The sequence below is a fragment of the Mytilus trossulus genome, unplaced genomic scaffold (assembly GCF_036588685.1).
Source record: "Mytilus trossulus isolate FHL-02 unplaced genomic scaffold, PNRI_Mtr1.1.1.hap1 h1tg000211l__unscaffolded, whole genome shotgun sequence".
Classification (NCBI taxonomy): Eukaryota; Metazoa; Mollusca; class Bivalvia; order Mytilida; family Mytilidae; genus Mytilus; species Mytilus trossulus.
The window spans coordinates 937,919-1,082,097 of NW_026963311.1; the positions used below are offsets into that span (position 1 = coordinate 937,919).

Consider the following 144,179-nt stretch of genomic DNA (forward strand, 5'->3'; position numbering starts at 1 on the left):
GTTTATGTTTGCTTGCGTAACTACCAGTAGGAAATATTTCATACATATTCAAGACTTTGAAGTATCCATATCGATCAAAATGATTACAAACAAAACGAACAAAGTATACTCGATTACCGACGTAAAACGACAAGTTTTGACGTTACCAATTGGGACGAAATATCATGCGTAACGTCAAACAGAAACTCTATGTTGATTGTGAATCTGCATTATATCATTTACATGTATGAAAGAGCGACCTCGTCGCAGGCAGGATTTTACTTCGTCAAAATTATCTCCCCATTACGCCAGTTCATTTTCACAATGATCGTAGAAACGGAAGCCATTGTAGGGATGACGCGCTACCAATTTTGCTCTTGGAAACCGATAAATTTATCCACATTGCACCATTACGATCCTTATATGTCAGTTGTATTTTTGAAGACAAATGTATCAACTAGCTAATGAGCATCAGTTAATAATCTTGTCTGCATTGATTCAACTTAAAACTATTGTCTGATCGGTTGTTAGGTGGAATTTTCGAAAATTCATAAACATTTAAAAAAATTCTAATTAAATATTTCGTGGAAGGGCAGACTAGATTTTGTTAGTGTATGAAGACTATAAACTCTAGTTATCACACACAAAAAATTAGAATTTTTCGAAGATATGCATTTTCATCTTCCAACTTGAAAGACTGACGTCAAGTACTTTCAGTAAAAAAATAGATATTCTAACACACCTTCTCTGTTTTTGTGACTCATTAGATAGGTATTTCACTTGACCCATATATTTCATCTTTTAGTACTGTGATTTTTTTTTTGGTGTTATAAAGTCAACCTGTAGCTTTAATATATAAAAATGATAGAATCTGAAGCGAGACGATGTATGAAATATTCTTACTTTGTACGATATCAAGACAAAACACTCAACTCAAACACGCCCTAACATAAAAAGGTGCACTCGATTTTATCTTTTCGATACAATTGTTACCCATTTTTTGGAATTTTTTCTTCAGTCACATAATGGAAGGGCAGACACGAAAATTACTGAACTAATAGATTGATATGATTTTCGTCCGTGGTAATTTTTTCAAAAAAATCGGAGGTTATGCATTTTCTTCATCCAACTTGAAAGATACCCATGTCGTCGACTTGATATCTAATTGTTCTGCTTAACTATGTACTAGATAAATTGAAAACTTGTGCAAATGGTGTTTTTAAAATAAAACAGCTCGTAATTGAGACGAAAATTGCAATTTTGTTTGTTTCTATTAACTTTTAAAAAATTTGTCACTACTATAGTAAACAATACAGTAAACATTTATCGCCTTCTCTAACAAAGAGCTTCGATTCTTTTGTTCTATTTCAACCTGGTTTCCGACTGGTCGATTCACCCGATTAGTAGCCTGTTTCCCAATTAAAGATATATGCTGGCTCTATTTTTCATTTCAGATATCTTAACAGATATAATTATAAATTGAATTACACGGTAAACTTTGCTCATTTAAATAGTTTTACACAGACAGACGAACTAGAATCTATGACAAACGTAATGATGATCTTAACAGATATAATTATAAATTGAATTACACGGTAAACTTTGCTCATTTAAATAGTTTTACACAGACAGACAAACTAGAATCTATGACAAACGTGATGATTTCAATTTTCCAATTGTCAACTTTCAATTTCTCCTCAGTAACATACCATGTGCTCCTTTGTACAGCATTAACAAATCTCAGTTAATACATGACGCTCGTGGATGTTCACACTATGTGGTAACACTGTTCTGCTTCTATTACCAAAAACTACTCAAACAGAACTATGAGAAAAAAACTACTGAAATCGACAAAATTAAGATTCACGGTCACCCGTCACGAATTGGTTGAACGATACAATGTGTCGGTGTCTCAAAACACTAGCGACATATACCGGATATGTTACTTATATCGTTAAATATATATAGAACACAATCTGCTACCTTCTTACGAAAGTGACCTACCGAATAAGTCTATGCACGGGATTGTAGTAACATGAGCAGCACGACGCGTGCCATATGTGGTGCAACTGAGATCACCTCAAGCTTTTGTGAGGTTCGTGTTGCTTAGTCTTTATGTTGTGTTTTGTGTATTATTTTATTTTTTGTCTTTTTTCTTGTTTAGCCATGGTGTCGTCAGTTTATTTTCGATCTATGAGTTTAAACGTCCCTATGAAAATGAAATAATAAAGAAAATTGCTAATAGCTCAGTATTGATTTCATTCTGCTACATTTTGATAGAGCCATTCAAAAAAATTAACAACGACAGAAATTAGTTGATTGTTCGCATCGCCAACCTGTTGGACAAATACCATATTCATCGCAATCACTTGGTCTATAGCAGCCTGAAAAAGGAAAATCTTGAAAAATAAGATCCACACTGGTGCTTATTCTAGTGGTAAGAAAATATGTACGCAGTGGTTCTTTTTTATATAGTTATTAATATTTTTACATATTTCAAGGTTTTAAAGTTTTTCAAAACAATATGGGAATGCAAATATTTAACTGCGTCTATGTTTGGTTATAAAACAAAACTGTGGCGACTTGTCTTGTTACATGTAGAACAAATCTGTGTGCTACTTTGATTATGATTTATAATTATCTTACATGTATATGTATTTAGAAATAAAATCGAAAAAAATCAGATATAAAAGTTTAAGATGTCATTTAGATAAAAATATAGTGATTTCTGGTTGAACTCAATACAATAAAATTTAGAATACCAAAATGTATACATTTAAATATTCCATTTTTACGCAAAAACGTAATTTATTACCAAATTTATTACAGTTAATTAGCTCAAACACTTGAAACGTTCTTTGAAATCGTCCAAATCGGCTTATTATAAGAAACGACCTAGAACGCTCACTAGTACCAACATAGTGCGCAACGTATATTCATTTGCTTGACGCTATATAGTGCCTATAGAGATTTGTGTCACGAAGTAATATGCCACACCACTTCTGTCAAGTCCTTTTAAACCAAGGAAGATTTAAGGATGACCTTTATTAAATTAATACTTCCTTTAAATATAATAATTATTATGTTAATCAACTCAAAATTAGAAACATATCAATGTCTCAAATGTTTGTGTTTGCTTCGCATCACGGTGCGGAGCTACTAGATTCAGTCGGTATACACGCAATCTTGTAATAATTACTTCTTGATTCTGATTGGGTTGCTTAAAGATGCGACTGAGATACAGCAACAGCTATTGCTTTAAATGAGATAAAGAATTACAGAATTTTCTCGTCTCAGTATAAGAAATCAAAGCCGGAAAATTAATTATGTGGATTTCAGTTCCGATCAACAGTTTTTAATCCATGTTCGTTTTATTATGCATATATTTCACACAGAAATTCAAAATTGATATATTTTTACGTCTTTATATGCTTTGTTTAATAATCTGCAATATGCACGATTTGATTTGCTAAATAATGTTCCTATACAATGTTTTAAAAAATGCAGATTATCTGTATTTTATAACTTCTGTCAATCTGGGCAAACCTCTAGAGAGGCACATTGTCTATTTGTAATTATTTTTTTAATTTTCAACAAGTAAAGTGAACAAAATTTTAAAAGTATGGGTGTATAACGCACACTCTTAAAGTAGAACCATTGGCGGATCCAGGGGGGGGGGGGAGGGGGAGGGATTCCGGGGGTTGGAACCCTCTTTTTTTTTTTTACGATCAATGAATTTGAATGGGGACATCCCTCCTTTTTTTTTTACGATCAATGAATTTGAATGGGGACATGTGGTTGGAACCCCCCCCCCCCCCCCTTTTTTAAATTGGCTGGATCCGCCCCTGAGAATAGCACCATTTTCACTGAAGCTAACTATTCATTGCATTTGATATCAATCTAAATACTTAAACCAACAACATCATGCACACACATTACCTTAAATTAGGATAGAGCGAAGCAGTCCACATTTTTTTTTAGAAAGCTCAAACTTGTGCCTATTTAATTTCAATCGTTATTTCGAAATTTCGGTTCTCACTCAAAGTACGCCACATTTTAGCTGTAAGTATGACGCTTTCACTGGATATTAAGGTAACAGGTACGTAAATGGCTTATCCGGCGATTTTTAAAAGACATTGTGTGCACGTAGAACTTTAAAAAAGATAATGAAAAATCGAAGAAATGTAAGTTGGTAACCGATCTAATTTCAGAATTCCAGACATTTGAAAATTGTAAGGAAACAACATAAATAACATAGTCATAACGTCAAATGTACACCAAAAATAAGAAATGTCAAGCTTTTTTTTATCCCGCAGTTAAAACCAATCCTACGATTTTTCTATAAAAATCAAATGTTTTAAGGTATTATTTTCCTTTCTTTTGATATATAATTTGCATGGGGTTACCGAACTCCCTTTTTATATATCAGCCGTTGAAAGGGTGTTGCTGACGGGAAAAACGGAAAAAATCATGACGTCGCCGAAAGGATTACGCAACGTCAAGGCTATATCCCATGAAGATTATATATCAAAAGAAGGGAAAAAACCGGAGTCAAAAGTCGGAAATATTAAAAAAGTCTATTGTCAAGACAACAACCGCATCATAACATTTTTTTTTTTGCTATACTGATGCCCTTTAGAACATAGTATCCTTTCTAAATAAAAAAAGATTAATTACCTTCTTTTTTTTCAATGATTATACGAGATTCTATGTATTTATTACGTATTTCTGGAATGATTTTAAAACACAATGTAAAAGGACATCTTTAAATATCGATGAAGTCAATTTTGATCCGAGTATAGAAATATAGAATGTCTACCATAAAATTTGCTTGATAAGTTAATCTAAAAATGCGTTATTTGTTACAACCGTAAACTAACTTTTGACAGCCGATTATTTCACGATCAAAACACTACAGATTTGATACTTTTTTTATTTTACGCTTGCCTACATCCTTTCTCATGTTATGTTATAGTTATTGACCAAGCAAGTCGGTATATGCTATTTAATCTGCACAGCACGAGATGACCCAATAACCCGAACGACGTAGGAGTTCGGGTTATTGGGTCATCTCGTGCTGTGCAGATTAAATTCACATACCGATTTGATTGGCCAATAACTGTTTTAACACATGACGCAATCAATTTACGTAAACGTTTTAGAAATGTGGACGTTATTCCGCAATCTACGGATCCTAGGAAAGTTTCTTGTAGGGGAAATACTACTTTGGTAAGTCAGTTCAAATTAATATTTTTTTTTATGTTTAGGCAGCAACTATTTGATTTTCTGGGGGGGAAGGGGGGGCTATGAGGTTTTTTTTCTGGACAAATTTTTGTTTTCGCCTGCAGGGAAAAACAATCTATTATTTTCGCGACAAGTCGAAAACAAATTTTTTTCTTTCAATTTTAGCATTACATATAATGGCAGCTGAGGGTGAAACAAACAATTTTTTTTTCTCAGAATCAAAAACAAATTATTTTTTTCTCCAAAAACTGGAACAAACTTTTTTTTCCAAAAAAAACCATAGCCCCCCCGGAAAATCAAATGGTTGCTGCCTTAGACTCATTCTAAAATTACGATTTGATGGTATATTTATTTTTATCGTTTCCGTTACATTTGTTCCCAATTTTTATTTAAGTGGTGACGATAAAGACTTTAACAAATTGTGTACTTTCAAATTGGTGTATGAAAAAAAATAACTGCAAGGGTTATTGAGTTTAAATTAGATTAATTGCTTTTGAATTTCTTTCCCTCAATGCATATTAGAGAAAAAAAAGAAACCGAGGAAGATGTTAATATATTACCTAAATTTAAAATGTAAGATAAACAGAAAATACATTTCTCTTTTAAAACCTTTAACTCCCCGCACCCCCCCCCCCCCCCTTTTCCGCCCTCCAATTTCCTTTTTTTCTACTGTATTCCTTTTTAGACACGTCCATCTAAATGAAGTCTGATTGATCTCCAGCTATTCCCCGTTTTGAAACTAACTTTAATATGATCCTCATTAAATTCGATCCAACAATATTTTAATAGTCCCTTTTTAGGAATAGCTATTAAAAAAGTCGTTATAAATTCCATTGAGTCTGAAACTAATTCAAATCAGATTTCTTTTATTCGAATATTCTTAGATACATTTCTTTTTTGGCAGAAATTACCAAAAATTGTCTAAACTATCTTTCTAACTTTAAAACACTGATTTAGATTTACGTTGTACACAAAATAATAATAAAAATTGTTTATGTCCCAGCTTAGATAAAAAAAAAAAAAAAAAAAAGGGAATGAGAAACCTTTCGTTTTCCTATTTTGAAACTACGATGTTTGTACGAAGTTCAACCTTGTTGTAATTTTAAGGCAGATGGCGGATTCGGGGGTGGGGGCGAACAGGTCTTTAACCCTTGGAATAGACAAAGTATCGTGTTTTAGCTTAAAATCGTCAATATTGTCTGTAGTCTCGGTGCACTCGCTACACTCGGTGATGACTTTTTTTAATTTGATAGAATAACGCCCCTTTCAAAATCCAGGAACCACCCCTAAAGGTAAAAATAGATTTGAACTGTGCAGTATACAGCCCGTAACAGAGAAGTGATCGAATTCGCGTTTCTTTACCGTCAGAATAAGTTACGTTATCGACAAACTTATTTCAGAAGTGACATAATTTAATTTTCTTCATCGACAAAATATTTCATGTCCAACGTGTAAGTTTTCATTGTTTAAGTCGAAGTTTTTTTTAACACAGTAAATCATTTTTATAATCAACCTCTGTCATTGGCATTTTCATTTTAACGGTAAAGGATCAAATACGGGATCTACGAAATTTCTATCATTTGTTACGAGGAAATCATAAATCGATTTGCTCAATGTTGAATATACTGCTTGTACTGTGAATATTTATGGGATTCAACACTGTAATAGTTTTTCTTTCGTCTGATACAGAATACCCCATATCTTTCTTTTTCATACCTATCTGTTTATTATGTCCCCGGGATTATGTCAATCATACATTGTTGCAATACCGACATGCTTGTACTTTGTCACAGAAAAAACTGAAATAAATGTTCTTCAAATCGAAGTAAAAAATACAAATGTACCCTTTAACATTTGAAATGTTGAGGACAAAATTGCCCTATATCTTAAGTTATTGACGAATATTTGAAATTTAAACCTTTTTAAGATGTGATGTACGGCATTTCATTTTATCATTGGTAATGATCCATATCTGACAGAGAAGAAATATTCATAATTCTCAGAAAGTTTTCGTAAATATTGTTAGATACCACTAATCGTTCCAACAATCAAGACAACAGAGACAAACAGGGGAAAAAAATATGAAAATGAAAAGATATGACTTAAGTGTTAGCATGTTCCGGGAGACGGCACTCAATTTACCAAAAAAAAATTGATGTTTAAAGGAACTGTAGAGGTCTCCACAAGTTTTCAACAAGGGTAGAATTCAAAACCTTGAATATGAAAGCCTCGAAATCCATGATACTTTTTCTGTGCGGTAGTTATATCTACAAAATCCAATCATGTACACGACATATAATACATGTATATATTTATATATTGGGAATTTATTTTTGTTTCCAAACAGAATTATAAGGTTATGTATATAAGTTCACTGCACAATTGTAAATTGTCTTCCTAAAGACCAGCAAAAATAAATGGCACAAGTTAACGTACTCATAAAAAAAGTCGTATAATTTACGTTATCGAATAAAAAATCAGAAATACGGAATATTATATGTGAATGGTTAGGAAATCCGTTTCCCCTACATTTACAGTTTTAAAAGTCAAAGAAAAATGTTTTCCCTGATACAAACGTTTTAAGAACCAGCTTTGTGCAACCTATAGACAAATTCGACTGTATATAAGGAAGTTAATATGTTTACTCTGATTTGAAATTATCTTTTAGAACTTTTTTTTAGTAATTGAGAACCTATGTTGTTTCATGATGGGTAATAGGTGAAATGTTGCATGATGATCCCTCAAAATGACAGCAAGCGCAGTTTTCCGGTCGATTTTCATTTGTACACTGCTAAAAACTGTCAGGTCCTGGCCATGGTAGATTTTGAGAATTTTGTTTTACTGATTTTTACTAAAAAGAATACTCTCTGTGTGTGCCATTGCAAGAAATAGTTTTGCTCGTTATTTTGTCATATTAAAAAAAATTCTCAACAAAATTTTCCCATTTAAACTGTACTAGAAAAAAGTTTGACATGGGAAACGGACGAAGACATATTCTAACAGAAGTACAAATACCAGTCCTCCCTTTTGTGTATACATATGAGAAAACATTTCTAAGTTATTGATTGAATTCAAATCCATCACACATACGGTACACATTGCAGTCCGAAAAAATAAAGGACTTCATTCCTATCAAACACCTTTTTAATTGTTTACCAGTATATTTCTTTTAGTTTTTGGTAAAATTGTAAAGGAAATAATACTATCAAGACGTCCTTCCATAAATCTTTTTTTTTTCTGTTCTGACTTTGAAGAAATTACTACTTTTCGCTCAATCGAAATGGTGCATGGACATATTTTGTTTCATATTATTAGAATTATTTTAAATATTATCGGTATTAAACTTGATTATCAACACATGAAAGTTGTCAGCATTGTCAATCTTTTTAACGTTAAAGTACCAATAGTTCGGTCACTACTCAATTAAGTTTGTCGATAACGTAGCTAATTTTGACGGTAAAGAAACACCAATTCGATCACTTCTCTGTTAAGGGCTGTATCTGAGGTAGTTAATGCACACCTTTGCTGTGCGTTATCCAGATTATAACACAGTAAGAACAAAGAGATTTTACTCTTGCCATGTGTTAACACAAGGTTTTCGTAATATGGCAGTCCAGGAAAATATATGTTAACACTTTACATTCAATCCAATATTGCTTTCTTTTATATTAAACAATCTATCCTGATATAAAAATATGCGCTCGTGCAATATAAAATTCTACTCGGAACAATATTTCCCAATATTCATGCAATAACCCTATAAGTATAATATAGATCATTTGTATTATCATGATTATACACTCCATCCTTACATAAAAAATATTACAGATTTACTATGCGACTAAAAGAGTTTTTTTTTACATCAATAAGGCCGTTAGTTTTCTTGTTTGAATCGTTTTACATTGTCTTATCGGGGCTTGTTATAGCTGACTATGCGGTATGGGCTTTGCTCATTGTTGAAGGCCGTACGGTGACCTATAGTATAGATGTTAATGTTTTTGTCATTTTGGTCTTTTGTGGATAGTTGTCTCATTGGCAATCATACCACATCTTCTTTTTTATAGTTATATGAAAAAGAGCAAATATGATCAGTTATGGTTGATGCGGTCAAATATGGTCAGTTTTGGTTGATGCTGTCAAATATGGTTAGTTTTGATTGATGCAGACACAGAATTTAGTTATATGAGTCAGTCTGAGGTATGAAAACTACTGATATTTGTTTCTGATGCGATATTTTAAATAAAAAAAGGAAATGCTGGCACCCTCAATTGATGCGGAAAAAAATTTGTGGTCATTGATTTCCAATATTGCAGTTATTTATATAATACAGTCCGTCTCGACCTTAAATTATACCTGAATTGCTGTGCAGCTATATAGATTTACATTATAAAAAGCAAATATGGTAAGTTTTGGTTGATGCAGTCAAAATATTTTATTACACGACTCAGTCTGAAGTATAAAAACTACTGATATGTGTGATGATTCAATATTTTGAATAAAACAAGAACATGCTCATTGGAGGATCAAGGTAAGGGGTCCAGGGGCAAATAATGGCAGTTTAGATTGATGTATATAAAAAAGAGGATGTGGTATGATTGCCAATGAAACAACTATCCACAAAAGACCCAAATGACACAGACATTAACAACTTTAGGTCACCGTACGGCCTTCAACAATGAGCAAAGCCCATACCGCATAGTCAGCGATAAAAGGCACGATAAGACAATGTAAAGCGAGTCAAATGAGATAACTAACGGCCTACACATCAACAAAAGAAAATCACTGAATGAGGCAGCAACCATTTGATTTTCTAGGGGCGGGGGCTATGGATTTTTTTTCTGGACAAATTTTTTCTTCGCCTTCGGGGAAAAATATTTTTTTGGTGACAAGTTGACAACAATTTTTTTCTTTCAATTTTAGCATTACATATAGTAGAATCTGAGGGTGAAACAAACAATTTGTTTTCTCAGGGTTGAAAAAAAAATTGTTCTCCGAAAACAGAAAACAAACTTCATAGCCCCCGCCCCCAGAAAATCAAATGGTTGAGGCCTTACATGCTCCTGACTTGGAACAGGCACATACATGCAGAATATGGCGGGCTTAACAGGTTAAAAATGTTCCGTTACCGATTATAAATCTGAAATAAAACCGACAAAAGAGCAAAACTCTATTAATTTAAATCGCTTTTTTACCCAAGCCTTTATATAATTAAGGCAAAGAGTTCTTAAAACTTGTAAATCAACTCTAGCCGTAGGATTTTATATCAATTTTACCCGTAGAATATATAATTTAATTTTAGCCGTAGAATTTATAAATCAATTCTGGCCGTAGAATTTATAAAAATCAATTCTAGCCGTAGAATTAGAAATCAATTCTAATATTAGAACTGTTCTAAATATTTGGTCAGTTCTAGCTAGAACTGTCAGGATCAGTTCTAGGTAGAACTGTTCTAAATATTTGGTCAGTTCTAGCTAGAACTGTCTAAAACTGTTCTGGGGTAGAACTGTCAGGATCAGTTCTAGATAGAACTGTCCAAATCAGTTCTTGGTAGTCAGTTCTGACCAAATCAGTTCTAGCTAGAACAGTTCTAACCTGGAACTGACTAAAAGGTGTCAGGCTGACAGTTCTACGTACTGTTCTAGAACAGTTCTCCTGACAGATTTAATGAGAGGTTAGAAGTGATCTCCACTGTACATGTACCTTACATTCATTTATTGCATTTTGCCTGGAAAATATACGAATTAGCTCGCTTCTTAACTAAATTCTAAAAAAAACGTGTCGAGCTAAGCATGAACAACTGCAGTTTATGGCAGTTTAGAGTAAAGCTTTACCAAATAATACATGCTAAAACTGAGTAAAATGGATTTAATAAAGGACGAAATTAATCAGCATCCTTCGTCAATCTATGTTTGCATCTTCACTGTCTCATATGTAGTATTGGTTGAAGTTGTTAAAAGTATGTGCTTGTTTTATTATCTTTGTGAAGAACAATACAAGTACAATTACCAACTAGTTCGTGATAAAAGTGCGCAACATGATCATTTTTCAGGATGACATTCTTATGCTACGTGCTAATTTCTGCTAATCGGGGTAATTATGCTTCTCATAATCACAATAATTGTGAAAATGTCTTGTGTGGCCGATTTATGGAAACACGTGGATAGTACTTCCGGGTGGATTAATAAAAAAGTTAATTATCTTCTACAACTCCAATATCACTTCTGTTGGGTCGTTTTGTTTTGTTTGCAAAGTTGTATAAATTATATTCGAATAAGTTATGTAATTAAGCATTTCTGTTTTATTAGAAAAGAAGATACGGGTTTTATGACGACAAAGCAAGCCCCAACAATACAACAATACTATCTTTAATACCTACCAGGAACACCAGGCACGTGATAACAATCACATATTCCGTTTAAGCATTCCACTCGTCTAAATGGTGGACACTGTAAATAACCTGTACAATCGCTTTTCTGAGAACAATGTCGATCAGTAAGACAGTCAATTAACTGTTGGGAAATAACATACAAACGATGTAATTGATAAAATGCAATAAACGTGCGACATAAATATTATTTTACTTATAAAAAAACATGTTCTATCCCTCATACATATAAAGCTTTTGTAATTTTTCTTATAAACTTAGCAAATAATACATGATGGTCTTGAAGTATCGATTCTAGTTGCTGATGTTGTTTATCATTTTTATATTAACGTGTTATGGTGTTTTTTTTATTCTCCTTTATATATTTTAACTTTCTTTGTGTAGTCCATTGGTGGTTATATCCTTTTGCGTGGATCGGTATTTGTACTTCCCGCCAATTTAATTGTTATTGTGCTGTGGCCATGTTTTGTATTTTTGTTTTCATTTTTGCTTGTTTGCTATGTCTATAAAGTTTCTGCGAGCAATTTTGTTTTTCTTTGTTGCCATAGTAGTTTGTTTTTATAGCGATTACAATGATAAAACTATGTTGACTGTTGATTTTCAACATTTATGTTTTTTGTTTATTTGTCTATTTGTTTAGCTTAAACATCGGTGTTGATATAATGGAATTGTGTTCTACGTTCATGCAATCGAGAGGAGTTTTTTGCTTTAAAATCAGATGTACTGTACCATTTTCTACATTATAAGACAATGCCTGTACCAAGTCTGGAACATGTGAGTTGTTACCATTCGTTTGGTGTTTGAGCTTTTGGTTTTACCGTTTGTGATCTTCTGTTTTGAAATTCCTAGATGTTCGGTATTTATGTCATTTTTTTTCCTGTAATGTTAATCTACATTGTATGCATTTTAGATTTTTATAAACCATGATGGTAAACGGGAGATAATTCAATTTCAATCATGTAGTACATGTTCTATCGACAACTACATATGAATCGAGTGTGTGTGGTATCTCCGATTACAAGTGTATTGAGTGCGTAAGGTTTCTCAAATTAAAAATGAATTGAGTGTGTATAGTATCGCTAATTACAAATGAACTGATTCTTCAAATGTAGTTATTGAACATACAAATGTCCGGTAACAAAAATTACTTCCTCCACTTACCAAACTATATTTTGCCGAATGTTTTTTTTATGTTTGGTAAATATTTACCTTGAATGTTGTAACAATATGAAACACAAATTAAAAGAATATCATTTTTTTTTATAGTATTGAAATATGAAGGGGATATTTCAAAACAATGTTTAAGAGCGTGAAAGAAAGATATTTACCAAATATAATATTTTTGAATGTAATAACATCTTCCTTAGATGTTTCAATTAAAACATTTCAAAAGCAAGAAAATAAACATTTGTTTATGTTTAAATCTGAGTTTTAAATACTATCTTATCAGAATGTTTTCAGAAGGAATTCCATATAACTTTTAGCAAATGTTTTTAAAATGTTATTATAAGATAGAACCTGAAAGTTTTAATACCTGTCATAACATACAAAAGAAACAAACCTATTATGAGACTCAGAAATATAATCCTTAACATTTCAAAATTTGTTGACAATGAGATAAGATAATAAAGAGTTAAATATATATAGTACACAACCGTAATACTAAAACGCAGTTAATTTAAGGCTATCTCAAAATGTACAAATAATGTACTTAATTTAAGACGTATTTGTCTTTGATTATCGATCGACGTAAAACTGAAGTCCTTGAAGTTTGTAGCTGCTGCTTTTCAATGTAAAGCGCGACATCTAATTTAGGAGTAAAAAGAGGAAAACTAGTTGACTCGATATCTACGTGAAGTTTCAAGGAAGGGTGGGTTGTATCCCTTTGCACCCTTAAAAATGTTTTAACTATCATAATTACTAAGGGCGAACGCACAAAAAAAAATTCTTTTTTTGTTTTTGTTTTAATACAATGGCTCGTAGTATTAAATGCGGGAAATTGTTCTCAACGTACTTAATTCTCAAACTGTTATTTTCATCAATATTTATGCTAGTTTCTAACCAGAATTAATACCTGATCGATTTTATACATGTATATATTTGTCGGTTTTCCCTTATATTTGATAATGTTACAGTTGAAAATGTATAAATTGATAAACTAGGAAGTAAGTTTAACACAAAATATTCTGACATGACTCCTATACGTGTACCTTTGCATAATCATTTTCTTTTTTTTAGCGAACCAAATTTACTTTTCACTTAAAGTTAGATTTCAAATGTTCAGCTGTCTTTTATAATAATATTATCCGGGCAAACTTGAGACAATCCAATTTTTACTTTATTCAATATACCTTTACAATTTCTTTGGAGCTTGTTCATGTCTGTACAAGTATATATTTTATAATTTATATGCCCCCTTTTTTGGCGTTGCTCAATTCAGTTTTCTAGGTTTTGTTTTATGTACTTTTGCTGATTTTATGTTCTTTTTTTTATGCCATGTCGTTGTCGGTGTATTTTCAACTTATGAGTTAAATATCCCTTTGATATATCTTTCGACTCTTTTTAACTTTAAAAATTAAGTAAAAGATATAATCATTTTAACAGAAACATATTTTATATCATTAGTATATTAATATTTGGACTCATTGTAATTTAGTTATATAAGTGAAAGGAAAACACACAATATTATCTTTTTTAGTCAAATGTCAAAGGGGTTAATATAAAATAAGTCTTACGTAATAAATTCATATAGATATTTTAGGATTTTAATTTTGTGCATCAAATTTGCGTTTTGTCTACAAAAGTCTCATCCGTTGCGCTCGAATTAAAAAAGTCAAAAGGGTCAATAAAGAACGACGGTGAAGAGCATTGAGGACCAAATATTTCGAAAGGCTTTGCCAAATAAAGCTAATATGGTTATCTATTTCTGGAAGTAGATCAATCATACTTAGTATTTAAATGAAATTAAATTACAGTAAGTTAATAATGATGACCATATCAAAAATTATTCATGTCAACAAAGACACGCTGACTACTGGGAAGTCGATAGCCACTCGGAGGAAACCTTCACGAGTGTTGATAAATAAATTCATAATACATACCAAGATTGGAATACTTACAACAGACGCACGTTTCGTATACAAAAGACTAATCAGTGACGTTCGAATAAACATCATCTTTAGTGGTAGATATAGACTAGTAAAAGGGATGCTGACTCTCAAAACAAATAGTAAAATGTGTTTTTTTTAAATTATTTTGTGTCAAAAAAAGAAAGGAAGTGTCTCAATCTAGAGAAATAATCTTTTAAATAACAGTAATTGAATTGATAAAACATGCAATATGTAGACTCAGACTAAGCTAATGTGGATGTTTGAAATTGATTTTAAAATGTCTAACAGACTATGCGCGCTTTATTTGTTCACGTTCGTATCTTTACTTTCTTGTTTTTATTGGTATACATATTGATTTTGTTATCAGTAGATTAAAAGCTAACTAAATATTACTAGTATGTTATATACATGTACATATTCATGGATCTACAATCTGTCGATACCTGTAACTTGGCATTGCACAAGGTCATGTTTTTCTCAGGTTGTTTATGACGTCTTTACACTAAATCCATTGAATGTTGGATGTGTACGGATTGATTGTTTAGTCTTAGATGCATGATTTTTTTATTAGTTGTTAGTGGCTTTGAACTAGCTGTCAGATAACTGCGAGTACTCTCAGATCTGTTCATTGTGTCTTTTTGTGTCGGGATGTATAAGTACCCGGCCACGTCCACTTGTATTTTTGTCCATCTGATGAGTTACGCCTTTTTCAACTGATATCGATTTTTATTGTTCGGTCTTATGTAGTACTGTTATACCACTGTTCCAGGTTAGGGGGAGGGTTGGGATCCCGCTAACATGTTTAACCCCGCCACATTATTCATGTATGTGCCTGTCCCAAGTCAGGAACCTGTAATTCAGTGGTTGTCGTTTGTTTATGTGTTACATATTTGTTTTTCGTTCATTTCTTTTTTTTGTTTTTTTTTTGTTACATAAATAAGGCCGTTAGTTTTCTCGTTTGAATTGTTTTACATTGTCTTATCGGGACCTTTTATAGCTGACTATGCGGTATGGGCTTTGCTCATTGTTGAAGGCCGTACGGTGACCTATAGTTATTAATGTTTGTGTCATTTTGGTCTTTTGTGGATAGTTGTCTCATTGGCAATCATACCACATCTTCTTTTTTTATATTAGTCTCGATGCTCCAGAGTTATCGTTCTTACAGCCAACAATAACGTATACGTACAAAGTTAAAAAGCATTGAGGACCAAAGTCCTGCTATATTTTGCTATATGTTACGTTATAACGATGAGATATGATAAACATCATCTTTAGTGGTACATGTAGACTAGTTAAAGGGATGCTGACTCTCAAAACAAATGTATGTGCCTGTCCCAAGTCAGGAGCCTGTAATTCAGTGGTTGTCGTTTGGTTATGTGTTACATATTTGTTTTTCGTTCATTTTTATTTTTTTGGTTTTTTTTGTTACATAAATAAGGCCGTTAGTTTTCTCGTTTGGATTGTTTAACATTGTCTTATCGGGGCCATTTATAGCTGACTATGCGGTATGGGCTTTGCTCATTGTTGAAGGCCGTACGGTGACCTATAGTTGTTAATGTTTGTGTCATTTTAGTCTTTTGTGGATTGTTGTCTCATTGGCAATCATACCACATCTTCTTTTTTTATATTAGTCTCGATGCACCAGAGTTATCGTTCTTACAGCCAACAATAACGTATACGTACAAAGTTAAAAAGCATTGAGGACAAAAGTCCTGCTATATTTTGCTATATGTTACATTATAACGATGAGATATGATAAACATCATCTTTAGTGGTACATGTAGACTAGTTAAAGGGATGCTGACTCTCAAAACAAATGTATGTGCCTGTCCCAAGTCAGGAGCCTGTAATTCAGTGGTTGTCGGTTATGTGTTACATATTTGTTTTTCGTTCATTTTTTTTTTTTTTTTACATAAATAAGGCCGTTAGTTTTCTAGTTTGAATTGTTTTACATTGTCTAATCGGGGCCTTTTATAGCTGACTATGCGGTATGGACTTTGCTCATTGTTGAAGGCCGTACGGTGACCTATAGTTGTTAATGTTTGTGTCATTTTGGTCTTTTGTGGATAGTTGTTTCATTGGCAATCATACCACATCTTCTTTTTTTATATTAGTCTCGATGCACCAGAGTTATCGTTCTTACAGCCAACAATAACGTCTGGTGTCAATTGTTGAGTTGTATGTTATATTCATGAGCCTCGCCTTCGATTTTTAGATTTTTTTTCCTAATACGCGATTGGATGGTATTTACATGTTGAATAATAAACTCCTCCCTTACTTCAATAACAACAACGTGGTCGAAGAGCACGTGGATCGTGCTGTTGTATTTTAAAGAGGAGAGTTTTATCTTTTATTTAGATGCATTTAGGAATGATTTGTGTTAAAAGCGAGATGAACAAAATATTTTCATTGAATGTGTAAAACTCCTGAAAAATCTTGAATAAGCTTAAGGATTCTATAAGTATTTCCATATAAATCCTTGGTTAAAAATAATATATATATTGTCTTTGGTATAAAAGAAGCATTATAATCTCGAACCCATTCTCCACCTCATCAAAAGATGAATGATTGAACCTATTTTAAAAAGCAAGTTTTAATTTAGCCTATTGGTGGCACCACTCTCGTTTTTTTTAATGCAGAAAAAATATATGGGCTGATTATATAGGGAATAACCTTATCACTTATATCGGCCCCTCTAAGACAGTCAGTGAATTTTTTTTAGATACGCAACTCACGGCCATTGACATACACGCTTTGTATATTATATCAACAAAATCGGGGTTTTAATGGGGTCACGGTGGTACACAAATCACTGATTTGTCAGTATCAATACAATAGCGAATATTGTGTTTATCTTGACAACAAATGATAGTGCCTTTACTCCCCCTTCCATTTCGGAAAGATGATTGATTTGTTGTTTTTCCAGAGAATGCAAGCCGTATATGCAAAGCAGCTACATGTATATATATACCGATTGGTCATTATTGGTATCAAAAAATAATGTTTAACCTTTGATTTATTTATTTTCTTTCTTATGTATACTTTGACTGTGACGTTAAACCAAGGAGTTGTATACTATCCTTCTGGAAAATGCATACAATATTTTCCTAACAACAAATCAATAATCTTTCCAAAATGGAGAGGGTCTTAGTAAATAATTAAACCTCATAGATTTAATCATATTGACTTTATTTTGTTTTCAGTTTTGCTATTATCCTGACACGGTAGAAATTGGACATAACTGCTATACCTCAAATGAAACATCCTGGTGCTTTTTTGGGGTATATAATTAAGTAAAAATAATTCGGCTGGAGAGGTGGGTTGCATTAGACATTAATAAAATGAATATTTTTCACATTTACATATATCAAGATTTGATAAAACACTTCGAATTCAATATTGTAAATCTTTCATTTTATACGGATTTTTTTTTCTAAACGCTAACATTGTATCGCTGTTTTACACGGCTAATAGTTTCATGCGACGGTAATGGCCCCTCTCTATATCTTTGGGAAGAAAGAGGGGGGATTTATCATCACACGAAAAAGATGCAATTGTTGCTCCTTGTTGACGGCCTCACTGGTTTTGAGAAGAACACAGCGCTGTCCATTTGTTTGTATATGCGTGTAGTGATTAACCAAAATAAAAATAGAGAAAAAGTTAAATTTGACAATGATGACCACTAAGGCAGAGTAGGGAATTCATAAACAAGGTCAAATAAATTAGTATGACCGCTGTGGAAACTAAACTTGAAATTGATAGAAAATAGCAAATAAAAGTTATTTGTAGTATATTTTAATTCATATGACATAGAAAAACGGGAAAATTTAGACAATTTTAGGTGAAAATTTTACGGATAATGGAAAAAAGGGCTTAATTGTTGCTCGGTCCACAAATAGAATCGAATTTATAACAGTGTGGTTGTGGACATTGATTGGTGCACTTTAATTTCCCATTGACTGGGTCAGATTAGGTGAACGCTCGTCTATAACGCCCATTGCTCACGACGTCCTTATTATAGACATTTAAACTGTGGGGTCACCAAAGGTTCTCAACGCCTAAATAAAATAAATCGAAATACTAATCAGGAATTTGTGTTTTGAAAAAAATAATGACTTACTGGCTTAAAAAATTGCAATGCATGTGTTGATTGAGTATCTTTTTCAGACGTCAAACTTATTTAAAAATTGCGATTGTCGAATTATGTCATCTTTAAAACTTTTTTATCTGGTCTAAACATTTATTTTAGAACGAATGCATAATCCACTTTCAAAAGTTGTGCAAATACATAACATTTAAACAAAATATACTTCTGCCCTGTCTTTTTCGTACTTGAAAGTTATTGGATAGTAAGAAAGCTATTTGGATTAAACCTTATGAAATTTGCATGCATTTACGGTATTGTATTGGTAAAATGTTCTGCTATACTGCTACTACTTTGTGTAAAACACTTGGCAACAGAAACGCATTCATCTTATTTATATTCAAATCGACCCAATTTACATAGAAATGGACGACTTCGTGCATTTTGTGATCGCAAATAAAATATGTTCCGGACCATTCGCGTATGGTCCAAATACTTATACGGCCCGAACACATACATGATATTCTGTTCGTTATAGGTCGTCTATTCATTTTTTTTCTTTCTTTTGTTGATGGATTTGACGTCTTTCTGTGGGTTATTATTTGTTTTAAATACTTTAACAGTTTAAACTTACTTGCAAATAATTTAAAACCAAGACTTGAATTAAATGTCTAAACAAACCATGATTTTTTTAAACATACATCACATCCATTGAAAAGGCTAAAATTTGCCAGGTCTTTAATTTCAACTTAGTGAGTTGACTAGAGTAATATTGCGGACCATTTTCAATTTTTATGCGGTATCCTTATTGTTTTTCTCTCGCTCAACTTTCGTGTTTGTTTTTACATGACAAGACCTCTTGGAGCTTTCATTCTATAAAGTGTGTATTTTGCTAATGGTTGAAGGCCATACGGGGGCCTATAGTTTGCTAACACCTGGTGGTCCCTGGAAAGAATTTGTATGATTGTATATCACACCACACATTCCTTTTTTTACATGCAGTTATATCTATAATAAGAATGAGAATTGAATTGTCATAGAGACAACAACCCAACCAAAGAGCAAAACTAGTCCAAGACAACATGTATTCGTATCAAGGGAATTGCTATAAATATATTTATTTCGGGTTAATAGTATAAGGCCATGATACTCAAGTTGTAAATAAATCTTGTCGTTAACTTTTGCAACCAGCTTCTAATCTATGTTTCTATAAAGCACCTTTCCATTGGACAGACAATTTTGTTTTCGACTATTTTTAAAAGATGAATTTATTTACAAAATCATACAGGACGCATTTGTTCCTCCTGTCCGAAGTAAGGAGCCTCTGGCCTTTGGGAGTCTTGTATGTTTATTAATTTTTGTTCATTTATTTGTTTAGGAGTTAAGGACGGCATACATTGACACTGAACTAGTACACTTTTTATAATAGTTTTTCGATATCGCTCGGGCAAAAATAACCATGAATATAATGCTTACCCATGTTAAAACTACAATAAAGTATAGTTTGTATCAATTATTTCTTAAACCTACCATTTTTGTTGTCTGTGTTGGATTTGTGTGGCATCAAAATACAAGAGTATAATCTACACAGTGCAACTTCCAACAAGAATACAAGATTAATATTGAATTTCAAATACGACCAAAAGTAAAAATTTGCTCGCAGCGGAAAAAATCAACAGTTTGATTTTCAATTGAAATAAAATAATTGTTATAATTTACACATTGTTACTTTTTCCAATATAAATATTCGAACTATTTTGTTTGTTGTTTCCTTTATAAGTTTACATCATTTTTAAAAAAGACCAGTGACTTCGATCTTTAGTAGACTATAAAGGAGGTGTTCATTATCTCTCTTCTGCTGTAAGTTTAATTTAGTTATTTTGTCATGAATGCCATCTCGTATGTTTTTGAATAAAGGGGTGTCACGGGAGGTTGTCTTATACGTCAATAATACGCACACCAAAAAAAATTGACAAAAAATAAAATAAGGTGCAACATTCATTCTCCATCAAAAGAATACATCACATGAATGTAATTTATGTAAGAAAAATACCAATTTCGAGAAAAGTTGTGTGTTGGACTTAAGAGCCAAGGCAAATTGACAAATATCTGAATGAACGGATCGATTTATGGTTTATAACAACAACAAAAACATGATTTTTTTTTGTCATCTGGAACTCTTCACAAACATAGCCCACATGGTTAGCATTGAATAAATAAAAGGTCTTAAATTATTTTGTTCTCTTAATCAATAAGATATTTTGTGAAATAACGCGGGTCCCCATTACTTAAAAGTTTTTGTTTTTTTTTACAATGAATAAACTTTTTTTTATCATTATTTATTGATATCAGATCTGAACATTATCCTTCTTAAAAGTGAAACTGTAGTAAGTGATGGTAAATAAATTATTTAAAACAAATTCCTTAAATGATTTGTGAAAAGAAAGTTTCATTTTATGTATCAAAATGTGTTAACAAGTGATTATTTAAATCCCCACTTGAAGGCCTCTGATAGACTGAGTGAGCATAAAATCATCGCCAACGACAAACAAATTATAGGTGAATTTTTCAGTATAGTTACCATTACACGTTTTACCGTCGACCACACTGTTATGAATTTAGTTCTATCTATGAAATGACCTTGGTTAAAGTATTGTAGCCCACCATACGACATCAATGAACAATGAGCAAAAATATTACCGTACAGTCTAAACCAGGCCTGACATAACCAAAATGAATAAAAATTAAACTAGAGGCTCGTAAGAGCCTGTGTTGCTCACCTTGGTCTATGTGCATATCAAACAAAGGACACAGATGAGTTCATGACAAAATTGTGTTTTGGTGATGGTGATGTGTTTGTAGATCGTACTTTACTGAACATTCTTGATGCTTACAATTATCTCTATCTATAATGAACTTGGCCCAGTAATTTCAGTGGATTTCTGTAATATTTATTGTTGCACAGTCATAAATTAGACTGTTAATGACATCTTTACACTTAAATCGATAGGATGTGTGATAATTGATACTTTAGTCTTTAGAAACAGATATTTTTACAAGTTGTTATTGACTTTGAACTAGCTGTCAGTAACTACCAGAAAATACAATACAAGTTCAGTCCTAAACAACTGATATTCATAGTTCAACTTCATGTGAGACTGTTAAATCGTTGTCCCAGGTTAGAAGGGGGTTTGGCGCTGACTTTGGGGTTTATTATATTTCATTACATGTACTAGGTAAATGTTGTCACTTTTATAAAAATCGTAAACTGAACACAGTTTTAATCATTTTATAGTTCATAACTTTTTTGTTTTGCACCATTGAAAATATCTACAGCTTTTTCTTGTTCAAAGAATTAACTGTCATCGTTACGTTGTATTAATTTCATCAATGCATCCAAATTTCATCCACAGCAAACTGCAAAAATCACTCTTAGTCCTGAATCTTCTCTCTTCTACTGTTGATAGTAGAATTAGCAAGCAATAGTATCGTAATGTAATCTTAAGGGTTAGAGTTATAGCTCTGAAGAACATTGTAAATATCAGTTTCATGTATACACTTCATGGATGGTTCTCTGCATCTTATTTCCCTACAAAGATATGACAAAAGTTCAGACAACTGCTTTATTAATTGGAGACAAACATTATGTATTTGAAGAATTACTGCATGCATTTACTCTTTTAATTGTTTGGTATTCGACTGTAGGGAGCATTAGGTTTGAATAGACAGTTAAAAAAGTACATTGATTTGTTCCTTTGGTTATTCTTGTAGTTGAGTTGCTGTCTCATTGGCATATACCCACATCTCTTCAAACAGCGTAAGCTCCATGTAATGATCTTAAAAAAGGTTCATGCGAAAGCTTAAATCAAAAAGGTTATTGTGTATAAATTAAGTGCTTTATTTCTTCCAATTAAAGACATTATAGAAATGCATTGAACAAAGTTAAAACATTATATTTTTCTTAAAAATATGTTTAAATAAAAAAGTTAAGACTTAAATCATACTTAATGTTTTTTATGGAAACTTAAGACAAGACCATATACATATACATTAGTTTCTTAAAGCCTTACAATTTCAGCTTTTAAAGTCTTGAGGCATGGAAAGTCTTCTGTCCTTTGACAAATGCAATTATTCTCCTTTAGTTGTCCATAGAACCATGGTAAATTTTGCAACTCCATCATGTAAAAAAGAAGTGCTAGAAAATACAATAATTGAATAATCATTAGTTAAAAACTATTAAATTTTATGAGTAACAATTTATCATTATAAAAGGTATACAATGACCAATGTCTCTAGATCTTTTTTAATTTGCAGGGTTGCAAAATAATGAATAATAGCTCACAGCCATAATATTGATCTAGCAATTATGAATAAATGAAATTATATTCACTCATTGCCAATTATGGTTGTGGTTAGAACAAAATAAAGATTACTACGGTAACCTATCTTTAATTGATAAGATCATCATAATATCTGGCAATTTTCTATGATCTGAAATACCAAAAAATCACTGACCAGTGAGTTGTGGAATGCATGCTTGCAGACAATATAGTTCTTGAAAATATTTGTCCCTGTTGGTCCTACAAGAAAACCTGCTGGTCCTCACTATAATGATCTATAATTTCTATTAAAAAAATAAGCAAAGTGATATATCAGTCCTTTAAAATATTTGATTGTCAAATCTGGGGACCACCAATTTATAGAGGATTCTGTGCTTGATCACATTATGAATGATTAAATCAGCTTGTAAATGAAAGAAACTACATGTACATTTTGTTTTGGAAATTCTATTGGTTATTTCAAAGTCAGTTTAAAATAAACAATTATAGATTCATCATATCATTTATCAAATAAAGGCAACATGTAGATGTATACCGCCGTTCAAACAATTTCCATATTCAGCACTCATCACTTTGCTACATTCCATTTGTTTTAATTTCTCTCTAAGATTTCCAAAATGATCTGAAATAAATATTTAATCTTTAAATGACAAAATTGTAATTTTAATGATAAAGGAGACTGTAAATAACAAACAGACGTATCTACAAAAAAGTAATGCATGTACTTGAGTATATATGCAGTGTTTTATTTCTTTAAAGGATTATGAAGTATTTGAAAGTATATTTACAAATGCACAAAACTTCAGATATAATTACCTAGCTTTACAAATTTCAGGCATGGTGATTGCTACTTCCTCCGTTTGTTTTTATCTAGTTTTACCGTAAAGGAACGATAACTCTAGAAACAAAATATCTAACTCTTGTGTTTGCATATTTGGACACGCCCTCACATTACTATCATTCGAACCGATTGGATCCAGACTCTACATACATGTATGCATATGGAGCGTCTGGATAATTGAGACCAATCTTTACTTCGATACTGAAATAATATTTAACACTTTGTATGCCCCACTTAGGTGCATTATATTTGTCATTCTGTAGATCCGTTCGTTTGATCGTTTGTCCATCCGTTCGTCCGTCGGTCCGGTTCAGGTTAAATATATTGGTCAAGGTAGTCACGGTCTATTGAAGATAGAAAATTGTAGTGCGAGTGCGGCACCCAACTTAGAATCATATTGAAAACAGTGTGGCTATGGTCATTGATTGACGACCTAAATTATCCCATTGAGTGGGACAGAATATGTGAACGTTTGTCTATAACGACCGCTGCTCACTATGCACTTGTTGAAGACACTTAAACTGTGGGGTCACAAAAGGTTCTCAACACCTAAATAAAGTAATTAGAAAAAATAATCAGAAATAACACGATGTTTTAATTTATATCAATAATATAAATCAAAACATAAAGTTATTCCTGATTCATTTTTCGAATTATTTTAATATTAAAGGCGTTAAGAACCTTTGGTGACCCCCACAGTTTAAATGCTATAATAAGTAAATAGTGAGCAGTGGTCGTTACAGACAAAAGTTCACCTAATCTGTCCCAGTCAATGGGATAATTTGGGTCGACAATCAATGGCCACAGCCACACTGTTTTGAATATGATTCTATGTGTAATGAACACATTCTTCTTCTTATAAACCCTGTTGATTAATTAAGAAACTTTTAAGTGTATGATCCCTTAGGCAAATTGCACATATGTTCAGCTTCCTTTTGTTCATAAGCTCATAAAGCTTGTTTTCCTTTTTATACTTTTCTCGGTGCTTTCAAATATTAAAATTTGATCGTTCTTTGTCATCTGAGAAATCCGGAAAATTGTTCCACACGTACTAAATTATTAAACTGTTATTTTCATCAACATTTATCACTGTGTAGAACGCCACATGCGGGGTGTCGGCTATGTTTGACATGGGGTGGCAATTTCGAAGCGAAGAAAAACTATCAAGATAAGTTCAAGTATAAGAATTTCTTTATTTAGAATTCTTAGTACCATATAATGTACTGCACGGAAGGAACTGAAACACAATCTATTTCCTGCAAGCAAAATCAGTCGTTTTCAGTGCTCTGTTTTCTCAAACACCTCTCCCTAGTTTTCCGTGTTTTCATATGCAAATTTCGGGACAAAACACTTCTTGAGACGACTTCCTCCGCATCATTTATATAGAATTGAATTCCTATTATAGAATTTAACCAAATACTAGCTTCATACTTAAAATTGATTGGTTTTAAATCTAGTTTTTCATCAAATTATAAAGTGTCGCTCGGGGTGTCAGATTTTGCATCTCAAGGGGTAGAGGCTTCCAATAAAAAACGAATAGATTTGCATAAAACTCATGTTAATCGGTTTTCATCTGATACTTTTTAATTCAAACACATCTACTTAATTATGATACCAAATAAAAAAACTGAAAGTACTTCATTTCGCCTGGTTTTTTTTATACGCCCGTCTTTTAGACGGGACGTATTATGGTATACCGTTGTCCGTCCGTCCGTCCGTCCGTCGTCCACACTTCGGACAATAACTCAAAAACACTTTCACCAATTTCCATGAAACTTGAGTGAATTGTTTATATCTATTGACGTAAGCTCCCTTTCGTTTTTTTTTAATTTCAGATTTTAAGTTCTGGATTTATGGGCTTTATTCATAAAAAAGGGGGGATTTTCAACACTTCGGACAATAACTCAAAAAGGCTTTCACCAATGTCCATGAAACTTTGGTGAATTGTTTATATCTATTGATGTAAGCTTCCTTTTACTTTTTATAAATTTCAGATTTTAAGTTTTGGATTTATGGGGCTTTATTCATAAAAAAGGGGGATTTTCAACACTTCGGACAATAACTCAAAAAGGCTTTCACCAATGTCCATGAAACTTTGGTGAATTGTTTATATCTATTTATGTAAGCTCCCTTTCAATTTTTATAAATATCAGATTTTAAGTTTTGGATTTATGGGGCTTTATTCATAAAAAAAAGGGGTGATTTTCAACACTTCGGACAATAACTCAAAAAAGCTTCACCAATGTCCATGAAACTTTGGTGAATTGTTTATATCTAATGATGTAAGCTCCCTTTCAATTTTTATAAATTTCAGATTTTACATTTCCGTGTTATGAATTTTTATGCTTAAAAAAGGGGGGATTTTCCAATTTTGGGACAATAACTAACACTTTCACAAAATTTTATGCAACTTTGATAAATTGTTTATATCTATTGACATACGCTCCCTTTCCATTTTTATAAATTTTAGATTTTACGTTTTCTTAAGTAATGAATTTTTATACTTAAAAAATGGGGACTTTATGAAACTTTTGTGAATATATTAATGTAACATCCCTTTTGATTTGTATATATATTTCTAGTTGATCACATAAATTCATTTAAAGCATAAAAGACAAGTTTAAAGAGCAACGGGCGTATCATGCTCTAAAGCGCAGCCCTTTATTAAGTCATATAAGACATGTGCTTTTGATTTCATATATAGTAAAAAATGACTCAAAATATTTTGTTTTGAAGCTCGAAAATGATTTCTATTCCTTTTCAGCTACTATCATGGTGAGATAAAAAGTCACTGATTTGGCTCAATGCACCGAAACATGGAGGAAAATCATTGAGCCGATCCTCCATATAAAGTTTTACCGAAGCCACCAACAGTCAAACTGTATCATTGGCATCAAAGTTCCTTATCAGATTCCTCTCAAAAGCGTTTGTGCATGCTGCAAAAAACACTCCCTTCGGAACGAAATCGATTACTCTCTCAAATGAAACACTCACCGGCATCTTTATCATCAAATGATAATACATTCAAGGATACCTAAAGACGATAACACTACTATTCTAAACAATTTCAAACAGCGATTGAAAATCTTTAAAAAATTTTGGCTTTTGATTTTCTATCTTTTATCCGAATGGTAAAAGCAAATAAATATCCTTTCGACAATATTTCTCTTCGTCTTTTCTTTTCGTGTGAGCGCGGAATGGGCGATCCCCAAGATGCAGGAATTAATTTTGCAGTTTCAAGCCAAAAGATACTATCAGACCTCATCACCATGGACATTGATATACCAAAGTTTGACCTCTGCTTTATATATCTTGGTTCTAACATTCTCCAGGCGTTCTTTATCCTGTTCAGAATATGTTACGTAATCAGCAAAATGAAGAGTTTATGGTATGTGCTGACGGTTTTGAAGATGAAATAAATTTAAGGAAAGAAAAACACTACCAGAAGACCAAATAAATACAAAAGCAAACATTTATTGGGTATAGACAAGTTTTTGGAACTTTTTCTTTGTAAAAGAGCACAAGAGGCGCGTAAAGATTTAGGTCTACGATTGAAAGGCCATAAAGAGCTCGCCATCCGCCAAAAATTTGGTCTAAGTTTGAAGAAATGGCGGTTGACAATTGACATCAATCGAGATTTGTGTTTGTGATCAGTGGATTACAGGCGTCATTGTTTCATCTAACGGAGCTTGGGGAAAATTGCCTTTCTTGTATCAACTCGGTTCTTTCTTTTGCCAGTGACATATTTGGAACACAATCACATCATTTTAATGAAAGGACAGTAGACATCTTGTATCAAAGAAACCATGTCAGCCTTATGGAACATGATGAAATGTTTCAATGTTAGAACCAAGATATCTTAAACAGAAGTCAGACTTTGGGATACTAAGTATCACGGTCCATGGCGATGAAGTCTGATAGTATCTTTTGACTTGGAACTGCAAAATTTATTTCTGCGTCTTGGGGTCGGCCATTCTGCGCTCACATAAGCTTTCTGTAATGTGTTCATTACTTTTTCGTCCACATATTAGGTATAGGAAATCAGCAGCCAAATAATTTTTTCCAAGGTTTTGAATCGCTGTTTAGAAATGGTCAAGAACAGTAGTGTCTTCCTATTCATGTCTTCTGAAGCTGTATTGCCATTGGATGATAAAGATTCCTGTGGGTGTTTCATTGAAGAGAGCAACCAAATTCGTTTTGAAGTGGGTGCTTTTTGCGGTGTGCACAAACGCTTTCGGAAGGAGCATGATGATGAACTTTGATGGAGTTTGACTGTTGGTGGCTTCGGCAAAATCTTATATGGAGGTGCTCTGTGATTTTCCCCCATGTTTCGGTGCATTGAGCCACAGACTTGACTTTTTATCTGACCATGATAGTAACTGAAAGGAATAGAAATCATTTTCGAGCTTGAAAACAAAATATTTTGAGTCATTTTTTACTATTTATGAAATCAACAGCACATGTCTAATATGACTTAAAAGACAGACAAAATGAAGTATTTTTAGTTTTTAATATGTTATCATAATAAAGTAGATTTGTTTGAATTAAAAAGTATCAGATAAAGACAAATTTACATGATTCATTTGCAAATCTGTTAGTTTTTTTTTATTGGAAGCCTCTACCGCTTGAGATGCAAAATCTGACACCCCGAGCGACACTTTATATTTTGATGAAATTATAGTTTAAAAACCAATCAGTTGTAAGTATGAAGCTGGAATTTGGTTAAATTCCATAATAGGAATTCAATTCTATATAAATTATGCGGAGGGAAGTCGTCTAAAGAAGGGTTTTGTCCTGAAATTTGCATATGAAGCTTCAAAATCTGCAACACGAAAAACTAGGGATAGGTGTATGAGAAAACAGAGCACTGAAAACGACTGATGTTGCTTGCAGGAAATAGATTGTGTTTCAGTTCCTTCCGTGCAATACATTATATGTTACTAAGTATTCTAAATAAAAAAAATTTGATACTTGAACTTAATTTGATATTTTTTATCTCGCTTTGAAATTGCCACCCCGTGTCAAACATAGCCGACACCCCGCATGTGGCGTTCTACACGGTGTTTATGCTAGTTTCTAACCAAAATTTATACATGATCGATTATATATATATTTGTGGGTTTTCCCTAATATTTGACAATGTCACAGTTGAAAATGTATAAATAGATAAACTTAAGGAAGTAAGTTTAACACAAAATAGTCAAAAAGAGCAATATTGTAAGTATTTTAAAGATTTTTAATCTTGTTTAAAAAAACTTTGAATGTTCTCATTAAACTGAACTAGGTGTACTTTTTTGAATGATGAATAGTTTCTTTTTTCTACCGGTTAATAATAAAGTGTGTATAAAGGCGTATTGTGTTGATAAAATTATGTCCTTGAATTAAATAATTCGATATGGGCGTTTTTCAATAAAAGTATTAATTTAAGGTGGTACCCAACATCTGAACTAAAATTAATTTGGCTCGTTTAATTTTCTTAAAATTTTGACAAAATATTTACTTTGGCACTTTAACAAAAATATAAAAATTTCAAAAAATTTGAACCAACCGTTTAATCAGAAAAATTACACTGGTTATATAGCAGTCTGACCAAAACTTATTTTGATCCTTGAGAAGCTTATTATATTCCCTTAACAACACAACGTCATTAAAACGTTCTGCTGATTTTACAGGGTTATCTCCCTGTAGTGTTAGGTACTACCTTAAAAAAATGGAAAACCAACTTGTCCAAAATGTTATTTCAATTGTTATTTTGAATACCTCTACTTTAGACCTGTTTGTAAATAAAAAGTGCAATCTTAAATACTCTTTAAAATGATAGTATTTTCATAATTTATGTACTGTTTCGTAGTTGACATTTGTCCACTACGAAACTGCTTCTAAACGCACATCTTATTGCATTTTAAATAATGTCTCCTATAGACATTCCAGTTTGTTTTACTTTATATACTAGGAAGATACATTTTTTTCTGAATTGGAGAACCATTTTTTATCGATAAAGATTAGACAGTAATATATATGAAGGTCCAACTCATGTTACGTAGTGGACATTTTGATGAGTTTCGTAGTTGACAAAACCGTTTCGTGGTGTACAAAAAGTTTCGTGGTTGACATCAATCCTGTTCTATGTTGATAAAAACATACTGAAAATAACATGAAACAAACCCTTGTTATTAATTTTGTTGTGCTCGAATATAATTGAAAAAAGGGTAAAAAACGGCTGCATGGCAGTGGTAGTGTCCACTACGAAACGTTTTTCTCCCATACTTGTTTCGTAGGTGACAGTTTCGTAGTGGACATATTCACATGTTTCATTTTTTTCCCCACGATCCCTATATCGAATAGTAATAAGAATGATACTGAAGGAGATTTGACCCGTTTCGTAGTGGACATTAACAAAAATACGGTATCACTCTGGGCCATTCGATGCGCTCAATTCTTTTTGCCAACAATTAAACTGCCGTTATAAAAGCATCACTTCTTTTGTAAGACTCTAATGTTTATATCTCTTGCAAACATTGATTTTATAGAACTGTTTATTAGCAAAATCAAGGATTTGTATAGTTAGACTGACTACTTGAGAGGCCGTTATACATGTATGACAGAGAGCTGACACTATAAGGTTGTCCTATTAATTCATGCAAAAATTGATGTAAGTGTTCTGATAAGAAACAAAAGTGCATTTAAAGATGTAATGTTATTAGTACAATTAAAAAAAAATTGCGTGCATTGATAATTTATAACACACTGGCTAACGTTTCTTGTATGCCTATATGATTATGATGATTGAAACGGGCTACAGAAACATGCATAGGCAGTTTTATAGGATTTACCAGTGGGCTCCCTCTTTAACAGTACTTGTTCCAAACTTATGATAATGACCAGCCACTGACACGTATATAAAACGCAATGCAATAATTCGTCCTGAAATGTGTGGTCAGTTCTTTTTTGCCACAAAAATGGTTATGCATCTGTTTCCCGAGATTGATGGTTTCCGAAGATGCAAATTCGCATATAGCTATAATGACATAATTTACAAGAATAATTTTTTTTTTTAATTTCTTTGACAATTGACTGAAAATAAAAATTTACAGAAGTTAGCATACAATCACATTGCCAACTGTCGTTATACACATTGCCTAACAATGTTCATCAAATAAAACACTTAAATTATGCTTTTTCGTCAATTGGAACTTGATTGAAAATCAATAATAATTATATTTAAGAATGAATAAAGTCCTTTACCATTACAACATTGTCTATACGTGACAAAAATAAGAACACAACTCGATGCATGTGTACAAAAAAATCACGTTCCGATATCGTAAGTGATGAGTAGAAGTAGTAGTAATAGTGGCGAGTAGCGAAGTCTCGCCGCGAAAGAGATTACGATAAACCGCGAGATTCCAATCCTTCTAACTATACAAATCCTTGGCAAAATTTAATGACTTCGTTACGTAGTGGACTATTTGTCAGGAATGTCAGGGACACACCTTCTAAAATTAAAAATTCTATCAAAAGCTGTTGTGCCAAATCTCAAAACCATTTTTTTTTAATTATTGCTTAAAACTGTACACACTTCTTAGTTAACTTATATTAGTTTAAAAATTTTGGTTATGATTCAATATTTTATTTAAGTGTTATTTTTTTTTTATCAAAATATATTGGCTCTAAACATACTTTTAAATAATTAAAGAACTTATACTTAGCTAAAATAACATTTATTTCTACCTTTTTTTTACAATATATAAAAGTATGAATGTTGAACAGGAGGTCTAGGGACATGCCATTTTGGTTATTTTAAACAATTTAGGAATCAATATCTTATTAATCCCTCTAAAAATAGTATGTTTCTTTGCTTACAAATGTTAATTCTAGTTTTATGTACTGACTGCACAAAAAATTACTTGTAAAGATCAAACACATTTTTTTAAAAGTGGCTGAGACAAGAAATCACGTTTTTATTGAGATTTCAGGAGATCATAGACAAATATATTAAAATCAATATTATATATAAAGTACATCATGATGTGAACTAATAGTATCTTTTGTCGGATTTTATGAAAATACCAGGAATCCACAACAACCCTCCAGAACTAAATAATTACGATTGATAATATTGTCATTTTTTTGTGCTACATGAATACAATAAATGAAACTTCAAATTTAAAAAAAAGTTGAAAATGTTTTATATACTTGAACGGCTAAGTATCAGTTTATCTTTTGAACTGCAAACTTTTTTTCAGACAATTAAGAAATGAATAAAATTTATGTTGATATTTTTTTTACAAAGATTGCTTATGTGAAATTGGAATAGAATAAATAATATAGAGTTGCGTTTTTAAGTCCAGTCAATGATTATATTAAGATGAAATGAGAAAAATAACACAATGAAACGAGTTTTGAAATAGAAATCAAAAAGTCAAAACGGTAGTATATTGGTTTTGCCGAGATTAAAAAAATGATTTGATTATGTATGCATCCACCAATGGTTTTGTTTAATAAATCCAATGCTCAGAGAATTTTTATTTTACGACAAAATATAATTGAAATTGTATTTTCCTCAAGATGATTTCATCTACAATATGATTTGCTATTCGTTCAAGGTTATGGGTTTTTTTCCTTTCTTGGTGGTGTTCTGTGTTGCTCAGTCTTTTGTTTTCTATGTTGTGTTTGGTTAACTGTTGTTTGTCTTTTAATAGTTGCACATATAAATGTCAGTATGTCATCGACTTGTGAGTTTGAATATTTTGTCTCTCTTTTGACGAATAACTAAAGACTGGATATGTCTTGCGAAACTGATGAAAATGAATGTGAAAGTATAAATGATACAAAAAACGGCAAACCTTATTATCCACGAATATATTACTAATTTGAGCTTTCAAAACCTGTTACGCAAGGGAGTGATGCTATGCTTAGAATATCAACTCCGAACAAAACCAGCTGTAAAGTGTTGGCAAAACTACATTTATTTCTTTACTAATAATAAAAGTTAAAACAAATTAGTGGGCTAATGTTGATCCAGTGCCATATAAGTGAGAGGTTTGGTCAGCTAAAACACAAGTTTAATCCACTATTTTCTACTTAATGTTGCGTTCACTTTATGCCGATTATTGCTCCCATTTGAGATCAGACAGCGCTTAGACACGATCAGTAAAAAAGTCGGATTACTATCCTCAATGATCTGGAATGGCATATTATTGCCTTAAGATGGGATCACACATTCACGATTTTTACTGCCATCCTTTTAGGAGCATTTCCGATACAAAATTGTTAAAAATAAAGGCAACAGTAGTATACCGCTGTTCAAAACTCATAAATCCATGGACAAAAAACAAAATCGGGGTAACAAACTAAAACCGAGGGAAACGCATTAAATATGAGAGGAGAACAACGACACAACACCGAAACGCAACACACACAGAAACGGACCAAGCAACAGACAAAACACTACGAGAATAACAAATATAACATCAAAACCAAATACATGAATTTGGTATAGACAAGTACCGTGCCACGTCTTATCTCAATATCTCAAAAATAAGAGAAAACACAAACGACTTAACGTTAAAATGCAACACAAACAGAAACGAACAGTATTATAACAATGGCCATCTTCCCGACTTGGTACAGGACACTTTTAAAGGGGAATAAAAGTGGTGGGTTGAACCTGGTTTTATGGCATGCCAAACCTCGCACTTTAATGGCAAAGTTAAATATAACATTGAAATGACAACATAATATTACAGGACTACAATACAAATAAAAAGGAGAACATATTAGACAAAGAAAAGCATGATTAATAGATAACAAAAAGCATCAGGTTTAAAATTCAATACGCAAAAAACGCGTCTTGTCCACACAAGACTCACCAGTGACGCCCAGATATAATAGATCGAAAGTGAAAAAAGTACAAAGTTGTACAGCACTGAAGATCAAAAGTTGAAAAGGTTTTGCCAAATACGGCATTGTTTGTATGCCCGGGATAAGAACATTCTTATTATATAGAACAATTCATGCTATTGCAAACAGTAAATTTTATCAAATTAATATGAAAGAGATATACATAATGAAACTGAAGTATTAACTAATTACAGAAAACTAAACCCGAATACATAACGCCTAGATTGCCAAATACGGCATTGTTTTTATGCCCGGGATAAGAACACTTTTATATAGAACGATTCATGCTATTGCAAACAGTAAATTTTAACAAATGAATGTGAAAGATATATTCAAAATGAAACTGAAGTATTAACTTATTACAGAAAACTAAACCCGAATACATGATGCCAAGTTCAATACAGCATAGACACACCCGAATCAGTCCAGGCGTCAACGCAATTAAAAAAATGACGTCACATACGATGGCGAAAAGGCAAACGTTATGCCACATTTGAATTTATGAAATTTAGAAACAGCATTTAAAAGTCTGATAAAGATTTTGTAAATCGTGGCTGGAGATTGAAACTTTTATAATTTGTAAAACATTTATCTAATCACGACAACAATCAGATATTATTAAGGAAGCGTCCAAATTCAGCCGTTTTCATTTGAACTTGTCCCAATTATCCTGTTCTCAATCCGATTCTAATCCAATTTGCATCTTCTCCATGGTTAAAAACGACCGAATATATCCCGACAGCGTCCCGATTCTGCCGACTGGGCTTCGACAGTGAACCAAGGTTGATGGAAGATATCCGTTAGAAAACTGTCACCATATCTAGGATGAGCAGGTACTGTCGAAACGTAATTCTATCACAGTATGCTGTACCGCATTGTAAAAGGCTTTCCGGATTCAATCGTATCGGGACTCAGACGATGTTATTATTGCCGCATTTCATATTAATAACGGTACTGTTCCGGAACTGTTTCGTCAAAGACGGTTCACATTCGGGATACATTCTGGACTCAATCGGCAAAACATTAGCAATTAAAAATCTCTCCAGATCATGCCCGTTCCTCAGGACATCGTCCAGAAAACACAGAACATTGTTACGATTTTGATCCGATACAGCAGAATCTGTCACAACATAATCACAATTGTAATCCGACTAGACAAATTAAAATCGGATGAGTTTTCCCGAATACTATGGGACGCACCTAGCTGTCGGGGTGCTTGACCGACCTCTTCGATCCGTAGGAATCTGTTACGAACGTTCACTACAGCGTTCAGACAATAAAAGAAAATTCCAGATCATTAAGGATAGTAATCCGAATTTTTACTTTTCGTATCTTAGCGCTGTCTGATCTCAAACAGGAGCACAAATCGGCACTTTGTGAACCAAGCATTAACGCTGGAGTATACGTTCGTATCGAAGAGGTCGAATTTGCACCCCGACAATTAGGTGCGTCCCGTAATATTCGGGAAAACTCATGCGATTTTGTCTAGTATTACAATCGTGATTATGTCGTGACACATTCTGCTGTATAGGATCAAATTATCAATTACAGAACTATTAAAGATATATGATATAAAAAAAAACTATTTGATACAATGCATACAAGTAGAATAATAGACGTGACTATAAAATCATAGATTTCCCTTTATTAACTGACATAAATAGATTAGACCTAATGCAGTTAAATCAACATATGCAATATACATGATATACCGACGATGCGACGTTGCCTGATACTGCTGTAGTACAGGGGCAAATAAGCAAACAGTCTTATTGACCCAGTAAATAATCTGTGTGGGAACAAGAAAATACTTAAATAAAAAAGGTATTTAATCAGATTCGGCTGTAAAAGCACAATGTTTAACAACTTCAGGTAAGTATTTTTTTTTAAATCCTAAAAATCAGCTTTAGTAGATTGCAAATTGCTATGAGTTTTTCAAGTCACTTTAATTTTTATAACATAAATCTACACTTTTGTAAACCATGAATTACATATTTATTAAATGGTTTACACTCTATTTCACTAAACAATAACAAAATTAAAATAAAAGTTACGAAAAAAGGGAAAAGAATTAAAAATTGAAATTCGAGGTTCCATATAGATTCTAACACTGCATCGCGTGTAATAAGATGTTTGTCCACTCGAGACAGGTTATTTTCAAAATTTAAATTGAAAACACGAGGCCTGCCAGCGTTTTAAATATTTAAAATTTAATTGAGAGTATTACACCAAATTCGGGGTAGAATCTGTTTCTCTTATGATTTTTAAACAATATACAGGCACACTTAGTCCGTATATTCAAATGATTTGCAAAAAGATGTGTTCTTTCTAAGTGACGTCATCAGTAATGGTCGCTTATTTCATGCCTTCACATTAGAAAATTCAGAGGAAAGCAAGAAATTCGACGTCACCATCGAGTTTTGACAAATGAAGATTAATTAAAAATAATCAACATGTCGGGAAAAGAATAAATCGTGTTAGCATTTCAGAATGACGTTTTATTACTGAGAAATATGATATTCCCAATTTAAAAAAACAAACGATGAAAGATTGAAACTGATCTTGAATACTCTTTGTTCATCATACATGTAAGTCAAGTTATTCAGCTCTTTTTATGTTCAGTTTACTTATATTTCTTTTCGTTTTGAGATTTCTTTCTATTTCTGTTGCGCAATACTGAGTATTTCGGTTTTCGGACTTTTTATACTGTTTTACGCGCCCTTTTCATTTCATCAAGAATTCACACACCAAACTTGTTCGACAACTTTATTGACAATGTGAGTGACGAAGAAGACCAACGCGATGTTACATGTACTATAAACCGAGATTATGAACCGCCTAATCAAACAGACATGATTTTTTGAAGACGCCTTTTCTTTGTTTTCCTGTCAACTGGATACTGCCAACCGTCTGAACCCTTATTACAGGAACTCCGTTGAAGAAAAAGCTAGTTCTGATCTTTTTCTTCCACCTAGTGCATCATATACAGAAGTATCGTCTAGGAGTAGGAGCACGGCTGGTGGAAAAAGTGTTTACACTTCAAGCGAGTACTTTGGTGGTAAGAAAGGAGCAACCCTATTTTACTACTGCAACGAGAAAGGCCATTAGGCCTAACAATGTACCAGGAAAGTAAGCAGATATCCCCAAGAGAAGCAGGTGCAGTGATTCAGTTAAGTACCAGTTTTATAATTTAAACGTTCAAGATAATGAATATGAAAATTCACTCATAAGATAGAAACCCATTCTATTATGGTAGCCTTTTCGAAAATTTTAATTTTTGAAAGATATTTTAAAAGCAAACAATTTTGTTCTCAATGTTATTCCTAAAGGCTATTTAATACTTTTTTATAAAAAATAATTCTGCTTTTAAGCATTCAGTATTCGTGGAGCGTAACGGGTAATTAGTAAGCTTATAGAAACGCGGGCAATTATTGAATGCCAAGATCAGATTCCTTTTTTTTTTGGTTATAACTCATCGACATATTGGATATTGTGGATATTTCAGAACACAACTAAATATCTTAAAAATTTCAGCTTTCACATTTAAATTATCTACAGCAGCACGAGTTTTCAAAAGTTTTACGTCCTGTTGTCAAGCATTTTCGTTTGCAGGGCCTAACGAATTATATTATACATTGACGATGGCTGGGGAGTAGAGTATAATGCACAATCTTTTAAATGTTATCTGATATCTTGTTGCTATATTTTATATCCGCAGGTTTATTTGGTTTGTTTTTGTTACCCAAGAGAAAGGCGTTTGGAAGCTTCTCAAAAATTAACTTTGCTTGGTCTTGAATGTGATATGCATAATTATATTCCGGATCTTCCTTTACACTAATATTTTTTATTATTTGTTTTAAATTCAGCATCTATCCAGAAATAGATTGACCTAGACATTAATATGAACTTGCCGATGTTTACATTTTTTTTTCTTTGATGATTGGTTTGTATCCAATTTGTATTTTAATTATTTTGATAAAGTGTGCGGTCCATACACGTGTGACCTGTTTGCAGACAAACTTTAACTGTTAAATTGCACCATCTTTAAAATTAATTAGATCAATTTCACATATACTTACCTGTAAAGGTCAAGGCACTTTGCTCGTACCGAAATGGACATCATCAACTGTGTGGCCTTTATTGTGGTCATTTACAATGTAATTGTAATAATTAGGTTTAAATACTTCGTGAAAAATTTAATCGAGTACGCCAAACCCAGCAGGTTGTTTCCAAAAGGCTCTTTTAACAGAATTTCGTTGCTGAGAAATTATTATTTAATATTTCATTCTGAGGTTAGATTTCAGAAGCTGAGGGCAATTATATATTTATTTTCCGGTGATGGGAGTTTTTGGTTTTTTTTTCATTGTAACTACCCGTGGTTATTGCGACTTTTAACCTGTTATAGGTGTTTATAATCGAACAGATAATTTCCCGTGATAGGATTTTGTTTATTTCCCCGTGATAGGATTCTATTTATATTTTGTGATGGCATTTTGTTTACGTTCATGTGCTGGGATTTTGTTTATTTTCCTGTGATGGAACTCTATTTATCTCCTGTGGTGGCATTTTGTTTATTTTCCCGTGATGGGACTCTATTTATATCCTGTGATGTGATTTTGTTTATTTAGACATTGTAATTACCCGTGATGGGAGTTTATTTACACATTGTAATTGCCCGTGATGGGATATTATTTAGACATTATAATTTCCCGTGATGGGAGTTTATTTAGACATTGTAATTTTCCGTGATGAGAGTTTATTTAGACATTGTAATTACCCGTGATGGGAGTTTATTTACACATTTTAATTGCCCGTGATGGGATATTATTTAGACATTATACTTTCCCGTGATGGGAGTGTATTTAGACATTGTAAATGCCCGTGATAGGAGATTATTTAGTCATTATAATTTCCCGTGATGGGGGTTTACTTAGACATTGTAACTACCCGTGATGGGATTTTATTTAGACATTGTAATTACCCGTAATGGGAGTTTATTTAGACATTTTAAATACCCGTGATGGGAGTTTATTAAGACATTGTAATTGCTTGTGATGGGAGTGTATTTAGACATTGTAATTACCCGTGATGGGAGATATTTAGATATTGAAATTTCCCGTGATGGGAGTTTATTTAGACATTGTAATTACCCGTGATTGGAGATTTTTTAGTCATTATAATTTCCCGAGATGGGAGTTTACATAGACATTGTAATTACCCGTGATGGGATTTTATTTATACATTGTAATTACCCGTGATGGGAGTATATTTAGACATTTTAATTACCCGTGATGGGAGTTTATTAAGACATTGTAATTGCTTGTGATGGGAGTGTATTTAGACATTGTAATTACCCGTGATGGGAGATATTTAGATATTGAAATTTCCCGTGATGGTTATTTATTTAGGAATTATAATTACCCGTGATGGGAGGTTATGAAGACATTGTAATTGCCCGTGATTGGAGTTTATTTAGACATTGTAATTACTCGTAATTGGAGATATTGAAATTTCCCGTGATGGGAGTTTAACAGTCTCCGGGACAAGTTTGCAATTCCGCTGAGTGCAAAAGTTGTCACCTTAATTTTTGGAGTTAAGTCAAAACAAAGTTGATAACTTGGTTGGTATTGGTTCCCTGATATTTGTCCTAAAAAAATTTGGCTCTAGCACCACTGTTGAAAAAGTTATGCCCCTTTTTTCAACAATTTCCTCAGAGGAAAAGTACTTTTCCTCAAGGGAAATCAAATTTCCCTGAAGGAAAAAGATTTTTCCTCAAGGGAAATTGTTTTTTCCTCAAGGGAAAAAGATTTCCCTTAGGGAATTTGCTGCATAATTATTTCCTTTGAGGAAATTCTATTTCCTTAAAGGAAATTCTATTTCCTTATAGGAAATTCTTTTTCCTTAGAGGAAATTCTTTTTCCTTAGAGGAAATTCTTTTTCCTTTGAGGAAATTTGCAGCTTCAAATTTTCCTTTGAGGAAATACTTTTTCCTGTGAGGAAATTTGTAGCTTCACATTTTCCTTTGAGGAAATACTTTTTCCTGTGAGGAAATTTTTGACAAACACTTTTCCTTGGAGGAAAATTCAAGACAACAAATTTCCTCTGAGGAAATCATTGTTCTTCAAATTTCCTCTAAGGAAATTTCTGAACATCAAATTTCCCTTAAGGAAATGTTTTTCCTTATTTTTACTTGTTAAACATTTCTTCACTACACCATGTATACAAACAGTATGAATATAATTATTAAAAGACTGTAGAATTGATGCAAATGATATTTAAAACTTTAATAAATGTTTGACTCAAAATTTTAACGACATTGAAAATAATACAGTCTGACTGTTTAGATCTAGGTATTGTTTATACTTTTTATATAAATTTAACTTTGATTTATATTTTTTTGGAGCAAATGCTTCTGTTTTCTTTGTAATTGTTTCAATGCGATACAATAATAAGCAACCAATTTGAATGTCATTATATCATTTGTGGTGTTCTAAAAAAAATATTTATATATTTGCAGATTAAATAATAAAATAAACACTTTTCGTGTTATTTTAAATTAGAATTTCTTCTGTTTCAGCTTGTGTACAGTTATTCAATCCACTATGTAAGAATTCAGTGAATACATTATTCCATTCACTAAACAATTCCCTTCAATTCTAAGAGAAATCATTTTTGCAAATTGTTCTTCAATGATCTTCTTCTGTATATTTGATATGAGGGAGCGATGTAAATGAGTGGATAAAACTGGTGTTCCTTTTTTCAACAACAAAATAGTATGTGTTCTGCATTCTCCTTTCTTTTGATTAAGATATGTTGTTGCTTTTATGCAATAGTGTTTTTGGGTATCTATGATAGAACTCCATTTTGTTTTATATGGTCATTATCACATGTTGAAATTTCCTATTTCTTTTTTGCAGGAAAGCACACATTCCATTTCAAATTAATCCAATTATGCACTATGTAAATAAATTTCAACTTTAAGTTTCCTCTTCAGTAATGACCTATTGATCATGAAAACCGAGATGTCTGATCACCTATAAATACACAAAAAAAGCAAATAAAATGTTATAAATGGAGAGAGAAACAGCAATAAATGTTTTTCATGTGTATCATGATGTAGACTAGAAAGTATAAAATGCAAGATAAAGTATTCACAAAAAATTAGTTGATTTACAGTAGTCAAGTCCATGTTTGCAGGAAATTTACATCATTGGTTGTCTGGTGGAGAGTTGTCTTATTGGTAATCATACCACATCTTATTTTTATATAACCTTGCCATATTCCTATTGTGCCTGTCCAAAGTTCAGAGCCTGTAGCTTTTATCAGTTTAGTCTGACACTAAAATTTAGTGGTTGTTGTTGTTGTTGTTTCATACCGGTCATATTTATTTTTTGTAATTTATTTTGTTATAAACTAGGCAATTAGCATGATTAGTTTCATTTACAGTTTGAATTGTTTCAATGTTTCATCTTTAGGTCTTTTATACTTTGACTATAGTATAGGGTATTGATTTTCTCATTATTGAAGGTCGTAACAGGCCTACAATTTCTTTCTCAAAGCCATGATAGTTTTCATATTTAATATACCACATCTTTGAATTTTTATAGTAATCATGATACTAGTAATCATCTTTCAAGTTCAATAACTTTTTAAAATTAAAAGGTGCCTTACCATTTAGGTTAAGTTGGCTTCTGCAAATTTTACATTGCCTATCATTTCTGCTGTATATTATTTCTCTGTATCTTCTATAGTTCTTGTCCTATACATAAAAGAGTAAAAGTTGAATGACATCTTGCATCAATATTTTTTCTGTTTAATGTACATTTATATGTATATTAATGTGTGTTTAATAAAAATCTAAACCATGAGTGCTTGATAAGCTTCTTGCCCTTATAGTTGGTTTGTAAGCTTTAAATGAATTTTATTGATCGACGAAAAAACTATGAGCACTGCGCAAATAAGACCCCTGCCCTCCAAAAAAAACAAAACATGCACAAACAGTGGTATTCATTGACATAAAACATGTATATAATTTGGCTCAATTTATAGATCTCTCAAGTGACTATAAGTTTAAGGCTGCGATTTTTTTAACAAATACATTTATAAAACCTTTGAAAGATTTTGAAAATGGACAAATTTTAAATAACTTTGCAACAACTAAAGTTCCTTAACTCTGCATCTTATAAAAAAATATACATGATAAATAGGGAATGATACTCCAGCTTGCATATTATTCAAAGTTTTAAAGGAACATAACTGAAGAACGGTAAAAGTTTTACTACAAAAATTTGAAATTGATCTGATTAAAATTGTGATAAAAAGTATTGTTTTAAAGTTTAATAAAATTTGGTTGAGGGAAACTTAAGTTAGAAGGCTGAAACAATTTTTTCCATTTTTAAAGAACATAACTATAGAATTTAGTAAAAGAGACACTACCAAAATTCAAACTTAATCTGTATTTTGTGGTTATAAGCATTGTGTATTGATTTCATAACATTTGGTTGAGACAAACTAAAGTTTAGAAAACAGGAAACCAAAAATTCAGCATATTTTCCCCATTTCTAAAGGGGCATAACTCTGATACTCTAGTACAGTAACACTGACATCACCAAAATTCAAACTTGATCTGAGTATTGTGATAACAAGCTTTTGTAAAAGTTTAATTGAATTTGTTTGAGGCAAACTAAAGTAATGTAAGAGAACAAAAAACAACTTTGGGACAGACGGACAAACGATCAAGTGTTAAACATTATGCCCCCTCCACTTTGGGTCATAATAATAAAAAGGGTGTTTATGTCAAGATATAAAAACAATTCACCAAAGTTTCATAAAAATTTGTGAAAGCATTCTTAAAACTATCCTAATCCCAAGTCATGATAGTACAATGACATAAATCAGATTTTTTTTTAAATTCAAAGGAAAATTATCATGTTTATGTTATACAAAAATAATTCACCAAGTTTCATTAAAATTGCTCAAAGCATTATTAATAGTATACGTACTGGAAAATCCCCCCTTTTATGAATAAAATCCCTAACTTTAAATTAAAAAATTTAAAATCCCTAAAAATTAAAAAGGACCTTAATTATCATGATAAATGTGTGACTTGTTATTTAACATAACAAAAAAACCAAAGGCAATGAAAGAGAAACTGACAATGCCAAGGCAAAACATAAGGTGCAGAAAAGAAAAACAAAACAAAACAAAACACTAAGCAACACCAAAAAACTAGTGTTGAATTTATGTGCTCAGTCAGTCAGTGAGAGTTGGCAGATCCTGACCTACTATATCTATGCTTAAAAACATAAAAATCATATAGTTCTAAACATATTTTGTTAATTTATACTTTATTAACAAGTGAAACTGCGAGCTACTGCTCACTGATGATACCCCCGCCGCAAGTGGATAATATAAATAGTGTAAAAATATGCAAGTGTTCAGTAAACAGGAAGTTGTCGAGTGATGAATCTGAAAACGCATCACACGGTATAGCTGACTTATATAAATCCTAAAACCAAATTTAAGAAATCCTTGTATTGTAGTTCCTGAGAAAAATGTGACGAAAATTTTCAACTTGGCTATCATGTGTAAAATCATACAAGTGTTCGGTTAACAGGAAGTTGACAAGTGATCAATCTGAAAACGCATCACACAGTATAAATGACTTAGATAAACCCTGAAACCAAATTTCAGAAATCCTTGTATTGTACGTAGTTCCAGCGAAAAATGCGAAGAAAAATATTCATGGGACGGACTGACTGACTGACGGACGGACGGACTGACAGACAGAGGTAAAACAGTATACCCCCCTTTTTTGAAAGCGGGGGTATAAAAGTTGTCATAAATAGCATAGACACCTTTGAGTTTTGAGAACCACATGTGTTAATTGTGCGAGTATAATCATTGATAATCATGCACAAGATTGACTTTTTAAAAAAAAGCCTATATATTGAAATTTTCTGAAAATATTGCATGCATTTATTAATATGACCAATTTCAAGAAATGCACAAAGATGCGAGATGATTTATATAATTGTAATTTCAGGAATTTACAGTAAAGGCTTTTATCCCCACTGCATTTTGCACTTTTTCTTATTCAGGAGCCAGAAGTTATGGCCTTTGTGACCTTTGTATGATTTTTATTTTAGTTTCTTTTTTTTTGTATTGAAAAGTTTAGTATGACGTCCATTATCACTCAACTAGTATACATGTACATTTTTGTTTAATGGCAAGCTTAAGCATGCCTCACAGGCACGGATCCAGGGGGCTGAGGGTTGGACATGTTGGAACCCCCCCTTTCTCTACTGGACGATCAATGCATTTGAATGGGGACATGTAGTTTAACCCCCCCCCCCCCAAATTTGTCCTGGGTTAGGAACCCCCTTTATATGACTCAGGATCCACCCAAGTCTCATGTTTTGGGATTTTCTCGTTGCAATGAAGACCCATTGGTGACCTATGGCTGTTATCTGCTCTTTGGTCATGTTGTTATCTCTTTGATACATTCCCCATTTCCATTTCAATTTTCTTTTCAGTTCTATTATAAATATTAGAAACGAGTTTGGCGCGTTTACAAAAATATAATTGTCTGTGCTGACAGGGGAGTATGTGTGCATACCAATATTTAAATTTTCTAGGCCTTCTTTTTGAATATTTTGTGCATTTCTTGGTAAAATACTGTCAGACCTCGAGTGCTGTTGTTTTACAAAAACGGTTAAGTAATGTAGGGGAAAGAAACGAACTAAAAAGAACCAAAATAAGCCACAACTAATGGGGGTCTCATTGGGGGGGAAGCAAGTTAACTCGTACCAACGGAAACTCGTACCATGTTAACTCGTACCAAAAAAAGTTAACTCGTACCAACGTAAAGTCGTACCACTGGGAAGTCGTACCATTAAAAATGGATTAAAAAATATGAATGTTTTGTGGTGTTTTTTCTTTCTAAACTTAATACAAAGAAGTTGAATTACTGAAGTTTTATACTGGATTGTGATGAAAACTTGAAAAAAAGACGTTTTTTTTTAATTAATACACTAATATAATTTCTTCATTACCTTAATACCCTGCTAATTAATATATGATATTCCTTTGTAATTTCCCATGTCCCGCTAAACTTCATTTCGCTTTTTCACGGCACAACAAAAAATACGCCTCGACAATCCCGAGTCCCGCTCAGACCCCCTTATACATACATAATGAATAGTTTACTATGTAGTCAGTAGTCGGGGCAAATACACGTGTATATACTTTTAGACGACCTTAGATTCATTTCACAGCGAAAATACTCATTAATATTGAACATTTTAGATCACTTCACATTTAGATTTTATAACTTTTAAAATGAAGACCATATAGATTGAAGATCATCTAATCTGAGACTACTATAACACATATATGTGTTATAGTAGTCTCAGATTTAATTGAAAGATGATAATTTCTCAATGAGCAACTGTAACCAGGTACTGCATTTTTTTTTTGCATGCGTCAAGAAACAGTTAAAAGTTAAACTTCTCATCTGGACTTTTTAATTAGTCTGTATACCGGACCTCTTCTCTATTTTGGGATTGAAAAAAAATCTAAAGTTAAAAATGCGGTTTTGAGCCTATTTCTTCTTTTTAATTTGGTAACACGTTAAGCCATTAGTGACACTAATATGGTATATTACCAATAATAAGGCCATATATTTCGGTGTGTAGAAATACTGCAAAAGACTTCTTAGTGCACTAAGAAGAAAGTTTTTGCATTAAGGACACTAAAACGATGTTTTAAGATCACAGCGAGCATGAATATAAGAGGGTATGATTAAAAACCTCATATCTATAAAGTAAGGTATCAATAGATTTTGTAATTTTGAAGTTAAATGACTTTTTAATAAACGCGTGCCACTCGCCACGTGACCAACGGTTTATTGCAGATTCCCGAATCATCATGTTCAATCAACCTAATCCAATAAACAATTGTCTTTTGATCGTTACTTATTGATTAATCAATGGTTGTTAACCTAACGCTTTAGCGTGGTATAATTTCAAGTTTATGAAAGAAAAATAAAAAATAAATTTTGTGTTTTAAAACTTTGCCTTTGTTATATATATTTAGTTTTTAAGGAAATTGCTAACCAAGCTTTTTTTTTAATGAACAAACTCTATTATTAATATACAAATTGAGAAACAAAGGCTTTTGATATTTTATTTCCTTACTAACAACACAAGAGTTTACATACTATCATTATTCCTTGAAAGACATTTGAGAGTATGTGGTGTCCATGGGGTTCTTCAAAATCCGATTACAGAAGTAATATAGAAAAACTCCAAGAGGTAAAATTATTTTTTTGTTTTAAAAAGAGAATTATAGAATAAATCATAACTGTCTTCTATGAACGATAACTTTAAACTGGTGTCAATGCTTTTTTTTTTAACAATTCATCTTTATTTCAACAATTGAAGATGAATACCATTTTATTTTATAATGTAATAAGCACTATGGGCAAGCGCGGATTCAGAGCTTGAAGTGGGGGTTTGGAGGGAGGGGTTATGTGAGAAATGTTTAGAACACCAGAGAAGTTTTCTTGTTATACCAAACCATATGTTTTTCAATAAATGGCACACTTTTTGTTCATCCGGCATATGGTTACTCTAAATAAACTTTTAAGTGTATATATATAATTCTATAAGTTTAATTATTTAATCGAAATATTGATAAATGGCATAGTTCCTGACATTAGAAAAATGAATGAAGTATTGGCAACCAAATATCAATCCTCACTTTTCCGTGAAGTGTTCACAATTATTTGTCTTTTTAAAATTAAAGGATGAAAAAATCCCAAACTGAAAAGAGTTGAAAATACGGTATTACTTTAGAAGTAAAAAAATATAGCAGACAGAATAAATACGACAGAAACAAACAAATGAAAAAAAATAGAGAACAATTTGAAATACCATATACTAGTACATCTTTATCAGTATACTAGCAGATTATTCATGGTTCAAGGTTGAGCGAACATGAATTTCTACCGATTATACTAAAGGTGACAATCAACTTTTTGAGGTACGTGTCGAGAAAACATTATAGAAAAGATATAATTTAAAATTATGAAAGGAGTAGGTCCGGTTAGGACCGATTTTGGCCTCAAATTTCAGGTTCATCTGACGAAAGATTTTGACCACTTTTGAAACACTTAAGTGTCTATTTTATTTGATTCATTAGTGTATGTGGAAGATTTTCACTGATTTTGTCATTAAAAACGATCCGATTCAAGCTCAAATATGAAAAATCCCGCAAATATGCCGGAAAATGTCACTTTTCAGATGGTTTTTGCCATTTTGCATGACTTTATGGTGCCAGTACCCGATATATGTGCCATGCACGTATTGTCAAAAAAAGCCCATATTTATGAAGCTGAAGCATTCTACTGTCCAAAAAATAACTAAAAGTTTACTTTTAACAATTTTGTAAAGCTGCTATATTTTGGGGCCTAAAAGGTGTCTTACCGGACCTTCTCCTTTTACAAAGTCTATTTCTATATGCCATATCCTTTGTGACAGTTGTATCATTCCATCAGGTCCTTAGTGCACATTTTTGTTCTTAGTGCACTAAGGAGGTCCTTTGCGGTGTTTCTACGGACCCCATATATTTGAAGCTGTTCAAAATTATGTACATTATAGGTACGTGTATCAGATCGGACAATTATTGTCATATATATAAAAAGAATTACTGTATAAGTTATCTAGTATGAAATATGTCCACTGCACCGACCGTGCAAGGGCTATATATATTATCTCATGTATATAACCAGTCAATATTAAAAAAAAGATGTGGTATGATTGCCAATGAGACAACTATCCACAACAGACCAAAATGACACAAACATCAACAACTATAGGTCACACAAGGTTGTTAAAAACTTCCATTTGTTGTTGTCCACTGAAAATAAGCTCATAAAAACACGAATCCCCGTTTACTCCATTTCACCTTTATTTGTTAATATTTCTTTATCTTTTTCTTTTGATTTTATCATATCTTTTTTTGTGAAATATTTTGTGTGGTCGGCGAACATGAAATTGCCTCCGATGCTACAAAGAAAATTTGTTTAATGTCATCTGTTGCAATATATGCTAAGTACTACACGTGGACAGGATGTTCCCCAGAAAATAAGTTATACACACCCCGATATAACCCCGAGGGCACACGCTACTGTCATATGGAAAATTACTGGGTCACCTGTAAGATGGTAATCAGCCATGCAACTAATTAGGTTACTGACCATGTCACTTCAATTTAAAAAGTTTATCGTTAGATATCAAAATGATAAATTCATTTTTAATCAAAAATTTAAGAACTAAAAGATTTATCATTATAATGAAGTGAAATAATTCAACCAAACTCGTATAAAGATTATATACATATTTATTTAATCTATGCCGGAAAGAATTGAAAAACTGTATTTATAATTTTTAATTTGTTTTATAGACATCTGACAAGACAAGACAAGACAAGACAAGACAAATACTTTATTAGAGTCTCACCTCAAAATTGACATACATTTATACATTTATAAAATTACAGTAATATTTAAAACAACATGAGCCACTCTAAAAAGAGTTATGAGAGACAATAAAATTTCTACAAAACACATTATTATCTACAATTATATAAAATACCTTTTCTTTTTAATAATACATCATAGCAGATTTTGGCTAAAAAGTAACACACATTTTCATCAGTGAATAAAAATTTGAATTTATCATCATCAGACAAATTAACAAAATCACAATTAAAAGAGCTAGCATGTCTAAATAAAATAGCTCGTAAATCTGCATATACTGGGCAGTTAATTAAGACATGTTTCTCATCTTCAATAATGTTATTTTTCTTACATTGCTCATAAAAACATAATCTATTATCAACCATAATGCCTTCATATCGGCCAGTTTCTATTCTCAGAGGTGCAACACCACATCTAAATTTAGCATATGCACTCTTATATTTTCCAGGCATATTAATACATAAATATTTTTCTCTATTAAACATCTATACGTTCGCAATTTACTTCTTTCATTGTACATTAAGTCAGAGTATAGAAAAGATATAATTTAAAATTATGAAAGGAGTAGGTCCGGTTAGGACCGATTTTGGCCTCAAATTTCAGGTTCATCTGACGAAAGATTTTGACCACTTTTGAAACACTTAAGTGTCTATTTTATTTGATTCATTAGTGTATGTGGAAGATTTTCACTGATTTTGTCATTAAAAACGATCCGATTCAAGCTCAAATATGAAAAATCCCGCAAATATGCCGGAAAATGTCACTTTTCAGATGGTTTTTGCCATTTTGCATGACTTTATGGTGCCAGTACCCGATATATGTGCCATGCACGTATTGTCAAAAAAAGCCCATATTTATGAAGCTGAAGCATTCTACTGTCCAAAAAATAACTAAAAGTTTACTTTTAACAATTTTGTAAAGCTGCTATATTTTGGGGCCTAAAAGGTGTCTTACCGGACCTTCTCCTTTTACAAAGTCTATTTCTATATGCCATATCCTTTGTGACAGTTGTATCATTCCATCAGGTCCTTAGTGCACATTTTTGTTCTTAGTGCACTAAGGAGGTCCTTTGCGGTGTTTCTACGGACCCCATATATTTGAAGCTGTTCAAAATTATGTACATTATAGGTACGTGTATCAGATCGGACAATTATTGTCATATATATAAAAAGAATTACTGTATAAGTTATCTAGTATGAAATATGTCCACTGCACCGACCGTGCAAGGGCTATATATATTATCTCATGTATATAACCAGTCAATATTAAAAAAAAGATGTGGTATGATTGCCAATGAGACAACTATCCACAACAGACCAAAATGACACAAACATCAACAACTATAGGTCACACAAGGTTGTTAAAAACTTCCATTTGTTGTTGTCCACTGAAAATAAGCTCATAAAAACACGAATCCCCGTTTACTCCATTTCACCTTTATTTGTTAATATTTCTTTATCTTTTTCTTTTGATTTTATCATATCTTTTTTTGTGAAATATTTTGTGTGGTCGGCGAACATGAAATTGCCTCCGATGCTACAAAGAAAATTTGTTTAATGTCATCTGTTGCAATATATGCTAAGTACTACACGTGGACAGGATGTTCCCCAGAAAATAAGTTATACACACCCCGATATAACCCCGAGGGCACACGCTACTGTCATATGGAAAATTACTGGGTCACCTGTAAGATGGTAATCAGCCATGCAACTAATTAGGTTACTGACCATGTCACTTCAATTTAAAAAGTTTATCGTTAGATATCAAAATGATAAATTCATTTTTAATCAAAAATTTAAGAACTAAAAGATTTATCATTATAATGAAGTGAAATAATTCAACCAAACTCGTATAAAGATTATATACATATTTATTTAATCTATGCCGGAAAGAATTGAAAAACTGTATTTATAATTTTTAATTTGTTTTATAGACATCTGACAAGACAAGACAAGACAAGACAAGACAAATACTTTATTAGAGTCTCACCTCAAAATTGACATACATTTATACATTTATAAAATTACAGTAATATTTAAAACAACATGAGCCACTCTAAAAAGAGTTATGAGAGACAATAAAATTTCTACAAAACACATTATTATCTACAATTATATAAAATACCTTTTCTTTTTAATAATACATCATAGCAGATTTTGGCTAAAAAGTAACACACATTTTCATCAGTGAATAAAAATTTGAATTTATCATCATCAGACAAATTAACAAAATCACAATTAAAAGAGCTAGCATGTCTAAATAAAATAGCTCGTAAATCTGCATATACTGGGCAGTTAATTAAGACATGTTTCTCATCTTCAATAATGTTATTTTTCTTACATTGCTCATAAAAACATAATCTATTATCAACCATAATGCCTTCATATCGGCCAGTTTCTATTCTCAGAGGTGCAACACCACATCTAAATTTAGCATATGCACTCTTATATTTTCCAGGCATATTAATACATAAATATTTTTCTCTATTAAACATCTATACGTTCGCAATTTACTTCTTTCATTGTACATTAAGTCAGAGTACCACTTCTCTTTATATCTACAAAAATTTTCCTTTTCAATTTGTTTAATTGTAGTTTTATCAATAGAAAAATCAGTATTACATAAAAACTCCATATCCATTTCTTTAAATTTCACATTGACTCTATAATTCCAATTTTTAAATTTACTATTACAGCATCTATTGCCCCATAAGAAAACCTTTTTATTAACTCTACAATGAGACATTTTAGTAAGTCTCGACCATAATCTAAAAATACATGTCCACTGAGATATAATACTGGGCATCCAACCCATATCTCCATATAAGGCTAAGTTAGGGGTGTATTTACCCACACCCATAAAAAATCTCATTGCTCTATTTTTTACAGCATTAATACAAGAAAAATCCTGGTGACCCCAAATTGAGGCACCGTATTCGATTACAGACATAACAAGTGTATCAAAAAGTTTTGTAAATGTATCAAATTGAAAACCTCCATTAGCTTTACATCTGTGTAGGTCTCATGAAATGGAACTCACGCATGCCTAATTAAGATTTTTAAATTTATTGAAAAATGTAACAAAAATTTAGGTTTGATATTAAATTAAAGTTACCTTTCCGCGCTGTAATTTATTTGATATGACATGAATCAAGCAAATTGTTTGAGGGATTTATGGGTTTGTCCATACAACGTATAAAAAAAGAAGTGTATGTTATTATAGTATTTCACATGCCTTGTTTTCGCCTTAAAGCTCATTATTCAGAGTGTTTCAGACAAGATGATGAAAATAACGTGCAAGATACTTTTTTCGATAATCGTGAAGAGACAATCTTAATTCCCATTCCTCCATGCACTCTACCCCTGTTGAATTGTATATTTATAATTCCTCATGCTTTTAATAAGCCCTCCCCCTTTCGTGGTTACCGTTATGCCAACAAATACCCGAGGCTTGATTTACATGTAAAAATCATGGGCGGATCTAGTCATGATAAAGGGGGTTCCAACTACATGTCTCCATTAAATAAGGGGTGTCATTGCCGCTGGGTTTCTGTTACCTCACCCTTTTCATATAATTTAGATTTCAAAAGTGTATACCTTATTCATATATTGTGTAGGTTAAAACGTTATCTTTTCACATATTGTTAGCGTTTTGATTGGTGTTCAATGCAACAGTGCACTACCTATGTGTCAAAAGAGAGTTTTTACCGACCTGTTCACATATATTTAAGGTTCTTATATTAAAACTTTTCCTGATGCACAGGTAACCTATTCCAACGGAACGTCCTATCACCTTGTATATAGATATAGAAAGATGTGGTGTGAGTGCCAATGAGACAACTCTCCATCCAAATAACAATTTAAAAATTAAACCATTATAGGTTAAAGTACGGCCTTCAACACGGAGCCTTGGCTCACATCGAACAACAAGCTATAAAGGGCCCCAAAATTACTAGTGTAAAACCATTCAAACGGGAAAACCAACGGTCTAATCTATATAAACAAAACGAGAAACGAGAAACACGTATATATAACATAAACAAACGACAACTACTGTACATCAGATTCCTGACTTAGGACAGGTGCAAACATTTGCAGCGGGATTAAACGTTTTAATGGATCCAAACCTTCTCCCTTTTTTCTGTAGGAACTTGAGAGGATTCCCGAGATTATCATTTATGCAATGATTGCTCACAAAAAGCTAGGGGAGTCCAATCCCGGATTCCATCCCCTTCGACCCGCCACAGAATACAGATATAATTGATAATTGTTATTTAAAAGTCATATACTATAGCCACTATCTGAGACTACTATAACACATGTGTTATAGTAGTCTCAGCCACTATATAGTACTAGAACCGAACACCTGTTTTGTGTTATATATACATACACCACATCTTCCTATGTCTATATAGCTGATTTACCGTAAATAACTGCGAGAAAATTAATAAAACACAAGTTAGTTGATAATTGTCTCTTCTCTGCTAATTTTAATGTGCATGCAATATTCACTCTGATTTACTTGTGAGACCACCGACACTAATAATAATTACCTACAAAATAATAGGTGCTCCTTCACTGGGAAGGGCATTTCGGATCCGATCAATTTATTGGTTCCATTCCCCCATTCTACACTTCTCCTCAGAAAAAATGCCTTGCAATGCGTCATATTTATCTGGACTACTAACTACTACTTCCATATAACTTTGAAAACAGACAATAATCTATTTCATTGGATGAGATTGGGCTCACGGATTTTTTAATGGATTGGTAATTTTTATTTATAGCACAAGTTTACCAAACAAGATTAATCACATTTTTCACCCTACAAATCAAATGGTTGCCTCCTCTCCTGACTGACTTACACTACTAGCTAAAAACATATAAAAACATAAAAACCATATGAATATTTGGTATCATGTATTTTGTGTGACAACTCTTCACCAATGACCTGAGTGATTTGGGGGGGAGGGACAGACGTAGAAAAAAAATATAATAGCCTTTCAAGACGTCATAATAGACCACTTTCGAGTTCATCCCTCACCGGAAAAAAATCGTCAATTATACGCGCCTTTATCATCGTCATTTGTGCGTTTAGGGGCGTCGTCACTTCCTTCCAATGTTGAGCGAGTGGTTGGAAAACTAGAATTCTATATTGTACGAATTATTCGGCAAATTGAATTCTCAAAATTGACAATCAACACTGCTGTCATTAGGGAAATGTCACTAAGTACATACAGAGCAACCATTATTTCTAGTTTATCCTGCACAAAGACGATCACTAAGACGCTTGATGAACGTAAATAGTGCAGGGATACAGGCGAGCCCCTCCATCTGGTAAATGACGTCATAAAGGCGTGTATAATTGACGAGTTTTTGCCGGTGACGGATGAACTCGAAAGTGGTCTATTATTTGGAGGGGGGTTCAGATGGGGGATGCTTGCCTCAGTCATGTTTCTGTGATTCCCTATATAATCAACAAATTTTTTCACACAAAAAGGGGGGCAGGGATTTCTCCTTAATAAGAAATCTCTATTTTCAGCATAAGCTAGCTCATATAAATTTGCCTTTTGAAGAACTGAAATTAATATGAGACGGCTAATGATTTTTCAGATGCTTTACATTAAAATACACCCATGTGACATACACAATATATATAACATTAGATCCAAATTTAAAAAGCTATTTTTTTTCAATATTTAAATAATGTAGGATCAAATTTTGATATACTTGTATGTAGTTGAAATTGTTAGCTTTAAACATTAAAAAATGAACACCCAAAATTTAAACATAAGAGTGACCATGTAGTCTTTATTAATGTATGCTATTGTTATGAAACTAGGTCATTGTAGGTAAACTGGCATCTATTCCCTTAAATCTTTGTTCCCAGTCACCCCAAGTTTGATTTAAATTAGTCAAGTATATCTACTCTATTAGCATGATTAGGTCTCTAGTTTGGATAGTTAATAACTTGCAAATTAAAATCATACTACTCCCAAATTTATATTTCTTTAAAATTTTATGGATGAAATAGCAAGTAAGAGATGAAATTAAATTGGATGAAATGTGGCATTTATTTTTGTTAAAGTAAGTATGTCTGATGTTGTCAAACTTAATTATAGACCCTTAAGGGGTGGATCCAGTCATTTTAAAAGGGGTGGGGTGGGATTCTAACCCAGGACAAAAGGGGAAAGGGGGGGGGTCCAATTACATGTCCCCATTCAAATGCATTGATAATCCAAAAAAAGGGGGGGTCCAATCCCTTGAACCCCCCTCTGGATCTGTGCCTGCCCTTTAAAAATAAAATGATCCTTAATTTGAGTTAAAGCTTATAGATTTTTCTATAATGCTTCTCAGGGGCGGATCCAGCCATTTTCAAAGGGGGGTCCCAACCATGAGTAAAGAGGGGTTCCAACTATATCTCCCATTCAAATGCATTGGTCGGTAAAAGAAAAGGATTCCAACCCTCGAATCTATGGTCAGGTTGTTGTCTCTCTGACACATTCCCTTTTTCCATTCTCAATTTTATCATGTAGTCGTCGTTGTCACAGGACATTTAGTTTCCGCTTAATTACTTTAGTACAAGTTAATAGAAATCTGTGAAATTCAAACACAAGGTTTGTGACCAGAGTTTTTGTTCAGAGTTTAGGAATAACATGAATTAGGGACCAAAAGGGGCCAACATTAAACTTTGTTTGATTTTATATAAAATTGAATTATTGGAGTTCTTTGATATGCCAAATCTAACTGTATTAAGATTCCTAGTTTTTTTGGTCCTGTTTAAATTGGTCTACCTTAAGGTCCAAAGGGTCCAAAATTAAACTTATTTTGATTTTAACAATATTTAAATTCTTGGTGTTCTGATTAATATGCTGAAACTGAATATTTACCTATATTATGGGCCCAAATTTCAAGTTGGTCCAAATCGGGTCCAAAATTTTACTTTGTTTGATTTCAACAAAAATTGATTATATGGGGCTCTTTGATATGCTGAATCTAACCATTCGTTAAGATTTTTTATAATTTGTCCCATTATCAAATTGGTCCACATTGAGTTCTAAAGGATCCAAAATTTAACTTTATTTGATTTCATCAAAAAATGAATTATTGGGTTTCTTTGATCATGTTGATATGCTGCATCTAACCATGTATTGAGATTTTGAATATTGGACCATTTTGGAGGTTAATTGTCAATTTAAATTTTTTTAAGTACTTGGACCACATTCATTCTGTGTCAGAAACCTATGCTGCATCAACTATTGAATCACAATAAAAATTTAAAATTCAGAGTTGTATCGAGCTTGAATGTTGTGTCCATACTTGCCCAAACTGTTCTGGGTTCAACCTGTACGTTTGTATCAAGCTGAGCCATGCATAGCATCTTTATTGGTTATTTATATATTAATTTGAAATTTTGATGATTGAGACACATACTGATTATACTGTTAACAATATTTCAGAGTTTAACGTAGTCAAGCGAAACAAATTATAGAAGAATAGTTGAATCATGTCTTTTTTGTCAAATGAAAAATTAGTACGAACACAAAGAAAAAGCATGGGAATGTTTGTTTTTAAACTATTGACCAGGGTGAAAGTCTGCGAAAGTCATGACTGGCAAAAAGTTTGTGAAATGAAAAAGCACAAATATTCCATTCTTTTTAAATATAACTGCATATAAAGAAAAACACAAACTGATGTTTAATAATAGTTTTTACCCTTTTTATGTTTTATAGGACAAGAAATATAGAAAAATAATGAAAAATATAAACAGTTACAATAGAAATGAGCGCAAAACAAGATAAACAGAATACAACAAGGCCTAAATGGTAAGACCACTTCTATATACTGTAAATTCAGATTTTTCAGGGAATGGACAACTTATTGTGATTACAAAAAAAAACTGCATAAAGATATATATCATAACATGATATATATATATATATATATACAACTCGTCTAAACATCAACCCAACAATGTTAGATCTGTAAATTTGCTTTCGCAAATTTTTGGTTCTTCCCTCGCCGGGATTCGAACCCATGCTACTGTGATATCGTGACACCAAATCGCCTGCACTGCAGCCGTCCCGCTAGACCACACGACCACCTGGGCTCTCAAAAAAAGAGCTTTCGGTGGCCATATGTTACCTTTCCACGTCAGTTTTAATCTAGCGGCGTACTACAGTACATGATATATAAGGCATGAAGATGTTATTGTTACAGATCAGCTAAATTATCTATAGTAAAGGATCCTTCAAATTAATGTAAGATACAGTCACAGAAAATAATTATATTCATAAGTACGTCTGAGTCAGTGACAACCCTACAACAGATGTATCCATCGGATCGCCATCAATGATGGTGATACATGGCTGTGTACATAATGTATATACAACTCGTCTAAACATCAACCCAACAATGTTAGATCTGTAAATTTGCTTTCGCAAATTTTTGGTTCTTCCCTCGCCGGGATTCGAACCCATGCTACTGTGATATCGTGACACCAAATCGCCTGCACTGCAGCCGTCCCGCTAGACCACACGACCACCTGGGCTCTCAAAAAAAGAGCTTTCGGTGGCCATATGTTACCTTTCCACGTCAGTTTTAATCTAGCGGCGTACTACAGTACATGATATATAAGGCATGAAGATGTTATTGTTACAGATCAGCTAAATTATCTATAGTAAAGGATCCTTCAAATTAATGTAAGATACAGTCACAGAAAATAATTATATTCATAAGTACTTTTGCGAAAGCAAATTTACAGATCTAACATTGTTGGGTTGATGTTTAGACGAGTTGTATATACATTATATATATATATATATATATATATATGTTTCTGTTATCAAAATATGAATTCTTATTTTTGCGATACTCACCCAGTCACATTATTCGCATTACTAAAAAGTTTGGATAATTTCTGAATTACAGTAATAAAAGAAATTGCCTTTGAATGATGAATCATATAAAAATAAGAAAATGTGGTATGGTAAATGAGTGACTTATCCACCAGAGTTCAATGAAGCGGATGCAAGAAATTAAAGGTCAATCATGGGCCTGCCTTCAATAATGAGAAAACACTTCTTTTATAGGTCATTCATTAAAGATCCCAACATATAAAGATTTAAACAATCCAATTTATTTCAACATGTTCTGTTCAAAGGCAATAACAATTAAAAAAAAAAATCAGGCCTAATATAAAATATTGTTTGTTTCTCCAATCTCGACCGACCCTGCAAAAATGGTCCTACTCATAAAATTTTATTGTCAAAACTAAGCCAAATATTATTATATTCATTTCTGATTTTTCGGGCTTACCGGATCATTAGATAATATTCAGGCTTTTGGGAAAAATAAAATTATTTACCTACCTACCTACCCACACCTGGCTTGTCAGAATAGGGATTAGGGAAACAAACAATATATTAATTTAGGCCTCATGTCTGTGAGCACTCAACCTGACCATAATATAGGACAGTGGTTCAAATATTAACACAACATATGAACATTCTATAACAACTATTGCAAGTGGCTCAACTTTAAATATCCCTGCAAGGCACTAAACAAAGAATATTAAATCTTTTACACAAAGCACTGAAATAAGAGAACTCATAAGCATGACAAGTAAGAATATCAAATGAAAGTTTCTCAAAATGTTCATTAAAACGTGATAAAATAGGTTATTTATATTGCTGTTTTTTTCTCAATTTATAACATTTTTATTTTTATTTTGTGTATTTATAGGTCAGATATCTTGGTTTTTATGATCATCAACAGGTCCTGCAGGTCTATACTGAAGAGGAATTTTAATTGTTAATACTTTTCTACATAATGTGCTAATTGGATTACTAATGTGAAATGAACTCAACTGTGTGTTTTTCTGGAAAAAGAAATAGAAAAAAATCCTACAAAATTGCTATAAACAAAATGGAGTACTATCAAAGAACACAATTGTGTAAAATGTAACAACCTGCATTCATATTCACTGATGGATTATGGAGAAATTAAGAAAAATAATAGTGTCTTTGTCATGTTTGTTGTCGAAATAAACACCTGCTTTATCCATTCATGTACATGGCTCCATCATATCAAATATACAAAGAAGATGTTTGAAGAACATGTTGCAAAAAATTTATTCAACAAATTGAAGAAAGATGTCTTGTGGATTGAATTATTTATGCACTGAACTGTTATATAGGGGGTTGAATACACAGCAGCTGTAACAGAAGACAAGTTAATTTGACATGAAAAGTGTTTATTTTATTTAATATTCAAATATGAGCACAATATTAATAACATCACAAATGGTATGCTATTCATAGCGTTTTGCTTATTATTGTATGGTCTTAAACATGCTAAACATTCAGCCTTTTGTTTTTGTATGTTAAATACTCACCATGAAAATTTGTATTACAGTATTAAAGTTTTAATTATCTTTTGTATCAATAATTCAGTCTAGCAGAAAATATATTAATACTGTTTGTACTGTTATGAGATTTCCATAGAGGAAAAACATTTCCTTAAGGGAAATTTGATGTTCAGAAATTTCCCTAGAGGAAATTTGAAATACAATGATTTCCTCAGAGGAAATTTGTTGTCTTGAATTTTCCTCCAAGGAAAAGTATTTGTCAAAAATTTCCTCACAGGAAAAAGTATTTCCTCCAAGGAAAATTTGAAGCTACAAATTTCCTCCCAGGAAAAAGTATTTCCTCAAAGGAAAATTTAAAGCTGCAAATTTCCTCGAAGGAAAATTTGAAGCTGCATATTTCCTCAAAGGAAAAAGAATTTCCTCTAAGGAAAAAGAATTTCCTCAAAGGAAATAATTATGCAGCAAATTCCCTAAGGGAAATCTTTTTCCCTTGAGGAAAAAACAATTTCCCTTGAGGAAAAATCTTTTTCCTTCAGGGAAATTTGATTTCCCTTGAGGAAAAGTACTTTTCCTCTGAGGAAATTGTTGAAAAAAGGGGCATAACTTTTTCAACAGTGGTGCTAGAGCCAAAATTTTTTAGGACAAATATCAGGGAACCAACGCCAACCAAGTTATCAACTTTGTTTTGACTTAACTCAAAAAATTAAGGTGACAACTTTTGCACTCAGCGGAATTGCAAACTTGTCCCGGAGACTGTTGTTTATTTAGACATTGTAATTACCCGTGAGGGGTATTGCTACTTTTCCCGTGGTGGGATTTTGTTTACGTTCATGTGACGGGATTTGGTTTATTTTCTCGTGATAGGACTATTTATCTGCTGTGATAGGATTTTATTTCCGTTCACGTGATGAGATTTTGTTTATGTTCTCTTGATGGGGTTTCAATTTATTTCCTGCGAAAGGATTTGTCAAATGATCTCAACTCCGTGACGGAGACCCTTGCAAGAATTTATGAAGTCTGATAATTGTCCCCATATGTCTTTTCTTAGTTTCGTCTGAAATTTCACAAAAACTTTTCGATAATCATGTAGATTACTCAATATCATTAAGAATTTAAAAATATGTTGTTTGGTGCTGCAGGGTTTTCATGATTTTAGCGAGCTTGCAAATATTATCCAATTTATCTTTTTCACTAATCTCATCTAGGTTTTATGATAGAAAGTAGTAAAACTGGTGTGTATAGATAGGGCAACACTTTTTGTATTGCTATACTGAGAACTTACTCGGACTTGTGTCCAGTGGTATTTATATATCTTTGATCTCCAGTGAATATGTATTTAGAGCAATTAAAAAGTAAAACAGTATATACATGTACGTTATGCAAAATCAACAAACCTATTTCATATACCAGAGCAAGAGAGCTATTTTAGATGCTTTGTGTCGAGCTGGTTTCGATAAAAAATAAATTTGAGGAGTGGATGCGCGACTTCGTCAGCTCATAATGGAATACAAGATAGAATTTTAAAAGCACGCAGTAGATGAAAGTTAGATCTATTAAAAGACGGTTACATAAAAGAAAATTCATATAGCAGGTTATCTTATTTATACCAGTCTACACCGGCATATTTCCTTTGTTTTGTCGAACTGTTTGGTGTGTATCTCCTGCCATATTAGTCTTTGTTGTTTCTTTATATAGCATAAGAAATAATTTATGTTCGGACGAGCAAAGCGAGGTAGAACATAATTATATTTCTTTTCGTTTTGAGATTTCTTTCTATTTCTGTTGCGCAATACTGAGTAATTCGGTTTTCGGACTTTATATACTGTTTTACGCGCCCTTTTCATTTCATCGAGAATTCACACACCAAACTTGTTCGACAACTTTATTACATTAAGATTGAAATATTATGCTTTGTATAAATCCTAATTCTTTGTATTTTCTTTTTGTAGATATTAGTAGAACAGTCAGTGAGATGAATATATAGATAATACAATGACGCATGATGTATGTACTTTAATATTCAATGGCACGGCATACATGTATTTTGAAATGTTATATTAAAACTGTTTGGTGTGTATCTCCTGCCATATTAGTCTTTGTTGTTTCTTTATATAGCATAAGAAATAATTTATGTTCGGACGAGCAAAGCGAAGTAGAACATAACTTGACTTTTATATAAAAAAATATGAGAACACTTTTTATTCCGTTAAAATTTAAAAGTTATGATGTTATTTTGATAATTCCACGAAATACATAAAAATATATTTATAACTCTTCAACGAAAAGACTATATAAATCAAAGCGGGCTTTTACCGATGAATATAAATCGACCTGCCGTGAGCAAGAATTATTCAACGACGTATCCGACACTCGTTTACATGTAAGTGATTTAAGATAATAATGTTGGATGTATTTGGTCATTTCTTTCTTTTTTCAAATCAATAATTCAGTTTTTATTTTGCTCTGCAATAATAATGTATGTACTTTTGTTAAAATTCATTTATGGTAAATATTCGTATTTTTCGAATTTTAATTCATAAAATTCATAATGTTTTTGTTTCTATTGTTTAGTAAAGATATTATACGGGTACAGACCATCAACATTCTAGTAACAATACATGTGATATCATAGGCATTGTAGATCTCTAGATATTATATTACATATGTTTATCTGACTACGAGCTGGGGTATCTGTTTTTATTTTCTATGATGGTTTGAAGAGTGTCCTGTTATTTGTTGTTTTTGTTTTTGTTTATCCCGCCCAGAAATTTAGTTGCCGTTGTCAATGAATAGCTTAATTTGATTTTTCTTCCTACTAACAATTATCATGATTATGTTAAATGTATAAAATGTTAAAAATCTAATTTAACTTTGCAAACGTTACCTGATCTTTCTTTTCGGGTAGCTTTTGAGTTAATTTTTTTCAATTTCATTTCCATGAAAAAATATCACATTTGTATCTCCGTTAGATTCTTTAAACAATTAGTTTGTTTTGCTCAATCAGGCGTATAAATAAAATTTTATAGAGTTTCTGGTGTAATTTATACCGAATTGTAATATCATTATTATTTCTGGACCGACAGACTATTGAATGATTTACTACTTAACAATGACTGCTACCTGTGTGCTTAAACCATTATCGGCTAATACTGCAAAGAATGCAAAAAAGGGGCGAAAGATACAAGAGGAATAGTCAAACTTATTCATTCTATAAACTGACTAGCGACATCTGAATACAAACATGTTAATATCTTTAGATTTTATGGTTCGTAAACCATAATTAAGGGGTGAAGATATCAAAGAAAAAAAAAAAGATCTCCAATGTATAACTTGATAACCGGTAACATATTTAGGAAAAAAACGAAAATCCATCGACTAGTCAATATCAAATCCAAATCAAACCAGAAATGTACTGTTCTTTTTCAGTTAGCAAAATATGCTTCATATTTCGCATACTTGAGTAAATTTTGGTAATAATTTCCAGGGTTGTCACAATCAAAGAATAAATGCCGATATTCAGGAAACCGTCATTGGTAAAAATCCGTGGTCAACCGTGATACAAATGACACATTACGGTCAGCCAACAAATACTGCCTCCGTTAAATTTTCAAAATGCCGTCTTAACCTTTAGAACGTGATTAATAGTGTCTTTTTAGGCAGCAGTACTTGATCGGTAGATACTAACCATTTGATTGAACAACTGTGACAATCGTCAACCGTCCATTAAGATATTTTGGCTGCAATATTTGGTTTATTTTGGTGTTCATTATAAGTTACAGCATTACAAATGTTTCCTGATCAAATTCATTGAAACAGTTAGTAACATATGTTTTTTTAAAAGTGAGCTAACATTTGAAATATATTTTTTTTCTTCTAAATATTTAGTAATCAACATCATTTTTTTAAAAGACAGCTGTACGCAAAATCCAATACTCGTGTCTAATAACAGATATACATTTGAAGAATGCAACAGATGGATAAGGAAAACTTAACTTATACTTAAAAGTATAATGCAACTCTATAAATGAAATACAAATTACTTTATTTTACTTTTGATTTTTTTTACTCACAATGGCAATATCTATCTGATAAACGTTCGACACCATAATTTCCCAGAGTATATCACAGCCAGGTCGAAGCACAGCTCTGCTGAAATGAAATCATATTGATATAATTTAAAGCATATACATTCTTACTCTACATTCTGTTACTCTTATATATTATTTTGTAAGGTGCGTAATAAAAGAACTTACAAAAACTGCAATGTGTTGAAAATGAATGCACGCGTTCCCATACATACAATTTATCCCTTTTTATGATTATCAGGGTAATTGTCTTCTTGTTTGTATAGCGCATTTAGCATGTTTGTTCCAAAAACACATGTTGTACACAGAATGATCATACAACATATTTTTCAGTTATTTGATTACAGTTTTCAAATTATTTAAAAAGTAAATTCATAAAAAAAACTCTAAGGGAAATTCAAAGTCCCTAATCAAACGGAAAAATCAAAAGCACAAACACATCAAATGAATGGACCACAATTATCATATTCCTGACTTGGTACAGCTATTTTTTTATGTAGGAAATGTTGGTGAAAACATTCTTTAAAAGCCTTAAACTTCTCAGTTGTATGTCAGTCGTGTAAAATTCATATATATTAAAACGACTGAGTATCATAGTGAATATTAAAGGAGAAGCAAAAGTGATTGTAGTTTTGATGAAATGAAGTTTAAATTAGATAGAGCGCGTATATTTTAGAACAAACATTTCTTGTCTAGCGTTGACTTTATTGTTTGGTCTACTGGTTTTGTCATTTTTCCACGTTTGATGTTATTTTTTTCTTTCAAATAGTTTTACCTCACGCATCACCAAAAAGGTGTTTATTCGAAAGGCTGGTGCAAAGAAATTTGCACCGTTTTTAATTTGCTTGGAATGTTATATAAACCCTTTTGTGAATTTAGTTATTGTATAAATAACATTAAATTCAGAAATTGTTATCTGCAAATGTATATCTGTATATATATGAAGTGCCTTTGAATGGATACATTTTTTATAATAGTTTTGTTGTAAAAATTATATGGCTGAAATGAATATTTATGTTGAAGGTTGCAAAGTTTTTACATATTTCTAAGAAGTGTAAAAATAATTTTATATCAACCTCTTTGCAAAGAGATAGGAGATTTAAACAGAGTAAAATACCTTGTCTAAATATCACAGTCTAAAACTACATTTAAATTATTCTTTACCTATACCATGCATATATATATATTATATTATCATTACGTTGCAATTTAAAAGGTTTAATTATGAACCGTTATGATTCCCGGAAAACATTTCTGAAAGATTTCTTTGTAAAGATTTATATCCCATGACATTACTATATAAGGTCCGATTTACTGTACTTCAGTTTGTCTAACGTAATTTTTGACACGAATGTGTATGCATATATATATGTAAGTAAAAACTGATTTATATTTTTCATTTTACTTTGAAAATCTTGAATTGTATCTGCTATCACACATTTTTCTTTAGGTCAAATAGTTATATATAACTTATACTGTAAATCGGGGTACATTGGGTAAACCTCGTATACAAATTCTGAAAGATATTTTTTTTTATTATTATTATAATTAGGGAAGATGTGCAGGCATAAGAAATAGTAGGTTTATTATAAACGTTTAATATGAAATGTGAGAAAGCATTCTATCAAGTGATGAATTTTTTTTCCACTTATTATATATATATAAATAATAATATGATTATAACATACCGAGTTTAGCAGTTAAAGTCCTTGGAAACAATGACGTGTTTTTTTCAAAGTAACAATATTATTAAAATTGTTGACTCATAAAATGCTGCAAATTTATTTTCTGAATTTGCGTATGTGAAAATATAAAAGTGGGAGTATGCTATATTTAGAAATTGACAATGGATTTTATTTAAATAGTCGTATTAAGGTGGTACCCAACACTTTCACTAAAATTAATTTGGCTCGTTTAATTTTCATAAACTTTTGTCAATGTATTGACTTGGACCCTTTAACAAAAATATAAAAATGTCAAAAATTTTGAACCAACCGTTTTGTCAGAAAAATTACACTGGTTATATAGCAGTTTGACAAACACCAATTTTGATCATTGAGAAGCTTAATATTCCCTTTACAACACAACGTCATTAAAACGTTTACTTGATTTTACAGAGTTAACTCCCTGTAGTGTTAGGAACCACCATTAGAGTGTTCTATTGACGCAACTATTGTTTGAAACTACACATACTATCTTAATTATTCGAACGAATACAATTTGTTAAAGTGGGAAATGTAACAGCTGGTTTTCCATTCGTTCTATTAGTTTGTATGGTCTAATAAAAGTTTGGTAATGTCATTTGGGTATTGACCTTACCCATCTTTAAATTTATCTTTAAATTCGTTTTTTTGTTTTGTTTTGTTAATATTTTGAAAAGGACATTAGGTTTCAAAATAAAATTCGCATTACTATAGGAATCAACTTCTTGTTGCCAACCGTTTTCCTACTCAGGTGAAACAGCATTTTTAAGGGATTGTCTAGGGAAGAATTGAAAGAGGCTAGCATTATCTGGTTACGTTCCGCAATATAGATGACCACATTGTATAGTTAAAACTTCTGTGAATATGTTGAAATCATCTACCACCTTTTGATAATATTTGTATCACCTTCAAGAGTTCAGGGGCCTGGTTTTCGAAAGTATCTTATGACTAAGACATGTCTTATGATGGTCTTAGGACATATCATAGTCGTAAGATATGTTTTCGAAAGTGTCCTAATTTACGATTTGTCATAACTTATGTCGTAAACTTAAGACCCCTCGCGACATGACTTATGATGGTCTTATGATTGTCTACAAAAATTTTAATTACTTTTCATGTATAATTTCGTGTTAATTGCAATAAAAATATTTGTTGTGTTTCTCAGTTAGCTAAATAGTAAAGATTCTATTTTTCTCAACTACGTGAATTAAAATTTGAATCTCCTGCGACATACAATTTGGATTTTTTTTTCTAACTCATGGTTTTGTATAATAAATATACATAATTTTTCGTTCCTAGTATATTTAATAGTACTATATTAACGTATGTGCACGGGCATTTCGTTAAGTGGGTACTCGAAATTAAATTCAATTAAATCTAAAAAGAATTCACAGTTAAATAACCATGCATGTTTGATAATACACGAAAACGAAGTTCTAGACATTATTATATAATACATGTACTAGTATTACAAATTAAGTTTAAACAAATTATCAACTCATATTTAAATTCCCTTTTGTATAAAATTTCAAGTTCATTTTAATAAAGAAAAAAAAAATATTCGTAAATATTAAGAATGGTTATAATTAATATGTTCATACTTTTCATTTTACGTTTTATATTTATCACTTTTTAATCATTATTTAAAATAATAGAAAATAATGTTCACTTATGACAGTCATAAGAGCATCATAGCTATGACTATCTTAAGACACCTTTGATTTACATCCTATGACATATCATATGATAGTCATAAGATGATCATAAAATATATCCTAAGATATATCTTATGACATATCTTATGATACTTTCGAAAACCAGGCCCATGATTTGAAATTTCATGATGACGACCATTCCAAATAAACGCTAAGAAACCTTGTGTTGATTAATTCTGTTCAATGCAATGTACCTTAATGAAAAATACTTTTTTTAAATTTTGTTATTGATACGGTTTTTCTATCAAAATATACATTTGTGAATTTGGACTTTTATTTTCTTTTAAATACCTACCTTACCTACAAGGCAATATTCATAATTACAAATGTATCATGTAAATCTTAAATCTATACTTGAGATATAATATCAGAAGTTGATCAACGACATTTATTTTGTTAAAAATTTGATGGGACGTATTACCTTTTTGAAACAATGATATATTACTTACCTGTTTATTCCGCTTGTGCAACTTATATATCTTAAACCACGATGACGTGGAATAATAATGAATCGGCGCTTTACATAAAATTTGAAATCATTCAAAATCCTACTAACACCTTTTTATTTTAAGACATATCCTGTTGTTCAGTGGTTGTCGCTTTGTGGACGATCCAGGTGTGGTTCATTGGTGTTTCTCGTTTCTAGCTTTTTGTTTATATATGAGACCTTCCGTTTTTCCCGTTTAAATTGTTTCATACTAGTCATTTTGGAGCCTTTCGTAGCTTTCTGTTCGTAGTAAGCCAACACTGCGACCTCTTTTTATGCATAGGGACTTAGATGGAGAATTATCTCATTGGCACTCTTACCACATCTCTTCTTATTTATACAGATGGCCTTAGTAAGGTTTTGCAGATCTTCTATGAGTATTTGCTTCATTACAAAGCTTAGGAACAACCCTGTTAAGCCAAAGCCGGGAAAGGCACCAGAGCTTTGCATAAAGGATAAATACATGATACATTAATTTAAAATAATCTGTAAAATATTGCAACAGCAAATTTCAATAACAAAAAATCTGTATTTTCATGCAAGTAACGAAGTTCACCAGGAGAGGCATCGACCCTGTGGTAGTAATAACATAAACAGTACACATTTTTTCTGAACCAGATGAGCATTTCGACAATCAATGTCTCCTCAGTGATGCTCGGGCCAATCATTTAAAAAAATTAAGGATCATTTAAGAATTGAATGCTTCTTTTTGTAAATTTATTGGGTGGTAAAAGCGTTGACCGAAGTACATTTTGTATGAAGCGCGGAAGCGCTTCATTCTAAAAATGTACGCACGGTCAACGCTTTTACAACCCTATAAAGTTTCAAAAAGAAGTATTCAATTCTTATAATTACATTTTTTTAGCTAAAATCATGAAAACACGATTTTTATCCAGTTTTATTTAATTCACCTGTGCACTTTTTTGTGGGACCTCGTGTCATCATGCATGATAAATGTTATTGTCTGATGCAATTGTTTACGGAATAACATGTTAGCCAATCAGAATAACGTATTATAATGAAACTTACATCTAATGTAATTATTACGCGATGTTTATTCATGGTGTGTAAAGATATACACTATGATCACTATCTGACGATCTTACTGATATGTATATGTATATACATAATTTTTTTTTCTTTAACATTCGAGATTAAACAAATGTTAACTATGTAGGGATGCATTTTTATTTTAAAAATAAGACACAAGTATTTTAACCACAATCGAAGAGGGAATAACAGTATAAACTGCTTACAGATTCCAGTGAAAATATACAACGAATCATTCAAGTACGTAGATAAAATATGTCTCACCTTGGTTAACACATTGTATATTTGTCAAACAAAGTCGGGTTCTAAATGTGAGAGTACAAATACTGCAAACAAGGAAGAATTGTATATTGAAAAAAAAGTCATTACGTGTAGTTTATTTTAACGTGTATTATCTTCAGTTCATGAAATGCAATTCCGATTCACACTGTAAGTATTCAAATTTGAACTAGATTCTAGAAATTTTGCCGATATAGTTAGCAGATTGTCACTCTTTGAAAGTGACGGCCTTAAAATGAGGACTTTTTAGAGCCCTATGGAATGACGGGTTGCCCTATAGTGATCAGTTTGTCCGTCCGTCCGTCTGTAACACATTGTGCCCGCTCTAAATCTAGAGATCTGTTATAATTGTGTACTTAATACTTGACATGTATTTTAAACAACACGAGAGGGTGTGTCATAATGTATGTACAACTTCTTAGGTCAAATATCAAGATCAAAAACTTTGGTTTCAATTCACAATCCTATGTCTTAAGGTAAATATACATTTGTAACCATAAGTTATTCACAGCAGGACCCACAGACATGGCTTCTATCTAAATGATGTCTAGTTTTACCTGTTTTGTGTCTTGAGCAAAAACTAAAGAAGATAGAATGAAACTAAACACACTTAAAGATTAGTAATACAAGATCAACAAATAGAGATTATTGTCATGAAATTTATTCTCGTCTACAATGTTGATCAGTGACCCTTGTTTGGTATGTACAGAGACCAAGGTGAGCGACACAGGCTCCTAGGGGTATGCAGTTTTTAAATACCAGGGTTCACCACAATAAATAGTATTAACTTTTTAAAACACAATTGAAGCATGAAATGAAGTTGAAATCTGATTATGTTCTAAAGACCGTTTTATAAAGGATCCTTTAATTTTCAGTTTACACTGGAAAGTTGTGGTAGAACATACTCCGAACAGAAAATGTATATTGAATCGAAAAAAGTTTCGTTTGATCTAAGTTGTAATATGTTTTGGTGATCGATTGGGAATATATGATATAGTACAGCACTTAATAACTGTAACAGTTGTTAACTAGAAAAAGTCATGTTTTAAAGTCAGGGGTACCTTTTTTATTATTCAAATTGTCTTTGAAAAACCTGGACCATTTGTATGAATACCCTGACATTTTACTGTTGCTCTCGAAAAAAAGCGGACAATTTTAACAATGATTTTTGTGGTTAATTACAAAGAAAAGTGTGTTTCATTGCTGCTCAAAGAATAAACATTATTCAAAATAAGGTAGGTAGATGTATGTGAAGTTAGCAGCCGGTTCGTTATTCGTTATTCGATATTCAATATCCAATCGGCTGCTAGCAGCCAGTTTGATATTCAAAATTTAGTGAAAAAATTACAAGATAATTAAACACTTGATAACATAAAAAGCATGATTTTCATATTTAAAAAGACTGATAAGATACGTAGGAAATCGTTAAATGACCTTTTAAAGCTGTCGTAATTTCTCGTCGTAATTTCTCGTTGTCCAAACCCTTTTCCATGTTGCATATTTGTCTTTATGTACTATAGAGTTTTGTCAATAAACGACTTCAAAGATGTACTTTTGTGTATAATATTTCTTAAGACAAAAAGAAAAACCCATAACTCTAGAAATATTTATAACTATAAAAATAGAAACATATATGGAAAGCCAAAAAAACAAAACAAATCATTCGAAAAATGTCAAAATTTTAGGACAAAGGGAACAGGGTAATGGTGAGAGCCCCCTGATGTCTCAATCTTTCTAATATTTGACAGACATTTAGTCAATAGGTAGATGCAAACGTAACTAAAAGGAATTTGGGTACACTTCCTGGCTTCAATGTTTACGGAGCGCCCAAAGTGCCAGTTGGATATTCAAAATATATAGCGAAAACCTACCCGAGACCGCTTAAATGAGGTTGAGACCCCCCGGGTCTTTCAATGTCCATAAAATTCAACCAAATCATTGACTCTGTATATCTAAAGGTTGTATTAGATGGATTTACCAGAATAACGTCATCTTCTATATCTACGGAGGGCTAAGATTGTCACTTTTCCGTCGAAAAATGTCAAAATTTTAGGACAAAGGGCACAGGGTAATGGTGAGAGCCCCCTGATCTCTCAATCTTTCTAATATTTGACAGACATTTAGTCAATAGGTAGATACAAACGTGACTAAAAGGAATTTGGGTACACTTCCTGGCTTCTATGTTTACGGAGCGCCCAAAGTGCCAGTTGGATATTCAAAATATATAGCGAAAACCTACCCGAGACCGCTTAAATGAGGTTGAGACCCCCCGGGTCTTTCAATGTCCATAAAATTCAACCAAATCATTGACTCTGTATATATAAAGGTTGTATTAGATGGATTTACTAGAATAACGTCATCTTCTATATCTACGGAGGGCTAAGATTGTCACTTTTCAGTCGAAAAATGTCAAAATTTTAGGACAAAGGGCACAGGGTAATGGTGAGAGCCCCCTGATCTCTCAATCTTTCTAATATTTGACAGACATTTAGTCAATAGGTAGATACAAACGTGACTAAAAGGAATTTGGGTACACTTCCTGGCTTCTATGTTTACGGAGCGCCAAAAGTGCCAGTTGGATATTCAAAATATATAGCGAAAACCTACCCGAGACCGCTTAAATGAGGTTGAGACCCCCCGGGTCTTTCAATGTCCTTAAAATTCAACCAATTCATTGACTCTGTATATATAAAGATTGTATTAGATGGATTTACCAGAATAACGTCATCTTCTATATCTACGGAGGGCTAAGATTGTCACTTTTCCGTCGAAAAATGTCAAAATTTTAGGACAAAGGGCACAGGGTAATGGTGAGAGCCCCCTGATCTCTCAATCTTTCTAATATTTGACAGACATTTAGTCAATGGGTAGATACAAACGTGACTAAAAGGAATTTGGGTACACTTCCTGGCTTCTATGTTTACGGAGCGCCCAAAGTGCCAGTTGGATATTCAAAATATATAGCGAAAACCTACCCGAGACCGCTTAAATGAGGTTGAGACCCCCCGGGTCTTTCAATGTCCATAAAATTCAACCAAATCATTGACTCTGTATATATAAAGGTTGTATTAGATGGATTTACTAGAATAACGTCATCTTCTATATCTACGGAGGGCTAAGATTGTCACTTTTCAGTCGAAAAATGTCAAAATTTTAGGACAAAGGGCACAGGGTAATGGTGAGAGCCCCCTGATCTCTCAATCTTTCTAATATTTGACAGACATTTAGTCAATAGGTAGATACAAACGTGACTAAAAGGAATTTGGGTACACTTCCTGGCTTCTATGTTTACGGAGCGCCAAAAGTGCCAGTTGGATATTCAAAATATATAGCGAAAACCTACCCGAGACCGCTTAAATGAGGTTGAGACCCCCGGGTCTTTCAATGTCCATAAAATTCAACCAAATCATTGACTCTGTATATATAAAGGTTGTATTAGATGGATTTACCAGAATAACGTCATCTTCTATATCTACGGAGGGCTAAGATTGTCACTTTTCCGTCAAAAAATGTCAAAATTTTAGGACAAAGGGCACAGGGTAATGGTGAGAGCCCCCTGATCTCTCAATCTTTCTAATATTTGACAGACATTTAGTCAATGGGTAGATACAAACGTGACTAAAAGGAATTTGGGTACACTTCCTGGCTTCTATGTTTACGGAGCGCCCAAAGTGCCAGTTGGATATTCAAAATATATAGCGAAAACCTACCCGAGACCGCTTAAATGAGGTTGAGACCCCCCGGGTCTTTCAATGTCCATAAAATTCAACCAAATCATTGACTCTGTATATATAAAGGTTGTATTAGATGGATTTACCAGTATAACGTCATCTTCTATATCTACGGAGGGCTAAGATTGTCACTTTTCAGTCGAAAAATGTCAAAATTTTAGGACAAAGGGCACAGGGCTATGGTGAGAGCCCCCTGATCTCTCAATCTTTCTAATATTTGACAGACATTTAGTCAATAGGTAGATACAAACGTGACTAAAAGGAATTTGGGTACACTTCCTGGCTTCTATGTTTACGGAGCGCCCAAAGTGCCAGTTGGATATTCAAAATATATAGCGAAAACCTACCCGAGACCGCTTAAATGAGGTTGAGACCCCCCGGGTCTTTCAATGTCCAAATAAATTCAACCAAATCATTAACTCTGTATATATAAAGGTTGTATTAGATGGATTTACCAGAATAACGTCATCTTCTATATCTACGGAGGGCTAAGATTGTCACTTTTCCGTCGAAAAATGTCAAAATTTTAGGACAAAGGGCACAGGGTAATGGTGAGAGCCCCCTGATCTCTCAATCTTTCTAATATTTGACAGACATTTAGTCAATAGGTAGATACAAACGTGACTAAAAGGAATTTGGGTACACTTCCTGGCTTCTATGTTTACGGAGCGCCCAAAGTGCCAGTTGGATATTCAAAATATATAGTGAAAACCTACCTGAGACCGCTTAAATGAAGGTAAGACCCCCTGGTCTTTCAATGTCAATAAAATTGAAAAAAAATCATAGACTCTGTATATATAAAGGTTGTATTAGAAGGATTTTCCAGAATATTGTCATATTCGATATCTATGGAGGGCTTAAATTGTCACTTTTCAGCTAAAAATTATCAAAATTTTAGAACAAAGGGCACAGGGCTATGGTGATAGCCCCCTGATCTCTCAATCGGCCTAATATTAGGTAGACATTTAGTCAACAGGTAGATACAAACGTGACTAAAAGGAATTTGGGTACACTTCCTGTCTTTCATGTTTACGGAGCGCCCAAAGTGCCAGTTGGATATTCAAAATATATAGTGAAAACCTACCTGAGACCGCTTAAATGGGGGTGAGGCCCCCTGGTCTTTCAATGTCCATAGAATTAAATGAAATCATAGACTCTGTATATATAAAGGTTGTATTTGAAGGATTTCCCAGATTATTGTCATATTCGATATCTATGGAGGGCTTATATTGTCACTTTTCAGCTAAAAATTATCAAAATTTTAGGACAAAGTGCATAGGGCTATATCGATAGCCCCCTGATCGCTCATTCTGCCTAATATTAAGCAGACATTAAGTCTACAGGTAGATACAAACGTGACTAAAAGGAATTTGCGTACACTTCCTGCCTTTCATGTTTACAGAGCGCCCAAAGTGCCAGTTGGATATTCAAAATATATAGTGAAAACCTACCTGAGACCGCTTAAATGAGGGTGAGACCCCCCTGGTCTTTCACTGTCCATAACATTGAATAAAATCACAGACTCTGTATATATAAAGGTTGTATTAGATGGATTTACCAGAATAACGTCATCTTCTATATCTACGGAGGGCTAAGATTGTCACTTTTCCGTCGAAAAATGTCAAAATTTTAGGACAAAGGGCACAGGGTAATGGTGAGAGCCCCCTGATCTCTCAATCTTTCTAATATTTGACAGACATTGAGTCAATAGGTAGATACAAACGTGACTAAAAGGAATTTGGATACACTTCCTGGCTTCTATGTTTACGGAGCGCCCAAAGTGCCAGTTGGATATTCAAAATATATAGCGAAAACCTACCGGAGACCGCTTAAATGAGGTTGAGACCCCCCGGGTCTTTCAATGTCCATAAAATTCAACCAAGTCATTGACTCTGTATATATAAAGGTTGTATTAGATGGATTTATCAGAATAACGTCATCTTCTATATCTACGGAGGGCTAAGATTGTCACTTTTCAGTCGAAAAATGTCAAAATTTTAGGACAAAGGGCACAGGGTAATGGTGAGAGCCCCCTGATCTCTCAATCTGTCTAATATTTGACAGACATTTAGTCAATAGGTAGATACAAACGTGACTAAAAGGAATTTGGGTACACTTCCTGGCTTCTATGTTTACGGAGCGCCAAAAGTGCCAGTTGGATATTCAAAATATATAGCGAAAACCTACCCGAGACCGCTTAAATGAGGTTGAGACCCCCCGGGTCTTTCAATGTCCATAAAATTCAACCAAATCATAGATTCTATATATATACAGATTGTATTAAAAGGGGGATGTTCTTGGACGGACTGTTTACTCCAGATCAGATCAGACCTGAACCCTAGTAGAATCGAGTTGTTTTAAGTACAAACCGTCACCGTAGGTTGAAGTTAGCTTGGCGGGGAGAGATTTACAGACCTATACCATGCACCTTCACACAACCATCCCGTTTGATGTAAAATCCAGGTCCAAATGCATAGTTGACGGCTATTTCACACATGCAACTTATAAGGGCTCCAACACTTCATGCTGGCAGAATTGTGTTCGCCAACATAGGAAGGGCTCGCATAGCCATTCCCGCTAACATGGATAGGAATCCCTTTCTTTTTGAATGTTTTTCTTCAATTGGGTAGTGCTTTTTTCCAGAGTCATACCACTAGAACCTTTTCTAGGAGCTTGGTGATCTTTTCAATCTGTTGCAGGGTAAGCAACATTGTGTGTGCACCTTGCAGGTTTGTGTGGGATAAACGAATGGTGACTGGGCAACCTTTTTTGGCTGCTTTCTGTAATTTATTAGCTTGACCTTTTATCAAGTTCAAACCGTATTTTGATAGACTATTTATGCATACCTCGCGAAAATGGAAGCGAATGGTGAGATGTTCACTGCGGAGATTGATAGGATCGCCGTTTCGATCGGTGAGGTATGTCTGCTTGCGATTGATGGTTCTCAAGGTCATGGGTAAGTTTTTTGGGTTTTGAATGATCTTTATCCCGAGATCGATTGCAGGGGAAAAGCTGTAGATAGTGGACTGTTGGGTGACGTGTACGTAGCTTCCATTGATGATGATACTGTTCACCAGGATGCTTCTGATGCTAATAATGTATCTACCCTCTGTAACCTTTGTAACCGTTTGTTGCCCGATCAAATGTGTAGAGTTGTCGCTTAAATCCCAATATGGTGTTCGATTCCTTAAATTGTAGTTAGGGGAGGGGGTTAAACCAGGTAAGATTGCGACTATCATTTCCAGAGACAAGAATGTAAACTCTTGTTTTGGGTCTGTGGTGTTGACGATTTGTTGCATCAGTATGGTGTCCATTTATTTATTAAAACATTACGTTCAACTTCGGACCGTCCGATTCGAACTGAAGGACTCCTACGGACATTGCAAGTGCAAATTTCTTTTTTTTTTTTCTATTTTTTTAACAACATAATAATATTTATTCATCTAATCTTGCTTGTTACAAGTTTCACCAAGAGTCCTAGCTTCTCTTGATTTACCCTGTTACACTCCACTGATTATCCAGGGAAATAAACAGCTGACCCAACTTATTAACTTATAAAAAATAATATAATGGTTGTATAAGTTGTCTTATGCAGAGATTTATCAATGCTAAAAAAGTGCAAATTCTTCGGTGTTGGTGGGAACATTACGCTCGAATTCCGCTCGAATCTGGATGTCCACTCGGACTGATGACTTCCATCGATGACAAACAGCGGCTATAAGTCAATGAAACCAGAGGGGTTGACGCCACCGTTACTGAGGAGGGTGTCAGTGTTGTAGAATTTCTTTCTGAAGTCTACAGCCTTCTTGAACACTATGGCAACCTTGTTTTGTGAGAAACCGGCATTAAAGTGGACGACTGAGCAGTGATCGAACACGGGAGCATTATGGATTTTGTCATTATCTCTGTCGGGTTGGAAGGCAACGGTTATATATCTAGGCTTTTCGCGACCACTATTGGCAGCTAGGCAGCACTTAAACTGTGAGGCTTGGGGAACGGCTATGAAATCGCAATGTTTCATGCAAAATCCACAGTGGATCTTGAATTTATTCTGGATGGTTTTGTACAGTTGCATCTTGTTTTCGTCTGCAGGAGTGACGTGAGGGAGGAACCAAGAGATCTAAACCAGGATTATTTTTTTCCACGTTATTGACGGCTGCTGTCCTAAGAAACATATGCATCTGAATTGCGACCGAGTGGGAGTTTGTGCCCGTACAATATTTTGTTGTAATCATCCCAAAATATGTTTCAGGGGGATGGCAAACGAGTACGATCCTTTGTTGGTGGTCTTGGTGATAATGAATCCATGGCAGGCTGCAAATCCATTGTTCTCAGCCTCGGCGTCGGTGGAAGAATCCTTATGCCACAGTTTGGATCCTGCGATTTTGAGAAGTCGTCGGGGTAGGTTAACATTCCCACCATAGTGGTGGCGATGCCGGGGTCGTTAATGTGTTCAATTTGCTGGCCGGAGAGTCGATAACAGATAGTTTTGAAGAGATACATGATACCATTGTGAATGAGATCAACGTCTGCATATGGAGTGCCGTCGTGCTTTTGAAGTCGCCCTTCTACCAAGAGATAACGCTCGGTTTGGTGGAGGAACAGGTCCTCCGTTTCGATGTTGATCCAGAGTTGGTAAGTTGGGCGCCGGCTCAAGGTTTTGAATACGTGAACTTGGTATTTATATTTTTGAAGACTTTCATCGAAGGTAAACCCTTCTATGATTGTAAGGATGTCAGACATTATGTATTTATTTATAGCGTTGGAGGAAGTTGTGGATGGTAGCGATGCCACGACCAGAGATGAGATTGCTTTACTGGGTTTGGTTGTGGGGCTTACTGCGTTTAACACTTAGCTGTTGATTGGGTTTGCTGCGTTGGCCACTGGGTTTTCGAGGGCGGGTCACTTTGTCAACGACATGGTCGACGACTTTGGCTACCACCTTTTTAACTCCTATCATTGCTGCATTGGTGGCAGCGCTCATAGCCTTACTTTCAAGGTCTTGACAGCAAAGGAGGTGAACATGCGACCAGCGATCGATACCGCCGATAGTGTCAAACAAACTTCTACCACCGTATGCATACTTTAGAGCAAAACCTTTCTTAATTCATATTACGATGGAGTTGCTTATATTCCTTGATACTGAAGTGTTCACCTTTCTTCATGGCATCACGGATCGCTACAATTGCGTTGCGCACACCATTGTTTCCAGCACGGTAGCCAGCGTTGCACAGATCCAAGCGATAGAGGAGCTGGTCAAAGTCGGAGGGTAGAAATAAGGTTTGAAGTCCGCTACAATGCTCATCTTGCTTAAGATGTGCGACACAATCTTCTTTGTTGCCTTAGGGTTCTCGAGAGGTTTAACTTGAAGTTTTAAAATTGCCTTCGATGTCCAGCCCTTTTTTCAGAGGTCCACTGTGCAATCTTTTCTCCGATCTTTTCATCCATCTCCTCAAGGCCTAGGTTTCAAGCAATTCCGTGATTGAGGTGAAAATCTGGTTTCCCGAGTGAAAGTATCCCTCGTTCTCATCATCCATCTTACCTGTTTGGTTAATCGTCACTGTGCAGCATTAAATTGACTGTTTAATACTTTTTATCCTTGCAATGCACAATCGTCTATAAGTTCCACCCTTGACATCCGAGAGACCTCAAGGTCTTCACATTCATGTCAATAATGGGGTCATTTTTCAAGTAGTTAATACATCTTTAAAGGTTTTTTCAGTGGATGTACCTCAATTTTATCCCCAATGGCTTTCCTATCTTCTCTGAATTTTCCTGTGACTTCTCCAGTAGTCGATCTTTCGACATCCTGCTAACCCCTATCAACTAATCCTTTTTGGCCTGGGTGATAATATTCTTCCTCGTATAGGGTTGGGACAACGCTCAAATAATGTTGATCTTCGTTCCGATCAACTGAACCAACTGATCCTTCCTCATCCGGGAGTACCATCGGAAGTGGTTCATTTTGGCAATACCTCTCAGGGCATTAACGTTTTCAACAACGAATTCCAGCTATTTTAAGCTATTGGATCCATGTCTTTATCCTAACAATCCAAAATAAAATCATTTTAGGTCACCCAAAACAAATATTCCCAATTCTTATGGGTTTTCAAAAAATATTAAATTCGTAGTAATCGCCTGTTTTTTTCATCCCAAAGCTCACAATTTGTAGAGCTCAATCGGTCTCTCTCTTTGCCAAGACGGTGGTCAGCTGTTTGTTTAATCTATCACAACCCCAAGTGGGGACAGTTGCCCCCTTCCAACATAAGGTTATAATTTTTGACTACCTATTAACTATATGTCTGCTTAATATTAGGCAGATTTAGAGATCAGGGGGCTATAGCCCTGAGCCCTTTGTCCTAAAATTTTGATAATTTTTAGCTAGCTGAAAAGAGACAATATAAGCCCTCCATAGATATCGAATATGACAATATTCTGGGAAATCCTTCAAATACAACCTTTTTATATACAGAGTCTATGATATTTTCAATTTTATGGACATTGAAAGACCCTCACCCTCATTTAAGCGGTCTTAGGTAGGTTTTCACTATATGTTTTAAATATCCAACTGGCACTTTGGGCGCTCCGTAAGCATGAAAGACAGGAAGTGTACCTTAATTCTTTTAAGTCACGTTTGTATCTACCTGTTGACTAAATGTCTGTCAAATATTAGGCAGATTGAGAGATCAGGGAGCTATCGCCATAGCCCTGTGCCCTTTGTTCTAAAATTTTGATAATTTTTAGCTGAAAAGTGACAATATAAGCCCTCTATAGATATCGAATATGACAATATTCTTGGAAATCCTTCTAATACAACCTTTATATATACAGAGTCTATAATTTTGTTCAAAGTTATGGACATTGAAAGACCAGAGGGGTCTCACCCTCATTTAAGCGGCCTCGGGTAAGTTTTCACTATATATTTTGAATATCCAACTGGCACTTTGGGCGCTCAGTAAACATGAAAGACAGGATGTGTACCAAAATTCCTTTTAGTCACGTTTATATCTACCTGTTGACTAAATGTCTGCTTAATATTAGGCAGATTGAGAGATCAGGGAGCTTTCGCCATAGCCCAATGCCCTTTGTCCTAAAATTTTGATAATTTTTATCCGAAAAGTGACAATATAAGCCCTCCATAGATATCGAATATGACAATATTCTGGTAAATCCTTCTAATGCAACCTTTATATATACAAAGTCTATGATTTTAATCAATTTTATGGACATTGAAAGACCTGGGGGTCTCACCCTCATGTAAGCGGTCTCAGGTAGGTTTTCACTATATATTTTGAATATCCAACTGGCATTTTGGGCGCTCCGTAAACATGAAAGACAGAAAGTGTACCTAAATTCCATTTAGTCACGTTTGTATCTACCTGTTGACTAAATGTCTGCTTAATATTAGGCAGATTGAGAGATCAGGGGGGCTATTGCCATAGCCCTGTGCCCTTTGTCCTAAAATTTTGATAATTTTAAGCTGAAAAGTGACAATATAAGCCCTCCATAGATATCGAATATGATAATATTCTGGGAAATCCTTCTAATACAACCTTTATATAAACAGAGTCTATGATTTTAATCAATTTTATGGACATTGAAAGACCAGGGGGGTCTCACCCTCATTTAAGCGGTCTCAGGTAGGTTTTCACTATATATTTTGAATATCCAACTGGCAATTTGGGCGCTTGTAACATGAAAGACAAGAAGTGTACCCAAATTCCTTTTAGACAGGTTTGTATCTACCTGTTGACTAAATGTCTGCTTAATATTAGGCAGATTGAGAGATCAGGGAGCTTTCGCCATAGCCCTATGCCCTTTGTCCTAAAATTTGATAATTTTTATCTGAAAAGTGACAATATAAGCCCTCCATAGATATCGAATATGACAATATTCTGGGAAATCCTTCTAATGCAACCTTTATATATACAAAGTCTATGACTTTATTCAATTTTATGGACATTGAAAGACCAGGGAAATCTAATCCTCATTTAGGCGGTCTCAGGTAGGTTTTCACTATATATTTTGAATATCCAACTGGCACTTTGGGCGCTCCGTAAACATGAAAGACAGAAAGTGTACCCAAATTCCTTTTAGTCACGTTTGTATCTACCTGTTGAATAAATGTCTGCTTAATATTAGGTAGATTGAGAGATCCGGGGGCTATCGCGATAGCCCTGTGCCCTGTGTCCCAAAATTTTGATAATTTTTAGCTGAAAAGTGACAATATAAGCCCTCCATAGATATCGAATATGGCAATATTCTGGGAATTCCTTCTAATACAACCTTTATATATACAGAGTCTGTGATTTATTCAATGTTATGGACAGTGAAAGACCAGGGGGGTCTCACCCTCATTTAAGCGGTGTCAGGTAGGTTTTCACTATATATTTTGAATATCCAACTGGCACTTTGGGTGCTCTGTAAACATGAAAGGCAGGAAGTGTACGCAAATTCCTTTTAGTCACGTTTGTATCTACCTGTAGACTTAATGTCTGCTTAATATTAGGCAGAATGAGCGATCAGGGGGCTATCGATATAGCCCTATGCACTTTGTCCTAAAATTTTTATAATTTTTAGCTGAAAAGTGACAATATAAGCCCTCCATAGATATCGAATATGACAATATTCTGGGAAATCCTTCTAATTTAACCTTTATATATACAGAGTCTATGATTTTAATCAATTTTATGGACATTTTAAGACCAGGGGGTCTCACCCTCATTTAAGCGGTTTCAGGTAGCTTTTCACTATATATTTTGAATATCAAACTGGCACTTTGGGCGCTCGTAACATGAAAGACAGGAAGTGTACCCAAATTCCTTTTAGTCACGTTTGTATCTACCTGTAGACTTAATGTCCGCTTAATATGAGCAGAATTGGAGATCAGGGGGCTATCGCCATAGCCCTGTGCCCTTTGTCCTTACATTTTGATAATTTTTATCTGAAAAGTGACAATATAAGCCCTCCATAGATATCGAATATGACAATATTCGGGGAAATCCTTCTAAAACAACCTTTATATATACAGAGTCTTTGATTTTTTTCTTCAATTTTATGGACATTGAAAGACCAGGGGGTCTCACCTTCATTTAAGCAGTCTCAGGTAGGTTTTCACTATATATTTTGAATATCCAACTGGCACTTTGGGCGTACCGTAAACATGAAAGACCGGTAGTGTACCCGAATTCCTTTTATTCACGTTTGTATCTACCTGTTGACTAAATGTTTGCTTAATATTAGGCAGATTGAGAGATCCGGGGGCTATCGCGATAGCCCTGTGCCCTGTGTCCCAAAATTTTGATAATTTTTAGCTGAAAAGTGACAATATAAGCCCTCCATAGATATCGAATATGGCAATATTCTGGGAATTCCTTCTAATACAACCTTTATATATACAGAGTCTGTGATTTATTCAATGTTATGGACAGTGAAAGACCAGGGGGGTCTCACCCTCATTTAAGCGGTGTCAGGTAGGTTTTCACTATATATTTTGAATATCCAACTGGCACTTTGGGCGCTCTGTAAACATGAAAGGCAGGAAGTGTACGCAAATTCCTTTTAGTCACGTTTGTATCTACCTGTAGACTTAATGTCTGCTTAATATTAGGCAGAATGAGCGATCAGGGGGCTATCGATATAGCCCTATGCACTTTGTCCTAAAATTTTGATAATTTTTAGCTGAAAAGTGACAATATAAGCCCTCCATAGATATCGAATATGACAATATTCTGGGAAATCCTTCTAATTTAACCTTTATATATACAGAGTCTATGATTTTAATCAATTTTATGGACATTTTAAGACCAGGGGGTCTCACCCTCATTTAAGCGGTTTCAGGTAGCTTTTCACTATATATTTTGAATATCAAACTGGCACTTTGGGCGCTTGTAACATGAAAGACAGGAAGTGTACCCAAATTCCTTTTAGTCACGTTTGTATCTACCTGTAGACTTAATGTCCGCTTAATATGAGCAGAATGGGAGATCAGGGGGCTATCGCCATAGCCCTATGCCCTTTCTCCTAAAATTTTGATATTATCTGAAAAGTGACATTATAAGCCCTCCATAGATATCGAATATGACAAAATTCTGGGAAATCCTTCTAATACAACCTTTATATATACAGAGTCAATGATTTCATTTAACTTTATGGACATTGAAAGACCAATGGGGTCTCACCCTCATTTCAGTGGTCTCAGGTAGGTTTTCACTATATATTTTGAATATCCAACTGGCACTTTGGGCGCTCCGTTAACATAAAAGACAGGAAGTGTACCCAAATTCCTTTTAGTCACGTTTGTATCTACCTGTTGACTAAATGTCTGCCTAATATTAGGCCGATTGAGAGATCAGGAACCTATCGCCATAGCCCTGTGCCCTTTGTCCTAAAATTTTGATAATTTTTAGCTGAAAAGTGACAATATAAGCCCTCCATAGATATCGAATATGACAATATTCTGGGAAATCCTTATAATACAACCTTTATATATACAGAGTCTATGATTTTTTTTCAATTTCATTGACGTTGAAAGACCTGGGGAGTCTCACCTTCATTTAAGCGGTCTAAGGTAGGTTTTCACTATATATTTTGAATATCCAACTGGCACTTTGGGCGCTCCGTAAACATGAAAGAAAGGAAGTGTACCCAAAGTCCTTTTAGTCACATATGTATCTACTTGTTGACTAAATGTCTGCTTAATATTAGGCAGATTGAGAGATCAGGGGGCTATCGTTATAGCCCTGTGCCCTTTGTCCTAAAATTTTGATAATTTTTAGCTGAAAAGTGACAATATAAGCCCTCATTAGATATCGAATATGATAATATTCTGGGAAATCCTTCTAATACATCCTTTATATATACAGAGTCTATGATTTTAATTAGTTTTATGGACATTGAAAGACCAGGGGGGTCTCATCCTCATTTAAGCGGTCTCAGGTAGGTTTTCACTATATATTTTGAATATCCAACTGGCACTTTGGGCGCTCCGTAAAAATGAAAGACAGGAAGTGTACCCAAATTCCATTTAGTCATGTTTGTATCTACCTGTGGACTAAATGTCTGCTAAATATTAGGCCGATTGAGAGATCGGGTGGCTATCGCCATAGCCGGATGCCCTTTGTCCTAAAATTTTGATAATTTTTAGCTGAAAGTGACAATATAAGCCCTCCATAGATATCGAATATGACAATTTTCTGGAAAATCCTTCAAATACAACCTTTATATATACAGAGTCTATGATTTCGTTTAATTTTATGGACATTGAAAGACCAGGGGGGTCTCACCCTCATTTAAGCGATCTCAGGTAGGTATTCACTATATATTTTGAATATCCAACTGGCACTTTGGGCGCTCCGTAAACATGAAAGACGGGAAGTGTACCAAAATTCCTTTTAGTCACGTTTGTATCTACCTGTTGACTAAATGTCTGCCTAATATTAGGCCGATTGAGAGAGCAGGGGCTATCGCCATAGCCCTGTGCCCTTTGTCCTAAAATTTTGATAATTTTTAGCTGAAAAGTGACAATATAAGCCCTCCATAGATATCGAATATGACAATATTCTGGGAAATCCTTCTAATACAACCTTTATATATACAGAGTCTATGATTTTTTTTCAATTTCATTGACGTTGAAAGACCAGGGGGGTCTCACCTTCATTTAAGCGGTCTCAGGTAGGTTTTCACTATATATTTTGAATATCCAACTGGCACTTTGGGCGCTCCGTAAACATGAAAAAAAGGAAGTGTACCCAAAGTCCTTTTAGTCACATTTTTATCTACTTGTTGACTAAATGTCTGCTTAATATTAGGCAGATTGAGAGATCAGGGGGCTATCGGCATAGCCCTGTGCCCTTTGTCCTAAAATTTTGATAATTTTTAGCTGAAAAGTGACAATATAAGCCCTCATTAGATATCAAATATGATAATATTCTGGGAAATCCTTCTAATACAACCTTTATATATACAGAGTCTATGATTTTAATTAGTTTTATGGACATTGAAAGACCAGGGGGAGTCTCATCCTCATTTAAGCGGCCTCAGGTAGGTTTTCACTATATATATTTTGAATATCCAACTGGCACTTTGGGCGCTCCGTAAACATGAAAGACGGGAAGTGTACCCAAATTCCTTTTAGTCACGTTTGTATCTACCTGTTGACTAAATGTCTGCCAAATATTAGGCAGATTGAGAGATCAGGGGGCTATCGCCATAGCCTTGTGCCATTTGTCCTAATTTTTTTATAATTTTTAGCTGAAAAGTGACAACATAACCCCTCCATAGATATCGATTATGACAATATTCTGGGAAATCCTTCTAACACAACCTTTATATATACAGAGTTTATGATTTTATTCAATTTTATGGACATTGAAAGACCAGGGGGTCTCACCCTCATTTAAGCGGTCTCAGGTAGGTTTTCACTATATATATTTTTCTTTTTTGGGCTTTCCATAAATATTTCTATTTATATTTCTTAATGATTTCTAGAGTAAGCGGATTTTCTTTTTGTTTTAAGAAATATCATGTTTAAAAGCAAATCTTTGAACATTTTTTTTGACAACAATCTATATTATATAAAGACAAATATGCAACTTAGCCGAAAAGGGTTTATATTCTCGGACAACGAGAACTTACAACAGCTTGAAGAGGTCATTTTTACGATTTCCTACGTATCTTATCAGTCCTCTTAACTATGAAAATCATGTTTTTAATGTTATCAAGTATTTCTTTTTTTATGATTTTAAACAAAATTTTGAATATCCAACCGAATGCTAGCAGCCGGTTGGATATTGAATATCGAATATCGAATAACGAACCGGCTGCTAACTTCACATACATGGTAGGTAGTCATATTAAAACCTAATAAAGTATCATAATTATGAAATATCAGTTATTTGATTCTATCTCATGTTTTATCACTCGAAAAAGAAAACTTAACTCGCCCCCGAATGGGCCGATGGATTCGATAAACCACGTTCCCAGCCGGACACTATTCCTACCGTGCTTTCATTTACCCAGATACCCCGTATCATTGAATAAAAACAGAAATTGTCCAGCACATATTTGTTTTTATTCATTAAGAAGATTACCACACAGGTAAAGCCGATTTTTAATGAATATAGGTTCATTATTTTAAAACGTTCTTTTTAAAACAATTCTTTTTTCAGTAAAATTTCTTGGGAAATAAACCGATCATTGACCCAATGATTTATCATTTGTACGCCGGATGCACATGTCGTCTTTATAATTGTCATCAGTGACACTCAAATCAACCTAAATCTTGCAAAGAGTACAAAGTTCGGAACGGGACAATATCCATTTGTATTCAAGGGGCATCAGCTTACCAATTCGTTTTCACCGATTTGACTCAAATTTGATTTACTAAAACTTTGACTTGGTACAGGCTTTTTCATATGTAGAAAATGGTTGATGAAACCTGGTTTTATAGCGTTAAACCGCTCATTTGGTACGAAAGTCTCATCAAATTCCGTTATATTTACAATGATGCGTGAACTAAACAGACACACTAAACAAAATAGTCAAATATGGGTACAGCCGTCATCATCGTGTTACAATTTTAAAAGAAACAATTTAACAAAACACAAAAGCGTCTATCAAATTAAAAACACATTCATTGCTTCGCGTGTCTGACGTCACAAAATTTATACGTCACATATTTTTGTCGTTCAATGTTTATTCAAACAATTTTAAAATCTCACATGGGCAATGTTAGCATACAGGGTTAAAAAATCAAAAGTATGTAAGAATTAATTTCATAAATAGACCGAGATTTAAAATAGCCCAAAAGTTCTATAGAATTTAAATGATTCCACAAATGGTTCATTCCACTAAGCGATAAAATAATTTTGACGTTTGTGGTTCGGTAAACGGAAAAAAAGTCACGGGAAGAAAAGTCACAAAATCAACAGTCCCTGTTAGTATTAATGGCAATGAGTTGTTTGTTTAACACTGAATTGAAGGAATAATACTTTATCTTCAAAAATCAAAATAACTTGTGATCAAGTCATATACTGAACTTCTAACTTGAAATCAAATTGAAGGAAATTGTTGCTGTTTAACGTGGTTCAACGTATTTTCTAATTTATAATAGAAATAGAACATAATGACATATAATAGAACAATAACATGCTGACAGGATCGTTTCAAGTACAGAGTCACGTTATAAAAACCAAAGAAACACAAAAGGTCGCATATACAAAACACACCAGCAAAAATGAAAGATAATACAAACACATTTACGGGATGTATAAGTACCGAGCCACGTTAAAAAAAACAATTCAACTGTAAAAGTTATATTAAAAATAGAACAAAGACAAATGAAAGAACAATATTACACGTTGTTAAGATGATAAACAACGTTAGTACGCAGCATCTATACACCAAGACCATCATGTGTTATTGTGATGTTGATACGGAATATTTATCTTTTTTCTCTAATTGAACTTAATTCTTACTTATGTCTACTTAATTTTATGACATGTGAAAACAGACGTATATGTCTGACAAGTGTCAAGATACACAAGTCTAATTGAACTTAATTAAGTCTACTTAGGCCGTGTTCACATTTACCTAAATTCGGTGTTGTGTTAGTGTAACTCACACGTAAACTAAACACAATTGCGTTCCCATTGATAAAACTCAATGTTTACATGTAGTTTAAATCATGTTTTATCTACACACAGTCGATAGTCAATGTAGGCCTTGTGTAGGTTAAGTGTACACAAAACTAGGCATTTAGGACATTAATTTTACCGTGAATATATTTAAGGAGGATACTATTTTTGAGTAAAATTGATATTTTTGATAATTATTAGTATACTAGTAGTTCTTGTCTAAATTTTACAGATTTTTTTTTGTTAAAAAAAATTAACGTACTTTATTAACCCCTGATCAAGACTCAAAGCAGCATCATTGCCGAACCCCTAAGGCAGCAACCAATTGATTTTCAGGGGGGGGGGGGTCCTATTATAGTTGAGTATAAAACATAAAGGCAAGGGGGTGGGGTGGTGAGCTACGGATTTTGTTTTGGAAACCAAAAATTGGCCCTGAAATTTTGTTTTGAAAAAATATCAGTAGCCCACGCCCCCTATCCTCCCCCGCCCCCTCCCCTCCCCAAAAAATGAAGTAAATAGTTGCTGCCTAATTCATTTGAAAACGTCTTCCCGAATCGACTTGACGTACACAGAAACATTCGCCACTGGTCTTTACTCAAACAACGATTCACGCATAAATGCATGACTAAAAAAAGTGTGAGGTAAATGATATGTTTGTCTAGTATCTCAGATCCGTTAAAATAAATTAAAAAACGTTACCCTAGCTATTCCTTTACCAAATACTCCTTGGAGAAGAAATACCATTTGAAACAAACAGAAAAATAAAAATGTAGTGATCCCTAATATCTCAATCCCCTTTTTTCGGCTGTAATCACGCTGCTGCAGCTAACGTTTTCTAATGCGTAATCGAGACATCTCTAGTATATTCAAACTACTACAAATAATTAAAATGGCTTTCATAAAGTAGCAAACACTTACCTTAAAAAAAAGGGGGAGGGTTATTATTTTGTTTATCTGAGTCAGATCTTTTTTCGCGCGTACGTTTTTATTTCTTTTTTTTTCGATGCTGGTGATTAAATACTTTTTTTTCAATATTTAACACTATAATGTATGGGGAAACTCTTGATTCAGAATAAAAAAATTATCATCTGTATGACCATTTTTTTTCTTATTAAATTGGGGATAGGAATATTTCCATTTCCACCCCACCCCCCTTTTGAAGACAAATGGTTGTTCCCTTACCGCTAGAAAAATTGTCCAATTTTTTTTAATTCAGTTCTTCGTAATGAACATTTAAATGACATATAGTTTACAAGTGGGAACAAATCTTATGTACAGGTAGCTAAACAAGGTGTATAGATGTGAACAAATGTAATGTGAACCCAGTGTATACTAAACTAAACTAATTGTAAACATGTTTACTCTACACGGCGTTTGGTGTGAACACGGCCTTAGCCAGGTAAGTTTTTACGTTTGTAAATGGGTAAATTACACTGAAATAGAGTCTGATAGAAGAACACCTGTAATTGTCGTCGAAGGACACAAATTCTGTCATGCATTTGTTAAACAAAATCGAGAAATTAGATGGAGATAAAGTTAAGTCGTGTTGTTCTAGACTATGAACAGGAGAATCTTGTATAACTAGTTTTAGTTTGGAATAAGATCGATCATTTACATGAAACTGAAACTCATACAAAAAAGACTTTTAAGAACATCATGTTTTCGAAAAGCATCTTATAAGTTATCTGAGCGACCTTCTGGAAATCTTCAAAAATGTCGAAGTAGACGAAATATTTAAGAAAAAGAAAGGTATAAAAGTGCCGGTCCCAAGCCCAGATAAAAGAGGGGAGAAATCAATAATATCTTTACGATTTATTATATACTAAGTAAAAATAAATAATTAGAAGATGATTTTTGTTTTTTTTCCAAAGGATACATAATAGTATTTTAAATGGAGTGGCACAGACGTATCATTTGCGCAAATATCGCAATTACTGAAATTATTTGGTAATAAGTCTTATTTAGGTCACACTCGAGGAAGAGAGCACGAGATTGTCGTTACGACAGATGAAACAAATCGTTATGGCGTCTCTAAAAGTTACGAAAGGGATTATTTCGACTTTACCTCCGGAACCCTCAATTTTAAACAGCTTCCTTGCGAGCAGCAACCATCTGTCGGGGTAATCATGACAGGACAAACTAGCCCTGGAATTAAAAGTAACTGCAGATGAATAACTTCTAATAAATCCAAAGCTATATCGCTTATGTTTATAAATATAACGAACGTTAGAATATTGTAGATGATATAGATGAACTGCTGGTGGTTTCGATGTTATGTACATTTACCTTTAAATAGGTCAACCACATTTACGAACAACTATTTTCCCCGTCTTGGATTGAACTTTATTTTTGTATTTTGTTTTTCACCAGCTTTTCGAGGGATTCAGTTTTGAGGTTAAGACTATTTTGACCTCACGTGTCAATGCAAAAATGTTTAATTGCGAATACAGTGCATGCAGTAAAATTGCTACTAGTTACATGTTGATATTTTGAAGGATAAACGAAGGACTGATAACTCTCTTAATTGAACAGCACAACATTCACCATAGATAATTGATGATACCGTATACAGGTTTTTTTTTTCGCCAGAATAAATACATGTTTTATATATGAGGTCGACTTTGGACTTATATAATCATAATTGGCATTTTCGGTACGATAACACGACTGAATGGGACATTGTTGGGTCTGAATGATGTATATATTTGTTATATTTTCTTTATCATATCCAATATTATCACGCTTACAAATGTATTTGACTTTAAAACGTGATATTGTATTACTTCGATTAAATCTTACGGTAACAAAACAACTATTATTCGTTTGTTTTACATACACGAACTTGGTATAAATCATTAGGTTGCAATTTAAATCGACGAATTTTAAACTGAAATGGTTCACTGAATATTTTTTTTAAATATTTCTGGGAAAAGGTTTGATAAGAACCGAAGTTTTCCACCTAACATTGCCGATCATTGCTCCCGTTTGAGATTAGACAGTGATACGACACAAAAAGTGAAAAAGTCGGATTACTATCCTCAATTATCTGGAATGTCCTACAGCCCGTAACAGAGAAGTGATCGAATTGATGTTTCTTTACTGTCAAAATTAGCTACGTTATCGACAAACTTAATTGAGTAGTGACCGAACTATTGGTACTTTAACGTTAAAAAGATTGACAATGCTGACTAACTTTCATGTAACGATAATCAAGTTTAATACCGATAATATTGAAAATAATTCTAATAATATGAAACAAAATATGTCCATGCACCATTTAGATTGGGCGAAAAGTAGTCATTTCTTTAGTTAGAACAGAAAAAAAAAGATTTATGGAAGGACGTCTTGATAGGATTATTTCCTTTACAATTTTACCCAAAACTAAAAGAAATATAGTGATGAACAATTAAAAACGTGTTTGATAGGAATGAAGTCCTTTATTTTTTCGGACTACGATGTGTACCGTATGTGTGATGGATTTGAATGTAATCAATAACTTTGAATTGTTTTCTCAAATGTATACACAAAAGGGACTGGTATTTGTACTTCTGTTAGAATATGTCTTCGTCCGTTTCACATGCCTAACTTTTTTCTAGTACAGTTTAAACAGGAAAATTTTGTTGAGAGTTTTTTTTTATATAACAAAATAACGAGCAAAACTATTTCTTGCAATGGCACACACAGAGAATAATTTGTTTAGTAAAAATCAGTAAACAAATTTTCTCCAAAATATACCATGGCCAGGACCTGACAGTTTTTAGCAGTGTACAAATGAAAATCGTCTGGAAAACTCCGCTTGCTGTCATTTTGAGGGATCATGCATCATTTCACCTATTACCCATAAACAACATAGGTTCGCAATTACTAAAAAAGTTCTAAAAGATAATTTCAAATCAGAGTAAACATATTAACTTCCTTATATACAGTCGAATTTGTCTAAAGGTTACACAAAGCTGGTTCTTCAAACGTTTGTATCGGGGAAAACATTTTTCTTTGACTTTTGAAGCATGTAGGGGAAACGGAATCACATATAATATTCCGTATTTCTGACTTTTTTGATCGATTACGTAAATTATACGACTTTTTTTATGACTACGTGAACTTGTGCCATTTATTTTTGCTGGTCTTTAGGAAGACAATTTACAATTGGGCAGTGAACGGAGGCACTTATACATAACCTTATAGTTCTGTTTGGAAGCAAAAATAAATTCCCAATATATAAATATACATGTATGAATATACAGGTATTATATGTTGTGTTCATGATTGGATTTTGTAGATATAACTACCGTACAGAAAAGGTATCATGAATGTCGAGGCTTTCATATTCAAGGTTTTCAATCCTTGTTGAAAACCTGTGGAGACCTCTACAGTTCCTTAAAACATCAATTATTTTTTTGTAAATTGAGTGCCGTCTCCCTGAACATGCTAACACTTAAGTCATATCTTTTCATTTTCATATTTTTCCCCTGTTTGTCTCTGTTGTTTTGATTGTTGGAACGATTAGTGGTATCTAACAATATTTACGAAAACTTTCTGAGAATTATGAATATTTCTTCTCTGTCAGATATGGATCATTACCAATGATAAAATGAAATGCCGTACATCACATCTTATAGAGGTTTAAAATTCAAATATTCGTCAATAACTTAAGATTTAGAGCAATTTTTTCTTCAACATTTCAAATGTTAAAGGGTACATTTATATATTTTTACTTTGATTTGAAGGAAATTTATTTCAGTTTTTTTCTGCGACAAAGTACAAGCATGTCGGTATTGCAACAATGTATGATTGGGATAATCCCGGGGACATAATAAACAGTTAGGTACGAAAAAGAAAAGATATGGGGTATTCTGTATTAGACGAAAGAAAAACTATTACAGTGTTGAATCCCATAAATATTCAGAGTGCAAGCAGTATATTATATCTACATTGAGAAACATTATCTTTACCGTTAAAATGAAAATGTCAATGACAGAGGTTGATTATAAAAAAATGTTTTACTGTGTTAAAAAAAAACATCGCCTTAAACAATGAAATCTTACACGTTGGACATGAAATATTTTGTCGATGGAGAAAATTAAATTATGTCACTTCTGAAATAAGTTTGTCGATAACGTAACTTATTTTGACGGTAAAGAAACGCGAATTCGATCACTACTCTGTTACGGGCTGTATCATTGTCTGAACGCAGTCGTTTAAGTTCGTAACACATTCCTACGGGTCGGGAAGGGTCCGAATAGTTCGGCGAAGCACCCCGACAGCTAGGTGCGTCCCGATTTAGTCTAGTCGGATTACAATCGTGCCTTTGTCGTTACAGATTCTGCTGTATCGGATCAAAATCCTAACAATGTTCTGTGTATTCTGGACGGTGTCCTGTGGAACGGGAATGATCTGGAGAAATTTTTCATTGCTGTTTTTCTTCCGATTGAGTCCAGATTGCATCCAGATCTTGTCGATTGCGAACCGTTTTTACCGACACCGTTCCGGAACAGTGACTGTCCCGTTATCAATACGAAATTAGTCAATAATACCTACGTCAGAGTCCCGACAATTACAGAATACAATACGACTGACACCAGACAAAGCCGTTTGCAATGCGATAGAGCGGACCGTGATAGGATTACGTTCCGACAGTACCTGCTCATCCAGATTATGATGACAGTTTTCGAACAGATAACTTCCGTCAGCGTCGGTTCACTATCTGGTCACTGTCTGATCTCTGTCGGATGACATTTAGTAGAATTGGGACGCAGTTGAAACAGACTCGGTCGAATTTTACCTGGCGAAAGATACACATTGGATTAGAAGCGGATTGAGAACGGGATGATCGGAATAAATTCGTTTGGAAACGGTTGAATATCGACGCTTCCTGAACAATATCTGATTGTTGTCGTGATTAAATTATTTGTTTTACAAATTCTAATTAGAGTTTGAATTTCCATCCACGATTCACAGGATCTTGATCAGACTTTTGACAAATTTTAATCTGGAATGGTCCTGTTAAGGACGGCAGAAAAATCGTGAATGTGTGAACCCAGCTTAAGGTTTTTCCAACGGCATGTTTGACTCTCAAAATCGTGAATGTCAAATAAATTAGTATTCAGCACTTAATTAGATTTTCATTTATCAATTGTTTTAATTTCTTTCTACCTTCAGAGACCTTGATAACAAATCATATTTATATATATGAAATGCAGAGTCGCGAAGCGATCTATATTTTTGGGTTTTAGTATTTTCAGAAGAAAAACACCCTTTTTTAATTCTTAAAAGGAATATATGTTAACAGTCGTATGTATCAAAACAGTTTTATAAGTGGCTTTGTTAGTGGCTTTGAACTATCTTTCAGTTACTGAGAAGTCTATCAGATCAGTGCGTAGTATCTTTTTGTTGTTGGAAAATACAAGTACCCGGCCACGTCCAATCTGTGATTTTGTTAAATGTATTTTTATGTGATGACTGAAGCCTTTTTCAACTGCTTTTTTGAGTTCGTCTTTATATTTTACTGTTTCACCACTGTCCAGATTAGGGGGAAGGTTGGGATTTGATTTTACACATATTATATTTGTTAAGATATGAAAAGGAGTGAGCAACAGGCTCGGCCTATAAAAGCTCTCTCCCTTTACAGGTACAAGTTACAGCTGTAAAATTAAATTTTTAACAACTGTATTTAAAATAATGTAATATGTGGAATATGCATGCTACGTATGAGCAAGCACGAGCAAATATATGTTTACGGTGTTACTTACTTAATGCAAAGCATATTTAAGTATATAGATTACTCATCATATATTCAAGTACCTTGAAACATAAAAATATCCTTTATAAGTTATTAGAAACATATATATTGAAAGAGCCACAAACTCAGTTTAATTTTTTTTCGTCTAATCGATTTATGGCTTTTGAACAGCAGAATACTTCTGTGGACTTTATTATTAACCGACAACACACATATGCCATGTTATACGTATGGTTTGTTCTAAAATATAACTTGAAGTAGTTGGGTTTTTTTTGTAGACAAAACACTCACACAATTGAATCCATCTCGGCAGAGAATATAAAGGTACATAGAGGGTGCAGTGAGCAGGTAAACTATAGTGCAGGTATATTAAGCATGCATTCTCGATAATATGAATATATTCTTTTAACTATTTTAAGTACGATTCCCTAATTTTTAATATACACCTGGAAAACACTTCCATTGAAAACATTGTATAATGACATGATTATAATTGTGAATGAAAATAGGAAAACTGTCAAAAGAGACAACAACCCGACCATAGAACAGACAGTAGCAGAAGGTCACCAATAAGTCTTCAATGCAGCGAGAAATTCCCGCACCCGGGGCATGCTTCAGCTGGCCCCTAAACAAATATATTTAACCTATAATGGTTTAATTTTTAAATTGTTATTTGGATGGAGAGTTGTCTCATTGGCACTCACACCACATCTTCCTATATCTATATATACTAGTTCAGTGATAATGAACGCTATACTTAACTCCAAATTATACACAAGAATCCAAAATTAAAAATAATACAAGACTAAGAAAGGCAAGAGGCTCCTGACCTGGGACAGGCGCGAAAATGCTGCGGGGTTAAATATGTTTATAAGATCTCAACCCTTCCCCTATACCTCTAGCCAATGTAGAAAAGTAAACGCATAACAATACGCACATCAAAATTCAGTTCAAGAGAAGTCCGATTCTGATGTCAGAAGATGTAACAAAAGAAAATAAACAAAATGACAATAATACATAAATAACAACAGACTACTAGCAGTTAACTGACATGCCAGCTCCAGACATCAATTACACTGATAAAAAGATTAAGTCTTCATCATATGAATATCAGGCACAATCATACCATCATAACATATCTAAAAAAAAAACATAACCCGTGTCATGCTAACAACTGATTTTTTAAATAGAGGTGTTTAGTTCCGATGCAAAGACCCTATAAATGAATCAATATTTAAGACAAAATATGCAATCTTTAATGACCTGATAACAGTATCGTAACTATATCCCTTCAAAATAAGTATATTCAAAGGTTTTGTCAGCCTTTGAGGTGAATACTGATATTTTTGTGCTTTATAAAGAAAATAACCATAAAAGATTTGTAAAATACCTGAACGTATAAGAAGTCGGGCTATATTTACGAATGTTGTCCTTGTACCATTGATAAAATTTAGTAAATGTTTTTACTAGGTTGTGATATCGAAAACCCTGGTGTAATAATTGTTCAGTAATACATAAATTTCTCTCGTTAAAATCTAAAACGTTGTTACATACACGAGCGCATCGTACAAGTTGAGATATATAAACACCGTTAGATGGTTACAAGGGAACGTCACCATCTAAAAACGGATAATTAACGATCGGAAATGAAAAATCATCTCTTTTATCATAAATTTTAGTATTAAAATTTCCGTTAATGATATAGATATCAAGATCGAGGAAAGGGCAGTGGTTATTGTTAGTATTAATTTAAAGTTAGTTCAACGGGCTATATTTCTTTAGTATACATACTGAAGTCGTCATTATTGAGAGCCAATCTATCATCCAAATATCTAAAAGTATTCTTATTTTTTGGTATCAGATTTTGTTTTGATGGGTCTTTGCTGATTTTTGTCATCAATTGTAACTCATACCAATACAAAAACAGGTCCGCAATAAGTGGTGCACAGTTATTCCCCATTGGAATTCCGATAACCTGACGCTATGCGGAATCTCCAAAGTGAATACAAATTATATCTAGTAAAAAATCAAGGGCAGATATAGTATCAAAGCATGTCACATTGACATAGTTCTTTTGTTTATTGCTACTAAAATATGACATAAAAGAGTTTGAACATGTATATTCACATTCTGACTTTGTAAATGCCCATTTAATTAGGTATGTGGTGTTTTTTTCTTAATTGGAATGTGAGGCAATGTTGTAAATAGTGTGGAAAAAACAAAACTTTGAACAGATTCAAAATCACCAATATAAGCATATAATAGACTTATTAAGAAGGGATATAGTTACGATACTGTTGTCAGGTCATTAAAGATTGCATATTTTGGCGTTAATATTGATTCACTTATAGGGTCTTTGCATCGGAACTAAACACCTTTATTTAAAAAACAGTTGTTGGATTGACACGGGTTAGGTTCTTCTCATATATGTTATGATGGTATGATACTAAACCCCTCACGGGAAGGATTGTACCTGATATTCATATGATGAAGACATACTCTTTCAATCAGTTTAATTAAAGTCTGTAGCTGGCATGTCAGTTAACTGCTAGTAGTCTGATGTTATTTATGTATTATTTTCATTTTGTTTATTTTCTTTGGTTACATCTTCTGACATCAGACTCGGACTTCTCTTGAACTGAATTTTAATGTGCGTATAGTTATGCGTTTCCTTTTCTGCATTGGCTAAAGGTATAGGGGAGGGTTGAGATCTCATAAACATGTTTAACCCGCCGCATTATTGCGCCTGTCCCAAGTCAGGAGCCTCTGGCCTTTGTTAGTCTTATATCATTTTTAATTTTAGTTTCTTGTGTACAATTTGGAGTTTAGTATGGCGTTCATTATCACTGAACTAGTATATATATTTGTTTAGTTGCCAGCTGAAGGACGCCTCTGGGTGCGGAATAAAATCCTTTTCCTTTGGTCCACTACTTGCTAGTTTAAGACTTGTTCTGTTGGGTAACGACTCGAGTCCAGAGTCCTTGATGTGGTCAATATCTGCATGAAAACTTAACAAACGCGGAATTTGGCATAATATGCGACATGCACATTTTGAATTGGTTTTTTTTCTTTTATTTAATTGAAACGGCTGGTAAAAATACATTATTGATGTGAAGATCTAGAGCTACTGGTGATTTTAAACCATTCTCAGACAAATATTTGGAATGTACTGCCTTTGTTTCACTGTTTCAGTGTTTGGCAAGAGGTTAAATGAGTTCATCACAATCCACAAACTTTGGAATGGAACTGCACTCCATAGTATCTACCTTGATATCTTATTTTACCAACATTATGATGGTTTTATTAGTGTCTGCATTTCGGCTGCATTGCTATATAGCAATACAAGGTTATTAAAAGAATATTTAAAATCATAACTATGATTTTAATTTTATTATTTATGGGTTTCTTTAAGTATGTTTCATATCTATTTGTCTGTTCTAGAAATGGCCAGTAATGATTATGAATGGAAAAATGCATTTAAGAAGAATAGAGTTATGATCGTGAAAGGTTTAGCAAATCCTGTAGAAGTTGCAGATCAATTGTATCGAATGAATATTTTCACTGAGGATATGCGTGACGAAATTACAGTAAGTTAATTAAAACATTCTAATGGAATGCGACATGTACGCCCTTTTTTATTGGATGATACTGCCATCAACATTTATTCGTTGACAAGTTATATTTCGCAGTTGACGTATTGTAAATGTGTACTCTGAACATTTACAACAATTAGAACAGGAAAATTTAATGTAACATGAGAAGCTTCAATGTAAACTGTAATTCATTGCGTTTGTATTTTAAACTTTAAATAAAAAAAATTTGTACAAAATTAAATCTATTGAATCGTTTTGGTTAGGTTATTACATCCTAGTGAAAAACGATCACAATGAATAACAAACATTCGAATACGTTTTATTACATTTCTATCATCAACTTATCATTCATTCTTTGTTTTCCATAATCAAAGCAAACTTCTGAAACAGAGCCAAAAACGAGATTGATTCTGGACACTTTAGATAGGCGAGGACAGAAAGGTGTCGCTGCTCTTCATCGGGCATTTCTCGACACTAAGAACACATACCTTGCAGAAGGCCTTTCACCCTATGTCAGAGCAGTTGAAAAAATTGAAAATATGACAGAACCAAAAGGTGAGTTGTTCTTCTTTTCTGAAACTATTCGGTCTCACCGGAAATCTTCAAATGTGCGTCAGTGTTTCTGTTGTTCCGTTGATTTCTTCTTATGGTTGATATGTTACCTCGGTTTTAGTTTGAAACCCAGATTTTGTTTTTCTAATCGATGATTGACTATTGAAGAGCGGTATAATACTTTATCCATGTTATATTCTTCCTTGGATATTAAAAACGCGTTCGCATTGAGTTGGAATGGGAACAACTAATCAAATTATATATTACATCCTTTGTTTTCAATTGTTTGGCTTTAAGTGTTCTTAATAAAAGTAAAACCAAACCAGCATTTTGAACCCATAATATGCATACAATCGCATTTTGAAATTCTGAACACTGGTAACCACAACATGTAGATGTGGTATGATTGCCAATGGGACAACTTTACGGATTGAGACACACTGTACGGATTTTGTTGAAAGGGATGTTCTCCTTGCCCAAAAGACACTTCCAACATAGAAATGAGGAAGAACGACTGAAATACTAAGCACTAAAAAGTAGTTCGATCTGTAATTTCACCAATTGTTTCTAATTTCTTATTTTTATATATTGAGAGTATATTCGCATGTCGGGGATTCATGAAAATGCATAGCTAAGGATGCTTATCTTGTAAAAGGTCCATTTCTGGCTACAAGAGTTTCCGTCGATTATTTTGTTGTTAACCTTGATTTGGTTTTTTTCTAAATTATTTTTGAGATTTTAACTAAAGTTCCTTAAATTTAGTAAGACTTTTATTTTAGCCAATGAAGCAAGCTTAACTACTCCAATTATGATTATGATTATATATATTTCATTGTATTGATGAATGTCAAATGTTGGTTCCACATATGAATTTAATATACAGCATACTTGTTTCTGGTGTATATTGCAAATAACAAAAGCTTTGGCTAGGTTATTGCATTGATGGTAAAAAAGATTATATTGACGAGAATAAAAAATCTAAGGACATGTGGTGCGATTTAAAAGATATTAACACTACAGAAGTCTGAAAAGACCATTTTTGACTTAATTTGCATGAATTTTTAATCGACATTCTCCAAAAGTATGACGTATGTCTTAATTTTTCTTGACAAATTCTCATTTTATTAAATTTGTATGAAATTTACTCGACATATTCTCGACATTCTGAGTATGGTCTTCAAATTTCTTGACAAATTCTTGACATTTGAATACTGTCTTGAAATTTCTCGGCATATTCTCGACATTCTTATTTTTTCTCAGTATGGCTTGACATATTCTGAACATTTTGAATTGTGTCTTGACAATTCTGAGTTTTACAATTTAAATATCTGTTTTTAAATAATTACAAATATTAATTCCTAAATCTTATAAATAATTACTAAATGATTAAAACCATTCATACTGTAGACATATTTCATTCTACATTCATAATATTCAATGTTAATTTGGTAAATAATTATTGTACCAAAATGTGTTTTTTATAAATAGCAAAGTATGATGGTATCCTAATTCTTCGAAAGACTTGTATAGTATAGTATAAAAATCCTTGAATTAACAGGAGAAAAAATGTGTTATGTCATCTGTTTGAATATATATTACGTATTACACGTGGACAGAATGTTCCCCATAAAATTAAGGTATTCCACACCCCAGGGTACACGCAACTGTCATATGGAAAAATACTGCTTCACCTGTAATCAGCCTGACAACTTATCAGTTGACCAATCAAGCCACAACAATTTAAAAAGTTTGTTGATAGATGAAAGTGAAAATCATCATTTTAATTAAAACAAAATGAATTAAAATAGATTTTAAAACTAATTATATATTTCTCAAAGATTAAAAGAAAATTATAATCTACTCCGGAACTGATAAAAAGAACTGTAACTATTATGAATCTTATGAAATGGAACTCAAACAGACATGGATTATATAGATCCAAACATAATATTTTTTTCAGGAGGGAGTTATCACAAATATTTATTTTTGATAAAAAGTTATGAAATTCAACACTCAATTTGAAATAAAAATATTTGTTTGGTTGTTCTAAACAATGAATAAGGTTTTTGAATCAAGAGGGGGAAAAATTCTTTGACCTAAACGAAATCCTCCCCCCCCCTTTTTTAGCCATATAAACGGAAAAGATAAATCGTGGGGTCCAAAAGAGACACATTGTCACATTTTAATACTGTCTCATGTCACCTATTTTAGTAAAGCAAATATGACTGGCAGTTTTGCAATCAGCAAAAATCTAGATGTTGTTCCAGTTTTTACAAGGGCAAAATATTCATTTCAATATCCCGCAAGTCCTCACCCCTTCAAAAATGCAAACGGTTGTTCCGATACTCATTACATCTGTCTAGAAATTTAGAAAAAAACATGTTTGTTTTCTAGATTAACTTTCAAACTAAACTAAAACAGACGATTGTTACGAAGGCCGTACGGTTACCTATAATCGCTTATATATCCATTTTATTTTAACTTTGTTCGATAGTCGTTTCATTGGCGATCATATCTCATCTCCCTGTTATAAGATGGTTTAATCCTTCTCTCCTTTACAGATGGTGTTATTAGACTATCATCATATACAAATTTATATAAGACTCAATATATCTAGACAACTTTTCTCAGTCTAATATCTAGAGTGAAAATACTTTACAAAAGTGCAGTTTGCTATATTTGTTCATACAGTTACAAATATCTGATATCATCTAGGGTCCTTCTGGTTTCATTCAGTAACATTTTTATCCAGATATATCCTAATTGATACTTAAAAAAAATGGTCCCTCAAACCACTGGCAATCTTTAAAAAGTTTATACAATCAAATTTTCGAATTTTCAAATAGTAACATATACTGTTCCACTATGTGTGGTATGTAACAAACTTTTATTTAGTTTCTAATATGTTATTTCAAATTATATGATCACTACATATTGACTTTGCTTGTTGTCCAAAGAATGGCCTCCAAAGATTGAAGAGAACAGTACAATGATGGATGATCACGTAATCAAAATAATGGATAAAAAAAGTCCGTGGTATATTCACGAATATGGAAAAGAGGTAGGAGAGCTCATATTACAAAATGAATAAACCGATTCTCACTTGCACTATGTTATTTGGGCCACATATAAACTGTTGAATATCAAAATATTCTAATTAACGTTATCATATTTGTTTGCGTTCTTTGTGAAAGGTAATAAGAAAAAGTATTAAAAAACATTACACAAAATTAGTGATTTTCACCTCTCCCTACAAACTGGTTTTAAGGAGACAGATTATTATAAGCTTGTTTCTGGATCCTTATTGTGAATGTGTTTATAAATTATACTTGTATTTTTCATGATAAAAATATTGTTTACACTAACTGGTTTTACATGTGATTTATGAGAAGACTGGACTTTTTGACAGCCACATTGATACTATGTGGCTACTGCGGATTCATTGTCATTCGCAGATTTCGACAAGATATTAAATGCAGTCGTGATGAGAGTCAATCTAAAAAGTTATAGAAACATTTTATCCCATGATCGAAACATAAAAATACCCCCCCCCCCCCCCCCCCCCCCCCAAAAAAAAAAGAACAAAAAACCACAAACTTAAATCTACCTTTACTGTGTTTGATAATGTTCAGTCATCGTACCGGATAAAAGATAGTATTTGGTTAAAACCTGTTTTCCTTGGTTAATTTAAGCAGAGATGAGGGTATCATAAGCCCAGTAGTCAGCACTTTTTGTGCTGACATGAATTATCATTGATGTGGTTATATTTACAAATTAACTGTTTACAAAATTTTGAATTTTTTTAAATACTAAGGCTTTTCTACCTCGGGCATAGATTACCTTAGCTGTATTTGGCAAAACTTTTAGGATTTTTGGTCGTCAACTCTTTCCAACTTTTTTGTATGATCAGTTTAACATGTAAAATTTAGTTTAATTTTACTTAGAATTATAGTGAAACACGTGTAAATATAAACCATACTAATTCTTATAACATAATAAACTACGTCTGTGGTCGGGTTGTTGTCTCTTTGACACATTCCCCATTTCCATTTTCAATTTTACAATAGAAACGTTCGTAGTACTGTCCATACTTCCAATTCCTTCACATGTTTGCTTTATATTTTGCAGGACGTTTACAAGATTCAGAACGATTACCGAGGAAAAGTTTTTGTAATCAACAATGTCGATTTTGATGGGCAATTGTTACATCGGGAAGCTTCTAATAAGGATGCAGATAATTTGACAAAATTATTCACAGAACTTCATTTTACTGTAATACATAAGACTGATTTAACAGCCCAAGTAAGATATGAGTAACAATTCATGACAAATTTTAATGAAACAGGATTTCCCCAAGAATGACATCGGACGGTCACCAAATCAATGTCTTCAACAATAAACAAAAATATTAAAACTATGCTGAGAACTCAATTGCATTGAATGAAGGCATGAAGTGAATCTATTTTACATCAAGTTTCAATTATTTACTACAGACAGTAGACATTTCAGTTTTTAAACACTTAAAATAAAAAAGTATGTTTAGTACAAAAATGCTTGTTCACGCGATTCTCTCTTCCTTTTCTCTTCTCTTTTTTTTAAGTTTATTAAACATACGGAACAGAGTATCTAATTGAATTTTCTACCTTTCAGGGTTGATCCCTATTTTATTTCACCGTTTACCGAATACACTATTACCATTCATTGGCAATATTATGAAAGGGTAAAGTTTTCTTTACTACACATCCACATGTCCCTCTGGCGTTTGATTTTTTAACTTTCATTATCCTTATTCAGCCGATCCTCAAGATGAACCCAATTTTAAGTTAAAAGGAGCAAAAGAAAGCAGAGGAACATTTAAACTCAAAAATCGAGAAAAAAAACAGACAACGTCAAGGCTTCAAAATAAAAAGACAAACAGATAAATAATAGAACTCAAAACACAACATACAAAACTTAAGTGTAAGCAACACGAACCCCATCGAAAAATGGGGATTTTTTTTATTGAAAGATTATCAGCATTAGGTGTTATAGGGGATTGATAATTCAAAGAATGATCAAAAAGTTTATATTTTTTTCTGATTTTGTAATGCATTTCTTATCATCGTTGTATATTGTTGATATTTGTTATCAACACATTTTTTACTTTTTATGTCAACAAATTCTAATGAATATTAAGATTTTTCTACACTTTTGTTTTTCATTTAAAGGAAATGCTTTCGTTCCTCCGCAGCGAGGCTAAAGAGTTAGTAAAAGAGGATCGCGCAGAATGTGTCATTTTAATCATAATGAGCCACGGCGTAGGGACAAAAGTATATGGAGTTGATTGCTTGCCTGTTGAAATAAAAGCACTAACAGATTGTTTCTCGACTGCTAATTGCCAAGTTCTACAAGGAAAACCAAGACTAGTTTTTGTTCAGGCCTGTCGTTCTGGTAAGAATATAAAACTAACAATTTTTTTTCATAAACCAATGTATTATATTCTCCTAACAGACGATAAGTATATATTTCAAGTTTGCACATCTTTTTCACTGATGAGTCTTTTGTAGACGATATTCGCGTCTGACGTAAATACAAATTTTATTCCTGGTATCTATGATATATTGCTTTATAGGAGATATACTATTGATATTTAAAAAGAAAATGATTTCGGAGCATTAAAACCACAAAATCTAGTCAGAAATGATCACAAAACTTTGTAAATCTCGTTCGTTTAAAGCATTGTCAAAAATAACATTTAGCAAGAACGATTTAACTAAATCATGCTAATCATTTAACTTTTCGTTTCGGGTTTCCTAGGAGTTCAGTTCTTTTGTTATTTTACCTTTATTAACGACTATAAATGCACATAATGTGTGTATGCTGTTTGCAAGCATATCGGCATTGCACTTAAATTGGGCACAAACAGCAAAATAACTACAAGATGTGTAAAAGAAGCTGATAAAAAATTGTAAATTTTGATAATCTACTAAAATGCGAATACCCGACAGTCTGTACTAATCTGCAAATGGGAGAATATTTGTTTGTTAAAGACACATATTTTCTTAAACCTTTTGACAAACATACCATGAACTTAATCGAACTTTGAGAAAATTGAATTAATTCGATCCAGCCGGAATTTAAGATGTTTGTTGGGTATACAAAATCTTTTATTTCATTGGAATCTATAAAATATTTTCAAAAAAATATTAAAAGCCATTTTTTCTTTAATAAATTCGCGATGGACACGATGAAGTTTTTTTGTGCCAGAGAATAATTTTATAAAGCTTATCAAAACTTTTCAAATTTGATGAATTAAATCTACTGAACAGTAAACAAATTTTAAGGTTTAATTAATTGATTGTTTTATTTGCAGTCCTATTCTTATGTTTCTAGTACGCACCGTAACACCTTAGTTTATCCTCTGTTTGAATAGGTTACTGTTATTATTTAGCTACTTTGTAGTATTTCGATGCATGTTGCATGTCATTTCGTCATATTTCTTTTTTCTCGTCGATTAAATTTTGTCTGGTTGGTTTTAGTTTTTGTCTTGATGTTGATAAGTTTGCTTCTGTGGTATATTACAATTAAGAAAGGGAAAGCGGAATGTGTCCGAAGAGTAAAACATGCACAAGGTATTTTTTTCTCTGACTGTTTATGACGTCTTTACACTAAATCCATAGGATGATGGTTGTGTACTGATTGATTATTTAGTCATAGATGCATGCTTATTTCTATCAGTTGTTAGTGGCTTTGAACTAGATGTCAGTAACTGTTAGTACTCTCAGATCTGTACTTAGTGTCTTTTTGTTGTTGGGACCATGTCAATTTGTATTTGTATTTTTATGTATCTGATGAGTTGAGCCTTCTACAACTGATTTTTTAGGTTTCGTTCTTATATTGTACTATTATGCCACTGGCTCAGGTTAGGGGAGGGTTGCGACCCTGCAACATGCTGTAAGGAGCCTGTAAAAAATTTAGTGGTTGTCGTTTGTTTATGTGTTACATATTTGGTTTCCGTTCATTTTTTGTACATACATTAGGCAGTTAGTTATCTCGTTTGAATTGTTTTACATTTCGGGGCCTTTTATAGCTTACTATGTGGTATGGGCTTTACTCATTGTGGTCGTACGATGACCTATAGTTGGTTATTTCTGTGCCATTTGGTCTCTTTTGGAGAGTTATCTCATCGGCAATAATACCACATCTTTTTTTTATATTACAAAATGGGTTTTTTCATTTGAAATATTTTTCTTTTGATGGCAATCCTATTGCCCTACAATCGGACGATATATAAAGATATTCATATTAGTACTCATGGATGGTGCTCAATGTAACAACATAGTTGTTAACGATTTACAAGGATGACTCATCATTCTGAAGTAATATTTCAGTTTGTACAGATATACATGTTTTGGTTCATAGTTTATAATAAGAAAATGAACAAATGTTTAACTGTCATTACTTTTTTTAAATCAAATATCACATGGTAATGTAAATTCTACATTTTGTTTTATTCAATACAGTTGAAGCCGCTTCAATAGAGAAAACTCTTCACTTGGTTCAGTCTGGTAAGCAGGTTGAGATGGAATGTATTGTTAAAATTGACAAACCAATAAAACAAGTGTTTTGGGAAATGAATAAGGCTGGAGCAAAATACCGTATAACAGAAGCAGTTAACCAAGATAAATACTCCTTACAAAGCTCGAAAATCGTACAAACCCTCATTATAAAGAAAGTGGTAGAAAGTGACCAAGGAAAGTACAGATGTCTTGTAAAACACGACGAGAAGGTGTTCTCTGCCAGTAATTTTACTGAACTGAAATTGGATGTAAAAGACGGTAAGTGTCAGAAAAATCCTTATAAATGAGAATCAAAAACAGGACGCATTGTAGACATAGAATTATGTTGGTTTATCATTTTCGAAGATTCGTTTTAAAGATGAATGTGAATTTGTTTCAAATGTCGTAACTACATTCCCTACTTACCTTTCCCCGATATTGATAGGGTTTGTTCTCACATGAGCCATACGACGGTACCACATGTTGAACAGGATCTGCTACCCTTCCAAGGCAAATGCGATCACCTACATTTTTGGTGGTTTATTTTTTTGCTAAGTCTATAGTCTTTTATGGTTTTGTGTGCTATTGATTTTCGGTCGGTTATTTTCTTTCTTTTGTAGCCATGTCGTTGTCATCTTGTGAATTTGAATGTCCCTTTAGTATCTTTTGCCTCTCTTTTTCTAATTGAAAACTCAGGGATTAAGATTTATTGCATTTCAAGTATTCGATAATCCTTTTACAGTTATTCGTTGATGTGTCAAAATGGCAGAAGAAGTGCAATCCATGACCATTTGTTGTAAAAAGTAAAATGTACTATGGTTATATATTTGCATAATACAGATAAATAATGAGACCCGAAAGTTAGAATTTCCATAGTTATTTCTACGGAAACGTAATTCAAAACATTTATAAACTGACCCAAACTAGTGTTTTCCAAATGTTATATATATAGATTTTGCTGCTATCGTAATGTCATATTTATGTAACTCATTTTGTAACCAATGTTTACCTTTTATAAAAAGATAAAATTCAATATTGTTAGCTGAATTTTTTTACTATGAAAATTGTTGTTATTGTATTATAAACAAAAAGATGGCTCTCAGATTTAGAATCAATGTAATCGTTTGCTCAGATATTACCAACTTCTCCCTCTTTAAGCATGTATATTAAATATTCTTTGGAACTTAAATTCACTGAAATAATCCAATATCATACACAATCAATATGTTTGAGAATACATTGTGTCTCAGGTGGGGAAATAAAACAACATCAGTAAATTTTCACAAAGACAAAATACTTTTTATAACCTTTTATAACTTTTGTCGGTCATTCATTCATTGTACAAATAGTACCTGTAATAGTTTGTGACTTCCTTTGTTAAGAAGGTGCATGCAAAATAGCAAATATAAGTAACTTTGTATATCCTCTTTTATGGAATGTTTGATGAATGTTCTATATTTAACGCTAAGGCAAATCAATAAACTATAAAGATGTATGTGTTTGGTGGTTTGGGGGGGGGGGGGATTTGGGGTCGAATATGCAATGTTCTCGATATATTGAAGACCCATTGGTGACTTTTTGCTGTTATCTGGTCTTATGTTGTTGCCATTTTCATTTTCAATTTTTTATTCACTATAAGATAATCTTTCTAATAGTAGAATGCAAAATAAAGTAAATACTTGGGATAATTCATGCATTTCAGCTGACTACAAGTACTGTATCAGGTTCAAAATTTAAACTTTGAAAATACAACAATTAGAATGTTTTAGAAGGAAAATGATCAATCTGTAATTTTATTACATGTAATTCACAAAGTGTGTTGTTTAAAGTAACATAGGTTGAAAACGTTTACAGGAGCCCGTGATGTCATTGATTCAGTACCATCAGTACAGGAAACAGAGAATTGTGTATTACCAACAAGTACATTTCCTGATCACCCATCAGCAGATTTCTTAATTGCATATGCAACACCAGAAGGTAATTGTAAAACATGTATGATATAATGTTTGAAATATATGTTTATATTATCACCTTGAAGTCGTTTTTAACCATTGACAAAAGAAAAAACACTGTACTAAGGCATTTCTTATATAATTTAGTTGAATGAACATGTTTTCCTAGCAATCATGGCGAAGTTGTGGTAGGTTTGATGGACATATGGTCATTTTTATAAATTTGCTGTTTACAAAACTTTGAATTTTTCGAAAAACTAAGGATTTTCTTACCCATGGAGTAGATTACCTTAGCCGTATTTGGCACAACTTTTCGGAATTTTGGGTCCTCAATGCTCTTCAAATTTGTATTTGTTTGGCTTTTTAACTATTTTGATCTGAGCGTCACTGATGAGTCTTATGTAGACGAAACGCGCGTCTGGCGTATAAAATTATAATCCTGGTAATTTTGATAACTATTATTGTTTTTTTAACAGGTATTGAACTCGTTTAAAACTGGTTTAACATTTATTTCCTGAAAACTGAAATCCGTTTTACGTAACCTCATCGTGTGGTTAAAACAGTTTAAAAGCCATTTATCAATAGACAATTATTTTTTTTATAATATATAAAACGAAACCAGTCTTATACTTAACAACTAGGCATTCAGAAGCAGAAAAACAAAGCTGAAATAGTTCGACTGCAACAAGTACGCATTAATTTAAGCTTCACATCGATTATTCCGTTTGTTAATTATGTAAAAGTTCATGAATCCTGCTTTAAGATTGTGCTATGGTTAACAATCACATTTATTGATTTTCCCTGTAGCTACGAAGTTTTTAATAATGTTGAAATAGGAAGTTTTTCATTGTACCATTTTATAAAAAGGTTATCGAACATTCGCAAATTCAATCGTTTGCATTATATCATCCATCAAATATATCGAGATCATTATTAACAAACATTATTAACAAACATTTTTAAACTATTTTGCCAATTTTTTGTCTGCATCATGTATAGGATAGCTTATTTTCAAATTAACCCTTATTTTGAGTCATTTCTTTTTTTATCTAGTATGACGACCAAAATTTAGGACTATGGGTTTAAGTAAAATATTAATATAGAAGATAGGAGGTAATCGACAATATTTATCTAAATAAACCAATCAGTAAAACAAGCATCTAATAAATGATTGTTCAATATATCAATCATTTAATTTTGAACAACAATATCTGCCCAATAGTTTAAGGGGAAGTTGCACTTACAATTTGCACCGGTAGATAAAAAGATGTTGAAGACCGTACCTTGACCTATAATGGTTTACTTTTATAAATTTTGACTTGAATGGAAAGTAGTCTCATTAGCACTCATACCACATCTTCCTATATATATACAGATCAACAATTTGTTTGCGGAGATACAATTATGTATTACTGTTAAATGATACAGACTGCAAGATTGTTGGCGGAAAGAAAATTACATTCTTTGGTGTGCATTTTTGTGTCGAAATATGCATATATTTTTTTATAATAGCTATACTCCTTAACAATCGTGCATTCAATTCTTGCATATTGCATTTCCTAAATAAAGAAGGAATACGTTTTGTTTACGAATAATATGTTGCGGTTGTCTCCCTTTTCTTTAAATACGTATTTTTTAATGAATTATCCCTTTACAAATACGGATTAATTCATGATTTATACTTTACATCCCAATTATCATATTGATACTAATCTAGAAAATATTTACTTATATACTGTATATCTTACCCAAACAACTATCATACATTATGTTGCTTAGTTGAATTTTTTTTTTTGAAAAGATGTATTTCCTGAAAGGTAAATTTCCGAGTTCAGGGTAATTAAGGATAAGTGTATGACACACGTCTTCTGATCTTTTGAAAGTATTTTGTCTATCAGCTCATAGACATGATTTTGTCATTCAACCGTGACTTCAATAACGTTTTCCGTAATCTACTCCTTAAAAATGAACCTAAAATAAAATAATAAGGAATGACTGTAAAAAATCCGTCTATTCGAAATAACTTCAAAATTTGTGATGTACATTTTTAAAAACCCGTAACGCATTTTTGTTGTTGACATAATGTAACTTTCCGAATCTAGAAAGGTTATGAATGAAGGTTATTAATGCTTTCCAAGATCTGCTATCATTACCTATAGCAAATTGAAAAATTCAACCCATCGCCTAGACTTGTATTAATAATGGTTGTTATACCTTACCTATAAATAAAGGCAACAGTAGTATACCGCTGTTTGAAATTCATAAATCGATTGAGAAAAAAACGAATCCGGGTTACAAACTAAAACTGATGGAAACACATCAACTATAAGAGGAGAATAACGACACTATTATTACAGATCGATAAGTAGAAAACAAGATATAATAATATTGGTTTCGGAACGAGCGCTTAAGGGTTGGTATAAAGGAAAACAAAACTTAATTGTGTTAGTACACAGATTTTCATTAAACCGGATATAATTCATGTCTTCACCTTTATAATTTTTTATACAATTTGCTTTGTTTACAAAATAGCTATCATTATTATTATTATTATCAAGGTACTATAGCATGGCTAAATGAGGATGTTGGTTCCTGGTTTATGAGTGCCATCGTATGGACCTTCAAATACCATGCGCATAAAGAGGAACTGCATCACTTACTTATCAGGGTAGGTAAAACTGATCTTTCAGGTTTTATGAGCTACAAGCAAATAAATAGAAATGCACAATCAGACAAATACATGATCTATATGGGCACTTAGTTTTTGTTTTTTCGATATCGTCGAGAGGTTTATAGTGCGGTGACAGAATAGGAAAAAGTTTATTATTGAGAGGGTTTAATTTCACTTCACTATAAATCGATGATGAATGGATTATATCGTATCTACTATAAAGTAATAAAACTGCAATTTTTCTTCTCGTGTACACATTTTTAAATGAGGTAAAATTGTTTAAAAAGACATTTTTTAACTTTCAAAAATCTCTGCTATTCAATCATTAACTCCACAAAAATCAGGATAGTTGTGTCCCGTCAATGATTGTGCTGAATACATAGTTTTCCTGTAATATTTTGGACTTGATATTACTTGTTTTTGTTGATGGTTTATTGTTTCGTTGAATTTCTTTGGTGTCCGTAATTATTGTTTATGGTTTTGTTAACATCATTTTATTTATATAAGAGGCAAAATTAGTTTTTAAGTTGTTTATTTAAGAAAAAGGAATCCGACAAAATACCCAAAAGATAACAAAACTAGAAAGTCCGTTGAAACTTGGCTTTAACATTCAGTTTAATTCCTTTTAGCTTAAATAGTGTTATTTTCGTAAATGAGGAAGTGGAATAATTGATTTGTTTTTACTACTTACAGTAAATCGAGGTATTTTGACACAGTTGATTGGTGTAATGATGAAGTTTACCCGAAATTGCGCAGATGATTGTGACCATTCATAGATGTACATCTATGGTTAATTCTATTCGCTTTAAAATTGTTTATAATAAAAGTGGATACGAATGATGCATAAGTCTACATAATACAGTGGTATTTACAGTTCGCACTGCAATTTGAAATGCAGAACCTTTCCAAAGACCTAAAGAAAACCATTTTACTTAGTTCTTTGATTTCAAATTCAGATATATTAAAGATTTCCTGTCTCTCTTTTACCCACACATCAGTCAGTCAGTCAGTACTTACATTTACCAGTTAGCTTGTGATAAAAGATACTACAGAAACTAGAATGTTTGCTTCATATCTTGACCTTTTCTTTGATATTGAGATAAATTGTCGACTACAAACAAAAATCTAAGACAAAGTTTGGACGGCGATTTTAACTTTCCAATTGTCAATTTCCCCATGTCTCAATGTACTACACTCCTCTGCGCCATCGTATTTATAATGTGCACATATCTTAAATGATACCTTACGCTCGTGCATGTTGAGTCAATACAGACTTCATGAGCAGGGGTGTACGGTAACCCTGACTACTTAAAACAGGCCGCAGATTTCAAAGGGATATTCAAACATATTAGTCGACGATAATATAAAAACGGCATGGTAAAAGTTGAAGAACGACGTAAATGACAAACACAAATTCTACATAACTCTACATAGACCATCAAAGATCAACACGGGACATACTTTAAACCAGAGGTTATATCGTGTGCCCCCGGAAGGTTAGCAGATTCTGTTTCAATTGTGACACCTGAGTGTCGAACTAGGAAATTGAAATTGACCATGTATACTTAATTATGAAGAACAGGTGACTGAGATAGACACAAAATAAGTTTTTATATCATTGTATCACCAATAATGTTACCTTTTAGCTCTATCGTGACCCAACTCACTAGCAACATATTTTTGCGGTTTAAGACTTTTACATACTAAGTATCAGATTAGATGAAAAATTTGCAATTCATTTGTGTTCCATTCCTGTTTGTAACAGATTGATAGTTTTTATTAAAGTATGAGACAAAAACGCACAAACTCGACTGCTACATTAAAAGTTATCAGGCCGCGTTATTTTCATTTTCAATGTGCCATATTTCTTCAGATACTTTTTGTTTATATTTACATTATAACATCAACAAGCTATTCAAATGCTTTTCAATAAAACAGTTTGTATCAAACATAAACCATGTGCAACCTGGGCACTATTATTGAGTAAACCAAAATCAGTATATTCATATTTTAAAAATCATAAACAAAATTTATAAATCATAATGTGGTTCAATATCTCAAATTTCGTTAAAACTTTTTTATAGCAATCTATGACTAGTAACTTTTAATGTATAAATACTTTGTTACATCATTTGGCCAATCAACATTTCCAGTTCGGGGATCACTTATCGGTCTCTATAGCTAGCTGTTCGGTGTGTCTCTAATGGCCCTTTGTAGCGTGCTGTTCGGTGGGAACTATGGCTCCTTGTTGAAGAATGTACTTTGAGCTTGATTTGTTTACTTTTTTTAAAATATCACTTGGATTGAAAATTGTTTCATTGGCACTCATACCCTATCTTTTGTAGACGAAACGAGAGACTCATTAACAAAATTATAAGCCTTATATTTTTGATTATTTTTTTAGTATATAACACGACATTTATAACATAAAATATTGAATTGAAATTGGGAATGTGTCAAAGATACAACAGCCGGACCAAATGGCAGAAAACATCTTAAGCCCTAAGAACATATATATGATCTAAATTAGAAAAAAGGATACCAGACTAACAAAGTCTAGAAGCTCGTGACTTGGAACAGGCGACACATGTGTTGGGGAACAGATAACAGAATCAAATAACTCTTTTAGCAGCTAATGAAACCAATAGCATTGTATTGATATTTCAAATATCTTACGCAAAATTACCATATCATGACGTTGGTCAATGTCTCAAATATATGCAACTCATTGCATGTTCAGGATTGTGACTCTACAACGTCTGTAACATTGTTATATGCAAATATTTATTTGCTTAAAACCAAACCCAATTATGAAAAAGATTATAAACATGTGTGAGAGATAATTTTATTGAAATGATTGGATAATGCTTAATTTATTTATAGGTTAACAGATTAGTAGGAAAAGACGGAAATTTCAAAAAGAAGGAAATGACTGTTGCTGAAGTGAAATCTAATCTCAGAAAAAAATTCTTCTTTTTCCCAGGAATCCATAACGACCCACCGGAACTGTTTTAATAGTTTCAATTAACAGGAATATAATTTAATTTGAAAAAAATAGTCTGTCATATTTTGTAATTAATAACTATTTTATAAATAAGCTCTATTATTAATAACATCCTTCAAAGATGTTGTATAAGAACATCCACATTCTGTCTAAGAGCCCGGATTTTCATATCAATATGACCGAAATCCGTATTTTTGAAATAATAACTACGGACGCATGAATGGAACAGATGACAGAAGAATGTCTTAAATGGATAGAAATTACGCATTCCACACGCATTAACAGACTAATTTTTAAGATTTACTTAAGGTGGTTCGGGCCTATTCGAAGTTTCTATCAGAAGTGCGTATTTTTTGTTTTTTTATTCTAATCAAATTGATCGAAAAAAATAAGGGGTCACGGACCATTTCAGCTCAAAATTTGTCTTTTAAACAGGTATGTTAAAGGGACCATTTTTGAATGAAATGATAGGGAAAATAGAGGTTTTGGACATATTTTTATCGGAATATCAAAAATACGTTCTATGACACTTGGTCCAAAACTATAATATAAAAAGCTGAAATATAGCTTCAAAGAATGAGCAAATAACAAATATAGGTCACCGATAAGGAAAAAAAAATATTTTGCCTGAAAACCCCAATTTGGGCGGGAAAATGGAGTAAATGAATGAAATGTCATTTGACCCTATAACAAATACGGATAATAACGAAAATAGTCTATTAGTCACATAACTACAATGATTTAACATTTCTAATCAATCAAAATATATATTAAAAAATTATATCGAATTTACAACAAATACTTTTGTAATTCATGCGTGAAATTATGAGCAGTCGAATAGTTCTGAGCCACCTTAATTAATGTATATAATTCCATATAAATGGATTGTTTCAAAATATTGATTTTAGTTGCTTAACTAACTCTTGGACTATAATACTAATAACAATATATTATGGCCCAGCCTAACTTTGTATATCTTTTGATGAGAAACACTGAATTTATAAACATGATAAAAAAGATAGTTTTTGAATTGATTTGAATTTAAATATTATAATTTCTTTACCATTTTGACATAATAAAAAATTTTTTTTTAGTGCTAGATAATTAGTTGGTAGTTTCTCACATGAATCTTAACTTTAACAACTTTGAATTTGAACTGTTACTGTAATTATATACTCAGATATGAAATGAACAATATATAAAGAACATTATCTACATATGACCGATTTTACTATAGGTAGTAAAAACCAAACATTGTAGCATAGTGTGCGAAGGAGCACTTCTATTTCAAATCTCACCACTTCTCCCTATCAGATTCAGAAAAAAAAGTCACTTCTTCCTATAATTCTGAAGTAGTGTGAGTCCTACATTATGCATTTAGGGATGTACTAAGTTCAGGTTTTAGAATTTTTGTCAGATGTTTGGATTTTGTTTGATTTTTTTTCTACTATACAGGGTAAAAATATTTGCCCCATGACCCCGTTTTTACTTTCATATTTATAAGACTTCAATTAACAACTCATAGAAGGTCATTTACCAAAATTTAAGCAGCTTGTTTATTTCTTCTCTTTCCATTTGTTTGCTCCTTAATTAATGCTCTTCTTACTTATAGTATCACATTTTAGATTTTTCTAATTTTACCATAGTACATCCTTCGAGACTCACCTTTTTGCCTGAAACAGTCCAATTCATCATTTGATTTATTGTATTAAGTATGTAAAATTATTAATACTGAGAAATAAAAGAAATGTTTTCTATGGTTAAGATTTATTTGTTAATTTAATGTCCTACAGTTAGATTAAAAATATTTTAAACTAATAAGATCAAATTTGAATCTTTTCCTGAATGATCACCATGTCTAACAGGGTCATGCCGTCGTCATTCTCCTCAAACAACTTCAATTACTTGTAAGGTGAAAGTCTTGATATAGTGATAATAATATTTATGTGATCAACTTTATAGAAAATATGACCATGTTGCTGCTGATTTGCCTTATCAGCATAACAAAAAGTGTTTGCATAGGACTAAATTTGAGTCCAGGAGCCCCGAGAATGATGGATTTTGCACCATTTGAAAAAAAGAATTGGGGCCTTTAGCCTTTATTTTTTTTATATTTATGTGTTAGACGTGTCATTTTTAAAACATATTATGGGGACAACACACTGAGTTTAGAGGTATATGTGTTTATCATCACTTACGAGACGATATAGTACTATTATTTCCAATTAAGATTATTGCGCAGGTGGCAAAGACAAAAATTGAAACACAATTTACATGATTTAGTTATTAAAACATAAAAAAAAGTATCTAACACACTGCATGCACAATGTAGGATAAGTGTTTAATAATGACAATGCTAGACAAAATGTTTTCCAAATGTTCAGTTTAAACTCACAAAATGTATACCGTTAATAAATATAATTTATTTTCTGCAGTTTGGTTGTGTTCAGTTGTGACCCCATAGGCTTATTGCTTATCTGGAAGAGACACACAAATAAATAGCGATTAAGGTTGATATAAATCACATTGCGTCTTCACAAACTATAATTGTAAATATAAGGTAGACGAGCTTGGCATCTCCCCAAAGTTGAATGTTCTTCGTTGACGTATAGATACCTTCATCTAATGTATCTAGTGAACAGTAACTTTATTGACAAAGTTAAACATTTTTTGTTGTACTTAGTTCGTAACTGTTATCATTTTTCATACTTATGTAATTGTATACCAATGATAGGTTTTTTTTTATATGACTTACATGACATCTATACATTTCGGAAGCATACTCAATATTAGAATCAGTATTAATTGGACTAAAGGATTGAATATCTGTTAAAAGTATTTGAATGAAAGATAGTTATGTTTCGTAAATAGTATTTGCTATTTCTTTTCTTTGAATCTGCAAACAAGAACAGGTACGGGAGAATGGTGAACTAAATAATCACTGACACTTCCTAATAATGTTCTACGTATTTTACCAAGACCTCTTGTTCCAGTTACGATCATAGAAGCATTTTCTTCTTTAGCAACACGGAGGATTCCTTCTCCGGGTTTCGGGGCTTGTGCACTTTTCACAACTCCGTTCAGCTGAAATATTAATAGTTATATGCTTTGTTATATACTAGTACGATTTTTTTCGAACTTGAACTACACTGTTAAGTTGCATTTATATGTAACCAAATTGACATTAAATGATGATTTTCTGCTTTTCAGGTCTTTTGTGATCTGTTGCTATTTAAAGTTTTTAATTTTTTTTTCTCAAACTATTGGCTGCTTCTGATTAGAGCTTGAACCTAAAGTTGTGTCCTTTTCCTTTTAGATGTTGAGGTTGTTGTTCGGAAGCTGCATTTTTAATTCTTCCAATCGACTTTGGACCTTTTTAACCTCGTGATCTAGAATTGTTTTGAACGCATTTACGTCACCTGGGTTCGGAGCTTCAAAATAAAATGACAATTTTTCTAACATAAATGTTGATACATGTATTCATAATAAGAATTGCATTTGTTTTCAAAAACGGATGATTAAGATAGAGATTTGGTGATCTTTCAAAAACACAAAAAAAATGCCTTTTGGAAATTGCATGAAGAAAAGAGAGAAATGACGTATGTGTGCGATTATAGTTGCGAAATGTCCTTCATATGAAACACATATATGTTCAGACGGTTCAATGGTTGCCGAGATACATCATCATGAATTATAATAAACGGTTCGACAGGTATCGTAAACAAGTTAATTGTGATAGTTTAAGTACAAACGGCATCACTCTAGTTTGCAATGATGTTTCATGTTGTTCCTGGTATCAAGTAGTTTATTCAATAATAGTACTGTATTCGTTTTGAGTGTTATCCAGTTTTAAATACATAAATCTTGAAATGACCTATTTCTGACATTTAATTTACAGATAAAAACAAACACTATGCATACTAGTATGAGGTGATTATCAGTGTGTCACTTCATCTATCCCATCGAGCTAGAGATAAAGGATACAACAGATACAGATAAGTCGGCCTCATATCTTGACTTACATCTAGAAATTGACAATGAGGGTCGGTTGAAAACAAAACTTCACGACAAATGAGATGATTTCAGCTTTCCATTTGTGAACTTCCCATTTCTAAGTAGCAACATTCCAGCAGCACCTGCATATATCTCCCAATTGATACGATGTTCCCGTGCTTGCATTTCCTATCATGATTTTCTTGATAGAGGGTTGCTGCTCACAAGGGAGCTATTAAACCAAGAGTTCCAAATGGTGAAGTTGAAATCATCCCTTTGTAAATTTTACGGACGCCATCACGAGTTGGTTGACCGTTATGGAGTAACCGTTTCACAAATGATATCGGATATGTTCCTTACGTCGTAACTACAATCCCCTTCCCTTTCATGAATGTAACCTACCGAATTATTTACCGGATTTGTTATCACATAAGCAACACGACAGGTGCCACATGTGGAGCAGGATCTGCTTACCCTTCCGGAGCACCTGAGATCACCCCTATTTTTTTGGTGCGGTTCGTGTTGTTTATTCTTTAGTTTTCTATGTTGTGTCATGTGTGCTGTTGTTTGTTTGTCTTTTTCATTTTTAGCCATGGCGTTGTCAGTTTGTTTTAGATTTATGAGTTTGACTGTCCCTTTGGTATCTTTCGTCCCTCTTTCATTCTTGCAAACAAGTATGTGATATGCAAATTGTACCAAAATAATCTTTTAGAATCATTTAAATGAACGATCTGTGAATCATATTAACAATTTCGATGCTTACGATTTAAACACTGTAATCAAGCTTTCTCTTGCAGACATTAATTAATTTACCTCTATATGCCGTTATTTAGATGGGTAACGTTTGATTTGAACCATTTGAAGTAAACTAATCGAAATAATAATGATGTTCCTGACATCATGTATCTACAAGTCATTAGAGTAGAACATTTTGTAGAAACAAAAACATTCAGATACATCAGTATCAGTTAGTGAGAGAATGACTGAGGATGAAACCTAATACATAATTGTCAAACTCAATCTAATTAGTTTAAAACGTTGCATACTACTGGGATTTCAAAACGCAAAATAATTAAATTGATAGGAAAAAATCAAGAATGGTCCTTTTTTTGGACAACCACATGGGAATGCAGGGCGAATCAATATCGAACAACGATTGCTATGTCTATGTTGTTTGTTGGTTTATCTTGATACATCTTAAATACCTACAAATGTTCGTAGCAGAAGTTTGGAAGATTTATTAAAGCAAATCTGTACAGTCTTCTGCATCGCTATACAAGAAGGAGATTTACAAAAAAAACCATGTATCTTCCAACAAGGATAACAAATATTTGATTTAACATTTTGATCAGATATCATTGTAAGGAGGTTTATAAATAACAAAAATAAATAACAGTCTGGTTTATAAATACCAAAAATAAATAACAGTCAAGACCAGATAAAATGTTCTGAATCGTCAAGCACGTTGACAATTATCCATCCTAGGCTCTGTTCATGATTATAATTAGTGAAATTAAGTTAAACATCCGAATCTGAATTTCAGTCCCACTTTAAAAAAAATGGAATAATATGAATACAATCTATCTAAAAAGGGAAAATGCATGAAAAATATATTAAATTTTAACCAATAAAAGTCGAAGACACTTATAAAAGACGTAAAGAGTAGATATATTTAACCGGCATTCGGTTTTTTGGCTTCTAACAAAATATCGATATTTAATAAAGCAGATAACTTATATTTTTAAATTGATTTGGTAGCATGTCTTTGCACTATTAATGACTTGATTGCTTCGAACTTCATCAAAACACCATGAAAACTCTGATGTCATGAAAGAGCTTAATGTTAATACTGCTAAAGACAAAGAAAGATTAGTAAACAAATCAGTATGAAGACTACTTTAAAGCAACTTAATTTTAGCTTATGAAAATTGAACTCAGTGCAAATATCAAACTGTTTGGAAATGAGGTAATACAGAAATAAATCAACACAATTTACAAATATATGAGTCATCTTGCATACTGCGTTCGTGGTGAGGACATTTTATTTTAAATTGATATCGTCACATTTCATTTTGGGTCTTTATTGTGGTAAATTTAAGCCATATCTTAATCAATAAAATACAACGCTTAAATAAGATATAATGATATCACTTAATAAAGTGTCATGATTATAACATCAATATATGCATTTTGTCAAAAACTATAAATAAGGGCAACAATAGTAAACCGCTGTTCGAAAATCATAAATCAATTGAGACAAAAACAAGTCCGGGTTACAAACTAGAACCGAGGGAAATACATCAACTATAAGAGCAAAATAACGAAGCAACAGAAACACTGTTAGTGAACAAAAAGCAAACGATTATGCAACACATTCAGATAACAACTGCCATTTTCCTGACTTGGTACGGGCCATTTAAAGGAGAAGGGTGGGTTGGTGTTGTTGATAGCCAAACCTTGCACTTTTATGGCAATGTTTAATATAACACTAAAATGAAACCATTTCATAACAGGTACATAAAATGTTTTTGTACTCCTTTTAAAGCACGAGGAAATATTCCTGTTTAACGAAGACTGTTGTTTTATAGAAACGACAACTAGACGAGGGTACAAACATATCACTAGTAGCACGATTTCAGTCTGAAACGGTCATTTTGGTCTGATCACATCTTGATTGACTGGATTTACCGCTAGAGGAAATCGTCGAGACATTTAAGACCGTTAAGACTGCGTTACGATCGATAGCCGCATCAGGTAAATCAGTTCGTTAAGGCATGTCCAGACGGAAAAGACTGAATCGTCTAGCGGGCTGTTTAGACCCGTTAAGACAGTGTCAAACCAAAACAGACCATGGATACAAAATTGCGTTCAAAATTTTCAGACCCTGTTTAGATCCGTTCAGTATGTCGGTTTGATACCACGAGTTGCGCCCCTTCTACTCGATAATGCATTTTAGATTAATATACATGTATTTTAATATAATTAAAAGATAAATAAGGATTAAATCTTCTGTTGATTCTTTATTTCTTTTCTTGTTTTGTTGAGGAACTACTAAATTATTCGTCTATATAATTGTTTATTTTTTAATAAATGTTAGTTTATATGAATATATATATTGATAATTAAATGCAAGGACGTATGTTTATTGTATACACACCAAAATGTATGCCATCAATTTAACCTTAAAATGTGAACACCGGTAACTATGTGTTTCGTATTTGAAGATTAAAAAGTAACGGAAAATCCTAAACGTTACCTTAAAAAGTTAAGGAAATGTGGAATGATTGCCAATGAGACAATCCACAGAAATGCAACGGAGGCAAATTAACACATGCATATTTTTGTTTTATGTATTACAGTTGCTTTAATTCGTTATCTGTTGATATATGTCATAGTTTACCGTGAAGCTGTTGCTTTTTTATGTTTTTTCGTGCGAGTTACTCTATTAAACTTGGAAAAAAATATTCTCGACATCCGGAAATTCAAAAAAAAGACTTCCCGGATCCCGAAAGCTGATCATGATTCTGCATTCAGTCTCTGTCGGGACCGTGTTAAAGTATCACCGTATAAAAATGTTCATTCAAACAATGTTGTATCCTTATAAAATTTATTTTCTAATTCATATAATATGTATATAGTACTTAGTATATATGTATGGCGTTAATTAAAAAAAAATCTGTGTTAGTTAAAATGGTCGAGTTCAATGGCACGTGCTAGTAATCAACCGGGTCAACATGTAACAAAATCAATGATCCATAACGTAAGAAAGAACATGCCTATTATATTTTACAATTACTCTCATCATCATTCTTAATAAAAAGGTGCCGTAGGGCTAAACGTTAATAAAGAACTAATGAATTTGTGTATACACGTATTTAAATAGTGATGTCTGACCGTCAGTTTTTAATATACATGTCTTTGTTTTTCTTATATTGAACAAAATAACGAATTTGAATCTATTATACGTTAAAGGTTCTTACAATGTCATATGTCTAAACACTAAAAGACCATGCAAATTATTTGAGCGCCGTAGGGAAAATCATTAAAAAACATGTACTGTTCGGAAGTTTGTTTACTATTCAAAAGAAACTTTTCGCTTCTCTACTTGTATAGTTTAGAGATTATTCCTTTAAATTATGTCAGTTACTTAGTATATAAAGTAGTGTGTATCATTGTATTCTATTTATTTGGCTAATTGTATAATTATAATATACATTTTGTATTTCACAACTATATATACTATAAGTTGTAGTGTGATTGATTGTTGGTTGTTTAAAGTCCAGTGGCAAATACTTCATGCATATTCAGGACCAGCTGTAAGTTTATGACATACAATGTATATGGAACTCACTGGTGTAGTTTTCACGTGTTAACATGGATCAAAGAATAATTATTTTTTAAAATATCGAAACATCAGGGAGGAAAGGCGCATGGATTCCCCGCACTTATCAGTTCTTTTCTCTGTTTTGTGTTAAAAAAAATAATGGTTTCTTTTCGATTTTTTTTATATATGTTTTTATAATTTACGATAACTGTGGTGTATACCTGCTGTCAGACGAAAGAAACATATGTGCCCTCTAAAAAAAAATATGGATTTTTTGCTTTCACATTGACGTTTAACACACAACTTTAATTACTTACTGTGATATGTATGTAGAAATTCTGGAGTACTGGAAAATGAAGGATGCAAATCCAACTGACCAAGCTTTGAATTAAAATGGTCATTAAATAACCACACAAATAAAAGAACAAGTGTAAGTGTTGGAATGACATATACAATATATCACCAGGTGCATTGTCAGAGAATTATAAATTTTGATTTTACTTTGGTAACTAGACACAATTGATGAGAGGCAGCCCAATCTTTTCTTCTTTGTGTTACGAGTACACATAAACTGATCTCAGTTATTTCGTGAAGCATTTCCTTTAAATGATAAAATCGCGCGTGATTATCTAACAAATACTCACAGTGCAGTGTACTGCAATCAGGCGCGGATCCAGCCATTTTAAAAAAGGGGGTCCCAACCCAGAGTAAAAGGGGGGGGGGGTCCAAGTATATGCTCTATTCAAATTCATTGATCGGCCAAAAAAAGGGGGTCCAACCCCCGGAACCCCCTGGATCCACCGAGACAAATTATATCAAATTATAGAGCAATCTAACGGCTCCAACTCAAAATTTGAACCATTCTATGTTGGGGGTTGGGGTTACCATTTAGTTCGAAAGCTCGAAGTATACAAGCTCTTTCACCCTTTTTATTGTGATGATTGGGAATTTTCATTAAAGGGAAACTTCGCAAAAAAATCAAAAATTGATATTATGTTCATTCTGTATAAAAATGCTCAAATGCATGAATATTAAATTTTAATTCTGCTAGATAAGAGATCACCATCGATTTTGAATTTAGAGTAGCAATTCTCTCCGGTCGGCCATTTTGTTACCTTCTCCGCTTTGCACCCAAGATATGTCTAAGGAACAAAACTACAGTAACCCGATGTAGTCGTAATTGCGTGTCGATATCTTGTCAATCGTACGGTTGTTTTATCCGACTAGTTAACTATACAAACTATGTTGATACTGAAAATGTTCTTATCTTTTTTTTTTAATAACCATGATCTGTTATTTTTAACAATAATGATAATATTGGAATAAGTTAAATAGTAAAAATTTCAAATCATAAATAATTGTTCCGTGAAACTTGAATTGTTTTCGGAAATCTAATTAGTTCATAATTCTTTTATGTAATAAACTTTATTCAAATAAATTAGGAAGGAAGAAATTCGTCATCATCACAATTGTTCCGACATACATGTTATATGTACGCAACTGGACGTACACTAATAATCCCTAAGGGATGTGAATATTTTCCAGGAAAACTATAGAGTATCAAAGTTTCATATCAATTTCGGGATTTATTTTCTTTCTTGATATTCAATGACAACAATTTAAAGAACAAACTGCTTGTCCGCTTTATGGGTATTCTTGCCAGTTGAAACAGACTTATAACATTAAACAATAGGGAAAGATGACATTAAATTCGTTCTGTTTTTTTTATACATTGTTGGTCAAATAGCTAAAGTATTATATATAGTTGGGCCCGATATAGTTACGGTGTGAGACTATTCTGTTAAAGACATTCCCGATTATGTATAAATTTTGTTGATGGTTTTCACACTTGAAAAGCATATATGTTCGTAAATTTTGACGGGGGGATTTAGGGGGGCAGGGGGTTGCCCCCTTTTTGGGAAAACATTTGGTTACTTTTATAGAATCACTGGAGCGGGCCCCCTCTTAGGCAGTTATTGGGCCCTACTTATGAAAATTTCTAAATCCGCGAGTGGATACTCAGTACCACATAGGTCAAACAATGCACATTTGGGTAATTGTACACGACATGCATGCTACAATTCATGTTTGATGATCTTAGACCCTTTGGACCTCTATGTGGGCTATTTCGGTAACTTGGCAAAAGATCCCTAAACTGGATACACGGTTAGATTCAGCATGTCAGAGAACCCCAAATATCCATAAGGACTTTTGTCTATAAATTTGAAGACCACAAACTTGAAAAAGGGACCAAAAATATGAAAATGCATGCATGGGATACATTTGTTATTGAAGGCATGACTGTAACAATATGATGAAGATAAATAAATATCTTATTCTGGGGTATCATTGTGGGGGGGGGGGGGTCTGATACCTGATCCCGCTTACTGCTTTGTCAGATTCCCGTATCCCGCTTATACTATGCAGTTCTGATTTTTTGAAATTTTCCGTGTCCTGCTATACTTTATTTCTCGTTTTCACGACACAATCATTTAACTTTCACGTGTCACGCTTACAAAAACAATCGGAAATTCAGCGTCACGCTTATACCCCAACGCGACTCACTATTCTACTCTTTTCTGACTCATATTAAGCCCATTATAAATATATCAAAAAAGTGTGTTTTTATCCCTTTTTGTCCCGTTTCGTTTCGGTTTGAGCCATAGATAGATAAGATGTCGTATGTGACAATGAGACAACTCTCCATCCGAGTCACAATTTATAATAGTATATAATAAAAATAAGTCAAAATACGGTCTTCAACATGGAGTCTTGGCTGACACCGAACAGCAAGTTATAAAGGGCCCCAGTGTAAAACCTTTTAAACGGGAAAACCAACGATTCAATCTATATCAAGATGTACGTAATTAGTGGTGAAGTGTCATGGAAATGGATAAAAAAAATACAAGGATATGGAAATGGATAAAAAAAAACAAGGATAAAGATCCCTATACGATTTATAAGAAATTAAATGGAATACATTTGAAATAAATGAAATTTCTATTGAATTTATTTAGAGTGTTTTAAACCCAAACTTTCCTCCATATGTTAAATTTTATCAAATCCGTCTCTTACTTTATCTATTGTTTGAGCAAGTCGGCTGAATTAAGGCTTTACAGCTAGTTTCCTAATGCATGTAAAGCAAAACTTTGGTTTACTTGCTTGCTTTGTTTGTATAATTGTTTATACAAATTTTGTTAATAAGATTGACATCTTTAAACAATATGTATCGGCATAGTTTAACCTGTATTTATATAATTATTATATTTGAATTAAATTTGGTGTTATCATAATGATTGTACAATAAAAAAAACCCACCAAAGCAAGCACGCTAACTAAAGTCTTGCCTTACATCATTTCATCATTTAATTTATAAGTGCACTTGAATTGTTTAGGTTTTATGTGGTTTGCAATTGAAGGATGGAAGAGTTATCATTGATGACCCCCCTATTAATATGTTCATAATTATAAATTTATAGTTAACAAAATTGTGTATTTTTGAAACACTAAGGCTTTTTATCTCAGGAATAGATAACCTTACGGAGGATGAAATTGGGAAAACTTTTAGGTATGTTGGTCCTCAATTCTCTTCAACTTCGTACTTTATTTTGCCTTTTTTAAATTTTTGATTCGAGCGCACTAGTCTAATGAGCCTTTTTTTTAAGACGAAACGCAAGTCTTCCGTAAATATTAAATTGCAATCCTGGTTAACATAACCATAGTGTAATTAGAGAGAAAATTCTTCGATTAAAACACACTCGGGAATAGCAAGAAAGTTCACAAAAAGAGTATTGGGAACTTTACTGATTTTTGTTATCATATATATTTCTGATAGTTTTTCCAACCTATTAACATATTTTCAAACTTGAAAGGAGACCTCTTTCAGCGGCACGAGCCTGGAACATGTACATATGACAGTTTTAAGTAATAGCTATATAAATATAAAAGAGAAGATGTGGTATGATTGCGAATGAGACAACTGTCCACAAGAGACCAAAATGACACAGACATTTACAACTATATGTCACCGTACGGCCGTCAACATTGAGCAAAGCTCATACCGCATAGTCAGCTATAAAATCCATGTCAAAGATACTAGTATTAGAATTATTAGAATCAAAGGTTAAAGTACTTACAAAATATGTCATCTTGTAGAATGTGATTTCACAAATATATTATTTTCAAATTCGCAGTCCAAGTCAACGTTAAATCGGTTACACACATTTTTCATGTTATAAATCCATTCCAACAATATCATTTTAAACACACACTAGCTTGCCTTTTCATTAATTTGAATAATACAAATTCAGCTAAATTTTGTTTATTCCCATCAACAGAGATTTCTCACACTCATCCCAGACGTTAATAATACTCATGCACTTCAATTTTGATATTAAACAATTTATTGATACGGATGACTACGCTTTAAAAGTACGGTACATCAGGGTGTAAAAAATGTGAATTTGTTATTAATTGAATTCAAAGATAGATTAAACGGTAGCTTTAATAGTGAAATGAACTAATTTTTTGAAGACTCGCCTAAATGTTTGTTGCATAGATGTATTTGACCCCAACAATTTTATTTAGATCATGCTGTATTAAAATTATATTTATAGAATCATTTATTTGAAAATACTGCATACATCTGCTCACCGTTTGAATATAGAAACTTGTCGATTTTATAATATTGAGAGATATCAAAAATTTTGTAATATGTGTGATAAACAAGTACTTGGAGATGAATATCATTTTATTTTAGTATGTGAAAAGTATAATGAGTTTTCGAAAGAAATTTATCAAACCATATTGTTGAAGAAAACCGTCGAATCTTAGACTTTTTAGACGATCAATGCATTTGAATAGGGACATATAGTTCGTCCCTTTTTTGATGCTCGGTTGTGACCCCCTTGTAAAGTGGCTGGGTGCTCACCAGTATCTGTTCATTATGTAAAGCAACTTAACAATTAAAGGGAAATTTTTATTTTTGACTGTGAAGGCACAAAATTAAATTCATTTGAAAATGTGTTATATTTGATTTTACTGTGCTGTACTGTTATATAAATGGGTATACTTACTTATATGATTATTTGACTAATATAAATATATTTCACTGATGTAATTGAATATTTGTAATAATTATTTTCTGTAAGTTGTATTGCTTACGAATAAAAGATTATATTATTAATAAAATAAATATTATGACTTTCCTTTTTTCATTGGATGACCATGCAGTGGTGTTGCAACGCCAAAGAACTGATAATAGAAAGCTATTTTAATTTGATACATAGGACAATGAATCTTAACAAAAGGTTCTATAAATTCAATTGTGAAAAAAAATCACAATACCGTGCATTAACTCAACAACCGTTCATCGACAAATATAACTTGATATTCATTGAAATGATAACAAGATAACAGTTATTATAAAAGCAGGGCAGCCTTAAATTCTAATAGTTTTGTCAAAAAAGATTCAAAGTTTTACCGATGCAACGATATTTTTATATATTTTGAGTTGAAATGGCCTAGCGATAGTCTGATCACTTCGAATCATGCGGCAACACGTTTAATCTGAGCATTCGTAAAGTTTTTAAACTAAAATAACATCTATATTAGCTATCGAAACATATGTTATATGTAAGCTATCTATTATAAATCTATGAGGAGTTTCATGAAAAATGGGGGGGGGGGGGGGGGTTTGAAGTCTAACTTTAAATATATAAAAAAAAAAAAAAAAAGATCGAGATGTGGTACGATTGCCAAAGAGACAACTCTCTAAAAGCACAAAAAGAGATTAACTTTACTGAAACAGAAATTAACATCTATAGTCACGTACGGCCTTCAACAATTTGAAAAATTCATACGTTAAATTCCCTTTTATATTCAGTATAATTCCATAAAGTTATTATAGAAGTTATATTATGATAAAAAAGGCTGTAAAAAATGATTGAGAGTTGACGAATATCATTATATCATGACATGTAAAGCGTTGGATGTAGCTATGGATAGACAGACATTTTATACTGGATAATTGCTGCAAATTTTATATAAAACGAATCGCTTTCACGTTCTATACTATTCTGTACTATATACATACTTAATCATGTTTTTTAATGTTCAATCTCTGAATTGAGACAGCACTATCGGTCATTAAAAAAAATCTATTATACTCTTAAATAAGCAGCGTGTAATGAATATATTCACCCATCCCGTCCCGTGTGCAAATAGGATGAATATGGAGGATCCTGAGTGCACATTGTATGTCCTGAGTGCACTAAGGAGGTCATTACCGGTGTTGAGACGTACCCCAAATACAAATTTGGATTTTTGTTCAAAATTAGCGCACATGCAATGCACCACCTCTTCGGAGTCCTCCAAAAAGGTAAAATTCCCCTGTATTAGTATTTCTGGTGTATGAAATTTATTGTGTATATTATCCGTTCCATCTACAATATACGCGGAAGTGACACGGCTGGGTATTGTAAAGCTGTTGAGGGACCTTAAATGTCAAATTCATATCCCTGGGCGAAGAAATTACCGGTTTGTGAAAACTTATATTAGTGTGTTACCTTGGGGTCTGGTCTTTCACGCTGTCAGAATGAAAGGTTGAGCAACTTTTGTGGGTTATAAATGAAAAAAGAGAAGACCGTAAAAAAAATTAAGAGAACAGAAAATGAGCTTTACAAACGTGTCTCTAACGATAAAAACAATGTAGATTATTTAGATCATTCGAACTTGTGTAAATAATGGATATTTAGTTGTTAAGACTATTTCATATAATTGTTTTTATTTATTGTATTTACAAATTTTATACAAACTTATGACGATTGATCATTCAGACCGTGACCTTTTGCATAGACACCTGTTTCTTGTTGAAGACTAAACATGCGCTCTTGATTCATCTATGTTTTTTGTCGTTTGGTTGCTGTCAAATTGAAATATATCCCACATCTCCTGTAGTATGTGTTCCGTTTGATTACTTTAAAATCAGTTTATAAGTATATTTATTGAAAGGGTTATTTGCATGAGTATAGACCAATTCAATACTAATATATACTTATATATATATATGATATTATGAACCTCATTAATTTCGATCTAAACAAGATAATTATAAAGAGATAGATATTTTAAACAGTCTTAATAAATTCCAACGATCACAAATCTAATCTAAATTCGATTTCAATTATTTCGTGATTCTAAAATACGTTTTTTTTGCGAATTCCGTACACTTTCCTTTTAATTTCTAGCATCATTAAAATCGTAATTTTTGTATCCTTGCTATCCTTGCTAAATCTTTTGCTGTATATCACAGCTAGTGAATAAGTCTAAATGTCCGTACAGTGTATAGTAAGATCTCTTTTCCACACATGGACATTTCATAAGTATTGAAAGTTCGCTATAGTGTTCCATCATGGTCTTAGTGCAGTTTCGAGACCTTAGTGCACCACGGCGGCCAAGGTTGTTTTTAGACGCACCGTAAAGTCCCTGTCACACCATTGCAACAACGTCCTTTTATGATTTTTTTTTTAAATTGCTAGGACCATGATACTAATGGTAAAATATTTCACTTTTAAATAGTAATTGTTATGAATGATAATAGTTTATACATGTATGTATGCTGTCTCAGTTTTTAAATAGTTATTTGGTATAATATGGTGTCACGTAAGTCATTTTTGGACAGGGTATTGTTTGTTTCATAGTATATGTATATTCTGCACGAATATTTTTTATCGCTACCATTACATGTATAAAAATAAACTATGTGGACCTTATGAGATCGCACACAAGACAGCTGATTGGATAAGTGTGATGAATTGTTACGCCTACATAAAACTGATATCCAATCGAATGCCAGCAGACACCTGTCAGTAAAAACAAATTGCAAGCGTTGATGGTTAGAGATTTATTTGTGTATTCGATATATTTGAAAAATAAGTTAGATAGACACTATTCGTTTTTCCCTTTTTTTCAGCTGGATTTCAATAACTGTTTTTACACTTTTTTTATGTAACAGGTATTTGAATAAAAGCGCACCACATGTAATGGAGATTTACAAGCATTTAATATAGCGACTTGTGTTTTCGGAGGGTCATATTTTCAATAATTCACAGACTTTTGCAATAATATTTAACCTTTATTTTTTAACGAACGCCTCTAAATCTGGTATGTAAGAAAGTTATAAATGGTTTTTGGATAATAGACACAATAAAAAAAATATGGAAATCAAACGCACAAGTCTGACAAAAATGAACGGACAATGCTATGACAATAAACAGAAAACGACAAAAGACATACATAGTACTGTTATAGTTTTTCCCTGTCTTAAGTTTACAATAACTTAAATGAAATTTATATAGAAAACATGAAAAGTTAAATGATAATGCATATTATTTACAATATTAAAGAAAAGTAACATCAACAATTTAATAAATTAAACATATTTAGATAAACATATTTAGATTACGTTTTCAAGGGTTAATCCCGACATCCGTAATTTTTAAGGGTATACAAATTATCTGTAACGTCAAGTTGACACATTTTCCCCCACGGCACCAGTCTGTAAATGCGTAAATATTTATTTACAATCACTTGTAAACCATTAAATATAAAGTTTTTGATGCGTATATTCAATGAATAATTATTAAATATAATTTCGGCAATCTGTTGATTTTAAACTCAATTCACCACGGTTTGCGCAGCAGTATGACTTTGAACCACTTATGTTTTTTTTTTAATATAGAAAATGTTAAATAATTAAATAGGAAGAGGTATGAATTAGAATTGATTATTTTCTTTATTTAATTAAAACATGGCAGACTTTCAGTTAACATAAACCGTCTTCTTTTTAATTTTAATTTTATTCTTAAAAGGGGAGCAACCCCTGATAAACACTGGGAAAGTTTTACCCGTTTTCTGTCCAATTTAATAAAATCTGAACACGACTAAACACGGTCTGACAACATCTTAACGTAATTTTGTATCCATGGTCTGTTTCGGTCTGACACTGTCGTAACGGATCTTAACAGCTCGCTAGGAGATTCAGTCTTGATAATCTTGACATGCCTTAACGGACTGATTTACCTGATGTGACTATCGATCGTAACGGAGTCTTAAACGGTCTAAAAAGTCTCGACGATTTCCTCTAGCGGTAAATCCAGTCAATCAAGATGTGATCAGACCAAAATGACCGTTTCAGACTGAAATCGTGCTACTAGTGTATATGTGTCACTGTACGGATCCATCAGATGAGCAAAACTTATACCTTTATATTAATTTCATGCAAAAAAATTAACGGCTTGGTATATACTAAAACAATGCACAAACAAAAGACGAACAACAAACGTGACAGGCAGAAACCAACAACAACTACTTACTTACATACTCTGGTTATACAATGACGAAGCATATCGACAGGATGTTCATTTACAAGCATTGATAGCTGTATAACAGTATAATTTTATTTTGTTATCTTGTTCAAATCTAAAATTTATCATTCATATTTACATATCAAATATTGGCTGAACAATGGATGACGGGCTGACAAATTGTTGAAGGTATTAACTACACAGTGTCCCAATAACAGAAGAACCAACATGCTTATTAGAAATGAGTTAACCAACGTTGACTATAATTCAATATTTACTCTGTCTGATGTCAAATTAATGTTACGCAATATCTATCATTTGCAGTTGGATTGAGACTGCAGCTATATTTTGACGTATTGATCATCTGATATACAGAGAATAAAAAGGTTGAGAGTGGCAGATAAACAATTATTGATGACAGAAAACACGCTAGATAATACTTTGTTTTATTTATAACATGTAATTGACAATGTGTATCAACGCGTATAATGCAATGATTTATTTCAAAGAAACAGATTATGAGAGACCGTGCTACATAGCTTTTGATTAAGTACATAGTATAAATGTATTAAAATAAATAAAACTTTTATAGAAGGAAAACGTTTACGTTTTTTGAGTATCAGATATTTCGACCTTAAGAATTACTGGTTAGACATAAATTTTCTAAATGCGCATCTTGTGCTGTATACAAAGTACCGTGTCAATGTTATAACTAAGGGCCGATTTATATACGACTTGTAAAGGGGACCACCAGCTCAGTATGAATGTTTTGTTATTTTTAATTATCAGGGTTAAAAAAGCATATACTATAAATATTTGATTTTTTTTTCTGGTCTGGCAATAATTTGATCTTTTTCGTTTATTATTATCCCATGATATTTGAGTACCTTTTTAATGTTTGAGATTTTTTATTTTTAGATATTTAGTCCTTCAGCATCACGGAAGAGACATGATATGCGTTTCATTCCTTGTTACTGGCAAGAATAATAACAGTAAATACATAAAAACTGTATAATTTCTGATATTATGTACTTTCAAATTATATTTACTTTTTACTTTCAATAAAAATAGATCTTGTTATACAGCTTTGTACAGTATCCCTTATATATTAAGAAGTCTGGAACAAGCTTAAGAAGTTAGTTTTGTATCCGGTAAGAGATGTAAGATGTCTAAAACGTCTAGTTTGTATCCGTCAGATATTTGTATTATATATATTGGTAGACTGGAAAATTACCATTAATGCATATATACGACTTCGAATGAGGCATTTTCATCCCTTTTCATGGCAATTATTTGCATTTGATAGCATGACGACAACTCTAAAGGTGTTATACCACCATTGGTTTTTCCCTATTAGTCTTTGTTAAATTGGCACTTTTAAAAAAATTGCACAGTATTTACCTTTATTTCAACCAAAGAAATACTTTGCATGAATAAAGTTTAATCCTTTCCAGTGCTACAGTGAAAATTTCACACTACATTTCATTGCATATAAGAAAGTAACCTGCACCGGAAGTAAACAACCAAATTTTTACACTGTTATTTACTGGTTACCTGCTTTGGTAACTATGTAACCTTAACTTTCCAAAATATTTTATAAGACCATCAAATTAAAAAAAGAATGATGCTTTCTGACACCCAACATACATGTTTATGACTCATGATTTGCTGGTATTACACCTAAACCGAATAAAGATCATTATTGAAAATATACATATATTTTTTCTGGTGTGTATGTTTTTTCTCTTTACTTTCGAAAATTCCATTGACAACCAATGCGACAAAATTTGTAGGTTAACAAAAAACTTTAGTGTACATCAAATTATGCTCAATAACTATAATATCTTTTAAAATAGAACTGTCATTTACATGTAAAGATCGTGTTGATGCCCTATGAACACATTAATTGGTTTTTTAATAGATAAATTGACAGAGTGTCATCCATACCAGGTCTTCCATTTTCATGATTGAAATAATTAGGTAGCATACTTGCTAAGATAATTTTGACGAAGGAGAATCCTGACTGCATAACAATCTTTATCATTAGAAGACACAGGAAGAAAGTCATCAGGTTTCAACATCGATACTATTGGATAATTTTTCGTAGCAAACAAGAACAATTTTTTCAAACACTTACTTCCATAAAAAGAAATATGTTACATGCATTTAACAAGAGATTGAACGATTTAGACCCATACAAATACACGAAAAGACTCATGCTCTCCACTTAACCATCTTGATAAACAGTATTTCTAATGTCATGAACACGAAAGGAAGGTTTGGATTTATGCTTCGTTATGATGAATGTTGAAACATAAAAATTAGAAGTTCCCAATTTGAAAATGAAGACATTTCTAGTTTTACTACAAGATCAAAATGATGCGCATTTACAAATTGTTCTTTTACACAAGCAAGACAAATACTTTTTTTTTTGCGTGACTCTTATCGTGTATGTTAGTAAATAAACTCATTTTAGATTCCAGGATCAATATTTTGTACGGTAAGCACACTTCGAATTTGGGTAATGACAAACTTTAAGTTTGAATATCGTGTTTGTTAGTAAATAAACTCAGTTTAGATACCAGGATCAACATTTTGTACGGTAAGTACACTTCGAATTTGGGTAATAACAAACTATAAGTTTAAATATTGTGTATGTTAGTAAATAAACTCATTTTATATACCAGAAGCAACATTTTGTACCTCAGACGCACGGTGTTGCCTTAAAATGCTCATTAATGACACTCGAATTAATTAAGTTAACAAATAAATGAATAAAGTAGGCAGTTGAACTTAATTGATGACCAAAACTTCCTTTAAAGCTTTTAAAATACAATATAAACTGCATTTTCAAAGACCCTTCTAATGAATTCCCGCCTATTAACAAATGATACAGCATTTTTATTCTTATACTAGTAAGGTTAATCTTTGGGGGAATAATATTACGACAAATGTTTAGAAAACAAATATGTATAAATTTGCTGGAACATAAAATAGAGCCTCAGTCTTAGATAACTAATTTAGTTTTCATACACGCTGCATTAAATAATTTTTTTAAAACTGTCTAAATGGGAAGATATTTAGTCTTGGAAAATTGTATGCCATTATCTAAAAATTTGGTTAATGCAAATTTGACCCTCAAACATTGTAGTAACATTTTAGTTTCTATGAAATTCAAATGAACGTCAAATGTGGACCCATGGGACAACCAACATAAGCATATTTCTTATATGTTTTAGATTTAAATATTTTCAAGGAAAACAGTTCAAAAATTATCACGATTACTATTAGTAACGTAAAGCTTTCAAAAACTTAATGACATGACAATTTGACACGACTGTTTGTTATATGAAAAAACAGATAAAGGTAACTTGAATTATGTTAACTCCGCCGAATGATTTGGAAGATTTATAAATATCAATCAATGACCTATTCATACAAATTTGACGAAACTTTTTAAAAAAATTATCCAAAATGTCATTTGAATGTACCTTAACTAGAAACGACCAAACCCAAATAACTGAATGCCAATCAGAAGGATGCTTAATCATATGCATCATTGAGAAATTTTATTTCAACTGGAACCTTTACGAACCATCTTACTTGAACATTACACGAGAGAGTTCTTGCCAAAGTTTCTTTGTAATCTTTAATTTCATCAACTAGAGATGACATCTGATTTAACCTTGCATGTGATATGGATATCTTTCCAATGTTTGTATAATGTATGGAATGAAAGAGCACTTTACAGTAAACGAAAAATTAGCAAAAAGTAATTTGCCTTTCGAAGGAACTCTTACGAATCAATCTTAATTTTACTGGGGAAACTATTATGTTTCTTTAAATTACTAGTTTCTATTGATCCTTAAATGGTCAAAACAAGTTGGCGTGACAATGAAAAACATATACATAAACAATTGGAACACTTGACATTCAAATCGAAGGAGCGCTTGATTAATATAAAAAAAACGACGAGAAGACAAAGAAAATCAAAGACGAAACATAGGAGCAGGGAATTGTACACATATTTTGCTCCATTATTGCCAATTGTCGTTATCCTCTAAAAACATGCAGTATGACATCTCATTTGAAGCTCTTGAAGTATGAATATCTCATCCGAATCCAAACCAAAATCACAACAAATATAGTCATCCACCATTCCTACTGAACTTGTCTAAATATCTTACGATTTGAGTGGTATATTCAATCATGAAGTGGATTTACAGAAACGGAATATCAGTTTTCATGTTTAGAAAACATGTTAAGATACGTTGTTCACTAAAGTTTATTTCATTATAATCATTGTTTGTTTGTCGTTTCTACTAAGGGACGATAAGTTATGTTAACCAACTCTTAAAAAAAAATCAAAGTTGAGTCATATCAGATTACAAAATTATAAATACTAAAAGTGTTGCATGGGTTTTCGATATTTTATTATCGTTTCAATAATATTTCATGTCAGCATGTGTCAAATTCAACATGTTAAAGACGTCCGAATTTCTCACTGTTGTTGGGTTTTTTCTGAAATGAAGTGTTTAGATTAAAAAATGCCATTCATAATTCATTAAAACGAACATAATAGTCCTATTTTTGCAATTTCTTGGATCAAGTATTTAGCCTTCCTATACATCTTTCTTAATGACGCTGATGCTTCTATGTAGTTCATTCTTTTAAAGAGAAATTAATAATTACTAATGACGGAAACATTAAATTATAAAATTGAGAATGGAAATGGGGAATGTATCAAAGAGACAACAACCCGACCATAGAAAAAACAACAGCAGAAGGTCACCAAAAGGTCTTCAATGTAACGAGAAATTCCCGCACCCGGAGGCGTCCTTCAGCTGGCCCCTAAATAAATATATACTAGTTCAGTGATAATGAACGCCATACTAATTTCCAAATTGTACACAAGAAACTAAAATTAACATAATACAAGACTAACAAAGACCAGAGGCTCCTGACTTGGGACAGGCGCAAAAATGCGGCGGGGTTAAACATGTTTATGAGATCTCAACCCTCTCCCTATACCTCTAGCCAATGTAGAAAAGTAAACGCATAACAATACGTACATTTAAAATTCAATTCAAGAGAAGTCCGAGTCTGATGTCAGAAGATGTAACCAAAGAAAATAAACAAAATGCCAGTCCAGTTGTTTTATATATTGCGTTAAGTGGTCACAGAATGGGCATAAAGAGTTGTCTGTAGTATGACACAAACAAGTATTCCGCAATGTAATAGTACTGTTTCAATTTTTATTTAGCAATATAGCTATTTTGAACGACAAGCATACACATTTTTGAGGATCTTTTATTTAATACATGCTTTCAAAGATATAAATACAATAATTACGAATGACGAAAGTATTAAATCAAACAAATCGAAGTTCAGTTATTTTACATATTGCGGTTATAGGACACAGAATGATCATAAAGAGTCCTCTGTAGTATGACACAAACAAGTATTTTGCAATGTAATAGTACTGTATCAATTTTAATAAGCAGAATAGCTAATTTGTACGACAAGCATTCACATTTTTGAGTACCTTCTATGTAATACATGCTTTCAAAGATATAAATACAATAATTACGAATGACGAAAGTTTTAAATCAAACAAAATCGAAGTTCGGTTATTTTACATATTGCAGTTATAGGACACAGAATGATCATAAAGAGTTATCTGTAGTATGACACAAACAAGTATTTTGCAATGTAATAGTACTGTATCAATTTTGATAAGCAGAATAGCTAATTTGTACGACAAGCATTCACATTTTTGAGTATTTCTATGTAATAAATGCTTTCAAAGATATGAATACAATAATTACGAATGATGAAAGTATTAAATCACACAAATCGAAGTTCTGTTGTTTTATGTATTGCGGTAAGAGAACACAGAATGATTATCAAGGGTCCTCTGTAGTGTGACACAATCAAGTATTCTGTAATGTAATAGTACTTTATCATTTTTTTATAAGTAGTATAGCTATTTTGTACAACAAGCATACACATTTATGAGTATCTTCTATGTAAAACATGCTTTTAAAGATATGAATACAAGAATTAGTATTGACGCAAATATAAAATCAAACAAATCTAAGTTTAACTTAGTAATTTTCTTAATTGCGTTAAGTGGTTGCAGATTGATCATTAAGGGTCCTCTGTAGTATGACACAAACAGGTCTTACTGCAATGTTTTTTTTTGTATCCATTTGTAGTAAGCAGTAAAGCTATTATGTTCGACGGAACATAAATAATTTAAGTAACTAATGGCTTTATATCGTATTTTCTGAAATGCTGAATATGATGGAAGTGAATTATTGGCCTTGATCTGTACATAATATAGGACATAATACCATATCATGGTTCCAAGTGCTATTGTAGAGCCGTTTCACAGTTATTGGCCTGGTTTGAACGGGTTTGATCGACTTGGCTGTAGGCAAACAGATCAGTCTGACAGTTAAACGACAACTGTTTACCGAGAATCATGTTTTGAATTGTTTTGTTTTACCTGCACCTAATCAAATGTCTTATTTTCTTTATTACATTTGTTATGACTGATTAAATATCTATCGTTTGCCATGATTTTTAGCCTCTGTTCGACTTTAAATTGGATATCTCAGTCTTTGGTATCTTCTTCTTCTTTTTATACAGGTCATTGAATATCCAACATCTGCCATGGGCGTTTACTTAATTAGTCAATATTTTTTTATGCTGACTTGTTGCGAACAATGAAAGTTTTAAAAACACTGTGATGTAATATTTAAGATGATGGTCATGTTAATTGTACATAAAAACATATAATGCATTGTTATGCAATTTTATTTCAGTCTCCTTTAAATGTTTGCATGGATACATTTGACTAAGGACCACCAAGACAGCTCTATGATAAGAAGTACAATGAACAGATGTGGCTGAATTCTATTTCAAATCCTAACAAAGTTGATTTTAATAATGAATTGTGATAGAATCAATTAAAAGTAGTTGGTTTATTTACTCATAAATGTTGACCCTAAAAATCTTAATATTTTGTCACTGGAGAAATATAGGGAAAATTTGAATAAAACGTTTGCTAAAATGTCCCATAGTTTCGCAGCTAACAAGGATTTTCACCAATTTCATCATTAGTGATGTATTTGTGACGTCATAGTATAGGTGAATTACGTAAAATCTTGATTGTTTGCAGAAAATTGCAAAATTTATGACAGGGGTTTTTTTAGAAAAAAAAACACTTTGACGCCACCCTTTATTCATAAATATTTCTGCTGAAATATTCTTTATATACAATATTCTTTACATAAAAAAAAATAATGGAAGAGGAGTGGCGCCACAAGTAAAACCATTTATATTTTATATGTGTCGAAACTTAATTGCCCGGGCGTAGAAAAGTTGCTTTTGTTCTTGTGTACTTCGTGTACTTCGTGTGTACCTGCTTTACCATACCTGTCTTAACTAAATTGATAATCAATATATTTGAACAACTGGCGATTAACAAAAAAAAATTAATCTTTTTAAAGAAATGCATTACTTTTCCGTATGTTCATTCTCATGTTCGGTAAACATGTGTTGATATATCTTCAAAGTATCCAAAATTTCAATAAGCTACCATATTTCATTTCAACAATCAATGTGATTAAGTATAGGAATATGACACTTTGCCTGTTCGCGCCATAAAACAGCAATACCATTAACACAAATCGTTATATTTCCCTTGAGTGATATTTTTAATTTTCATTACGATGTTAAAATTAATGGTTAAGTATTATTACGAATAAACAACATATGCTAATATTTTCTCTGTCGTTATTTATTTTAAAACATTTGGTGAATTGTTAACAACAAACTTTGGTTATACTGTGATATATAGATTGACCATGCATCAAAAGAACGGTAGCATTTAATTGACATGGTCTTTTTGTGACTGTTACCAGATAGTCTAAGAATTCGAACCTCATAAGTCTTCGAACAAATGTCATGGTTGTCCTTGATAGAAACTCAATTCGTGAAGCAATATGTGTCATGTTATCAAGATGATACAAATAGCCAATATTACACAAACGAAATGTCGTAATGTCCGCAAATTTATCTTGCTGTTAAGTTGCTAGTACAGACAAGCTTAATAGTACGGTGACCAAATGCCAATATTTTTTTAGAATTAATCGTCAAACATACTATATGGCTATATTATATATCATTGGATTCGGGAAAATGAGTACTATTGAAATATCGATGTCGTGAAAAAGAAATGTGGTAACAGTTTTGTATAAAATGAGGTCAAAGATCAAATTCTATTTAATTTTTTTCTTCCATACTTTCAAAATTTGAAGAAATATATCGTAGCAATTTAGATTAAATTCTAGATACAGACATTTTATTATATCAATTATCAATGAATTATCTCGAAAATGTAAAAAAAATGAATAAGAAATCGATTTTTTCTGGAAATTGGCGTTTTTCAAATACTTGTTCTATTACACAAGATCAACACATATTCTGTTAAAATAACAACAGTTACCTTGCCGGCTGACAATCAACCTCATCAATAAATGATAAAGATCATTTTTACCTGCATCCTACTGTCATGAAGGCATATTTTGCATAAGATCATTCATGAAATGCATTAAAACTAAAAAGCATTCAATACTTCGAAAATAGTTACAATTCAACATTCCAATCAAAGAGATTCACACAACAGAATTATATCTTCTGGTTAATTGTCAAGGAACATGGTTTGAAATTTTCTACATAATTTTGACCCTTTACAGGATCAAAGCCCCGGACATGTAAGGTTTTGTAGTGAACAAACACATGACTCTTTCACATGCAGATTTTCCTTTCAATGAAGACACAAGATCCTGCAAGAAGTATGCCCTTTAAAATACACGGGGTGTAATGCATCATTTTACTCTCGCCAACCGTATTCTAAAGTTGACCGGATAGGGGTTTAGCAATGTGTAATGCGGTCCAAATGTTTAGTTTGAAACGAAGTACGTAAAACATACTGTTTCAGTGCCGTCTCGCAGGAAGGTAACCTGACTAAACTTACATCTTTACTAGTGGCAAACTTGAATAATTATAATGATGGAGTGGTTTCAAAGAGATAGTTCTGATCATAAACCTTTGAAATTATCTTTTATACCAAAACAAGGGCTTCATCATTGTCAATATTACCGAAACTCTAAAAACAACTGAAATAGTCGTGCGTGTCCTTCGAAGTCTTGTAGACAGTTTGTATACCTACTCCAAACAAAGACGAAGTCGCGTCGCATCCGGTAAGTACATGTGCAGCAGGCAATAGTTTACAAATTGTTGGAGAAAGACAGACACATAGTTATTGAATGGGTGAAAATCTCCGCCCATCATTTACACTGCTAATGTTCCACATCTGCAACCACAACTCGCTTGTATGTGACCTATTTTTTATAGTAGCGAACACACAGAACAATTACAGTTGTATAAGAGGTCTGTATGATTGTTCTTCCACTCTTTCACATTTTCCTTAACTCAGTGAAAGTTTAAGGCATTGGGTGTAGGCCTTCTCTTGAGTGCTGAACAAGCTATGACAGCCATGAACAGTATTGGTATAAATAACTTTGACAATTTCGGAATTAACAAACGTTCTGACTATGTAAAGTTCACATCAGGTGGAATCTTATGGGATTTGTCAAAGTTTTCCAGTCAGGAATACTTCGCTCTATAATCTGATACACTTTGATGGAAGCTGCATGTAGTCTCTGTGCGGCGTTCCCTTTCGGCAAACTTTATAGAGTTGTTCGTGTCGTAGTGGTCAAAAACATGTGCTACTATGTGCGCCATAGAAATTCATTGGGACATATTTTTTTAATAGTAAGCTGCAAGGTCGCCGTATGTTTTACCTCTTTTAGCATTAATAAATTGAATCAATGCCATACCATCTCTTATGTAAGTTGTGAGTGATGGTATAAAGGAAGGTAGGGAAAGTGCACAAGAGATTTACGATTCGAAATGCTTCACAAAATCCGACTTGCATGATTTTCTCATGGTGCCGTCATTTTGAAAAGGGGATAATGGAATGCCGCGGGGTGCGACAACACATGTTCTATGATAACATCATCTCTACATTTTGCCGAAATCAGTGCACGTCTAATCACAAGTTATGGATTTATGCGACCTGAAAGTATTTCCCCCGATTTATATTTAAGGTTTGTGTTTGACTTTGATATTGGACTATAAAAACTCCTTGTGATCTTAAGAAAGAGCACTAGTGATAAAATGTTTAGACATGTTCAAGCCTTCTTCGACAATTGTGCGTAAAGAACCTCGAATATGTCTTGAAGCATGCATTTAAGAAGAGATATTGATAAGACATCGAGGGTGGGATTCTACACCAAAGGGATCAGTCATGGATCATTTAGATGGTTCACAATGGCAATAACATGTTCTTCATCTCTTTTCATTGCTGTTGGCTTTGTTTCTTCTTGTGAATTTGCAGAATTTGCAGCAATTCCATCCCTTTTCAGCATTACACGACTAATGGATTCTATGAAATGTCTAGTAAGGGTCCATCTAACAAGCGCAGACTTTTGATTTGTTATGCCTACAGAGCCACCTAATCCCCTTGAGGCTTTTATAACGGTCTTTTCTGTTGTCATGTCATAGTATACGTACTGTTAAATGTCGAGGAATCTGTCTAAAAAGCAAAGTAGCCATCTTTAAAAGGTGATCGAATGTTAATTCTCAGCAAATTGAAGCATATCGAGTATCCACCTTCGTGCGGTACGGTTGGTTACAAAAATATAATGTTACATTTGAGATGACGATCTCAAGGAAGAGACCAATTTCCCTCTCGTTCTGCTCTAACATTTGACAGCTAAATGTCTACTGCTTCAATGAACATATCCCAGTATGTAAATGTAAGTAATACATCACATCCCAATTGCGTATATGTATCTATATGAGGCTGTATATGAGCTTCGAATAGCTCCGTCATATGAGAGTTATGAATTTTGTCTGGCTTGAATTGCTGAAATAGTGCTCTGAGACAAATGAATTTGATATTATTGATTAATAAAGGTACAAATGTATGAAATATTATATAAACTTTTAATTATTTTATATTTTGCGTTAAAAAAAATTTGAAATTAAATTGCAACGTACTCTATTAAATGCAAAGTATTCGTAGTGTTAAACTTTTACAAAAACTCTTTAATAACGAATTAATTTTGCTAAACTTTATTTGAAATCGTTAAAATAACATGAATAAGGTTAACAACAATGTATATAATAACAGAAATCGTATCACGGATGTTATTTTACAATGTTGACCTCAAAACTTTTCTTAGTCGATTTTTCGTTCAAGGAAAGTAACGTACTTCAAAGCCCATTTTACGAAAATTGCACTGTACGATTTTTTGACGACAAGTCAAAATGTTAAGTTTAACCTTTGAACTACCAATACTGTGATTTATCGCCGTATAGTCCGAATGACAATTAAACTCCTTAAATAAGCGACTTTTCCTTACTCAGTCACCGTACTATAAATGAACTGTGGCCCTGTATTGTTTTAACTATAGGATAGAGTTCATTTACAGAAAAGAATAGCGAAATCCTATATTAAAAAACAGATTTATTCCCTGGAACCCCTTAAATGAATCAACTCTCAATTTAATTAAGATTCTTTTCCCTGCAAATTAAATGACAAATGTTTTACTATATTCGACCTTACGAGATCCAAGGGAGCATGTTGGCAATATAGTAACTTACATATATATTACTGCCTCTAAATTGAAAATTCATAAATGTTTAATTTTAAACTGACAAAAAGGATTTTCATGCTTATGTTTTCTTTAATTTTTGGTTAAATAAATGTCAATTGTTATCAACAAGTAAAAATATTGCGTTCGGTTTTTTGTTTTGCAAGTCGTTATTGAAATTACTTTAATGTATACTATCGGTCGTTTAGGGCAATGCAACGTTTTTCCATGCGTTACAACAAAATAAATGACACCACAGATCAAATTGATTACTATTTTACAAACGTTGGCGCAATTTAAGTCAGATTATGATTTTGAAATTTCGAAACGGCAAAATTCGAAGCAAAAACCTCTGGTTATGATTCATTCATTCTAAAATCTTCTTTCCTTCCCAATACCGATTTCTTCAATTTTAGAGATATGCATAATGTTGTTGCGTTAACGAATGAGTTTCGGTTTCCATTTAGTAGTTATATAAATTGGAGCTTTCTTGTTGTATTATTCATCCAATCTTGAAGTGCCTTGTGATTTTTGTATTTGAACTTCACAGTGGAAAATGGGGAAAATATGATTAACCTTGTCGTGCAAACGATATGTCCTTATATAATTCCCATCAGTCCTGATATAAACATAAACATACATGTAACTATCGTAGTGACCTCGTGTAATTTGACTTATCTAGGTCTGTTTAATTTCATGTTATAGGTTAAAGAAATAAGTTGATCATCGTTTTTACATGTAGAAGAATGATTTATATCTATTCAGTCAACGAAACGTTTCATCTTTGTTTTATTTTCAATGATGGCATTATTTCACTTCTAATGGCTGAACACGACATGTGCATGCGATAAAATTGAAGGTCATAAGTAAGTGAATTATTTATCAGCGATGTTTCTTAGCTACTTTTGACAAAAGTCCATCTGATGAGTTGAGCCTTTTTCAACTGGTTTTTATATTTTGTTCTTATGTTGTACTATTTTACCACTGTCCCAGGTTCGGGGAAGGGTTGGGATCCCGCATACATGCTTAACCCCGCCAGGTTCTGTATGTTTGTGCAGTCCCAAGTCAGGAGACTGATATTCATTGGTTATCGATTGTTTATGTGTACCATATTTGGTTGTCGTTCATTTTTTGTACATAAATAAGGTCGTTAGTTTTCTCGTTTGAATTGTTTTACATTGTCATTTCGGGACCTTTTATAGCTGACTATGCGGTATGGGCTTTGTTAATTGTTGAAGGCAGTACGGTAACCTATAGTTGTTAATTTCTGTGTCATTTTGGTCGCTTGTGGTGAGTTGTCTCACTGGCAATCATACCATATCTTCTTTTCTTATATACACTGGCTGCTAAACGCGAATTATCAGTTCCATTAATGATTGCACCCAAAACAAATAATATTTATTCTTTTTTATATCGTGTAGCTTAAGTACGGAAGCCGATAAGGGCCATTCCAAAAAAATAATTTATGTCGTTATTACGACATCGCTATGTCGTAATTTCGACATAACATGTCGTTAAAACGACATCGTTATGTCGTAATTTCGACATATCATGTCGTAATAACGACATCACTATGTCGTTATAACGACATCGCTATGTCGTAATAACGACATCGCTATATATAAAAGAATATGTATTATGATTGCCAAGAGACTAAATGACACAGATATTAACAACTATACGTCATCATAATGCCCCCGATAATTTGAAAAGCCCCCGCATAGTCAGCTATAAAAGAGGGAGGAAAGATACCAGAGGGAGAGTCCCCGAAATTCTGTGTTGCAGACAGTGTTATTATTCAATTATTAGCCCCCTTGGTAAAACTCCAAATTTCATATTTAATGCATTTTATTGTTAAATAATTTACATGAAGCTTAATAAGTATATATATTTGTTAATTGCATAGCTTTTGCTATTTGAATTCATTGGTTAAAGATATTTATTTATATTGTAAAGTTTGATATTTGCATCGTCGCTAAATCTTTGGATACCTTCTTTGAATACCTTTGGTGAGAAACTTATATATTTTATAAAAAAACAATTTAGGTTATTAAATTAAATTAATACTATGTGAACATGCGAGCCTAACTTGCCAGCTAAGCATCCCATCTCCCTCAAAATAAGCGTATACTACAAGGTTTCTTGCATTAAGGGTGTATTAAAGAATGAATTGCTCTAATGCTACTTTCAAACGTTGGGCACGATTTTCCCACAACACGTTACACTTAAAATGC

General features: G+C 32.7%; 1 protein-coding gene and 2 long non-coding RNA genes across 6 annotated transcripts; 2 read left to right on the top strand and 1 right to left on the bottom strand.

Moving 5' to 3' along the window:
* Positions 1-29,144: 29,144 nt before the first annotated feature.
* LOC134701064 (caspase-3-like) lies at positions 29,145-114,203 on the top strand. 4 transcript variants are annotated; one of them, XM_063562210.1, is made up of 11 exons: positions 29,145-29,200; positions 93,500-93,585; positions 96,663-96,808; positions 97,189-97,369; positions 100,324-100,427; positions 101,495-101,668; positions 102,574-102,796; positions 104,869-105,183; positions 106,759-106,881; positions 109,415-109,524; positions 112,411-114,203. In XM_063562210.1, the coding sequence occupies exons 3-11, from the start codon at positions 96,665-96,667 to the stop codon at positions 112,540-112,542; spliced, it is 1,506 nt and encodes a 501-aa protein (XP_063418280.1). In that variant the 5' UTR covers positions 29,145-29,200; positions 93,500-93,585; positions 96,663-96,664; the 3' UTR covers positions 112,543-114,203. The 4 variants fall into 4 exon arrangements, with proteins under 4 accessions (XP_063418280.1, XP_063418279.1, XP_063418277.1 ...); XM_063562209.1 differs by having other exon boundaries at positions 93,500-93,569; XM_063562207.1 differs by lacking the exon at positions 29,145-29,200 and adding an exon at positions 64,186-64,252.
* On the bottom strand, positions 40,225-44,607 carry LOC134701052 (uncharacterized). Its single transcript, XR_010104022.1, has 3 exons — positions 44,505-44,607; positions 41,558-41,645; positions 40,225-40,920 (listed from the first exon to the last, which is right to left on the bottom strand). It is a non-coding gene; the product is annotated as an uncharacterized LOC134701052 (long non-coding RNA).
* Positions 53,139-58,862, top strand: LOC134701056 (uncharacterized). Its single transcript, XR_010104023.1, has 3 exons — positions 53,139-53,197; positions 56,161-56,253; positions 58,172-58,862. It is a non-coding gene; the product is annotated as an uncharacterized LOC134701056 (long non-coding RNA).
* Positions 114,204-144,179: the final 29,976 nt, after the last annotated feature.

Excerpts from the sequence above, each read along its gene's own strand:
- LOC134701064 (XM_063562207.1), top strand. The coding sequence starts at position 64,233 with ATGTGTATGCATATATATAT. Across the intron at positions 93,586-96,662 it reads GCAGGTAAACTATAGTGCAG|AAATGGCCAGTAATGATTAT; the intron begins GTATATTAAGCA and ends TGTCTGTTCTAG. Across the intron at positions 102,797-104,868 it reads TGTTCAGGCCTGTCGTTCTG|TTGAAGCCGCTTCAATAGAG; the intron begins GTAAGAATATAA and ends TATTCAATACAG.